The 144,179-nt window shown below is 40.1% G+C and overlaps 1 protein-coding gene across 2 annotated transcripts; it reads left to right on the top strand.

Annotated features, from left to right (window-relative positions):
- Window positions 1–32,913: 32,913 nt before the first annotated feature.
- LOC140476273 (kinesin-like protein KIF28P) lies at window positions 32,914–138,028 on the top strand. Of its 2 annotated transcripts, none has more exons than XM_072568623.1 (24): window positions 32,914–33,081; window positions 42,196–42,387; window positions 42,630–42,836; window positions 42,941–42,976; window positions 44,013–44,234; window positions 61,974–62,128; window positions 62,337–62,448; window positions 66,889–66,956; window positions 72,057–72,199; window positions 81,097–81,218; window positions 81,732–81,822; window positions 82,304–82,364; window positions 85,857–85,980; window positions 87,684–87,831; window positions 90,933–91,051; window positions 97,764–97,847; window positions 99,117–99,262; window positions 100,077–100,205; window positions 103,843–103,977; window positions 105,027–105,193; window positions 106,457–106,563; window positions 107,889–108,042; window positions 108,136–108,302; window positions 137,840–138,028. In XM_072568623.1, the coding sequence occupies exons 1-24, from the start codon at window positions 32,929–32,931 to the stop codon at window positions 138,005–138,007; spliced, it is 3,210 nt and encodes a 1,069-aa protein (XP_072424724.1). In that variant the 5' UTR covers window positions 32,914–32,928; the 3' UTR covers window positions 138,008–138,028. The 2 variants fall into 2 exon arrangements, with proteins under 2 accessions (XP_072424724.1, XP_072424723.1); XM_072568622.1 differs by having other exon boundaries at window positions 97,764–97,871.
- Window positions 138,029–144,179: the final 6,151 nt, after the last annotated feature.

The following is a 144,179-nucleotide window of genomic DNA, read 5'->3' as shown; positions in this document are numbered from 1 at the left end:
CTGATGTATGGGTACTATTGCACTTTTCCTGACATGTTTCTCTGGTTATCTTTGTTTTATCACTCAAAATCATCTTGGGATTCAAGGGGCTCAGAAACCTCTGGTTGAATATCTCTCCTCGAGACCCATCTTTTGTTTCTTTACTTATCCCATTTCTGGTGTGTTAGGTAATGGTTTGGAAAAGGTTAGTGTTGACAAGAAAATTGAGCTCTATCTAATCTGATAATGTCTGGAGAAAATTAGAACACTTTAGGATCTCAAAGGTGACATACCTGTCTCTAATATTCATAATGGTGATGTCACTCTTACCACTGTAACTTGTTCTGATTGCTTTCACACAATAAACTACATTGTTTAACATAGGAACCTCTCCTTATTAAAATGTCTATGGTTTTCCCCTATCTCTTTGGGCCATGTAGACTCTGTAGACCCCATCCTCCTTCTCAGAAGACCTCTCACTTGACCCAGTTTCTCAGCAACCCAGGATTTCACCTCATTGCCTGCTCCAATTGTGCAGGCAACAGCACAGCAGGATGATGCAGCACATTCCGTCCAGTGTGTACTGGAGACAGACTGTTCCACAGATCAGTCCAAGCGGTGGAATTGTATCTTCAGCCACAATATGCTCTGCTCCACCACAGCCCTGCTCACAGCACATGCATCAACTTGCTGAAGGTGCCTGGCAGCTGTGTGCCAACACAGTTCATCAAAAAGGGATTGTGTGCTCTTCTCAAATCCCTATCCCATCTCAGACCAACACTCAGGTATGCTCCAAGAGACTCCATGTCCCCTTTTACAGCTGTTTACAATGTATATTAATGATGTGGATGAGGGAGCAAAGTGTGACATCTCAAAGTTTGCATGGGATACCAAGTTGGGTGGGAGGGTGAACTGTGATGAGGATGCAAAGGTCCTTCAGCATGACCTGGACAGGTTGGGTGAGTGGGCGAATCAATGACAGATACAGTATAATTTAGACAAATGTGATGTCATTCATTTTGGAAGCAGAAACAAGGAGGCAGATTGATACCTGAATGGCTGTAACTTGGGAGGGGGGAGGGATGCAGCGGGACCAGGGTGGTCTTGTGCACCAGTCGCTGAAGATAAGCATGCAGATGCAGCAGGTGGTAAAGAAGGCACATGGTATTTTGGTCTTCATTACGAGAGGGATGTGCTGTTGCAGTTATGCAGGGCCTTGGTGAGGCCACACCTAGAATATCGTGTACAGTTTTGGTCTCCTGTGGAAGGATGCTCTGCTTTCAAGGGGGTGTAGCGAAGCTTTATCAGGCTGATACCGGGGATGGTGGGACTGATGTATGAGGCGAGATTGACTGTTTGAGATCTTGCTGTGTTGTATAGTAAGATGTTCCATCACCCTCCCCAAGCAGGGCAGATCCCTACTGACAAAGATGACCAGGAACCTGTCTGTATGTCATTGTAAAAGTACATGTTAATACAACAGTGCTGCTAGCCTTACAACACCAATACACTTACAGACAAGGCAAGGCGTGGACACTGTGAGCATGCCACTGGCACTGAGTGAGCAAGTGTTAATGGATCAGGTGAGCAGCTCTGAGTTGCAGCCGGATCCAATCCATGAGCTGGAAATCCTGTTGTAGATACAAAGTGTCCTTCCTATAGCCTTTCAATACCCTACAATGCAGATCTGGTTCCCAAATGTCCTGCAAGCGCATTGGGAAGATGCCATGCAGATCATAAAGGTTTGGTAAATCTTGGGTGCCAATGTCCATGAACAATATGGCTACTGCCCATGGATTATGCGCTGAGATGCAACCAGCAATGAGTTAAAGTCACCAGGGATCTGATTGACTTCCAATCACCCCAGACTTCTAACCAACTTTGATGAGTGGTCCATAGATCAACTGCTGAGCACTGACCTTGCAACCCCCTTCCCAACTCCTCTCCCGGCTCAGCATAGTCCACTTTCTGTGCAACATAGCCAACTTCAGTCACAAGTGAGGTGCCAGAAGACTGGAGGTTGGCTAGCGTGGTATCACTATTTAAGAAAGGTGGTAAACAGAAGCCAGGGAACTGTAGACCAGGGGGCCTGACATTGGTTGTGGGCAAGTTGTTGGAGGGAATGTTGAGGGACAGGATTTACATGTATTTGGAAAAGCAAGAACTGATTGGGGATAGTCAACATGGCTTTGTGCATGGGAAATCATGTGTCACAAACTTGATTGAGTTTTTTGAAGAAGTAACAAAGGGGATTAATGAGGGCAGAGCGGTGCTACAGGAAATGGACTTCAGTAAGGTGTTCAACAAGGTTCCTGATGGGAAACTGGTTAGCGAGGTTAGATCTCACCGAATACAGGGAGAACTAGCCATTTGGATACAGACCTGGCTCAAAGGTGGTGGTGGAGGGTTGATTTTTAGATTGGAGGCCTGTGACCAGTGGAGTGCCACAAGGATCGGTGCTGGGTCCACTACTTTCCATCATGTATATAAATGATTTGGATGTGAACATTGGAGGTATAGTTAGTAAGTTTGCAGATGCCATCAAAATTGAGGTCTAGTGGACAGTGAAGAAGGTTACCTCAGATTACGATAGGATCTTGATCAGGTGGGCCAATGGGCTGAGAAGTAGCAGATGGAGTTTAATTTAGATAAATGCGTGGTGTTGCATTTTGGGAAAGCAAATCTTAGCAGGACTTATACACTTTATGGTAAGGTCCTAGGGAGTGTTGTTGAACAAAGAGACCTTAGAGTGCAGGTTTATAGCTCCTTGAAAGTGGAGTTGCAGGTAAATAGGATAGTGAAGAAGGCATTTGGTATGCTTTCCTTTATTGGTCAGAGTGTTGAGTATCGATGTTGGGAGGTCATGTTGCAGCTGTACAGGATATTGGTTAGGCCACTGTTGGAATATTGTGTGCAATTCTGGTCTCCTTCCTATTGGAAAGATGTTGTGAAATTTGAAAGGGTTCAGAAAAGATTTACAAGGATGTTGCTAGAGTTGGAGGATTTGAGCTATAGGGAGAAGTTGAACAGGCTGGGGCTGTTTTCCCTGGAGCATCAGAGGCTGAGGGGTGATGTTATAGAGGTTTATAAAATCATGAGGGGCATGGATAGGATAAATAGACGAGGTCTTTTCCCTGGGGCGAGGGAATCCAGAACTAGAAGGCATAGGTTTAGGGTGAGAGGGGAAAGATACAAGACACCTAAGGGGCAATTTTTTCACTTTGTGGTTGGTGCATGTATGGAATGAGCTGCCAGAGGAAGTGGTGGACGCTAGTACATTTAAAAGGCACCTGGATAGGAATATGAATAGGAAGGGTTTGGAGGAACATTGGCCAGGTGCTGGCAGGTGGGGCTAGATTAGGTTCAGTTATTCGGTTGGCATGGACAAGTTGGACTGAAGGGTCTGTTTCCATGCTGTACATCTCTTTCTCTCTATGACTGTATTCCCTGATCTTGTCTGGCCAAACGACGGTGGCAAACTTGGACTGGATTCATCACTGATGCCACCTGAAAGTGACCCCTTCCACACCCCTCCCTGTCTGGACTGAGGACTAGCTTCTCCCCAATGGTCACTTGTTTGGAATAACGTCAGTCAGTGTAATTGGTAGCTGGCACATGCTGTAGGTGGTACATTGATGCATTGGTGTGTTGCATAGCAAGATGGCCTCTTATCCTCATACTCCTGTCTCGCCACCTACAGGACAGATTCTGAAAGTCGAGCAGGGTGTCTGTGTACTTGCACAGTAGGTCTTCTCAATATGGCAATACAGAGAGCCTTTGGCTCCGGCTGAAGCTACGTTGGCTAATCTTGAATGCCAATGTCTGTGAAAAGAAAAAGTGGCGCTTGTGGCTGGTGCCTATGAACCCTGTGCTATGGTATTGTTCTACACTGAACAACGTGGCAGGTCCTCGCAGCCAGCTGAGAGCTGAATTTACTCGGAGAATTCTCAACATCTAGCTTGTTCAGCACAGTTGAAATAATAGGAAGCTGCTTATTAATAAGGTGAAATGTGCATTTGATAAGAGATTTAACAAGCAAGAATTCTTCTTAAAATAAACAACTCACGGCCACCTGGCAAAGAATTTGCCTCAACGTCCATTAGAAGCATAAAAGAAGCAGTGAATTGCTTCCAAGATAGGCCTCACCAGACTTCTCACATGATTCTACCACAAATCTTGCCATAGACCATGTTCAGGCTTCTGTAAGATTCTACCTCTTGTTTCTGATTGAGTTAAATACAATTTTTGCTGAACATCTACCCTTCTTAAAGAGAAATGTATTGGTGTATTCTATTTGGTTTGTGTTGATCGATGTAAATAATTCATAATTTATTCTTGATATAAATAATGAATATGTTGAAAGAATTATTTAAAAGCATGCTTCAAGTTCCAGTCATTATTAAATTAGGATTCTGTGAATTTGACATCTAAAATATGAAGGCACTTTCAGTTGCCTGAGTGACACAGCTGGATGTGTTTAATGTCAATGAGGTGAAGCCCTGAGATCCCCAGGACCTTGTGAAGAGGCACAGCTGGAGGAGTTGATGACATTTAACAGGAACTTTCACATTTCACAAGAGGCACGAGTCCTTCGTAGTTTATAGGTCAGAAGGGATCTTTTGCCAGACTGGCAAAGTAACTAGTGGAACACCACAATAATCAGTGCTGGGGTTTGAACTATTTATGATAGAAAAATAGGTGGTAGTTGTGAGCAAGATACAAAGGGCAGAATTTTGTCAGTAGCATGCTGCACCCAGTGGTGGAACGTAAAGACTTTGCTGCTTCCAGCTTCTTGCTTCCCTGCCCTTTTCCATGGGACTTTAATTAAAATCCAGTGCTGGCAGCATGCACATGAAACGTGTGATTCCCAAGAGGGGCACCCTTTTCCCACAATGCTGCTGCTATGCGTGAGATAAAAGAGAGCCTTCTGGTCAATCAGTGAAGCTTTACATCCCAGCCAAACCATGCATGGCCAACTCCATTGTCATTAACATGAAACTCGAAAACAAAAAAGTCATGCGGACATTTTTCAAAATTAAATTCTACTTGTGAAGATGCCACATTGCATTGCTGTCACTTTATTCATGCATGCAATGTTGTTTGCTGGGGCTAACATAGTCAGAAAACTAAATATACTGGCACTGGATGGATATGTCAATTGGAAAGGTTTAGAGGGATATGGGCCAGGTGCTGGCAAATGGGACTAGATTAATTTAAGATATCTGGTTAGCATGGACGAGTTAGACTGAAGGGTCTGTTTCTATGCTCTACATCTCTATACCTCTATGTTAACATGCATTGGATGTTAGGGAGATTTCGCTGTTGAGGAGGAAACAATTATGTGTGTTTGTGTTAATTATTCATTGAATGTTTCTTTTATTGAATATCCTGTGTTGTATTCACTAGCCCCAGCTGACTCTTTATCCTATGCATTATAAAGGACGTCACTCTAGATCACTTGTGGCAGGTATAATTGAAATGTCGGTGAACTAAAAGCCTTGGCCCTCTGCAGCCAACACTCTGAGATTGACACACGTGGATAGTACTGACACAACCTTTTCAAATCCTCATTTTCCTGCCTACACTCACTCTTCCCACCATAGGCTGCCAAACCTTTCCCATTTTCTCTACTGCCCTGACCCCACCCTCTATTCTTCCTTGGATCCTTCAATCTACCATGACCACAACCACATTGCATTGCAATGACCTATCCTTCCAGGCCTGAGTGGTCATGCAAGCTGCCTTCTCCTCCTCCCCTCCCTCTATCTGTGAGGCTAAACAAGGAAATTCAAAAACGGAGACAGGCAGATAGCAGAAAACTACAGGCCAGTTAGCTTGATGTCTGTTGTGGAGACGATGTTAGAATTGATCACTGAAGAGTTTAATGCTGTGCACTTTTAGAAATGAAAGGAGACCAGGAAATGTCAACATGGTTTTGAAAATGGAAATCATGTTTATCTATTTATTGGAGTTCTTTGAAGGACTAACATTCACTCTGGATAAAGAGTCCGCAGCCATACAATACTTGGACTCCAGAAGGTATTTGGTAAGGTGCCACTGTTATGAAGTTGAACGCGTGTACTGTACCTTTAAGAGAGAGTGACTGCTGTTTTGCACTGAGACCTGACAAGCACCTGCCATTTGACTAACTAGCAATCCTGGAGTGTATTGGAAAATTGAAAATGTGTAACATTTGGCTGTGAAATAGATACCTGATTTGTTTGCTCTTTTAATAACAATTCAAATTTAACCAATGAGTTTAAATTATGCTTCAGGATATTAAAACCCAATGTTTTGCCAACATTAAACCAATGAGACAATCAGATTAAAAAAGGCACACAGTTTGAAAGTCAGACAGAGCAACTGCTATTTGAAATACTGTCTACCAAAGGTACTTTTCATATGAAACATCTTCACGGTAAAAGGAAAGAAGATGACCCAGAGAGATCTTCAGACGGAAGAAGAAAAGCACTGGAGATGACAGCCAATGTATTGTTTTGAAATTAAGTTTATGGAATTTAATAAGTGTTTTGGAACAGATACTAAGCAATTAAGAGAAAGCGGAGCTTGGAGTTGTGAATAGCTGTTGTTTAATGTTCACTTTTAGTGTTAAAGAATAAATTGATGTTATTTTCTTTAAATATGGAATTTGGGAGTTCTCTGTCACTTATATTTTAACAGATTATGAGGTGAGGTGAGCTTTTCTGGGTGCTTGGTTTAATTAATAGAAGGCTTCACCACCGTGTCATAAGACCACATCAAAGATTATTGTGGAAGTGTAAACTCTCATGGTGTAGAGGGTAACATAATAGTATGGATATGGTTTGTTGGCTGGCAGAAGATAGAGTGTGTATATGTCTGCTCCTATTTTGTATGTTCTATAGTACACCGATCTTACATAAAATTGGTGATACTCAGCATCTTTAAATGATTGCAAACTGGGTACCATGATTAGTTATGACAATATTAAGGGTATTGAGGCACTTCAGATTGAAACATGTTGAATGGAGTCAAATTGAATTTTATTAAAAATTCTGTAAGTTTCAAGAGTATTTTCTTAAAAAATGTACACTTCAAATTTTGTGCAAAATATGTTTCTTTTAGGGAAAAAATATCCTGGGATGAAGGTATTGGCTAATGAGGAAAGATTCTACAAGTCGGACTTCTACTCAATGAATTTAGAAGAATGATTAGATTCCCTACAGTGTGGAAACAGGCCCTTCAGCCCAACCAGTCCACACCGATCCTCTGAAGAGTAACCCACCCAGACCTATTTCCCTCTGACTAATGCACCTAACACTATGGGTAATTTAGCTTGGCCAATTCACCTGACCTGCATATCTTTGGACTGTGGAAGGAAACCCACGCAGACACAGGAAGAATGTGCAAACTCCACACAGACAGTCATCTGAGGCTGGAATTGAACATGGAATCCTGGTGCTGTGAGGCAGCAGTGCTAATCACTGAGCCACTGAGACATGATCTGATTGAAACATACAGGATTCTGAGGAGATTAGGCAAGGTAGCTGCTGAGAGAATATATCCCATCAAAGGGGAATCTAGCACAACTTCAATACATGTGACCTCCAATTTAAGACTAACCAGAGGAGAAACTTTTCTCAGAAGTGTCTTTAATTTTTGGAATCCTCCTCAGAGAGGAGGCTGAATCATTGACTTTATCCAAAGCTGAGCTAAACAGAATATTAATCAAGAAGGCCACAATTAGAACAACAATGATCTCCCTGAATGGTTAAGAAGATTCAAGGGGCCAGAAAACATGCTCCTGTTCGTGTTTCATATACTCTTGATGAACATAATTCTAATAAACAGTATCTGAGTATAGACAGCAACTGTGAAAAATGTTCAAATGCTTCTCACATATGAGATAAAAAAAATTGTTTGCAAAGTAACTAATTGTGCACCACATAGCCACTAGATATGTCCTCACTGTGGATCCCTGGTGTCACATCTGTGGGATGGTTACATCTCACTCGAGACATCAGCCATGCTTGTATTCAAGCCAATTGGCAGCTACTGGCTCCCAAACAAGTACAGAATGTGTGCTCTGTAGCCATTAACATTTTACGCTAACTCAGTTGTGAAGCTAATTGACCCTTAGTATTGGAGCAACTGTTAAATCCAGTTAGGCTTTGAATTTAACATATCTATCAAGATTAGATTAACCTAGAATTAGGATATTGTGCTGTTTTTAATCTTAATTTGTACCTTCAGGCAATAAAGTTGTGTTGCAAACACAGCAGTAATTTTTTTGTTGTTGCAGAAACAATAATAAAAACCCACGTGACTTTCCACAGCAAAAGATGTCTATTCACTTTGCAGCTCTTTCGTAACATTTTCCAATCACATCAGTAAAAATAAGAATGCCCATAGTATTTTTGATATCTTATTTTACTCCGCAGTTATCATTGCTGCTTCATAATTATCTGAAGTTTTCAGTGCCATTTATATTCCATGCTATAGGCAAGAAGACACAACACTCAGCAGGAAGGTCACATCATACTGCACAGATGCATAGAGTCTACTTGCCGACAATGCCTGCTCGCTTGTCAAAATCAAGACACGCCGTGATGAGGATTGATGACAGCAGGGTAACTAAAAGCCTAAAAGCAGTTCCTATCTGTTTCATGCCATGTAGAAAGTCAGCCAGATAATTGACTAATAATTAAGTACAGCTGTAGTCGATTAGCATTTTTATGGTTGATTAACTTAAAATAAATGTTGTCCGTTCCGTAAATGCTACCTTTCAATCCCAATTTTGACACTGGTTTTGCTTTTAGATGCAAAATACACAATTTACATATTGTTTGTATTATATGTATTCTGCAGGAAAATAAATGAGTCCCCAGAGAGATCATAATTTACATCAGAAAACAACAGGAAGACTGGAATTGTTCATTACTTTTCACCCTTACCAACTTTCTCTCTCCTTTTGCAATGGGTCAAGCCACTTTTTTGTGTTATAATAACTATTGCAAAATGTTGTTTTTGTATGTGGCAAAACCAATAAATGCTCATAAACAGCAGTCGAAATAATAAATGAACATTTTAAACATTTGAACATTTTGAACACACAGTGGCAGAAATTAAACTCCATCCAGGTTATTCAAAAATATTTATAATTTATATTCTCCCTGTTGAAGGGCAGGTAGGCCTAGGCACTGGTATGCTTCTGCATGAATTTCTTCTAGTCTATGTCTCACTATGGTAAGCAGTCTACACATGCCATATTCATATTTGATGTTAAAGAACAAGTCTTTGTTTCTATCTGTAATAGTCTTTAACCAGGTTCAAAGATGGGTCAGGTTCATGAAATGCTAGTAAGTGCAATGTTGTCCCTACGAAAGAAGAAAATAAAGATGTAGAATTGTGACTTTCATGACCTTGGATGTTTTGTGTTACAGAAGGTTGTGTACCAGCCTTTGAGTTTAACACTGGGCTTGAGTCCTATTCCATCATGTAATAACCACAGAAAGTGATTTCATTATGAACCTGTAAATCCTACCATACACCTGTGGCAGTTGGTAAAAGGAAGAGGGCATTCTGCTCAGCAAATTTGAAATGGAGAGGCATTCGTCAAGCTATAGCCGCTGGCAAACTATTGTAGAAAATGCTCTCTATGGAAACAGACACAATATAAGGAAGCCTCTAACTCAAAGTTCCTGACAACAGAATATCCCAAAATCCTTTGCAGTCAATTAAGTACTTATGAAGTGTTACAATGCATAATGAATTCTTAGGATCAATGTGTAGAAAATTGAAGGCATGCTTTACTCTCTCTGGAGGCAGAATCATAGAATCCCTGCAGTGTGGAAGCAGGCCATTCATCTCATCAAATCCACACTGTTTCTCTGAAGAGCGTCTCACTCCAGCCCACCCCTTTACCTTATCCCTATACCTCTGCATTTCCTATGACCAATCCACCAGTCCTGCGCATCGCGGTACACTGCAAGCAATTTAACATGGCTGATCCACCTAACCTGCACATCTTTGGACTATACTGAGGTGTTGAGGAATGTAGGAGAAAGTGGGGACTGCAGATGCTGGAGATCAGAGCTGAAAATGTGTTGCTGGAAAAGTGCAGCAGGTCAGGCACCATCCAAGGAGCAGGAGAATCGACATTTCAGGAATGAGGAAAGTGTTGTCAAGCAGGCTAAGATAAAAGGTAGGGAGGAGGGACTTGGGGGAGGGGCATTTAAAATGCGATAGGTGGAAGGAGGTTAAGGTGAGGGTGATAAGGTGAGAGTGATAGGCCAGAGTGGGGGTGGGGACAGAGAGGTCAGGAAGAAGATTGCAGGTTAGGAAGGTGGTGCTGAGTTTGAGGGTTGGGACTGAGACAAGGTGGGGGGGAGGGGAAATGAGGAAACTGGAGAAATTTGAGTTCATCCCTTGTGGTTGGAGGGTTCCTAAGCGGAAGATGAGGCGCTCTTTCTCCAGCCGCCATGTTGCTATGATCTGGCGATGGAGGAGTCCAAGGACCTGCATGTCTGTGGTGGAGTGGGAGAGGGAGTTGAAGTGTTGAGCCACGGGGTGGTTGGGTTGGTTGGTCCGGGTGTCCCAGAGGTGTTCTCTGAAACATTCCGCAAGTAGGCGGCCTGTCTCCCCAATGTAGAGGAGGCCACATCGGGTGCAGCGGATGCAATAAATGATGTGTGTGGAAGTGCAGGTGAATTTGTGGCAGATATGGAAGGATCCCTTGGGGCCTTGGAGGGAAGTAAGGGGGGAGGTGAGGGTGCAAGTTTTGCATTTCTTGCGGTTTTTAGGGGACGGTGCCGGGAGCGGAGGTTGGGTTAGTGGGGGGTGTGGACCTGACGAGGGAGTCATGGAGGGAGTGGTCTTTTCGGCTGATAGGGGAGGGGAGGTTGAACAGTTCATCCATTTTACTAACACCTTCCACCCCGACCTCAAATTTACCTGGACCATCTCAGACTCCTCCCTCCCCTTCCTAGACCTCTCCATTTCTATCTCGGGCGACCGAATCAACACGGGCATTTATTATAAACCGACCAACTCCCACAGCTACCTAGATTACACCTCCTCCCACCCTGCCCCCTGTAAAAGTGCCATCCCATATTCCTAATTCCTTTGTCTCCGCCGCATCTGCTCCCAGGAGGACCAGTTCCAATACCGAACAACCCAGATGGCCTCTTTCTTCAAAGACCGCAATTTCTCCCCAGACATGGTCGACGATGCTCTCCACTGCATCTCCTCCACTTCCTGCTCCTCTGACCTTAAGCCCTACCCCTCCATTCGCCACCAGGACAGAACCCCACTGATCCTCACCTACCATCCCATCAACCTCCATATACATCGTATCATCCATCGTTATTTCCGCCACCTCCAAACGGACCCCACCACCAGGAATATATTTCCCTCTCTTCCCATATCAGTGTTCCAAAAAGACCACTCCCTCCATGACTCCCTCGTCAGTTCCACACCCACCACCAACCCAACCTCCACTCCCAGCACCTTCCCCTGCAACCGCAAGAAATGCAAAACTTGCGCCCACAAATCCCCCCCTTTATTCCCTCCAAGGCCACAAGGGATCCTTCTATATCTGTCACAAATTCACCTGCACCTCCATACACATCATTTACTGCATCCGCTGCACCCGGTGTGGCCTCCTCTATATTGGGGAGACAGGCCGCCTACTTGCGGAATGTTTCAGAGAACACCTCTGGGACAACTGGACCAACCAACCCAACCACCCCGTGGCTCAACACTTCAACTCCCCCTCCCACTCCACCAAGGACATGCAGGTCCTTGAACTCCTCCAACACCAGACCATAGCAACACGACGGCTGGAGGAAGAGCGCCTCATCTTCCGCCTAGGAACCCTCCAACCACAAGGGATGAACTCAGATTTTTCCAGTTTCCTTATTTCCCCACCTTGTCTCAGTCCCAACTCTCGAACTCAGCACCACCTTCCTCACCTGCAATCTTCTTCCTGACCTCTCCGCCCCACCCCCACTCTGGCCTATCAGCCTCACCTTATCACCCTCACCTTAACCTCCTTCCACCTATCGCATTTCCAACACCCCTCCCCCAAGTCCCTCCTCCCTACCTTTTTTCTTAGCCTGCTGGACACACTTTCTTCATTCCTGAAGAAGGGCTCATGCCCGAAACGTCAATTCTCCTGCTCCTTGGATGCTGCCTGACCTGCTGCACTTTTCCAGCAACACATTTTCAGTCTTGAGGAATGTGCCAGGTAAGGCAAATAATTGTTTGGTTTGGCCATGGGGATATACTCATCCCTTTCTCACTACCTAGGCAATTAAGGGATAGGTAATAAGGTTCATGGGCAACCTCTCAACCTGCAACTTTGTAAGGCCCTTGGCACATTAATCAAACCAATAAAATTGATGAAAAGCAGCGGCCAAAGTGAACATTAAAAACAAATTTGAATAGAGTTAAAAATCACACAACACCAGGTTATAGTCCAACAGGTTTAATTGGAAGTACACTAGCCTTCGAAGCGACAATTAAACCTGTTGGACTATAACCTGGTGTTGTGTGTTTTTTAACTTTGTACACCCCAGTCCAACACCTGCATCTCCAAATTTGAATAGAGTTTATCTTAATCAGGAGAAAGTTAGCAACAGACTGTTCACACCAATGAGGCCAATGGGTTTCAGTTCAGCCGTAGTGGCAGTATTAACATTTCAGAGCAAACAGCTTTATGCAGTGTGCTTTGCAGTAAGAATAATGACATCCGCTTTGGGCAAATAAGCCAATAGTTAACATTTCTGTCTCATGTGCCTCATGTTATACTTGGCATGACCCAAACTTTAGCTTCCACCAGAATGCTTGGATTTGTGTCTCACTTTCTTCTGTCATGTACACACATCACCCTCATTACAGCATGAATCTGGTGCCAAATTGCTAGCACACTAATGGCATAAAACACCAGCTGCCCATCAGCTAACACCAGTGCTCAAATGAATGAATCAGTCTTGAACCTAAATTAGGAAGGGACCTATCTCAAAGACCATTTGGAGTGAGTCTGAAAGATTGGACAGTTTTCGGTTGAACCGACAGTTCAGAAAAATAATAATGGAAATTGGATAAAAGTAAAGAAACTTTTGGGGCTGCTGACATTTTGCTATGTTTAATATCTTGAAAGGTGTTCCAAGTAAATTTCTCAGCTTTCTTACACATGGGAATGATTTCTTGAGTTAGTATAATGAAAGATAACAATATGGAAATTCAGATGTGAAATCTTTGGAACATCTCAGTTACCATTTTAAATTAATTACGACTGTTTTAGTCCAGATCTGTACAGCCATGTCAGAGAATGTGTACAAGAGCATGAAGGGGAGAATCCACTTTATGTTGGTGACTAAAATATGTGCTCATGGAATCAGTTTTGTTAACCTTTCTATGTATTTGGAGATTTTTAGACAGATTTTGAGATATTTGAGAATTTAGAGCTTCGTGCTTCTTATTACACTTTGTTGATGATGTTATCCTAAGATTTTAGCTGTGCTACTCTGAATGTATGATGAAGGGCTTTTGCCTGAAACATCGATCTTCCTGCTCCTTGGATGCTGCCTGACCTGCTGTGCTTTTCCAGAACTACACTAATCTTGACTCTGATCTCCAGCATCTGCAGTACTCACTTTCGCCTTCTCTGAATATATGTCTTGTCTGGCAGTTTCTTGGTCACTTTGTATACTATGCAACCGCAGCTGGTTTGATAGTAGCATTCATATAATTTTTATAATGACGTTTGAAGATGGTAAATTGTTTTTCTATTGATTGAAAGGAGTTTACGATTGTACAAAAGATTTATTTGATTTTTTTGTGTTACAAACGAAATTCACAGCCAGTCAAATTTTGGTTAATTCCACTCCATCACCTGCCATCACTTTCCAATGAATCCAAAAGTGTAGCTCATTAAAGTTAAAATAGACAAGAAATGATATTAGAAAAAATAAAGGAACAAACGACTGACAAATTTCAGACTTGATGATTCCCCAGGATTTCAGAGGAAGTAGTAGATACTTTAGCCTTAATCTTTCAAATTTCTCTCAACCTGGGAATTGTCCTTTTAGATTCAAAAGTAATGATGTAATTCCATTATTTTAGTAAAGTGATAGAAACAAATTAGGAAGCTTTAGATGTGTTGGCATAATATATGAAAAAGATATTGGAATTTAACAAAAGATTGACTAAGTACTTGAAGAAAATTGAGCTGTTAGATTTGTAAAGGATTATAGATTTGTAAAGGATTGGTCATATCCAGTAAATCTAGTTGACTTTTTTGAGGAACTAACTTAAGAATTTGACAGGGGAATGTCTATGGATGGAGTTTATATGAAAATGAATGCTCATGGAATTGAAGGCTGTTTAGGTAATAATAGATAGAAAGAAAGAACAATTGGTAATTGGAAGAAAATAACTAGTGATGTCTCATACAAGTTTGTGCTGGGACTTTAACTACTCATTGTACGATTAAAGATTTTAATAACATATTACAGAGCTATATATACAGGTTTGTTTATGACAGAATGATTGGTAACTCGGTAAGTAGCATAGTCAGGAAGGTCAATTCACAAAGATAGATTAGACAAGACACAAAACAATGGTAGATGTATCTCAATGCAGGAAAATGTGTGGCCATCAATATTAGGTAAATAAAAACCAACCTTTTAAACAATGAAAAACTAGTAACAATTGAACTCCAAAGAACTTTTAGATCAGTGTATACATACACTAGAATGTCATAGTCAGGTTAAAAATGGTATTCAAAAGGCTTCTAGTTTTTCTAAATTGGAGAGTTAGAATGTAGAGGGGAGGAAGATTTGCTACAGCTAAACATAGACCTGAGTGGGACATATCTGATTTACAGTTCTAGGCACTGCAACTTAGAAAGGATACATTGACTTTGGAATATGCGCCATACAAGGTTGAAAGAGTTAGATTATATGCAGAGATTGTGTTGACTTGCATGACAGTCAAATAGAAGCTTAAGGAAAATTTGATTAGCATATTTAGGACTTTGAAAGAAATTGATGGGGTGGCTAGAAAGAAAAACATTCTGCTAGTAACGGAAAAGTAGTGTTTCTGCAAAGCTGGAGATGTGAATCTTAAAATAAGAACTAGGCCATTGAAGAATGGCCATTCCTTCAAAGGGTTGTAGCAGTGTGGAACAGTTTTTCACAAAAAGAAAACAATAACTGTCAGCTGAATTAATAATTTTAAATAGGAAATTACTGACATTTTTACTATTTGAGGTATTAGGAACATAGGAGTAGGAAGAGGCCACTTTACCCCAAAATCTGTTCCACAATTTAACATGGATATTGGTGACCTACAACCTAAATCCATATATCCATCTCTGTCCCACATCCCATTAATACCCTTAGTTATTATAACTCTTTCAATCTCAGATTTTAATTTCACAATTGATCAGCAAGATGGATACAAAATTTGCTGAGTGATCAAAAATCTTTCACCCTGGACTAAGGTTCACAATGGAGAGCCGAGTGGTCATAGAGTCATAGAGTCCTACAGTAAGGACACAGGCCCTTTGACCTAAACTGGTCCAAGCCAACCAAAATGTCCATCCAAGCTAACCTCATTTCCTTGCACTTGGCCTATATCCTTCCAGTTCTTTCCTATCCATGTATTTGTCTAAATGCCTTTTAAATGTTATTAATGTACCAGCATCAACCACTTCTGCTGGCAGCTCATTCCATATGCCTACCACCCTCTGTGTAAAAATGTTGCTCCTCAGATTCCCTTTTATTCTTTCCCCTCTAACCTTAAACTCTTGCCCGCTCGTCCTTGATTCCCCATCTCTGGGAAAAAGACTGAGTGCATTCACTCTATGCATGCCTCTCATGCTTTTATACACCTCTATAAGTTTCCCCCTCAGTTTCCTACGCTCTAAAGAAAAAGGTCCTAGCTTGTCCAATCTCTCCCTGTAACTCTGACTGTTGAGTCCAGGCAACATTCTTGTAAATTTTTTCAGCACTCTTTCCAGTTTAATTGCACTCTTCGTAATAACAAGGTGACCAAAACTTAACACAGTTTTCCAAGTGAGACCTCACCAACGTCCTGTATAACTGCAACATAACTTGCCAACTTCTATACTCAGTGCCCTGACTGATGAAGGTCATTGTGCCAAAAGCCTACCTTACTGCCCTGTCTACCTGTGACTCCACTTTCTGAGAACTGTGAACCTGAACTCCAAGATCCTTCTGATCCATTACGCTCCTTAAGGCCCTACCATTCACCATGAAGCTTCGACCTTGATTTGACTTTCCAAAATGCAAGACCTCCCACTTATCTATATTAAACTCTGTTTGCCATTTCTCGTCCCACTTCCCCAGCTGATCAAGGTCCTGTTGCAATTGCTGACAACCTTCCTCACTGTCCACAATAATGCCTATTTTAGTGACATCTACAAACTTACTAATCATGCCCTGTACATTCTCATCCAAATCATTGATATAGATAACAAACAGTAATGAGTCCAGCATTGACCCCTGAGGCACTCCACTAGTCACAGGCCTCCAGTCTGACAAGCCTCCTTCCACTATTACCTTCTGCTTCCTACCATCAAGCCAATCATGTCTTCAATTTGCCAGCTTGCCCTGGATTCCATGCAGTCTAACCTTTCTAAGCAGTTTACCATGTGGTCAATGTTGGGGTGTGTTCCTAATATATATTAATGATCTACATCTTGGAGACCGGGGATAATTTCAAGCTATACAAATGGTGCAAAACTTGAAAACATTGTAGAATAAGAGGACAGTGTGGAATTCCAAAAGCACTTTGACAAGTTGGTGGAGTAGATGAATAAGTGGCAGGTGAGGTTCAATACAGAGTAGTATGAGGTGATACAGTTTGTTAGAACAAGATGGAGAAACAGGATAAAATATCCTTCAGGATATGCAAGAGCAGAAGTCCATAATTCACTCAAGGTGGCAGGGCAGGTAAACAAAACAGTTCATAAAGCATGAACCATCCTCAACTTTACTAATAGGGGCATAAGGAAAAACCAAGGAGGTTATGTTGTACTTATATGAGACACCATTTAATCTCAGCTGCAGGATTGTTTATAGTTCTGGGCAGCACACTCTAAGAATAATGCGAATGCATTGGAGAGAGTGCAGAAAACGTGAATTTATATGAATGTTTCCAGGATGAATATCTTCAACAGACCTGTTGGAGAAGTTGGGACTAAAATTGCTGGAGAACAAATGACTAAGACAAGATACAGTTAAAGTTTCAAATCATGAAGGGTTGGACCAGGTAGATAGTGAAAAACTGCTTCTGTTCATAAAAGGAACTTTTCATGCAATGAGTGGTATCGGTCTGGAATGTGCTACCTCAAAGTGTGGTGGAGACAGGTTCAAATGAGGCACGTAATAGGGCATTATATGATTATTTACAAGAAACAATATTCAGGATTATGGGGAAAAGACAGAAGAATGACATTGAAGACATTATGCCCATTGACAGAGTCAGTGCAGACACAATAGGCTGAATGTCACATTCTGGAGCATAGCAATTCTGTGATGTTGGTAAGTCAGTATTGCACTCCTTTTAAAACCGACATGTCTTTCTTGAGGTGAGGTGCCCAAATGCTCACAGTATTTTAGCCAGGGGCCGAATCATGGTGTGTACAAGTTGGTGGAGTGGATGTATAAGTGGCAGATTGTATTATATTTAGCCTTGTATTCTAAACATTTACATATAGAGGAGATTTGGTCTTTTTAATTATTTCCAGTGGTTGTTCATAATATTTGAGTGATCTATGCATTTTGGGGTCTTCAATATTAAGGGATATAGACTGAGGCAGAGGGATGGAATTTGATTAAAGATCTCATGGAATGGTGGAACAGAATCAAGGGAAAAAGTACTCCATTCCGATGTTCCTATATGGCTGCTATTGTAAAAGCAGTAGCAAATTTGAAGTACAATTGAAACTACCATTGATTTGTAATGGAGCCTATACCAAAGGTTATGGCACAGTCGAACATTTACATCAGGGAGAGGTACTCCCAGGAGGAACAAGTCTCACTCTGCTTTGCTTATTGTACAGTTTAAGCCATCATTTTGGACTTATGCTGCTAAAACTAGGTATTTACCAGAGAAGAGGGCAGTCTTGCTCTGCTTCAGTTTAGTGCTGGGTTAGGCCCTGACTCTTAATTTACACTGCAGAGATTTTGTACAAAGCAGAAATGACTGTGTCTTTGCTGATGGTAGAATATAAATGTCCCCTTAATTTTGATGAAGATAGAGGTTAGTCATGATCGGTGATATTATCATAGTTCAGAGTTCTTATATTTTTGCTTTTCTTTGAAAAATGGTTCCTCATTTACATGATTCTGCCTTATTCTGCATTCATTTCGAAACAATATCTCATGGGTAGAACAAAATTCATATACCAATAAAAGATTCTGAAAATGTAGGTTTAAAGTGAGACTTCACATTTACGAAGAATTAGATGCATGAACAAAATAATGGACTAAGAGAGAGTATGTGTTATATAAAATCAAAGCAAAATGAGGGAGAAATGTATTTGTAAACAATTCCTAGATTCTTCAAATAATAGTAAAGATTTATGTTTCAATAAGCATACTTGTTTACATGCAGATCACAGATGACTTCAATACCACAGAGCACTGAAAAACATTTGTACTGTTGTCAACCTGCTGCACAATACTCAATCTTTACACGCAATTATAATATCCACCACAAGCTGGTGCTATAGACAAAATAAATGATATTAATCTGAACCAAAATATTTAAAGTACTGTTGTGAAATGGTGGAAATAATCTATTACAGTATAGTAATACGTTTTAAACAGGATGTATAGCTACAATTAGGTACATTCTGTTACTTATTATTTATTTACAAATTTGGTGCCATTTAGATTTACTCCTTAATTTAATATTACTCCTTAAAAAAAGAAAACACATTCATTTAACTGTACAATGATTTGATTAATGTATACGACACATAAAGTGCTGGAAACGGGTTGACCCAGCTGGCCTTAATATCTATATGTGTTTTATTTTAATAGAATACAAAAATGAATAAAGCAATATTAATGACAATTTTTCATCTGTCATTTAAATTAATAGTATCTATTATGACCATTAAATCAATGCCAGTGAAGAAAAGCTCAATAACTGAACACAAGGAATGATTAATTGGACAGGATATTTAAGAAGAAAAGCATGTGGACATGTTGTTACCAGGTTTGAAATAAGACATGTGTTTCTGATACAGCTTCATAAAGAAGATTTGACAGTTACAGAAAGTGGTTACCGGAGAACCAAAGAATCCTTACAGTGTGGAAGCAGGCCGTTCGGCCCATCGCGTCTACGTGCTGGGACAAAAAGTGCAGAGGAAATAGGGACATATGGCTGTGCACAACTTCAACTTAATGGTTCATTTTAATTTTAATTTTGAAATTACTGAAGGATAACAAGGACTAGACTGTGCTACTGAATAAATATAAATGATTTTGGAACACATGAAAGAAAATTATAGCAGGCAGGAGATGAAAAAAACAAACTTCTTAACTGATTAGCTTAATTAGGAGAAATGTCAAAGAGTATTTATATTAAATTTTATGCCTGATGTTGTTTACTTGTGAAAGAGGTTCTCCACAGATATTCTTTTACATCATGTTGTTTACACTGGAAAATGGAAATCTGTACAGTACAGTTACTGGCATTTGAACAACGTTGTTTACCATCTTTTCAGTATGATATTGGATACTAAATTGGTAGTCAGAATTACTGTTGATCAGCCTTTCTGTCCTGAAAACTTTGACATTTTGCTGAGTTTTAATTCCATAGAACCAGCTGGATTTCAGGCTTCCCCACAAACAATAAACAATAGAAAAATATTTGACCTTGGATAACCTTTTCCCAATCCTGTAATCTTTGTACATTTGTGCACACACATAGATTCGTGAAAATGTCACACTGCAATGCCAGTTTGAATTCTAAAAAGTAATATAATGTAACAGATTTTGGAACAGTTTCAACAATTGTTTTACTCAGCCATCTTCAAGAAACTCAGTACTGTGTGAATCAAAGAATTTGGCGACATGTTTGATCGGCACTCCTTAGCATTCATGCCTTTTACCTCTGGCGCAGCATGTACCATTGACCAGATGCACACCAACAACTTGCTAAGGCTTCTTCCCCAGCATTCTCCAAACCTGTGATCTCTAACACCCAAAACTAATCACAGCAGTTGCATAGGAACATCACCACCTCCACATTCAAACCCTGAATTATTCTCACTTGGAAATATATTGCTATTATTTCAAACAACAATACATATCAAATAAACAATAACCTAATTACCGTTGCTGGGACAGTGGAGGGTGGCATGGTGGCTAAGTGGTTAGCATTGTTGCCTCACAGCACCAAGGACCCAGCTGTGATTCCAGTGTTGGGCGAATCTCTGGAGTTTACACATTCTCCTGCTTGCATGGGTTTCCTCCAGGTATTTTGATTTCCTCCCACAGTCCAAAGATGTGCCAAGGTTAGGTGCATTGGCCATGCTAAATTGCCCACGGTGTCCAGGGATGTGCTTGCTAGGCGGATTAGCCATGGGGAAGTGGAGGGTTTCAGGGATAGGGTAGATTAGAGTGGGATGTTATTTGGAGGTCAATGTGGACTCAGTGGGCCAAATGGCCTGCTTCCACACTGTAAGAACTCTATGTTTGTACCCAGTTGAAGATGGCAAAATGTGCAGAAAAAATTTGAATTCATTTCTCAGTGTGTAATTAAATAGTTTAAAAGTCTGATTGTTTTAACTTTGAGAAATTTAGGTGAATGGTTTTCTTGCCTAATTGTATAACAATATATGTCTAATTCCTGCATGCTTGTTAATTATTGTAAGATAACTACACTTAATGTTTTAATATTAAAATGGAAACTGATGGAAGTATGAACTAGATTTGCTACTTGTTTTCTGAACACATTACTGAAAACTTGTTTAGACCTAAAGACAAGTGTAAAACATTGAAGATATGAGTCATTGTGCATTATCAATTAGAATGATATGGGAATACAGCTTTATATAATCCAGGACAAGCAGGTTGCTTTGTAGGATAATTATGACCAGGTTTAAGGAAGCAAAGAGATAATTCAAAGGTGATGCAGAGTAAAACAAATACACTTGGTTTTGACTTACAGCAGTTTACCAACATGTATACAGCCACTTCTGTTTTTAAAATGTGAAAGTAACAAAGTAGATAATTACTTCTAATGAAGACACAGTCAAAAAGGCCATTATTTTTATATGTTTATATTTGTTATGTTTCAGTCACACAAATAAAGAGCTAAACTCACACTTGAACATTCATGAAAAGCATTGGCATACATCTGTAAGATGAGTAGCATAAAAACTGATAATGAATGTGTTCAAGGGGCCTGCTTCAGGCAGCATTATAATAGTTCATTGACCTTCAGTGATCTGATGACATGAGTACAGAAAACTATAAACACCGTGCTGAGTGATAATTCTAAGAGCTGGTTATTTACAGGCACAGGTAACCTCTCAAAGGCAATATATTTTGGGTGGAATATCATTCAGATTTTGATCTGCCTTTATATATGTAAAGCTGGAAAATCATTTTTCGCTTGATAATATTTTCAAAACATCAGTACTGTGAGGTTCCATTTGTTTCTGATAGATACTTTTTTATTACAAAATGTATTTTAATAAAAGGAAAATATGTTAGATTCACAAAAAGGGCCTCTTGTAAAAATATTTACAATTAATTACCTGTGGAGTTTGCATAGGCAAGTTCCACAACAGGATTTCATGACTAGAAGTTTACTTGCCCTCCTCCCTCTACCCCCACACCTCCCCACCACCCCAGGAGTCAGCTGCCAAGCTTTGGGGTGGGATGTGTAAAATCAGGTGGCATAAGATTAGATTCCCTACAGTGTAGAAACAGGCCTTTCAGTCCAAGTCCACGTTGACCCTTAGACGAGTAATCCATCCAGACCCATTTCCCTCTGACTAATGCACCTAACACTATGGACAAATTAGCATGGCCAATTCACCTGACCTGCACATCTTTGGACTGTAGGAGGAAACCAGAGCACCTGGAGGAAGTTCATGCAGACACAGGGAGAATGTGCAAACTCTACGCAGTCACCTGAGGCAAGAATTGAACCCAGGTCCCTGGTGCTGTGAGGCAACAGTGCTAAGCACCATGTCGCTCCTATAATTAGGAACGCTATGCCCATTGTCTCACTGCCTCCACTGAAACTTTATCTCAGTCATCTGACAGCAAGCTGGGCTGGTACCTCTTTAGTGAGCTCAATGGAGGTTCCTGCAATGGTCAGCTCCACCTCCACCAACACCCGCCAACCAATCATGGCCCACCCATACCAATTGTTCAATACCCAGTGATGATGCTGCTGAGGAACTGACTGCAGTGGCCATGACTCCTGGTGCTCCTGGGACTAGTTGATTGGCTGGCAACATTTGAAGTTGGGACTTCCTTTCAGATGGGGGCAGAAGCCCTAAACTGAGCCCATTGACACTGAAAAATCAGGTCGGCGTTACCCAGCCAGGCAGAGACAGAGGCATGGGTGATTCCACTGCACTGCTGTCTCGACATAAAATTCAGGTTTACCACATGTTCTTTGTTCCCAAAGATAAAATACCATCTAAAATGAATATATCAAATGCACTTATTCAGAGATGAATGTAAAATAGGTTTTACTACTTAAACTAAATTGCAACATTTCTAAAATGTGCCTACGTTAAAGTAGACAACATCCAATAAACCCATGTAAAGTGCTTTTAAGCTATTAGAAGAGACTATTTGTCAGAAACCAAAGCAATTTGCCATAATGTGAATGATGTGTTTTACACGTTTCATGATTTTGTAGAGATTCATACAACAGACCAATGAAGAATGTGTCAAAATGTTTTTATTACTGCACAATTAAGCAAAAAATTTAAATTATCAGCCACTAACTTGCAGATAATCTGATAGCCCATCTACATTGATAGCTCATCTATGGAGCTGCTACCTTTCAAATTCAACTGCCTTTAAACTTTTTTAAACAGAAAAGCCATATTATCAGTCTTTGCTCAGCCATCATGATTGGAGTATCCCAGTGTACGTTCATATATTTAATACTGTGTAATACATTCTCCTTAGCCTCCTCAAGAATGTCAATTATTGATTTGGTAAATCCCTCATGCATTTTAGATACTTAGTTGACATTTGTGTAGTTACAATTGTCAATGGCCATCTGCGAATATTCCTAATTCCAGAGCAGCCGAGTGCCTTTCCAAATGGAATAGATACAAAGTAGAATTATCTCATTATTTTATTGATAGTTCATAGGATCCCTACAGTGTGGAAACAGGCCATTTGGCCCAACAAGTCCACACCGATCCATTGAAGAGTAACCCTCCCAGACCCATTCCCTAATCTATTACTCTACATTCCCCGCTGACTAAAATAGGTACCGAGATATTCCATTGCTTCATGTTACATTGGACGATTTGGATCATTTCAGTGGTTTTAAGTTATATCAGTATTTTCATTCTAGTGAATGCCTGATATTAAAATATTAGCTGAGATTGACTGACTCCATTGATTTATATTGAGAACCCTAGTTGTCATGGTATCATTTATTGATGATCAGGTAGGGATGGGAAGGTAAGATTTGTGAGACAAGATTTGTGAATTTCCTCACAGTTTTTGACATATTAACAGAGTAGAAAGGGCACAGGAAAAGCATTTGACAGGAAACCTGTTTTGTTTCCACCTCAAATATAACAAAAGAACTACCGATGCTGAAGATCTGAAACCTGATTTTCACCATTAAGATATATTGTGTGTTCTCTTGGTTCTCTTATTAAGAACTAACAACGAGGTGTGGCTGATCAACAGTCGGTCAGCTTTCTCTCTTTACAGCTCTAATATAAATTTATTGGGTAATGGTTCTGAAAAGGTTTCTATTGGAGACTGTATTAAACTTCAACTAATCTGACGATGCCATGCTGCTTTGTTGAGAATAAAGCAGAAACATTAGAATCTTATGGAGTGCAGAACTACGTTCATTGTTCTCTTCATATACTTAGTAAAACTGATGGGCAAACCAATGGTAGATGTAGTATAACTTGGATAAACGTGAGGTTATTCACTTTGGAAGCAAAAAGAAGAAGGCAGATTACTACCTGAATGGCCATAAATTGGGATAGTGTGCAGTGGGACCTGGATGTTCTTGTGCACCAGTCACTGAAGATAAGCATGCAGGTGCAGCAGATGGTAAAGAAGGCAAATGGTATGTTGATGCTCATTGTGAGAGGTTTCAAGCACAGGAGCAGGGATGTGTTGTTGCGGTTATACATGGTCTTGGTAAGGCCACATCTAGCCTGTTCTGAGGAAGGATGCTCTTGCTCGAGAGGGAATGCAGCGAAGGTTTACCAGGCTGATTCCGAGGATGGCAGAACTGAAGAATGAGGAGAGATTGACTAGGTTAGACTTATTTTACTTGGAGTTCAGACAAATGAGGGGGGATCTCATAGTGACTTCTAAAATTCCAACAGGACTAAACAGGGTAGATGCAGGGAGGATGTTTCTGATGGTGGGTGTGTCCAGAACCAGGGATCACACTCTGAGGATTTGGGGAAGATCATTTAGTATGGAGATGAGGAGAAACGTCTTCACCCAAAGAGTGGTCGGCCTGTGGAATCTATTACCACAGGAATAGTTGGTGCCAAAACACTGACTTTATTCAAGAGGCGGCTAGATATTGTACTTGGGGTGAATGGGATCAAAGGTTATAGGGAGACAGCAGGACTAGGCTTGAGTTGGACAATCAACTATGATCGTGATGAATGGCAGAGCAGGCTTAAAGGACCAAATGGCCTCCTCCTGCTCCTATTTTCTATGTTTCTGTGTTTCTATGTTTATCTTACTAAGGTAACTTGTTTGTATTAGGCAATAAACAATGTCTTTTAAACAATGGGAGAGGTGGCAGCATTATGGTAATGCCAATGGATTAGGAAATCTAGAACCCTAGGCTAACGTACTGAGGATGTCGGGTTCAAATCACAATACAGCAAGTTGTGATTTCACTATAAGATAGAAGTCTGGAATAAAAACATAAGTTAGTGACTATGTTGATTGTTGTAAAAGCCCATTTCCTTTATTTCCTTTGGCTCACAAGTGACTCCAGATCCATAGCAATGTGGTTGACTTTTACTAGCCCTTTGGGAAAGGTAAGGTGCTATTTGGGATTATTAAAGTAGGCACGCATGTGTGTTTTTAAAAAGTGCATAAATTCATTTGGATTATCAAGCTCTTTAGAACTAGTAACAGATCTATGAAAGGAAATGTTGAACTAGAGAGGCATTTAAAAATCATGCACTTTGAAAAAAGTCCGTGCAGTGTATAACAAAAGTAGTGTTTGCTACTTCGCTCTGTCTGTTGACATAAACTTGAGGTTTATTATTGCTAGATTAGTACTATAATTACTGATTTCACAATCTTCCATTAGCAGTGTAGGGAGGCTTTCTGTTCGAAGTTTGACTTACAGCTCCAAAGGCTATAGACACTTTGAAGTGTCTATAAATGCTTGTGTTGTAAGGGATTAGATGTAGTAAATAACTTTATTTATAAATAGGTTGTGTGAGAGAGCAAATGTCCGGCAGATGATGCACAATGTGAATGAATGTCAAGTTATCCACTTTGGTGGCAAAAACAGGAAAGCAGATTATTATCTAAATGGTAATAGGTTGAGAAAGGAGAAGGTACAACAAATCGAGATGTCTTTGTACACCAGACATTGAAAGTAAGCAGGCAGGTGCAGTAAATGCTATTGATGGTAAGTATATGTTGGCGTTCATAGTGTGAGGACTTGAGTACAGGAGCAGAGATGTTTTGTTGAAATTGTACAGGGCCTTGGTGATATTACACCTGGAGTGGCCCTTGGATCACTAATTCTGAGAGATTTCTTGCATCTTCCTCATAGGCATAAGATTTAACTTCACTGATGTTTCTTTATTTTCAATATATTCTCTTCACTCTGCCTGTAATGGATCCACATTTATCTTAGCCAAATTTACATTTTCAAAGTTTTACTGGTCCATTTTTATCTTTTTGCTTGTTTGTATTCATATTGTTTTGCTTTTCCTTGAGAGTGTATTGGTTCTCCTTTACTATATTCTAGCATCTTTCCAATTCCCAGTTTTATACTATTTCTGGCAACTTTATAGATCTTTTCTTTTAATTGTATAAATCCTTTGTTAGCCATGGTTGACAATATTTTCTAGGGGTTTAAGCCGTGAAGAAAGGTACAATTTCTGAAACTTATGCAATAATTCTTGAAAGACAATCCCTTGCCTCTGCACCATAATACCTATTAATGTATGCTCCCAGTTGCACATCAGCCAATTTATCCCTCATACCTTCATAATGCCCTTTCTTTAAATTTAACGCCTTCGTTTGAATTACATGATTTTCAAGCATGATGTAATATTTTATCAATTATGATTATTCATCCTGAAACATGCTTTTATAAGATTATTCCTCCATCATTTCTCATAAATCCATTTTTTTTCTATTTATTTATGGGATGAGAGCATTCTTGGCCAGGCCAGCATTTATTGCCAATTCCTAATTGCCCAAAGTCAGCCACATTGCTGTCGGTTTGGAGTTGCATGTCGGCTACATCAAGTATTGATAGAAGTTTCCTTCCCTAAAGGGCATTAATGAATCAGATGGGCCAACAATCACAATGGATTCATGGTCATTAGACTCTTCATTCCAGATTTTTATTGAAGTCAAATTCTACCATATGCCATGGTAGCATTCAAACCTGGATCCTCAGAACATTTTCTGGATCTTGGATTAATAGTTCAGCAATAATACTCCGAGGTTATCATCTTCCCTAGTAACACAATACTAGACAGAAAGTGACCTGTTCACCAGTCAGTTCCTTAACACACAGCTGGAGAGAACCATCCCCAGTTCGATTTAGAAAATCATCACAGCACTTATGCTCATTAGGTTTACTCAGTCTATTTGCAAATTGATGTTACCCAGAGTGCTTCGGTTTCCACCCACAATCCAAAGATGTGATGACCATGCTAAATTACCCACAGTATTCAGGGATGTGTAGGCTGGGTGCATTACTTAGGGGAAATGTAGAGTAATAGGTACAGGGGAATGGGTCTGCGTGGGATACTCTTCAGAGGGTCGGTGTGGACTTGTTGGGCCAAATGGCCTGTTTTCACACTGTCGGGATTCTAATTCTAATTACTGTAATACCTAAGTGGTTGATTAGCACAATTTGATGGTGGTTGATTTATGATGCAGAATGACACCAACAGCATAGGTTTGATTCCTGAGGTTACCATGAAGATCCTACCTTTTTAATTTTTCAAAAGTTTTTACAAGAAAACCGCCTGAAGTGTGGTGACCTTCAAGGAATGCTTTGTGCATTCAGGCAGAGTGCCCTTAACGTTGTCTTTTTGACATTATGCTGCATTCTAAGCTTGGTTGATGCTCGTCGTCAGTTCACCTGCCACTGTATGGGATGCTGACTCTGGGACAGAGAGGGCAACACACCATCCTGGAGTCAGAAATGATTTATTTCAGCATCCCCCAACATTACTGCTCTTCTGTTCTTCTTCCTCCTGCCCTGTGCAGTTAAGTCAGTCATGGTGCTACAAATGGGCTCTCGCTGCTCTCCCCTGCCCTCACCAATATTCAGGATGGAGCAAGCACAATTGGCTTTGCAGACTCTTCCACTGCCTGCTTTGCTCTCTGCAACTGTTTGGTGGTCACCCTATCTCTTTCTGCTTGTATGCTCCTAATGTAAAATGTGACCAACTCCTTAAATGATCCTCTCAGTTTCCTGTTTCACAGATATGCACAACAGACTAACAAGAAGTGGTGCATTACCTACAATGGGGGTTGCGTTATCTCCAGTGAAATCTTATTTTGTAACTGCTAGGTTTGTTTGCTGTGCAGTTTGTATTCTTTAGTACATTTTCTAATGGTAGTTTCATTCACATTTAAAAAACTATATGGAACATGGAGCAGTCTATATAAGTGTTGTACATTCTCTGAAACTCTTTGTAAGAAGGTAATGCAACTGACTGACCCTCTGATATCCTTCAGACCTCAAGAGCAAATTTTGCATTCATAAGTCTTACTGTTGCCTACTCTCACTATCTAATACAGGAGAAATGACAGTTGATCTCAAATCATATAGAATATAAAACGCCAAACAAGCCTTCATTCATATTCCTGATCTCCTGAAGCGTTCACATTTCCTTTGCTAAATTAGCTGTGTATTGAAACTGTAATACTTCTTTAGATGTGAAGTGTTTGTTTACGACTAATTGTGGATTAGCTGCACATCAAGTGCATATTTATTCCTTGACTGAGCACATGGTAATTCTGGTCATGACCTGCTGAGCACTGTGTTGAGGATTACTGCCGATAGTGGCTTATTAAGGTTTGAATACACAGCTGTCATCAACCTTCATTTTGGGGACTGAATGAGTGCAAGCATTCCACAGGGTTTTAATTTCTTAGCACCTTGTGATGGTTACACGCAGAAAGAAATACCTATCTAGAAGTTCAAGAGGTTTTGTTTAAGCAACAATGTAAACAACCACATTCAGGAAATACATCTTATTGTATTGCAACAGAATTGCACATTACTGCACCCATGTTTCTAGGCATATCAATTCTTTTATAGAATATCCATTCTACCACATCTATTTTAGCTGGAGTGATGCAGGAATTTTTAAAATTCATTCATGGCATGTGGGCATTGCTGTCTGGGCTTGTACTTACTGCCCATCCTTATGTGCCCTTGACAAGCTGCCTTCTTGACCCACTGCAATCTATTTAGTGTAGCTACCCCCACCCAGCATTTGGGGAGGGAGTTCCAGGCTTTTGACCCAGTGACACTGAAAGAATGGCAATATGTTTTGAAGTCGGGATGTTGAGTGGCTTGGAGAGGAACTCGCAGATGGTGGTATTCCCATGTATCTGCTACCATCTCTTTCAAGATGGTAGTATTTTTGGGTTTAGAAGGTGCTGTCTTATGAGCTTGGTGAATTTATGCAGTGCATATCAACAATGGAAGCATTACTGCCAGTATGCATTGGTGGTGGAGGGAGTGAATATTTGTGGAAGTGGCACCAATTAAGTTGGCTGTTTTGTCTTGAATGGTGTCAAGCTTCTTGAGTGTTGTTGGAGCTGCACTCATCTAGGCAGGTGGGGAATGTTCTATGACACTCGTCACTGTGGCCTATAGAGACTAAACAGGCTTTGGCAAGTTATGAGATGAGTTATTCACTGCAGGATTCCTAGCTTTGGGGTAGATGAAGACCTACTGTTATTATCGCTAGACTATTAATCCAGAGACCCAGACAATGTTCTGGGGACCCGGGTTTGAATCCCACCATAGCAGATAATAATCTAGAAGTAAGAGTCTAATGATGACCATGATACAACTATTGAATGTCAGGGGGAAAAAAACCCCATCTGATTCACTAATACACTTCAGTGAAGGAAATCTTCCATCATTACCTGGTCTAGCCAACATGTGATGTAAAACCCACAGCAATGTGATTGACTCTTAATTGCTCCTTGGCAATTAGGGCTGGGCAATTAATGCTGGTCCACCCAATGAATGGATGTTTAAAAATCCCTGCTCTTGCAGCCACTGTATTCATATGGCTAGTTTCTAGTCAATGTTAACATCCAGGAGCATTGATAATAGGGTACTCAGCAATGATAATGCCATTGAATGTCAAGGGACAATGGTTAGATTCTGTCTTGTCAATGATGGCCATTCCCTAGCATTTGAATGTTGCAAACGCTACTGCCACATGTCAGCTTAATATTGTCTGGGTCTTGCTGTGTATGGGCATAAACTGTTACAATATCGCTAGTTGCCTAGATGGGCAGCAAATCTTCACAACATGAGACACAATAAATTTGAACTACCAGACCTCAGCTGCATAGGCCCCAATGTTCCACTGGGTGAAGGTGAGAGCTGGGTGGCAGAGTACTCGTGGGAGTGGAACTTGCTACATTTTCAGTCACTGGCATTATCAGTATTGATTGTCCACATCTAGTTGACCTGGACATAACTAAATAGCTATTTAAAGTTACTTTTGAGAGAGATAAGAGTAAATTACACTGATGTGTGGCTGGAGGCATATATTTGCCAAGTCAAGTCAGGAGAACAGCCCTCCTTAAAAGAACAGTTGGGGAACCATATGGCTTTTTGACAGGTTTATTGTCACTTTTACGGGTTGCTATTTTACATTCAGATTTACTTTGTAAATAATTACAAATTCTCAGACTGCCAGATGTTATCCATACTATTCAAAAGCAGGATAAGAAACATTTTTTTCCTCAGAATTGAAGACTTACGATCTGAACACAGATGAAGGTTGGACAATTCAGACTAGATTTTCCAAGTGGTGGCAGTCAGACTCAGGTTGCCACTCTACTTCATTGTCTTCTTTTACATTAAGGACAAGCTCTGTATTTCAGACAGATTTCTGATCAGGGTTTCAATGAGAAGGATGAACCAACTGTTGTTAACAAAGGTGATCAAGGAGTGTATCGTCTTGTGGTTCATTGGTAGTGTCCCTACCTCTGACCAAGGATGGTCCTGTGTTCAAGCCTCACCTATTCCAGAGGTGTGTAACAACATCCCTGAACTGGTTGAATAGGAAATATCTCTAATTATTAAATAAAACACATTAAAAACACGTGGTGAAGCTAATATTAGGCTGGAGGAATGGGAATGGTTTAGGAACCACCAATGAATGACCAGAAAGCTATTTAAAAAGGGAGAAAATTGCTTATGAAAGTAGCAGATAATGAGAGATTCTATGCGTACATAAAAAGGAAGTGAGTAGCTAAAGTGATTGTAGGAAGTGACTGGGGAACTAATACAGGAGAAAAGGAAAATGGCAGGTAACTTAGACAAATGTTTTGGATCAATTTTCACAATAGAGGACACTGTAAACATCCCAAAGACACCTAATAAGTAATGTGCTGAGGGAAGGAAAAGCCTTGATCTTGTTATGGTGCAACCCTGTGGAGATGTCATTTTGGACACCCAATATTCTTGATTTTCAGATGTGTTGTCAGAGTGTCATTCATTGTCTTGGTGTTCCATCACATTGTTATATCTATATGTGTTCTATCGAGTTCACTCTACACAATTGGCATGTTGTTCATTTCCCTAAGCTCACTTTTGTTCTTCTTCAACATGCCTCCATTCAATGTTGTGACTTTATAAAATCTGAGATCACTGCGCAATTTGGATATCTTTGCAGGTAATCACATTCCCATTGTTTGGCGTGTTTCTTTGACCTATTTTATGTGTGGTTAGGCGGCACAGTGGCTCAGTGGTTAGCACTGCTGCCTCACAATGCCAGGGACCTGGGTTCGATTCCAACCTCGGGCGACTGTCTGTGTGGAGTTTGCACATTCTCCCTGGTGTCTGCGTGGGTGTGCTCTGGTTACTTCCCACAGTCCAAAGATGTGTAGGTTAGGTGAATTGGTCATGCTAGATTGCCCATAGAGTTAGGTGCATTAGTTAGGGGGAATGGGTCTGGGTGGGCTACTCTTTGGAGGGTCGGTGTGGACTTGCTGAGCTGCAGGGCCTGTTTCCACACTGCACAGAATGAAATCTAATCTGAAGGATGTAAGTTTTGGCACAACCCTTTGGGTAATGTCCAGTCTTTAAGGATCTACAGCCTGAAATATCTTGACCATCAGAAGCCCTCAGGAAATTGTTTAAAGCTTGTCAGTTCTGATTCTGAATACTCAGAATAAAAAAAATTGGCATGACCAAAAGTGTAGTCATTCCTTCTTGAAAGTTGAAAGAACTCCCTACATTTTTTGTGGGCGTTTAAATAAAAGATTTACCTTCTCTTTGAAGACAGCAAGAATATATATATGCACTGCATCTGTTTCAATTTGACAATACAAATTGAAGACATTTGCTTGTTCATTTCTAAGGGCAGTCAGAGTCAATGTGACTGGTTTAAGATTTAAACAAAACATGACTGTCAACTGTCAATTAGAATTAACGGGTGAATTCCACATGGCAACACCTCTACCAATCAGGGTCCACTTGTCAATCAATCAGCACTCTCCTCACAGGCAGTCTAAATGTTGGTTTTCCTTCTGAATTGACATTTCTGTGAAATGTTCTAATCAGGACATAAAGTTTTTTTTTATCCCCCACAAGATTCAGGTTCTGTACCACCAAATGTTTGTATTTTTAGTGTTTCAATAAAAGCCAGTTAGATCCAGAATGGATTCAGGCAGTCTGTAAAGTGGAGTTTGTAAGCAGAATGTGAAATGTAATGTAAGTTGAGAATCAGAAAAAGAATTCCATGCTCATTTAGCAAAGGATTACAATGAACTTCAATATAATCTTAATCCTGTTGTCTGACATATGAGACTGTTGAATAAATTAATAATGAGTATTGTAGAATTGACTTTTAAATAATTAAGTCACTCAATTAAAATTTCAAACCTTAGGTACTTACGTAAATCCAAAATAAAAAATAAAAACAATTCCAAAATAGATAAAAAGTTTTACTTTATTATTTGTAATTTGTTTCTCCTTCTAATCTAGCAACTATATGTCTTCAGTATTTTGGTTTCCCTAACTTGGTGATAGGAATTAAACATTAATATGTCTTGTCGAATAATTCAGTGCTTACATCACTATTCTTCTGCAGTTGCCAACATGGTCAGTTCTGAGGCTTGACAGAGCACCTTTTGGCTTTCAGACATGCCAGTGACATTACATCAGTCACACGAAGGTCACCTTCCTGATATAGCATCATATAAAACACCAGCAGAAGATATCAGCAAGGCACAAATCCATTAACATTGACAGTGCATGAAGTAGATGAACTATTTCACAGTACAGCTTCCACTGCTTTTTTTTCACCTTTGCTGTGTTTTTAAATCAAACTGCAAAATATCGCTTAACTTGAGAAGCTTCATAATGTTTAATGGAAATAGTTTAAAAGTTGCTGTTCGTGTACGCCCATTCAATCAGGTAAGATTATCCATTTTATTCTTTAAGATGCCAGTAAATTTCCCAGTGAAACCTGTCTGTAAAATATACTATTAACTGTGAAGAATTGAAATTAGTGATTTAAAAATACCTTTGTAGGCCAGGTATAGAATTTTACATGGCTTGATGATAGAATAGAATTCTAAGGAAATGATAACACTCAGCTTACTTACGTTTTATCTCAGGTAGCTCCTCAAACTCTCTATTCTGCAGAATCTGCCACATGGGGGACATTGGGTACTTGAAGGATTAGATAGAATAGTGATTTGGAAGTATGATACCTAGGACACCTTGACTTTGTTTCTGCATATTCCTGACAATGTCTTTTGATGTCTTTAGACCCATCCTGAGCATTCTCCATTTTGGCTGATCACAAGCCAGGATCTTTCATGTATCAGCAGGAATATGCTTGACCTTTTAGAACATAGAACACAGAACAGTACAGGCCTTTCAGCCCGTGATGTTGTGCCGAACTTTTCTCCTACTCTAAGATCAAACTAGCCTACATACTTTTCATTTTATTATCATCCATGTGCCAATCCAAGAATCACTTAAATGTCCCTAATGAATCTGACTCTACTACCACTGCTGGCAGTGCATTCCAAGTGCCCACCACTCTCTGTGTAAAGAATCTACCTATGACATCTTCCCTCAAACTTCCTCCAATTTTCTTAAAATTATACCCCTTTGTGATATCCATTTCTGCCCTATTCACTCTGTGCCTCTCATCATCTTGTGCACTTCTAACAAGTCACTTCTCATCCTTCTTTGCTCCATTGAGAAAAGCCTTACCTCCCTCAACCTGTCTTCATAAGACATACCCTCCAGTCCAGGCAGCAGCCTGGTCAATCTCCTCTGCACCCTCTCTAAAGCTTCCACATCCTTTCGAGGCGATTAGAAATGAACACAATGTTCCAGGTGTGGTCTAACCAGGGCTCTACAGAGCTGCAGCATAGCCTCGTAGCTCTTAAACTCTATCTCCCGCTAATGAAAGCCAACACACTATAAGCCTTCTTAACAACATTATCAACTTCGGTGGCAACTTCTAGCGATCTATGAACATGGACCCTGAGATCCCTCTGTTCCTCCACACTGCCAAGACTCCTGCCCTTAACTCTATAATCTGCATTTAAATTCAACTTCCAAAATGAATCACTTCACACTTTTCCAGGTTGAGCTCCATCTGCCTCTTATCAGCCCTGTTCTGCAATGTCAATGTTCCATTGCAATCTACAACAGTCCTCTACACTATCCACAACTCCACCAACCTTCTTATCATCAACAAACTTACGAATCCACCCTTCCACTTCCTCATCCAAGTCATTTATAAAAATCACAAAGAGCAGAGGTCCCAGAGCCGATCCCTGTGCAATACCACTGGTCACTAAGCTCCAGGGTGATTACTTTCCATCTACCACCACTGTCTTTTATGGGCCAGCCAATTCTATATCCAGACAGCCAAATTTCCCTGTATCCCATGCCTCTTTACTTTCTGAATGAGCCTACAATGGGGAAACGTATCAACCCCCTTTTTAAAATCCTTGTACACCACATCCACTGCTCTATCTTCCACAAATAATTCAATAAGTTTTGTGAGGCACGACCTGCCCCTCACAAAGCCATGATAATTATCTCTAAGCAAACTATGTTTTTTCAAGTAATCACAAATCCTGTCTCAGAATCCTCTCCAATAATTTGTCCATCACAGAAGTAAGACTGACTGGTCTATAATTCCCAGGTTTATCTTTACTCCTTTTCTTGAACAAAGGAATAACATTTTCCACCCTCCAATCATCTGGCACTACTCCAGTGGACAGTGAGGATGCAAAGATCATTGCCAAAGGCACAGCAATCTCTTCCCTCATTTCCTGTAGTAAACCTGCACCTTTTCAAAGATACTTCGAGCACACTGCTGATGAGTTTCCATTGTTGTCCTGGGAATGTCCTGCTGTGACCGAGTTTCAACTAGCGTGGGGCGGCACGGTGGCACAGTGGTTAGCACTGCTTCCTCACAGCGCCAGAGACCCGGGTTCAATTCCCGCCTCAGGCGACTGACTGTGTGGAGTTTGCACGTTCTCCCCGTGTCTGCGTGGGTTTCCTCCGGGTGCTCTGGTTTCCTCTCACAGTCCAAAGATGTGCAGGTCAGGTGAATTGGCCATGCTAAATTGCCCGTAGTGTTAGGTAAGGGGTAAATGGAGAGGTATGGGTGGGTCGGTGTGGACTTGTTGGACCGAAGGGCCTGTTTCCACACTGTAATGTAATCTAATCTAGAGTAGCTACTTTCAGAATTTGGTGCCAATTACGCAATTGACAGGTCTCACCCAATGGAACTGATTTGAATGATTACTGGTCCTGGGAATATTGGGTTGCTACTGGATTCAGAGGATCATATGAAAGCAGTGGTATTGACAATTCTGTAGTCTCTAAGGTGCCTGGATGTCCACATCTCAGGAGCAGCAAGATGTGCAGGGATCACTGGTGTCTAGTAAACCATGACCTTAGCCTCAGTGATGAGATTCTTCTCCTCAAATGCCATTTCCCTCAGTCAGCTGAAGGCTGAGCTGGCACCTTGGAGGTGATGATGAACTTGATTATCTATGTCTACCTGCACCTAGTCTGTACACCACAAGATTGACTTATGAAGAGGGAATAAAATATCAACAGACTAGCACACACCATAGGGACGCTGCTAATGCATCCATTAATTGACACTTTTCAGACAGTGTGAGAGAAACTCTCTCCAGGCAGGTCCTCATTGAGATTCAGAAGAACAAGGCCCAGTGATGTCTCCAGACCCTAACTATATTTATTGTCAGCCATAAGATCAATGCATAGCACCAGCATTACTGGGGAACCAGTGTTTGAGGAGTATCATGCCCAAGAAAGGACTGGGAAGTTCAGTTGATTCTATTGGTAAAAACACCCTTGGTTCAATTACATGAATAAATAATTATCTCATTTTATAAGTTTGAAAAGAAAAGGTTGAGTTAAGTTTCTGAGCAGGATAAAGGGGTGAACTCCTGCCCTAATTTGGAAAGCAGCTCAAATGTCGATAGTGCCTTTAAAGATGAAACTGTGGCTGACAAAAATGTAACTAGTACTGCACAAAAGTCAATGTATACATTATTTGTGAAAATGACATGCAAGTGATATGTTTACTGATCTAATTGGAATATTGCACGCTGACAAATTGCATGGAAGATAAATAACATTTTTACATTGATATAGACTTTGTTCAGAAATTTCTCCAAGAACTGTATGCATTTTGAAGTTCAGTAACTTGTTTTGGAGGCAAAGGTAGCAGTCACTTTATAGAGAACAATGTCCTATAGACTGTAATAAAATGAATGGCCAATCAATCTATTTTTGGTGCCATTCGTTCATCCAAACTGATTAAGACTGCAGGGGTCATTTTCCAATTTGATGCTAACTGCAGGGAGCCTTGCCCACAGGAATTTCTGGTGCATGCAACCATTATTACAAACATTGAAAAATGTGCAAAATGTACCTGACTTTACTACAAGTGAAGCCAATTGTTGAGGCTCCCCACTGACAACATAAAGTTGGAAAGTGATTCCTAATGATCACCAACTCAGCGTGAATCTGAAAAGAAAAAAATTACTGTGATATATAAAAAAATCATGTTCAGTTCATTGTCAAAATTGTGGAAATGCATGGGCAAATTATGGTTGTGTTTACAGAATAAAACATTGTCTCATTATTATCTTCTGCTTGAGTTTATGCTGTATATGACAGACAAACACAGCTTGACTGCAAATCCACATTTCAAACACCAAACAGAAACAGAACAAAGTTTCCTGAGCACTTAAAAAAAAAATATTCTTGACTGTTAGCTGCATGTTAATCTACTGGTTTGTTTCAATGAAGCGATTATGTTTTAAATAGTAGCAACGATCTGCAGTAGGGAGATAATTCCTGCTGCAACTCCAATAGATGTTAAATCTCAGTTCTTTATGAGGTTTTGGAGCCTGCATTGTAAAGGATGGATCTTTTTGTTGACTCATAAAATAAAAATATTTAAATGCTTAAAATGGAAAAGTATTCGAGGGAATGAGAGGAGGATAAAGTTAAGAATTCTGATTACTCTGATCCTTAGTCTAGGAGTTCCTGCTTCTTCAGTTCATCTGGAGCTGGAGGCTGGTGGGTCAAGTGAGATAGTGGCCCACCTCCTAGTACATAGTCATCAAATGGAGTAGACTGCTGCAGAATAGCCAAGTCTTTTTTTTTAAGGGGAAACAATGGTGTAGTGGTATTGTCGCTAGATTAGTCATCCAGTGACCCAGGTATGTTCTTTGGACTCAGTTCTGAATCCTACCATGACACTTGGTGGAATTTGAATGCAACAAGCATCTGGAATTAAAAGTCTGATGCTGACCTTGAAACAATTGCCAGGGAAAACCTATCTATCTGGTTCACTGATGTCCTTTAGGGAAGGAAACTGCCACCCTTACCTAATCTTCTCTATGTGTGACTGCAGACCCTTAGCAATTTGATTGAGTCTTAATCAGCCTCCGAAATGACCTTATCACACTATTCAGTTGTACCAATCATGACAAAGTCTCAAAAAGGATTAAACCAGACAGACTACCTGGCACATTGGCTTAGGCACTAGAAAGGATCACAGCAGAAATTGTTTTGCTGACCTTGCGAAGTCCTCCTTACTAGAATCTGGGGACGAGTGCCAAAATTGGAAGAGGTGTCTCACAGACAGGTTAAACAACAGCGACATAGTCATCCTCATGGAATCATACCTTACAGACAATTTACCAGACACCACCATCCCTATCCCTGGATATGTTCTGTCCCACTGGAAGACAGACCAAACAGAGTTGGTGGCACAGTGGTATAAAAGCCAAAGGGTGTTGTCCTAGGGGTCCTCAATATTGATTCTGGACCCCATGATGTTTCATGGCTTCAGGTTAAACACTGGCAAGGAAATCTCCTGCTGATTACCATATACCATCTTCCCTCAGTTGATGAATTGGTACTCTTCTATGTTGAACAACACTTAGAGGAAGCACTAAGAGTGGCAAGGGCACAAAATGGACTCTGAGTGAGGGATTTCAAAATCCACCATCAAGAGTAGCTCAGCAGCAGTACTACAGATTAAGCTTGTCAGGTCCTAAAGGATAAGCTCCTAGACTCGTGCGGGTGGTAATCAACCCAGCAAAAGTGACCTCATCCTTACCAATCTGACAGCTGCAGACAAAATCTGAGACAGCATCAGCAAAACTACACCGTCCTTGTGGAGATGAAGCCCCACCTTTACAGTGAGAATATCCTCCATCATGTTGTACTCCAGCACAACCAGCAACCTCATGGCCCGGCATATCCCTCACTCAACCATTACCATCAAGCAAGGGATCAACCCTGTTCCGACGAAGTGTGCAGAAGGGCATGCCAGAAGCAGCACTAGGCATATGTAAAAATGTAGTGTCAAAACAGGCTTCTTACATACCAAACAGCAGAAGCAGCCGGTGATTCTCAGAGCTAAGCGATTCCACCAACAATGGATCAGATCTAACTGCCATTCCTCCATATCCAATTCTGAATGGTGGTTGACTATTAAACAATTCACTTCACAAATGATGCTCCAAAAATATCCCATCTTCAATGATGGGGGTGGCCAACACATCAGTACAAAAGATAAGGCTGAAGCGACTGCAGCAATCTTCAGCCAGAAGTGACAAATGGATGATCAATCTCAGCCTCCTCCAAAGGACCCCAGTATCAAAGATGCCAGTCTTCAGCCAATTCACTCCAGGTGATATCAAGAAATGGTTGAAGGCAGTAGATATTGCAAAGGCTGTAGGTCCTGACAATGTTCCAGCAATAGCACTGAAGACGTGTACTCCAGAACTTGACATCCCTAGCCAAGCTATTCCAATGCAGCTATGCACTGGCATTTACCCCATAATATGGAAAAGCTCCAGAGTTTGTAGACAAAATTAGACAAATCCAACCTGGTTAATTATCACCCTTTCAGTCAACTCTCGATCATCAGTAAAGTGATGGAAGGTGTCATCAAAAGTGCTCAGCAATAACCTGCTCAGTGACGCCCAGTTTAGGGTCTGCTAGGGCCACTCAGCTCCTGACCTGATTGCAACCTTGGTTCACACATGGACAAAAGAGCTGAATTCTGGAGGTGAAAGCGAGAGTGACAGCCCTGGACATCAAGGCTGCACTTCACTAAGTGTGATATCAAGGAGACCAAGCAAAACTAGAGTCAATGGGAATCAGGGAGCAAACCCTCCACCAGTTGGATTCATACCTATCACACAGGAAAATGGTCATATTGGAGGTCAGTTATTTACACTCGAGGATATCTCTGTAGGTGATCCTCAGGAGAATGTCTTAGACCCAATCATCTTCAGCTACTTCATCAGTGACCATCCCTCTGTCATAAGGTCAGAATTGGGTTGTTTGCTGATGATTTCACAATGTTCAGCACCATCATATATCGTTGGTAAAGTGTTGGAAAAAGTTATAAGAGATAGGATTTATAACCATTTTGAAAAGAATAATCTAATCAGGAACAGTCAGCACGGTTTTGTGAAGGGTAGGTCGTGCCTAGCGAATCTTATTGAGTTTTTTGACAAAGTGGTTGATGCGGTGTATATGGATTTCAGCAAGGTGTTCAATAAGGTTCCCCACAGTAGGCTATTGTACAAAATGCAGAGGAATGGGATTGTGGGAGACATAGCAATTTGGATCAATAATTGACTTGCTGAAAGAAAACAGAGGGTTGTAGTTGATGGAACATGTTCATCTTGGTGTCCAGTTACTAGCGGCGTACCGCAAGGGTTGGTGTTGGGCCCACTGCTGTTTGTCATTTTTATAAATGACCTGGATGAGGGCTTAGAAGGGTGTGTTAGTAAATTTGCGGACGACACTAAGGTCGGTGGAGTTGTGGATAGTGACGAAGGATGTAGTAAGTTGCAGAGAGACATAGCTAGGAAGCAGAGCTGAGCTGAGAGGTGGCAAATGGAGTTTAACATGGACAAGTGTGAGGTGATACACTTTGGATGAGTAATCGGAATGCAAAGGATTGGGCTAATGGTTAGATTCTTGGGAGTGCAGATGAGCAGAAAGATGTGTCCATTTACACATATCCCTGAAAGTTGCCACCCAGGTTGACAGGGTTGTTAAGAAGGCATACAGTGTCTTGGCCTTTATTAATAGAGGGATTGAGTTCCGGAACCAGGAGGTTATGTTGCAGCTGTACGAAGCTCTGGTAAAGCCACACTTGGAGTATTGTGTACAGTTCTGGTCACCGCATTATAAGAAGGATGTGGAAGCTTTGGAAAGGGTGCAGAGGAGATTTACTAGGATGTTGCCTGGTATGGAAGGAATGTCTTGCGAAGAAAGGCGGAGGGCCTTGAGGCTGTTCTCGTTAGAGAGAAGAAGGTTGAGAGGTGATTAATAGAGACATACAAGATAATCAGAGTGTTAGATAGGGTGGACAGGGAGAGCCTTTTTCCAAGTATGGGGATGGCAAACACAAGAGGACACAACTTTAAAGTGAGGGGAGATAGGTATAAGACAGATGTCAGAGGTAGTTTCTTTACTCAGAGAGTAGTAAGGGTATGGAATGCTTTGCCTGCAATAATAATAGATTCACCAAGCTTAAGTGCATTTAAGTCGTCATTGGACAGGCATATGGATGTACATGGAACAGTGTAGGTGGGATGGGCTTCAGATTAGTATGACAGAGCGGTGCAACATCGAGGACCGAAGGGCCTGTACTGCGCTGTAATGTTCTATGTTCTATATTCTATCAGCATTCCTTGTGATACTGAAGCAATCCAGGTCCAAATGTAATAAGACCTGAACAATATCCAGGTTTAGGCTGAAAAATGACCACACAAATGGCCATCTCCAAGAGAGAATTTAAACATTGTTGTTTGACATTTAATCATGTTACCATCATTGCAATCCCCCGCTCTCAAAATGCTGGGGGTGGGGGGGGGGGTGCCATTTTTTTTAGAACTGTACCATTCATATAAATAAAATGGCTACAATAGCAGGTTAGAGATTAAGAATCCTGAAGTGAGTAACTTACCTGTTTAAAGCCTGTTTACTCTCTACAAGCCACAGTAAGGAGTGTAATAAAATATTCTCCACTTGCCTGGACAGGTAAAGTTCAAACAATAGTCTAGGCAAAAGTGAGGAATGCAGATGCTGGAGATTAGAGTCGAGAGTGTGGTGCTGGAAAGGCACAGCAAGTCAGGCATCATCCGAGGAAGAGGAAAATTAACATTTTGGGCAAAAGCCCTTCTTCAGCACGATTCCTGATGAAGGGCTTTTACCCGAAACATCGATTCTCCTGATGCTCGGATGTTGTCTGACCTGCTGTGTTTTTCCAGCACCACACTCTTGACCATCCAGGACAAATCAGCCTTTTTTGATTGACACCACATCCACAAATATCCACTCACTTCACAACACTCAGTAGCAGTAGAGTGCATCATCTGATTGATGGATTACAGAAAAAGCTCCTAAGGCAGCACCTTCCAAACCCACAACTTCTACCTTGAAGGACAAGTGCAGCAGATACATGGGGAACACCACCTGCCAGTTCCCCACCAAGGCATTCACCATCCTGAATTGGAAATATACTACCATTTCTTCTGTGCATCAAAATCCTTAAACTACCCTCCCTAAGTGGCACTGTAGGTCGACCTACAGCACATGGACTGCAGCAGTTCATAAAGACAGCTTACCACAACCACGTCAAGGCAACTAGTAATGGGTAATAAATGCTGGCCAAGCCATCGACACCCACATTCTGTGAGTGAATAAAAAAAAATTAAGATTGGTTTCAGAGGTTAATTGAGGGTTGCATACAGTTTGTGGGAGGGATAGAAAACCTTCCGCTAAAAGGAGGTAGTTCATGGATGATATAGGGATACATGTTCACTGTCCTACCCTATGGATTTTAGCTGCCGTCCCACTTTCTTCAAATGATCTGCACTGGATGTGTATAATCGAGATTACATTGTGTGGATTTTCAGTGCTGATACCTTAAAATTAATCGGTATGTGTTGGTTTTTTTCCTGCGCATGATTTTCTAAGAGAGAAAAAGCAATGAGAAGTAAATGTATCATCTCAATGGCTGGCAACAATTGTACCATTCTGGATCCAAAAGACCTCCAAAACAAAAGAACCTTTACCTTTGATTATTGCTACTGGTCAACTGATGAGTATATTGAGAATGACCAGGGAGTTTTCCTGCCTAATGGACCTCACAGCCGATACATCAGTCAGGTCAGTCAGACAATCTTTTCTGAGAAGTAAGGTATAGCAATGCAACTGTTAATTGGTTTTTAGCATTAAGATTATAACTGCTGATATGCAGTTAAGTACAAAGTATTATCAGAAATGTAATGGTCTTTTATAGTATTTTAAGGAAAAGCATTACAACCATAGATTGGGCTAAGTAATAATAATTTATAGTATGTACTACAATTTGAACTATGGAGGGATTAATTTATTGTTAACATTTAAAGGAGCATGTCTTTAATGAACTTGGAAGAGCTGTCTTGGAAAATGCCTGGAATGGGTACAATGCAACCATTTTTTCCTATGGTCAGACTGGATCAGGGAAGAGCTATTTGATGACTGGATATGGAGGAAACAAAGGTCTTGTTCCCATGATTTGTGAAGCACTTTTCCAGGAAATTAAACAGCGTCAAAGCAAGGATGGACAGTTTTATGTAAGGAGTCAGTGTTATCACATACGCACTCAATCAGAGTTTATTTCACATTTATTGTGGCATCCTGAAGTGCTCCTCTATTGATTCCATATTGTCTTTTATAGGTTTATTTTAGCATGTTTGAGATCTACAATGAACAGGTACTTTTAAATCTTTCACTATATAGAAATCAAATAGAAAATTAAAACCTAGATATTTCGTGTTTCCTAACTTGATTCAGCAAACCTCAATCTGTCACATGGGCAAATGTGAACACGATTTAAATTTTGCCTTTTTTTTTGTGCTGGCAGCCTCACTACTACATCACATGCCATAATTGATTTAATTGATTTTTAAAACTTCCTCATGAAAATTCAATAATGAAGCTAAGTTCACTAGAAATATGTAGAAGTTACAATTTGAACAGATAGTTTGTCCAAACCATTTTTAACTGACTCCACCTGAGCTAAAGCACTCAACACCATGAGAATTCTGCTCCCATATGTATTCAACCCTTTTTCTTTTCAGCATCAATCCCATTTAATCTTAAATGACAATATAATTTGTACCTCATTTTTTATTTGCAAAATATACTTTATTCATCTGTAAGTACATACAAATGTACTAAATCAGTTCAGTACAATCTTTATGGAGAAAATCAAACAAAAGCATTGGAGTGTTAACATTCCTCAGGGTTTTTCTACAGTTGGAAAAAAATGGCATTTTCAACTAATGCAGGAACTATTAATGCTCGTTTGGAGGCACCAAGAGAGTCTGACAACTGAAGGGACCTTGGTTATACTTTGGCAGAAAGATGGTGGTCTTTCCCCACTGTGCCTTGGCAGCAGCTAGCTCAGGTTTTAATGTGTCCCTCAGCACATACTCCGAGAGCTTGGAATGTGCCAGTCTGCAACATTGGTTGAGGTCAACTCTTTACAAGTTTCAGGCAGACCAAAGAGTGTTTCACCGAGTTGATGGTCCTCCAGGCAGAGTCAATATTTGTCTCGGTGTGCCTCCTGGAAAGTAAACCTAGTATAAAACATTTCCCCAAACCAAGTAACATTCTAATTGACCTACATTGGATTAATTCACGTGATCGGGTGTTGTTGCTGTTTACTCCCTGCATATCTGTTCTATCTACGTCAACTCCATTGATACTATGCCTGTCCATGTTAATGTTTATACTTGGTTTCTAAGGTTCAAGACCTCCTGTCAAAGGTTCGTAAGCCTAATGGCCTGCGTGTGCGGGAAGGCAGACATGGATTTTATGTTGAGTGTCTGAAATCAGTGCCATGTAGCAATTTTAAGCAACTTGAGGCTTTACTGGATCAAGGAATTCGGAACAGAAGTGTCGCAACAACGAACTGGAACACCACCAGCAGCAGATCCCACATGGTGATCAATATCCATTTTCAACAGGTAGTAAGTGTAAGCCCAATAAGAGAGATAAGACCATAAGACATAAGACATAGGAGTGGAAGTAAGGCCATTCGGCCCATCGAGTCCACTCCGCCATTCAATCATGGCTGATGCGCATTTCAGCTCCACTTGCCAGCGTTCTCCCCGTAGCCCTTAATTCCTCTAGACAACAAGAACCTATCAATCTCGGCCTTGAAGACATTTAGCGTCCCGGCTTCCACTGCACTCCGTGGCAATGAATTCCACAGGCCCATCACTCTCTGGCTGAAGAAATGTCTCCGCATTTCCGTTCTGAAATGACCCCCTCTAATTCTAAGGCTGTGTCCACGGGTCCTAGTCTCCTCGCCTAACAGAAACAATTTTCTAGCATCCACCTTTTCAAAGCCATGTATTATTTTGTACGTCTCTATTAGATCTCCCCTTAATCTTCTAAACTCCAACGAATACAACCCCAGTATCCTCAGCCGTTCCTCATATGCTAGGTAAGACATAGATGCAGAAAGAGGCCAGTCAACCCATCTAATCTTCTTTGCCATTCAATGAGATCATGCCTGCTCTGATAATGCTCAACACTATTTTCAACTAATGCAGGAAACTATTAATGTTCATTTGGAGGCACCAAGAGAGTCTGACAACTGAATGGGCCTTGGTTATACTTTGGCAGAAAGATGGTCCAATATTTCAACTCCCCTTCCCACTCAGCCGAGGACATGGATGTCCTGGGCCTCCTTCACCGCCGCTCCCTCACCACTCACCTGGAGGAAGAATGCCTCATCTTTCGCCTCAGAACACTTCAACCCCAGGGCATCAATGTGGACTTCACCAGTTTCCTCATTTCCCCTTCCTCCACCTCACCCCAGTTCCAAACTTCCAGCTCAGCACTGCCCCCATGACTTGTCCTACATGCTTATTTTCCTTTTGACCTTCCACTCCACCCTCCTTTCTGATCTATCACCTTCATCACCACCCCCATTCACCCATTGTACTCTTTGCTACCTTCCCCCACCCTCCTCCCTGACCTATCACTTCCATCCCCACCCCCACTCACCTATTGTACTCTATGCGACTTTCTCCCCACCCCCACCCTCCTCTCATTTATCTCTCCACCCTGCAGGCACTCTGCCTCTATTCCTGATGAAGGGCTTTTGCCTGAAACATCGATTTTCCTGCTCCTTGGATGCTGCCTGAACTGCTGTGCTTTTCCAGCACCACTCTAATCTAGCATCTGGTTTCCAGCATCTGCAGTCCTTGTTTTTACCCTGTTTTTGCCTTTGTAACATGCCCTGGTTATGTCCCACTATATAGCTGTTGTTAACGGGATGATTATAGACTATTCCTACCCGTGTCTTTTCTCCCTTTTTATTTCTTACCTCTAGCCATTCAGATTCTGGTGCAAGATCATTTCTTGCTCTTGTACTTATTCGATCTAGTTCTAACACACCACTCTTTTCTCCCTGCCCTTCCTTTGGAAAACTCACATACTCCAGAATTTTTAGATCCCAAATTTGATCTTCTTGCAACCAATTTCAGTCTCTGTAAAGTTTATAACTTGTTATCCTATTTGTGCCGTTAATTCATTTATTTTGTTCAGACTACAATGCATATGAAAGTAAAAAGCCATAAATGTCCTATTATCAGTTTTTCCACCTTTTGATCCTATTTACTGTTGAGTAACATGATAACTTTCTGATGGGTAGGGTGTTAGGCTCATTCCAAATAAAAGTCAATCCAATAATCTAATGAACAGAACATGATATTTGCTAAACCTGAATGGGAATAATAGGAACAATTCAAAAAGGGGTCTAATAGAATAACATATTACAAGTAAAAATTGCAGTTGAATTGAGAGTTTATTTACATGTAATTTTTTGATTTGGTGAATTGTATGTCTCGTATGATGGACTACTTAACAAACTGATCATTTAATTCTATCTCCTAAATGAATAATGTTTTAAAGAGTTTCATCTGGAAAAATAATACTTTGAATTAAAATGCACAAGCAAAATTAAGAAATAATTTATATGATATTAAGTAGAGGAGAGTTATGCTAATCTTGTATCAAATCTTCATTTGATCACACTTATTGTACCGTGTGATGCTATAGTCATCATATGAAAATATAGAGGTACTGGATAGAGTGCAAAGAAGATTTGCAAGGATAATATGAGGAATGTGTGGTCATTCATGTGTAGATTGGACTGACAGGTTATACCACTTTTGCCTTGAAAACTGAAGGCTGAAAGGTCATCTAAGGAGGTTTTTAAAATGATTAAATGTTTTGACAGAGTAGGTATAGAATGAATGTCTCCTTTTGAAGGAATAGCAAAACACAATACCATCAATACAAGTTAGTCACCAAGCAATGCGATAAGAAATTCAGAGGAAACGTTTTCACACAGTAGTGAAAATATGAAACACTCTACCAAAGCAAGTAATATAGACACTTTGAGCAGGATGTTGGACAAGCATACTAGGGAGAAGGGAAGAAGGAGTATGATGATAAATTTAGATGAGAAGAGGCTTGAGTTGAGCATAATCACCACCATGGACTGCTTTGTTCCAATGCCCTGCTTTTCTGCTTCATATCCTACATAATTCTAAGCAAAACTACAATCAAACTGAAAACAAATTACAAATGAAGAACAAATTGGAATTAAATGCTGAGAAACAATAAGCAGAATGTTATGTCCTCCTCTAAGATGAAATTGGTAGCAGGGGGCTCTGCTAAACCTGAGAGTTTTCCTGTCTCTATGCCAATTCTATGATGGGAAGGCATATGGATGGCCTTCAAACTACCTTGTCACTTGAGGCCTTTAACTGGAATAAGTGTCCAGCTGACAGCCTGGCTACATTGGTGTTAACCGGTGGTAGGGTCTCCCATGTGGGAAGCACAAGAAAACCATGCTGTATTTGCTGGTGGACATCCAAAAGGGAACCTTTGTTTACAGCATTAAAAATCACACAACACCAAGTTATAGTCCAACAGGTTTAATTGGAAGCACACTACCTTTCGGAGCATCGCTCCTTCATCAGCTGGTAGTGGAGGACTCAATCCTAACACACAGAATTTATAGCAAAAATTTACAGTGTGATGGAACTGAAATTATACATTGAAAGATTGATTGTCTGTTAAGCCTATCATCTGTTTGAATACCATGATAGTTTCACTTCTTTCATGTGTAAATCACAAAACCCTTTTTAAAAAAGTTGCATTCTCAGGTTAGCTGTTAACAATGGTGATAGCTAGACAATATGTTGAAGGTGTTGGCCCCCTGTGTTCTCTGTCTATGCCATGATATTTAGATTGATTCTAATCTAAAAAGTGAGATAATGGAGTTTTACATGAATTCATGCAGTTTTTGAGCTCAGAGTTCTACATGAATGCATGCAGTTTTTGAGCAAAGTACAATGTAACCCTGAAAGTACAAATTCACCCCACAAAATATATGTGTGCATGTGGGTCTTTGTCTGTGTGTGTCTGTCTGTCTGTCTGTCTGGGTTGGGGGTTGTGAGTGTGAGAAAGTGTATGTGTGTGTGTGTAGTGAGTGCAGAGTGTCTTAAGTCTGTGAGGGGGTGCATGTGTGAGTGTGGGAGTGTGTGTCTGTAAGGGTGTGTGTGGGTGTCTGTGTGTGTGTCTGTGTATATGTGTGTCCATGTGTATGTGTGCATAGGAGTGTCTGTGTGTGTGTGAGTGTGTGTATGTGTAGGAGTATCTGTGTGTGTATAGTGCAATGGTGGTCACCTATAATGTAACATGAACCCAAGGTCCCGATTGAGGTCCTCCCTATGGGTACCAAACTTAGCTATCAGCCTCTGCTTGGCCACTTTTCGCTGCTGCCTGTCCCGAAGTCTGCCTTGGAGGATGGTCCCCCGAAGGTCCGAGGTCGAAAGTCCTGGACTGCTGAAGTGTTACCCAACTGGGAGGGAACACTCCTGTTGATTGTTGTGCGATGCCCATTCATCCGTTGTCGTAGCCTTTGCTCGGTTTCCCCAATGTATCATACGTCCGGGCATCCTTGCCTGCAATGTATACGATAGACAACATTGGCTGAGTCACATGAGTATCTGCCATGTACAAGGTGGGAGGTGTCCCCACGCGTAATAGTGGTATCTGTGTCCACACTCTGACACGTCTTGCAGCGCCTACTGTGACGGGGTTGTATGGAGTTTATAGCTATTGAGTGCTTGGACCCATGAAGAAAAGGGTGACACGCTGAAAGCAACCTTCATGCCTTGCTGCCAGTGACCCTCTATATCCCTTCTCTGAAGCCCCAAAACCCTGATAGCCCAGCCCTCATTCTGTCATTCACTTGTGGCCTGGGTCCTTCCTCGGTCTGAAGCCTCAGGTAGGTGCAGTACTTGCAGCAGCCATTGGCTGCCTAATGATGCTGCTGAGAGTTGCCAGTTTCTGATTGGTTAACAGCTGTTAGGTAGAATGTCCACTCCCAGGATACACAAAGTGGAGTAGAGCTTCTGGAAAGGTGATGGCAAAAGAGTCTTATTGGCCCTCTAGCTAGCTGACCAAGACACTCAACACCTTCTCAAGATTCTGCCCAATGACTTGGAAGAAGACAAATGAATATTTTGTAAGAAGACCACAAGAAGGAACAGATTAAAGAAATGTTGAAAACAAAGAAGTGAACCTATTACTTCAATATTCCATATTGTCGCAGCCCCTCAGTGAGCAGTGGAAGAGAGGACCTTTCAGAGCAGAAGGAAGTGGGTGGGGCTGGTCATTGTTGCCTCATAGCTTGTGACCCCAAAAGTTCAGCTCGTGACCCCCACATTGTAAAGCCCTGTTTTACATTGCACAGACCAAGAAATTGTTTTCCATGTCACAATTTAGAAAAAATAAATGATTTTGACTAGAGAAATTTTGAAAAGGAGAAATTATTTTGTTGAGGTTTCAGTTTATTATGTATAGATTAAATAAATGTTCATCTTTTATTATAACTTAAATGATATATTTGCATGATATTTTAATAATATTCGATTAACTTCTTTTTATTCTAACTGATAAATAATAATATTTGTTACAAAGTCCTGATATGTTTCTTGTCTACTATTCAATTGTGTTCGTTCATTAAATACCAACCAGGAATTTTAAATCTCTTAAAAGTAAAGAGAAAAGTGGGAGGTGCATAAATTAAAAGAAAAAGCCTCTGAGGTCCCATGAATACCACCCTGTATCTGTAACATGAAATATGAGGATTTTACAATTAGCAACGAAACCCTATGAGAGATTTTTTAATTAGCACATGATGTAAGTGGCATAAAAGTCTAATACTTTGACATCCTCTATATATAGGTAGACAAGGATTACACTAGAAACATTGACTTCGCTACCTCCTGACGCTGCCTGGCTTGCTGTATTCTTCCAGCCTCCTGCTTGTCTACCTTGGATTCCAGCATCTGCAGATTTTTTTTGTCTTATCCCCTACATATATGGCATGATATTTTTATTCATGGAATGTGAGCATTGCTGACTAGGCCCCATCCCTAACTGCCTTCAGAAGGTGATGGTGAATCTCATTTTTGAACCACTCTAATCCAGGTATTACATACACACAACATTGTTAGGGAACTTTAAAACTCCTTAACTAAAGGATTACAAGTTGTTAGTGAATACTGAACCTCTTGTGAACAATCTACAGTCTTATCAACCAGAAGTTACCCCTCAATCACCACGTGCAGTAGAGATTTGATTTCAGCTCAACTAATCAAAACTATATTCTTCACCAAAAAGATGAGTGAACTGGCATAAATTATTTGGATGTTGATTTGACAATCCACATCTCAGCTCCAGAAATGATTCCAAAATAGTGGACATTGCACAAAAGTCTCCTCATCAGGTTTTATTCCTCTGAAAGTAAAAGCTGTTCTGTGATATTGGGCTAGATTTAGCACAGCTCACCAGATGGGGAAAAGTTTCTGCATTGGACTCCTGATGTCAGGAAAACTGTGCCAAATAGCTTGGCTGCAGGCAGGCCTTGATGCAGGAGTCCTGCCTGCCAGCAACTAGACGGGGCACTTAACACCTATAGGCCAAGGGTCTCTGTAATTTCTTTATGGCTCAGTGATTGAATGAGTTTTGGATGAGGAGGGGATGTGCTGGGGAAGCTGACTGACATGCACTTATTTCCCGATCAAAAAACTCAGTATAAGATAATGTAAATTATGCAATGAATAGTTGTGGTTCTGTTCGCCGAGCTGGGAATTTGTGTTGCAAACGTTTTGTCCCCTGTTGAGGTGACATCTTCAGTGCTTGGGAGCCTCCTGTGAAGCACTTCTGTGATGTTTCCTCCGGCATTTTATAGTGTCTTGTCTCTGCCGCTTCCGGTTGTCAGTTCCAGCTGTCCGCTGCTGTGGCCGGTATATTGGGTCCAGGTCGATGTGTTTGTTGATAGAATCTGTGGATGAGTGCCATGTCATCCACAGATTCTATCAACAAACACATCGACCTGGACCCAATATACCGGCCACTGCAGCGGACAGCTGGAACTGACAACCGGAAGCGGCAGAGACAAGCCACTATAAAATGCCGGAGGAAATATCACAGAAGCGCTTCACAGGAGGCTCCCAAGCACTGAGGATGTCCCCTAGACAGGGAATGAAACGTTTGCAACACAAATTCCCAGCTCGGCGAACAGAACCACAACAACGAGCCACCCGAGCTACAAAACTTCTCCCAAACTTTGAATGCAATGAATAGAGTCACGAGGGGGTAGGGGAATTGTTATGGATTAATGTTAAATTAAGGAACATAGGAGCATTGGAATTAGAAGCAGGAGTAGGTAATTCAGCCAGTAAGCCCACTCTGCCATTTAACATTATCATGGTTAATCTTATCCTGATCTCAACACCATTTTCCTGCCTGCTCCATTGTTCTTCATTTTGCTTTTCATCAGAAACGTATTTATTTCTTTCTTGAATTTGTTGATTGATTCTGCCTCGAATGCACGCTGGGGCAGTGAGTTCCACAGACTCATAACCATCTGAGAGAAGCAGTTTCTCATCATTTCAGTTTAGAACATACCCTTCTATATATCCATGATCTCTTGTTTGAGTCTATACCACAAGGGGGAGCATCTGTTTAACTTCCAACTTACCTATCCTTTTAGCATTTTATATACCTCAATCAGATCTCCCCTCATTCTTCTCAACTCTATCGAATACAAGTCCAAGCTATTCAACCACTCCTCATACAATAGCCCTTTCATCCCTGAAATCAATCTGGTGAACCTCCTCTGAACTGCTTCCAGTGCCACCTTATCCTTCCTCAAGTAAGAAGACTAAAACAGAACATAATAATCCAGGAATCACCAACGCCTTATATAATTGTTACAGCACTTTTATAATCCAGTTAATTAAAAGCAAAGAGCTGACTATCTGAAACAAAAACAGGAATTGCTGCACAAACTCAGTAGGTGTGGCAGTTTCTATTGAGCGAAAGTAGAGTCAAAATTTCTGACTCAGTGACCTATCTTCAGAAATCAATAGGGTTCGGGAGTTTGAGAGTTCGGAAGAAGAGTCACTAGAACCAAAAATTTGACTCTGCTGTTGGACCTGCTGAGTATCTCCAGCAGTTTCTTTTCTTGTTGCACTAGTTAATGATGTTTTAAGGAAATATGTTATTTCTCTGGAGGCAGTTCAGAGAAGGTTCACTTGAATGATTGCTGTTATGGAGGGATTGTCTTATGACCAAAGGTTAAACAGGTTGGGACTCTACTGACTGAAGTTTCGAAGACTGAGAGGTGATCTCATTGAAATGTATAGGATTCTTAAGAAGCTTGACAGAGTGAGTACTGAGAGGATGTTTCCCTACATGGGAGAGTCTAGAACCAGAAGGTTTAGTCTCTGAATAAAGGGGCACCAATTTAAGACTCAGATGAGGAAGAATTACTTCCCTAGGAGGAGTGTGCATCTTTGGAACTCTTTGCCACAGAGCATTGTGAGGACAGAGTCCTTGTGTGTATTTAAGGCTGAGATAGGTAGATCAGTAGGGAAATCAGGATTATGGGGAAAGGGCGGGAAAATGGAGAATCTCAGATTAGCTATGAACTTGTTGAATGGTGGAGAGGGCTTGTGGGGCTGAATGGCCTATTCTGTTCCTATTTCTTACAGTCTTTGTTCAAACAGTAAACCGAGTCGTTTGATTTTGGTTAGCAAAGGCATTGCCCTGAGAAATGAACCATCAAATTGTTATCACCTATTTTGTTAAGCTGTAACAGGCAATGTATGTATAAGTTCTTCCTGTCTGCAAAGTGTAGGCCCCTGTGTATTAATATATGTAGCTTCCAGTACATGCAAATGCACCTTACTGTCAGCCTAACTGGCAATCTTAGATTGTTGTCAGTATAATTCTTTGCTACTTAGTCTATTTAGGATTATCCAGCAAACATCCAATTGTTAGACACTATATTGTGAGTTTTTCAACTATATGCTGGTTTGGTACAAACACTACTTCACTCATTATGAATGCTAAAGGGACAAGTTATTTCATATGATCTTTCAGTGTTTAGGATGTACTTACATGGCAACACACTGGCACTGCAATTCATATATCATATTATACAGTTTTTTGACAGACAAAACAGCTTCTTGGCTTGACAGTAGCAACCTGTTGTGGGGGACACCACTCAGGCTACTCTTGCATAATTGCATCATCTTACCCTTCATTTGAGGTAGAACAAGATTTTCAGAGCCAAAAGTGATAACCTTAGCTTATGGGTTTGCATGATATACAGCGAGAAATGATCTGACCAGTGTCGTCATTTTCACCTAGGATGGCTTGATGTGCCTGACTTGTACATCAAGCTTGCAGGATGAACAAGTGGCTCCGGCCCTGTTTAGGAAATTGCTGATGAAGTTAATTTCCAAGTGTGTGAAACTGTACAAAAACAGAACATTCTGCTATATTGTGCATTTCATTAATGCAAATTCACCGTAACACAATTGACAAATTAGAGGCATTGTTTCTAAAGTGTTAACCTTTAAAACATGTGTTGGCTGTAATGCGATTTCATCGCCAACACGTTTAATGGTGTTTCTAAAGTGCAATTTTTCTATAATGTGGGGTTGCGCGAGAACACAACCATTGCATTAGAGAAAGAACTACTTATACTAACCCATGAAAATAGGTTTGTGACGGACAGTTGTGGAGAACCCCAGTCAATTTCTCAACTAGGTCATTGAGGCAAGGGAAATCATTGAATATTTCAAACTTCAATTTGAGTTCATGATGTAGCACATTAAAACATGCAAGGATATTTTTACAGACAGTTGTAGATTCAATTGTCATTTACATATCAGAAGTACTTAAGAGTTAGGAGGTTTCTTCAGAAACCGAACAAAGGTGATTTCATAATCTGGGCCAAGCAGGGCTCCTGTCTCATCATCATTATATGGTCATTTGTGGCATTGTTAAAACTAAACTCAACTGTGCAATTGGTGTGTTTGTAAGTTCAGTAAATACTAATTCACACAATGATAGCAGGTCTAGATCACCACACTAATGCCTTAGTGCAGATATAAACCAGTGAGTGTAACATCAGTGAGAAAGAAATGAGTGGATATGAAGACAGGCTGAGTAGATTGCGCCTGTACTCATTAGAATGTAGAAGAATGAGAAACGAGCTTATTGAAACATGCAAGATTCTTGGGGGAATTGACAGGGTTGATGTTGAAAAGTTGCTTCCCCTTGTGGGAGAATCAAGGAGCAGAAGTCATAATCCCATGACATTATCATTCACCATAACATATGATTCGAGGTATAAAAGCTTCATTTTCCAAAATGTGGTAGATGTCTGGAAAACTAATGGAATATCAACTGAATAGCAGCCTCATGGTAACAGGGAATTCAGACATTCAGCAGCAGTACAGATCTCTATATAAGGCATTAACCACCAAAAAGACATAGTTAAATTATTTTTGGCTTGAACAGAGTTAAATTCTTTTTGGCTTGAATATAAATTCATTCAAGACACAGGAAACTTTTATGAGTGCTTTACTTAAAAATGAAATTACAATCAAAACTAAAGTTACAGATTTGAAGCACCATACATACTCACTCTCTCTTTAAAAAGAAACAAGCTCGACAGTCCCTTGATCTGATTTCATTAAAAAGGCAGTTAAACAGTCCTGAAAGCACAGTTTCAAAGGATCTTAACAAAAAAAACTGCTTAGAAACACTAAAATAATGATTTCCCATGTGTCAAAGGTTTACCTGCAATATGATGTCTGTGAGTTTCGCCATTTACTTCCTGCAAATCAGTGTGAAACTGAAAAGAAAGCTGGCATAGTATCATAATTGAAAACCACAAATGCTGAAGATCACAGCAGGTCAGACAGCATCCATGGACAGAGAGTAAGCTAACATTTCGAGTGTAGATGACTCTTCATCAGAGCACATCCACTCAGCTCTAATGAAGAGTCATCTAGAGTTGAAATGTTAGCTTGCTCTCTCTCCATGGATGCTGTCTGACTTCCTGTGATCTCCAGCATTTGTTTTTCAGTACAGATTCCAGCATCTGCAGTTATTTGCTCCTATCATCAGTATCAGTATTCCCTTTTTTGGCATGATTGCTACCTAGAGTTAAAACCTGCTATTACAAGCCTTAGGTTCTTAAACTTCAAGGCCACATTTCTTAAGAGAGCAATAGCAGAGAAAAATTAAAAAGACGAGAAGCAAGAAGAAAAATAGGAGAAAAATGCAAAACCTGTAAAATAATTTTTTATGAGACACAGGCTCTGAAAATCACTCTTGCTATTGGCAAGATTAGAACAACTGGTCTTTCCGTGGATGATCAGAAAAGATCCAGAAGAGATCTGGAAAGATCATCAAAGACCAGCTCAAGGTAGACTTAACTTCAGGATTTACAAACTCCAACTTATGTCACACAGACAGCTGCTTGAAGAGTCTGTTGATAAGTATGACAGAAGATGCCACAGCAAAAAACACAGAAATGAGTGTAATATTTCTGAAGAGGTATTATCAGCAAGGTGCATCTGCTTCTACAACAGTGAAGACCTTTAGAAAAGATCTTTTGGGAAAAAAAAACGTGTGATACCATTTACGCATTACCTGAGGATGGACGCTCATATGAAGCTACATTGCAAAGTCAACAGCAGTTCCATGATTTTGATGTCACCAACAGTATTGTTACAGTCAGTAAGTTGCATCAAACCATCTAAATCTGTAACCAATGTGATTTGTCACATCTACCCAAAACTAGTTCAACTTTTCTTGATATCCATGAATCTTGTGGCACCAAGAAGTATGGGTACATGTGCAAAATTTGGTTCCAACAGTCAAGCCAGATCCTAGATCACAGCACATATGACCAATAAGGTAGTATAACACCAAACACTGGCATTAAAGAAAGTATTAAGAAATTGCATAAAAGTAAACAGATCAGTGAAGTTCTGAATCAAGCAAATGAGAGATAAATGTCAGAAGATTACTGATACTTTCCATATTGTTAGGCTTACAAACCGTGTCGGTAGTATAAAGTGATCAAAACATTAGTATTATATGTCCTGAAAAGACAGGAAAGCACATACTATAAGTAAAAATCAACTCAGGAGCTAGTAAAATCAAGTCATCACTAAGCATTCTGAAAGATATGCACCTCAACAAGTGGAAATCTGTGCTACACTCTAGAATAACTCAGGATATGATGGAAAACAACTTCATTCTTTGACAGAATCACACTGCAGTGCCAATACTCAAGCTCATCTTGGTTTCTCAAATCCTTTTCCTGATAGATACCATCGGTCCAGTCATAGACCTACCAGTGTGCACAGATCTCAATGTGTTCACAATTCAGGAGATTCAAATCACACCAACTGAGGCAGAGCAGTTCACATTTGAACCAATCTAAGTAATCTAAAAGGATATGACTTTGAAGTGAGGTTTTAACCAAGTACCAAGATGTTTCCATTTGGCACACTGAACAGATTGCCAGCCCACATAAAGACCAAAATATTCTTCTTAATCTACAAATTGACGTTATTGACTAAGAAGTTCTCAAGGTTAATCTGTTACACTTTGACCAGTCTGAACAGATGCAACTAACAGCTGCTGAACATGAACAACAACAAGAAATGTAAATAATCATTATTGAGGAATGGTCTGATAGTGTTAAAGAAGAACTTGCAAAGATTTATTCAGTTTTGCTATGCAGAGATGAAATCATTACATCAGGGCAAATCATTTCGAGGTTAAATAAGTCTTAATATCAAAAGCATTAAGGCAAGGTAGCATGTCCTTCTTACTGGAATCATGTACTGACCAGGAATAAATCAGGGTATTCAATGACTCATGAATGCATGTGAGAAACATAGCAACCCAGCAGTGAAGGGAACCTCTGTAACCACACAAGTCACTACTTGGACAAAAATAGGAGCAGAATGATACACAGTGCACAGAGTTGATTGCATCCTCGTAGTGCCTGTTGTTCAATTGTTTAGCAACATAAACGGCACAAACATCATCGGCACAATGAGTGTTATTTTTCGTTTATTTGGTATCCTGGATCAGATAATCTCTGACGTCGGACCGCAGAACACTTTCAAACTATTTCAACATTTGCTATATGGGGATTGACCTGTATCACATTGTTATCATAATATCTCTGCTCAAATATTGTAGCAGATCAAATGGTACATACTATCATATTAATAATCATTAAGTGTCAAACAACAAAGAAGATACATGCATAGCATTGCTATATTTTCATGCAACATCAATGGAGAAGGGATAACCATCCAGGACAATTTCCTTCAAATATAGAGGAGAATGAAAGAAATACACAATGAGAGCAAGTAGAGAACTATCCAGGCTGCATACTGAGCTGAGAATGTCAGTTATAAATACAAATACAAATTTGTAGATACCAGCAAAAGCTTCATAAAATGCAACCAGCCTAAATAATACAAAATCATAACTGATCATGGCATTCGTAGGATCAGATTACATTACAGTGTGGAAACAGGCCCTTTGGCCCAACACGTCCACACAGACCCACCCATACCCCTAACCTAACACTACAGGAAATTTAGCATGGTCAATTCACCTGACCTGCACATCATTGGACAGTGGGAGGAAACCAGACCACCTGGAGGAAACCCTCGCAGACACAGGGAGAACGTGTAAACTCCACACAGTCAGTCGCCTGAGGCGGGAATTGAACCCAGGTCTCAGGCACTGTGAGGCAGCAGTGCTAACCACTGTACCACGTGCTGCCCACAAAGATCAGAAGCCAGCTCAAACCAAACAACCATAAACAGCAGGAAGACAAACTAATTGTACAATAAGTGAGCAACAGTGAATATTGTGTATCCCTCCAGACAAATCAGGGTGTTTTATTAGATCTCCAAAGCATTACATTGAAATTTAAAACATTGGTCATATAAACTCTGATTTACCCGTTAGTGTAATTATCAAATTATAAGGGAGTGCCAATATACAGTCATGCACATCTGTTTTGGATAAATTTTCATCGTTGGGAAAAGTGGGATGATGTGTTCTAGAACAGAGAACAGCACAGCACAGGAAAGGCCCTTTGGCCCTCGATGTTGTGCTGACCTATTATCCTACTCCAAAATCAGACTAACGGACATATTCTTCGTTGTACTATCTTCCATGTGTCTATCCAAGAGTTGCTTCAATGTCCCTAATGTATCTGACTCTACAACCACTGCTGGCAGTGCATTCCACACACCCACCACTCTCTTTGTAAAGAACCTACCTCTGACATCTCCCCTAAACCTTCCTCAATCACCTTAAAATTATACCCTCTCATGATAGTTATTTTTGCTCTGGGAAAAAGTCACTGACCATCCACTCTATCTCTGCCTCGCATCATCTTGTAAACCTCTATGAAGTCACCTCGCATCCTTCTTCATTCCAATGAGAGGAACCCTAGCTCCCTCAACCTTTCTTCCTAAGACATACCCTCCAGTCCAGGCAGCATCCTGGTAAATCTCCTCTACACCTTCTCTAAAGCTTCCACATCCTTCCTATAATGAGGTGACCAAAACTGAACACAATATTCCAAGTGTGGTCCAACCAGGGCTCTATAAAGGTACAGCATAACCTCGCATCTCTTATCTCTCATGGTCAACGTGTCAAGTGTTCCTTTAATAGACACTTGTATTACGATTGTATCATAGCATGTGACCTGAGGTGGAGATGTCTCAGATTTCATTTTGTACCAAGGTCACTTGAAACATGTCACACCACTAAATGTGTGCTACTCTTTTGGAATGTAATATTTCTATACAATATAATCTAATGTTTGTGAATAATTGTATTATGTGTAATAGAATATTTATAAGGTTTTATTAAGTATTGTTGCATCAGCTAACATATCCTCTCTGGATACAAATTCATATCAATTATAAGTCAGATTTGAGGAAATAAAAACTTTGGAACTCAGAAAAACTTCGAAAGCTTACATCTGATAAACTTTAGTAACACTTTTATGCGTGTCCAATAGCTAAAAAATGAATGTGCAAATGTAAAGATCATGATGGCAAGGGCATTTCAAGTCTTAGCAATGTACTGTGCAAAATCTGTCAAAATCTAAAAACCAGCAGCTATATTCTAGGCATATACTATGTTTTGAGATGTCTGTAGAGAACCAGAATCCTTTGCAAGATGTGATTTCTTAACCTGATTGGTGATATGTATAAATCAGTATTGAATTTTATATATTATTGAATTTCCAGGGTGAGTGTATGTGGAACTGGAATTTCAGAACAGTCGATTTCTATCAATTCAGTAATGCATATCACACAATGATTTATCAGCGCTAGTAAGGATTGTACAATTAAATACGAACACAGAACATAGAACATTACAGTACAGTACAGGCCTTTCGGCCCTCAATGTTGTGCCGACCTGTCATACCAATCTGATGCCCATCTAACCTATGCTATTCCATGCACGTCCATATGCTTGTCCAGTGACGACTTAAATGTACTTAACGTTGGTGAATCTACTACCTTTGCAGGCAAAGCATTCCATACCCTTACTACTCTCTGAGTAAAGAGGTAGGCACTTTTTATTGCATAATGGATTGTCTCCTTCAAATTACAAGAAAAATATATTTAAAACTGTGAATGGTTTCAAACTGAATATGATCCTTAAATTCCTGACTGTTCCACATTTTTAACATCCCAAGATTGATTTCTCATTATAAATTGTCAATATGTACCGCTGAGGCTATTTATGAGGAATAATTTTACTACTGTGAAGTTAGCTCTATATTGCCTTAGGTCAGCCTTCTGTTGAGATGCCTACTCAATTGTTTGACTGTTATCACCTCAGGAACCCCATATAATCACTTACTTAACTTTGAAAGCCATTCCCTCAGTTCTCAGTTCACAGAGCAGGAAGCCAATGATCAAAGGTCAGGGGCTTGGCCCAGAGTGAGGACATTCTGATCATGAGAAGTTAAATGAGCTTTTTGAATGGGTTGAGGGGGTGAAAGGAAATTCCCAAACCTTATGTCCTTTCTGGATGAGGAATCATCACAAAGTAATCTAGCTTTAGAACTGGAATCCTGTCCTGGATTAAATGAAGAAATCATGCATGGTAGCCATTTTTTTTCTAAATAAGCCATCAAACAAAGCTATCCCACATCCAACACAAACTACACATTTTCCCTGAGAAACCTGATTTCAAAGTTTATGTCAATGAAATCCATGATATGTGTTATGTGGGCTGAGAATGGTTCATTTTCATTAAATTAACACTACTCAATATCTATGTATTGCATGTAACTAGATGCCTTCCGTTTCAAAACTGAGAACACATTAATTATTTTGGCTTCTTTGCATAATTAATTTATAATGCCCCATATTATGGGTGAGTAGGTTGACTGATGAATTCTTCTTGTACTGAGAATTGTCTCAAGATTGTCAATCGCATTGGAGCACAGTCACTGAATACTGAACTCAAGCTTGACATTGCAATGCCAGGCAACTAGAAACAGGAAATTAGATTAAAGGAGACCTGTAAAAAAGAGTAGTTCAGGTGACAAACATTAAGGAAGTAGCAGGATATTTCGTTAATCATAATGCAATCAAGTTGAGTCAATATGATTTTATGAAAGGAAAATTCCATTTTACAATTTAGCCTTCCTTGAGGATGTGATAAACAGGGTGGATAAAGAGGCACAGTAGAGGTAGGGTTGGGTTTTTGAGGAGGGAGTGGGAAGTTTGAGTATAGGAAGTCAGCAGACCTGCCTTTTACAAACGCTTGCCATATTTTTGTTCCTGGGATGCAGGAGTGGGATAGAACCAGGCCCTAAACCACCAGCAGGAAACACAAGGTGGCAAATGATCAAGGCAGTTGTCCATCTATGTTTCTCTCTCTTTGGCACATCTCTTAATTTTGACAACAACCCAATTGTACCATGAATATTAGGCTGTAAAACCCTTCAGGACTCCCTTTGCCTCATGCCCTCCCAGGCATCCTCCACACTCATTCTTCCAATATCTCCTATATACAGATATGTCACTGAATTATGAATGATAACATTATGAAGATTAATATTTTCTAAATGAGTTTGGCTTAATAGCAAATATCCTCTTTATGATGTTTTCCTATTGTGTACACAAATGATAAATTCGAAAATTAACGCTTTGGATATAATTGGAAGTTGATTGAAGACTTTATATTGACCTGAACTCTCACTTTCATTTAACCAATAGAAGTATAAAAAGTCTCAACCATGAACATTGATTCTGCTTCTTCCCAGTGATGTTGGGCACCGAACCATTAGAAGAAAGTGAGATGCTGGAGATCAGAGCCAACAGTGTGGGGCTGGAAAAGCACAACAGGTCAGGCAGCATCCAAGGAGCAGGAAAATTGATGTTTCAGGCATCAGGATGTTCCTGATGAAGGGCTAATGTCTGAAACGTCGATTCTCCTGATCCTCGGATGCTGCCTGACCTGCTGTGCTTTTCCAGCACCACACGCTCGACACCTAACCATTAGAGCTGCTTCAAACTTGAATTGCTTCAAAACTGAGAATCAGTCCCTACTGTGGTATGAATAACAAAACTACCTGGTTCTTCAACAGTTAATGGCAATGATTTATATGTCGGTGTAGGTTGTCCATTAGGTTAGTGGTATTAGGCGTCTGTAGATGAGATGCTGATGTACTTTGCCACAAAAGAAAGTGAATTATCACTATTGACTCCATTATTTATATCCAGCAGTATTGATTGTCAACTGCAAGGATTTTTCCTGTTCATAATTTATTCCACATCCATGTTAAATTAGAATCATGTCATTCAATACTGGGGTATTATTGAAAAGCAATATATTTTTCTGGAGCAGTCAATAATGCTGCCACCAGGGTATTTAAAACAGCTCTGATTTGCTGCTCTACCTAATTCTTTCAAATCCTTTAAATTTCTACAATATCATACACATGAAAAGGATTAACTAGGAATTCAATTTTTACTTTCTTACTTGTTGAATAGTTGCTTAAATATTTGTATAAACATTTTTCAATATTCCTTATTTCTAATCTGACAATGATTGTTGCAACAAGGTTCCCACTATCACACACCACGTATGTACTTACATGCTATTCAAAACATTTTTTATCTTTATTTTTATGTCCACAATTCATAGTGCATCTGTCGTATTCCACTCAACTTGACAGTTACCTTGACATAAGCTTGATGAAGAAATAAATAACTGTTTAGTATTCATAACAGGTGTTTGCAAACCAATTCATGACAAAGCATTCAGAGATTAACTTGGTGGATTTGGCTGGCAGTGAAAGGCAACGAAGTGCAGGAGCTGCTCCTGACAGATTCAATGAAGCACGGGCAATCAATCTCAGTCTAACAACTCTTGGAAATGTTATTAGGTGAGCTTAACCCAATCTGACCTTTCTTCAAAAAATAAATGAAACCAATATTGCTTTTGGAGTTCAGCTTACAGTTTTAATATTTATGCCTAACATCTGAACTGGCAATTTTTTGTACGAAACAAAATCAGTGTGACCAAGCCTTGATGGCTTTATGTACCTGTTGTTAAAGTGAGAAACTGCTTACTGTTCATTAAATATTGTGCAGTTCCCTATCGGACAAGGCTGTGGGCAAGAGAGTTCAGTACATTCCTTACCGTAACTCAATACTTACCAGGCTGCTTAGCACTGCACTAGGCGGGAACAGCAAGACAATTATGGTGAGTTTTGATGAATTCCTTGAAGTGTTTAATAATTTTTTTCTCAGTTCAGAAATGTTAAAATGAATTTAACTGCAATTTTCCAAATTACATCTAACTGCATTGACTTGCAATTAAGAAGTTAGTACATTTATATTTGCAACTCCAATGTAGCTCATTTTGGAATTCCTGACTTCTGCTGTTTATATATTAAAGAGAAAATAATTCATTCAACTGTTATACAATAAATGTCATAAGTGAAGGTATCTGTCCATTCATTAGTATATCACTTTCACACTGTATTATCCTGCTTTATGCCCAAACTTGCTGTACATTCAGAGTCTGAAGTGAATTCAGCTCATGAACAAGATTTCATAACTGATCCCATCTGCTTAGAGAATTAAAACCTATTAGTAACTATGTAATGATTAGAAGAGAGAGACCCAGGGGTTCTGAAACATAATTCTTTGACATTTGCAACATGGGTAGACAAGGTGGTTAAGAAGGCATTCAGCACACTTTCCTTCATTGCTCAGACCATTGAGTATAGGAGTTGGGACATCATGTGGTTGTACAGAACATTGTGAGGCCTCTTCTGGAATACTGTGTGCTGTTCTAGTTGCCCTGTTATAGGAAGAATACTTTTAAACTGGAGAGGGTTCCACAAAGATTACCAGCAAGTTCCTGGGAATGCAGGGTTTAAGATATAAAAATAGATTGGAAAAGCTGGGACATTTTTTCAGTGAAGTATAGGAGATTGAGGTTTATAAACTCATGAGGGCCATAGATCGGGTGGATGATAAGGATCTTTTTTCTCGGCTGGGGGAGTTCAAAACTAGCGAGCATTTTTAAAGGTGAAAGAAGAAAGATTTAAAAAGGACATGAGGGGCAGCTTTTTTACACACAGAATAGTTCTGAAGAAGTGGTGAATGCGGGTACAGTTACAGCATTTAAAAGATGTTTGAATAAGTTAATGAATAGGAAAGGTTTGGTGGGATATGAGCCAAGCGCAGGCAGGTGGGACTAGTTTACTTTGGGAACATGGTCAATGTGGACGAGTTAGACGAAAGGATCTGTTTCAAAGCTGTATGACTCTGACTGTATGACTCTGTGACACATAATTTGTGGGCGGCACGGTGGCACAGTGGCTAGCATTGCTGCCTCACACCACCAGAGATGCGGGTTCAATTCCCACCTCAGGCGACTGACTGTGTGTAGTTTGCACATTCTCCCTGTGTCTGCGTGGGTTTCCTTCGTTATTCTGGTTTCCTCCCACATTCCAAAAATGTGCAGGTTAAGTGAATTGGCCATGCTAAATTACCTGTAATGTTAGGTGAAGGGATAAATGTAGGGGGGTGGGTTGTGCTTCGGCGGGTCGGTGTGGACTTGTTGGGCCGAAGGGCCTGTTTCCGCACTGAAAAAAAGAAAATTCAACAGGATTAACATACTTGCAAACCACACAACACAGTCCACTTAACTATGAAGGAAAGAAATTTGCAGACAAGCCTTTGAGAGCTCTTCAGTGACTGAATATAACATTTGAACCATACAGGTTAGCAATGTGCTTACTCAGTCCTTTATTGGTTTTTCTCAGTTGCAGTGGGGATTAGGAGTTATTACTAGTCATTGTGTAGCCATTCTCGAGGGATTGAAGAATGAACCTATACTTCTAATTCTGGTAGTTATCTAATGTTGGTTGACAGAAAGCTAACATATTTGGACATTGGAAAACAAATGGAAATTACATGGTTATTGTTCTCAGTTTACATTACTGATGCTCCCCCAGGGATTTCAGTCTCAAGTTGTAATGCTGGTGGGAAGTCAACTGATCCTCAATTGATTATCGACTTTTTCTCCAAAAGTTCTGCTGGTCTTCTGTCTACCAAAGTTACTATGCGAGACCAGTCAAGGGATTTCCACATCTCCCTGTTTACATGATTATATTAAAATGCATCCTTGTAAAAGGACCAAAGGTCTGGTGTCTATGGATACGGGAGCGAAAGAAAATCAAAATAGCAAAAGATAATTGTTGCACATTCTATAAGAGACACATAGAACATTTCAAAAAGTAAATGCTACGTTTCCAACATGTTTCTGCAAATATTTAAGAAACCAGTAGGGTTTGGCAATCTATTAAACAGTGGAAGGAAAGCAACCAACCTCCAAATAAATAACAAAGAATTTTTTAAATGACCTTGAAATTATGATACGGGTTGATACATATGAACATTTAATATGTTCATTTCAAATTGCTTTTTTTGAGTTTTTAACTTTAGAATTAACCTTTCAAAATAAATTGATTAATACAACTCACAATAGCAGGAAAGAAAAATTTCAAATGCATTACGCTTTTAAACCTATTTCCATACTGTATAATTTCAAGGACTATGATTTTAAATAGAATGTTATTTACATAGCTGATTTTATAGGTTAATATTCCTGCACGCAGCAGTGAAATTGCTTTATGCTTTGGTAAATATTTAAAGGATATCATCTTCATGAAAACTGGCTGACAACATTCCCCATTTGTGTCAGAGTACATAATGCAGGATTATAACTCACTTTGAGATAAATCATTGTGGAACATCTGTATAACATGGTGACAAACATGAGCATGACTCTTCTCCCGATCAAAACAATAAAATACCTTCTACCAATTGAAGCCTCTCCAGTGACCTTAATAATTTTGATCTTTCCATCTAAGATTTTCTGTTGCATGTTCTCTCGTCTCAGACTTCCTTGAAAATTAAAATCAGGGCAGCTGAGAGCAATAGCCTAAGTGTTCTCCTGTTGGTCAGAAATTGACCAACATACCAAAGAGCTCTTTATTTGCAGAGGATTTCCCACAACTTCAGAGTGCATCCTGCCTGACATGCTGGAATGGAAATACTTCAGGAATCTGGACTGAAAAAAAAACGGATGTAACCGGAGTTGAACAGTATTGAAATCCAGAAGTATCTGAATGGATTTGTCATGTCTTGCAATGTCTTTGGCATGAAGTTAATTTATTAATTTGGCAAGAATGTACTGAGACTGGCAAAACTCCCTGAATAAGACCTCAGTGAATGGAACACTGGAGACCCCCATTTTCCTTTTCCTTTTGAGTCATAGAGTCATAAAGCCTAGAAACAGGCCCTTCCATCCAATTCCTTGACCAGCTCTTCTAAACTGAGATAGCCCCATTTACCTGTGTTTCACCCATATCCCTCGAAACCTTTGCTATCCATGTACTGTCCAAATGTCCTTTAATTGTTGTAATTGTACTCATCTCTACCACTTCCTCTGGCACTGTATTCCATACACACATCACCCTCTGTGTGAATAAAATTGTCCCTCAGGTCCCTTTTAAATCTTTCCCCTCTCACCTTAAACATATGCCCTCTAGTTCTGGACTCCCCAGCCTGAGGAAAAGACCTTGGCTCTTCACCTTATCATGCCTCTCATTATTTCATAAGGTCACTCCTCAGCCTCCTACACTCCAGGGAAAAAAGTCCCAGCCTATCCTTATAATGCAAACCCACCAGTCTCATTAACATCCACATGAATCTTTTTTGCACCCTTTCCAGTTTACTAACATCCTTCCTATAGCAGGGCAACCAGAATTGTATGAGTACTCCAAATGTTGCCTTACCAATATCTTGTACAGACATGACATCCCAACTCAACATTCTGACCAATGAAGGCAAACATGCCGAATTCCTTCTTCACCACCCAGTCTACCTGCATCACCACTTTCATGGAGCTATGTGCCTGAACCCCTAGATGTTCAACAAGGCCTTACTGTGATAATAGTGTAGCTCCTGTCCTGGTTTGTATTATCAAAATACAACAGCTTTTCCCCAGGGTTAGGGAATCAAGGACTGGAGGGCATCAATTTCAGGTTAGAGGGGAAAGAATAAAAGGGAACCCGAGGGGTGGCTTTTTCACACAGAGGGTGGTATGCATGTGGAATAAGCTGCTAGCAGCAGTGGTTGAAGTGGGTACATTAACAATAGTTAAAAGGCATTTGGACAAGTACATGGATAGGAAAGGACGAGAAGAATATGGGTCAAATGCAGGGAAATGGGGTTAGCATTGACGGACATTTTGGTCAGCATGGATCAGTTTGGACCAAAGGGCCTGTATCCATGCTGTAGGATTGTATGACTCTATAGCTCTAACACCTAACATTTATCTAAATGAAATTCCATTATGCCATTCCTTGGCCTATGTACAGTACATATATTTAGAATAGTACTTTAAATTACATTAGCTTCCACATGAGGCCCTTCTAATTTTTAAAGTAAGAGATTCTGTTTTTAATCCATGTGAAAAGCAGGCATGGTTGAACAAATCTTTATGGGCATCCCTTCTTCAAATTTTGAAATGACTAAATGGCAGTAAAAGGTATGGCGTCTAATTCATAATGATTACTGCATTTACTGTAGCACACTGATCATTAACTGTAAGAACTATTTCCAGGTTACAATGATTAGTCCAGCAGACATCTATTATGATGAGACCATGTCAACATTACGATTTGCAGAAAGGTAAAGTACAGCATAATTTATTTATACGTTTTCTCTCAAAATCAGTAACAAAACCATATTGAATGAAATGTGTAGCATTTTGATCCTTACAATCTGTTCTTCAGTGTAGACAGATGGTGAAGTCTCTGTGGCCTAGTCACTATTACAAGTATCACACAAATTGCTTTTTATTATTTTTATCAGTGATTTGGATGAAGGCATAGAGGAAAACTTGTACAAATATGCAAGTGAAGTGATTACATTAGTGGAAAAAAACCCGAAAGGATAGATTGTAACTGATAAAGTGAGAGAACAGGCCTCTGTCAGATGAATAGCCATTTAGATTCATAGATTGGCATAATGCATTTGGGTGGAGAGGCTCTAAACAGAAAAGATAAGTGGAGAAGGGACTGGGGGGTTCCATAACTTGATTAGTTAGAAATCTGTAACAAGTTGGGGAGGCAGGTCTGAAAAGAAATAGGGTCTCAAGATGCATTGCCAGGACAACAGAATATGAAATGAAATATGCAATCCACATTCTAAGCAGAGTGAATGTTAAGCCTCATCTATAACCATGGCCCTTCATATGGTGGGAAATCTGACAGGTGTGGAAAATATTTGCATGGTAGAATGAGAATAGATATGATAATGAAATGATGATTTAAAAAATCACAATGTACTAGAGACATTAGCCGTCAAAACGTATGGTGCTGGAAAAGCACAGGCAGCATCTGAGGAGCAGGAGAGACATTAGCTGTCTTGTGCAAGTGACTGGGATGAAATCAACTACATTAGTGGTGTTATACTTAGACAGAGCAGCATTATAGACAGCAGAGTGAATAAAAGAGCTTGCAGAGCTCACCAGAGTGAGACAGCAGCCATTCATAGGCTACCATTACAAATCACAAACTGTTCACAGAGATAATGATGGTCATCTCTTCCATCTGGAAAATTGAACTCCCAATCACAAATCAATCAGGATGACAGTATCTTGACCTCATACCTAATCAAGGGTCTTTAGTTATCAGGTAAGAGTATTGAATACAGAAGTTGGGGGGTCATGTTGTGGCTGTACAGGCCATTGGTTAGGTCACTGTGGGAATATTGCATGGAATTCTGGTCTCCTTCCTATTGGAAAGATGTTGTGAAACTTGAAAAGGTTCAGAAAAGAGTTACAAAGATGTTGCCAAGGTTGGAGGATTTGAGCTATAGGGAGAGGCTGAACAGGCTGGGGCTGTGTTCTCTGGAGCGTTGGAGGCTGAGGGGTGAACTTATAGAGGTTTACAAGATTATGAGGGGCATGGATAGGGTAAATAGACAAAGTCTTATCCCTGGGGTTGGGTAGTCCAGAACTAGAGGGCATAGGTTTAGGGTGAGAGGGGAAAGATATAAAAGACACCTAAGGGGCATCTTTTTCACATAGAGGGTGGTACGTGTATGGAATGAGCTGCCAGAGGAAGTGGTGGAGGCTGGTACAATTGCAACATTGAAGAGGCATTTGGATGGGTATATGAATAGGAAGGGTTTGGAGGGATATGGGCTGGGTGCTGGCAGGTGGGACTAGATTGGGTTGGGTTATCTGGTCGACATGGACGGGTTGGAGCAAAGGGTCTGTTTCCATGCTGTACATCTCTGTGACTCTATGACTCTAAGTTTTGTGGACAAGGGCTATTTAACATTAGTAAAACATAAATTACTGGGAGAAATTGTAGAGGTAATGAACTAATAAAAAGATCAAACCACCCACATTTAAACAGGATAAATCAGGGAGGAAGATAGGGTAAAGGAAATAGTTTAGCTGTTAGGAATCTTACATTTTAAAGACAGTCATCAACCTCAGGAATAGATTGCTACATTTAGAGAGGGTAGATTTACTGCAAACATTTTGGTAAAGGAGAATTATCTTCGATAATGGATCTGAAATACTTAACCTAGGAGCCCAGCTGAAAACTTCATAGATCCTGATATGTAACACAGCCACTTGTCAGTGTTGAGCAATCTTGAGGAGTCTTGAAAAGTCATGAGGTGTTCAGAAAAGTTGTAGTGGAAGAGAGTCATGTCTTCTGCTCCTCATGTTTTCATCAGTATAATATAGTCTGTACAGGGTATATGGTACTATGGAACATTCCTTATCTTCTTCTTGAAGACAAGCACTGCAATTGCTCATCCTTCTCCACAAAATGCTAGAAATCTTAGATGCGCCCTGGAAGAAGGATTGGCAGCAGCATTCTAACTTAGGTGCACAGATGTTACCATTACAGGAGCTGGTGAGTTCTTAGAAGTGCCAAGTTAGTATGCCATTAATAAAAGAAAGTACTGAAAAAACTTAGCAGTCTAGCAGTATCTTTGAATGGAAAATAGAATTAAGGTTTTTAGTGACACTTTTTTCAGAAAACAAAGTAATATTGCTATTTTGTTACTCAGGGCTTGTTTGATCAGAACTGGATCTGAAAGAAACTTGACACATTTCTTTCCTAAAGCGACTTTAGGGTTTTCTATGATTTTGTTCCTCCCATGAGATTGTGTGAGTATAGAGTAGAAAAGAATGAATGAACATTTAAGTTACACCATGTTGGGACACACTTGTTTTCTCTGTCTTTATAGTTTGGTATATTCTTGTGTACAATTGTATTCATAAAAATCTTGTGTTGGCAGATTGCCAGCCATACTGTATACATTATTGCACTATTTTTATGACAACACTCTGGATGTAAAGGTTTGTATTTATCTCATTATTAGACAAAACATGCTTAGCTGCTTTACGGGTGTGAATTGCTATTCCTGATTCATGATTCCCCATTTCACCTTTTCCCATTGCCTTTATTTGGTCTTGTCAGACAGTTTACTTATTCAAATTTCCAGTTTTAATTTATGATCTACATTGAAATCATTTCTCTTCTCACACACTAGTAGGCCAGATTCAATATTTTTTTCTTAGATATTAGTTTCCAGTATAGAGAATGAGGAAGTCAGAAGGAATCGATGTAGTGCAGTCTAGTCAGGCTGGATCTAGGAGTCAAGGGGTCAGGGTAAAGTTGTCAAAGGGTCTTGGAGGAGTTAAAGGAGTCAGTTGTTTTGCTACACAGCTGTTAGTCATGGTTTTAATCTGTACTACATTTCCGGGGTAGCTATACAGGTAAGAAATAGGATCATAGATTCAGAGTCATACAGCCCAGAAACAGACGGTTAGGTCCAACCATGTTCCCAAACTAAATTAATCGCACCTACCTGTGTTTAGTCCATATTTTTCCAAATGTCTCTTAAACACATTGTAGCTGCATTTACCACTTTCTCTGGCAGTTCATTCCACTCGTGAACCATTCTCCCTGTGAAAAAGTTGCATGTCATGTCCTTTTTAACTCTTTTATCTTAAAAATAGGCCCCCTGGTTTTGAACTCCCCCACATTAGGGAAAAGACCCTTGTCATTCACCTTATCACCTCATGATTTTATAAATCTCAATAAACCTCCTAAACTCCAGTGAAAAAGTCCCAGCCTTTCCAGTTTTTATAAGTTAAGCCTTCTATTCCCAGCAATATCCTGGTAAATCTTTTCTGAACCCTCTCCAGTTTAATAATATCCTTCCTTTAACAGGGCGACCAGAACTGCACACTGAATTTGTTAATAATCTGGAATTAAGAATCTACTGATTGCCATGAAAACATTGCCGATTGTTGAAAAAAGCTATCTGGTTCACAAATGTCCTGCAGGGAAGGAAACTGCTATCCTCTCCTGGTCTGGCCTACATGTGATTCCAGACCCACAGCAATGTGGATGACTACCAACTGCCCTTTGAAATGGCCCAGCAGGCCATTGAGTTCAAAGGCAACTAGGGATGGGAAATAAATGCTGGCCAGCCAGCAATACTCATGAGTGAATAAAATAAAGTCCTATAGAAAAGCCTCACCAACATCCAATACAACCTCAACATGACATCCCAATTCCTATATTCAAAGGTCTGAGCAATGAAGGCCAGCGTGCTAAATGCCTCCTTAACCACCTTGTTTACCTGTGACACAAATTTCAATGAATTATGTACATGAACCCCTAGTTGTCTCTGTTCTACAACACTATCCACAGTCCTACCATTAATTGTATAAAGTTCAAACCTTGTTTGTATTACCAAAATGCAATTCCTCCCATTTATCCAAATTAAACTCCATCTGCCACTCTTCAGCCCATGTGTGAAATCTCCAAATTTAACCCAAAGTTGGAGTCATTTTTGGATGGTCCCAGGGATCAGGGAAAGTTCCAAGTTGGAAATTCAAAGTTCCTGGACAATTCATGTTGGATAATGCATCGGAACTCTCATGGATTTCAACTTGTATCTCTCAGATTCCTTGTCTCTGATTGTCCGAACCGGAATATCTGGACCAACATTGTGTAGGTTAGGTGAATTAGTCAAGATAAATGCAGGGTTGCAGGGATAGAGTATGGGTTTGGGTTTGGATGCCATTTGGAGGGTCCATGCAGACTCAATGGACCAAATGGCCTCTTTCTGTCCCAGCAGGGATTCTATAATGCTATGATATGTGCACTGATTGCTTTATTAGCCTAATGATTTTATGATAGAATTTCCCCAGTACTTGTGCTGACAGCCACTCTAAAATGGTAAGCAGAGATAGGATAACGTCCAATTGTGCTATGATAAGAATTATTTTTCCCATATGGAAATTTTGTCTCACTAATACATACATTATGCATTGGACATAACAAGGTCTAGATTTCTACACAAACATCCAAGCTGCAGCCTGCACTTTTGTGCCTTGTTCAGGAGAATAGGGCTATCAAGCACTGGATGAAAGGATGTATGTAATGAAGCACTGAAATATATTTGACTTTTTTATTAAATACCATAACATATTAAAAAAGCAAAGATCTATGCTTTTTATCTATAAAGACACATCTTTAGCTGTATCGAGATCCTATAGAAATGAGACAAAACCACTTCATCTGCTTCCGATGTCCATCTCTCATGCAATAATACTACCTGCTGAATAAAGATACCTCAGAGATTTTAAAATAATGTGATGTGACAAAGTGCCGTACAGTTATGTATTATAATAATATAAACCTATAGCCAACTGCACACACATCATCTGCACATTTCTTGTCTTTAAAGAGCTAAGAATATACAGAACAGAGCAGTCATTAATGAAAGCCTAACTGAGCAGCTTCTCATGGATCTGAAAGAGGATAATACTGGGCTACGAGCAAGAATCGCTGACCTGGAGAAAGCTGGAGATGTTCATATTGATGAGCAAGGTAGGTTTATTATTTTACTGTACACTGGTTGAACACTACCATGGAGGTGCTTGAGAAATTATTAAAAGTCCAGTATTATGGGATCAGTGGGTTATCCTAGATATCCCAGCAACATGGTAACAGTAAATAAGCAAATATATTTATGCTGCTGTGCTGTTAAGATTTTTTAAAAAGGATTGTAGCCATTGAGCTGATTTAATACAGCCTTTGTTTTGCTGTACTTGATTGCTGTCTTTTTTTGTCAGCTCAGTATGATACTCAATTTTTGACAATACATAGTGAACATTCAGAATTCAGATTAAAAATAAGTAACTATGATTGTTCGGGCATATTATCGCTATTGAATGATGCTCACATATTATCATATTATACTTGCTTAATTGTTGTACCCTTGAGAGAGACTTCATTATCTAGTTGATTAAATTTAGAAACATTTTGCTTTATCATTCCTTTTCAATGAAGGTAGATGAGACATTATTAAAGAAAGAAGTTTCATTTAAATAGCACCATTGACAACCACAGAATATCCTAAAAATGAAGAATTTTCGAGTATAACCACAGACTTAAGATTGGGAAATGAGGCTGTGAATTTGAGTATGCCAAGACCACAAGAAATGAAGTCATTTATTGTTTTAGTGCTGGTATGTAACATTGAACAGGCCAACTCTGCTGTCAAAGCTCACAATCTACCAATGAGCCAAGACTAGTATCGATGACCCATCTTCCTTTTTACCTAGCACTAGACCAAAACAAATAAGATCTTTTAACATATTTCAAGTCATATTAAATAGTCAACTTGAAGGCTGCACTACTATTGGCAGATTCAATATTGAGACAGGTTAGGTAACATTATATTAAGAACTATTCTCCTTGCAGTTCTACATTGCAGATAATATGATACATTTTGTTGGTTCTTTTGCATCTAGGCATTTCCATGAGAATGCAAACAGGTATTGTATATATCAATATACTTGACTGCATGTGACATATGCTGAATGCAAGGCAGATGGCGTAGAAATGAGACTAAAATGTTCAAGGCACAACAAGGTGGTACAGTGAAGGATGGGAAATAGCCACCAAGCCTTCAGCATAAAACTCAGAGCCAAATGGCAAATAAGAGTAATGGCAAAGCAGATGGACTGAGTCTGTAAAGTGCTGCTCCTCCATTTTATATGCAAAAGCTAAGGCCCATGAAAATGAGACAGGGTGCTAAAATATAGGCAGCTTGGCACTCTACACGAGGCCTGTGCTAATCTAATAGGCATGATTTTAATAACTTGTGGGATTTAAAAGTCAAGGTCTGATAATGTGATTTAACCCCAGTGACGCTTTTAATCTGCAGCAATGAGATTGACACTGGGTCTTCAGCAGGGCCAGGACATGTTGACGACATTTAATATTCAAAAGGGATAATCTTGCCAGAGGTTTTCTTTGAATGTCAGAAGATTTAGATCAATCCACCCCCAATATTTATGCAACTGTACCACCCAGCATGCTCAAACTTGGATTTTCTGGAGGAAGTGCATTCCAAGATTATGTCTATTCTGACAGATTCACAGTGACAGCACACTAGAAGGGACTCAGATAGTCCACATTACTGTTTGTTTGAAAGGTAATCATTCCAGCTAACACACTTTCTTTACCCTGCACAGCTGAAAGTGAGTTTAGGAGTGGGCGGCACGGTGGCACAGTGGTTAGCACTGCTGTCTCACAGCACCAGAGACCCAGGTTCAATTCCTGCCTCAGGTGACTGACTGTGTGGAGTTTGCACATTCTCCCCGTGTCTGCGTGGGGGTGCTCTGGTTTCCTCCCATAGCCCAAAAACGTGCAGGTTAGGTGAATTGGCCATGCTAAATTGCCCGTAGTGTTAGGTGTAGGGGAGTGGATCTGGGTGGGTTGCACTTTGGCGGGTCGGTGTGGACTTGTTGGGCTGAAGGGCCTGTTTCCACGCTGTAAGTAATCTAATCTAATCTCTGCCAGATAGGTAACCAGATTTTCAAACGCTAAAGCAGGACATCTTGTAAAGACTCGGGAAGGCAGATCTCTGTGACAATGAACATTGTGGGCAACTGATGACAAGAGTCTGGGGAAGGGAGAGTTAATGACAGGAAATCATGTGATGACACCTCCTGAAATATGTCCTGCTGAAGTTGGAAACCCTAAAGACACCATATTATTGAAGACAGCAGTTATGAGCCTCAGACTTTTATTTCAATGACATTTTCTGCCACCTTTTCAAATCCTATCCAAATTATCTTGTGTATATCAAAATAGAGCTCCAGTACAACCAGTATATTCATTTGCAAGTATTACTATTTACTAGGATTTTTCCTTTGGAAGTGCATCAACTATCTCACAAGCCATTTCTTTTAAGATTCCACGATGAAATCCATCTGGATCCAGATACTTGACAGCTCACAGCTCCAAAGGCTTAACTCACTTCTCTAGAGATAATACTATCATTAATGAACAGAGCTACCCCTCCACCTTTTCCCCACATCCTATCATTCTTAAATGTCTTCTATAGTTCAAGATTCAGGTCCTAGTCCATGTTATCCTACAGCCATTTGTCTGTAACAGCTACCAGATAATTCCTTTCCATTTCTTTTTGTTCTCTAAGTTCATCCAGTTTTGTAATGCTATGTAAATGCTTTGTAAATTCCAGTTTTATATGTTGGTTGACTCTTAAACTTGTACTCTTTCTTTCTCTATCTTCCTTTCATGGGCTGTTTATAATTTCCTGTATTAGCAAAGTTCTCTTTAGCCTTGATTTACTAATTTAGATTCTACAGTGTGGAAACAGGCCCTTCAGGCCAACAAGTCCACACCGATCCTCCAATGAATAACTGACCCAGACTCATTTCCCTACATTTAACCCCCTGACTAATGCAGCTAACACTATGTGCAATTTAGCATGGCCAATTTACCTGACTTGCACATCTTTTGGACTGTGGGAGGAAACTGGAGCATCCAGAGGAAACCCACACAGACATGATGTCAATGTGCAAACTCCACACAGACAGTTGCCCGAGGCTGGAATCAAACCCGGGACCCTGGTGCTGTGAAGCAGCAGTACTAACCACTGAGCCACCATGCCGCCAATTTGATCCCTTACCACCACTATTTAATTTAAAGTCCTTTCTACTTCCCTATTTATGGGATCAGCAAGAACACTAGCCCACCAGTTCAGGTGGATTGTCTCATCGGTACAGATCCCACATTGCCCAGTTCTAGTGCCACCGTGCTACAAACCAGAATTCACTTCTGTCTCAGCAATCTTTGAGCCATGAGTTCATCGCTCTAATCTGATTTGCGCTATGCCAATTTGCACATGACTCAGACAATAATTCAGAGATGATGACCTTTGAATTCTGCTGCTTAACATGGTGTCCTTTTTTCTATGTTCAGGACCTCTTCAGCTATGGGAAGTTAAACAGGCATTTTTGATTGCCTTCTGTTTTTTTTTCCAGATTGTTTTTTGGACTGTTTTGAATTCTTGAGGCACAGTGCTAGAAACGTTCCCAAACCATTTCCCTTGAAGCAGCCAGTTCTCTCTATCTTGTTTAATCTTTTCTTGGGTTTCTAATTTCATCTCAAGCCGTTTTTTTTTCTGAAAAGCACGTTCTCATTCATTCTCTCTCTGAGCTTCTCTTTCTTTCTGCTGAAACTCTCTGTCTTCCCTGAAACTCTCTCTCTTCCCTGAAACTCTTGCCACAGTTTTCTCCTTTCCAGCATTATGAGCCATTTTCTAAATTAGGGTGGAGTTCTGGGTAAAGCAATCCAATTAGCTTTTAGTTCTGATCCCTCTGTCTGTTCTAGATTTAGACTAGGGTCCAATTGCTCAAGAACTTCCAAAGTAATTCAGGACTTTTTGCCTCACCAGGTACTTTTACAAGTACTTACCTAGTTACACCTTCCACTGAGAGATACCAATGATGTGCGATCTTCAGCCATCTTTTTGCATAAATTACCACACCACATTAAAGTCACATTAAGAGAATTTGTTGTAGTTACATTTACTTGCAGTAAAATAATTTCACCCATGGAAATCTCCCTTACCAGACTTCCAATTGGTTCTTTCAGTATTGGATTCAGAATCATTGTCTTAATTTGAATGTTGATCAGATGTTTGTGCATTTTGGCCATATCTGGCTCATTTTAATGGATTTATCTCTTAAGTTAGGCCTCGATTTCTTTCATATGCAAGAGAGAAAAGGGATTTCTTTTACTTTTCTCCTCTCCTGTCCATAACATAACTGGTTCTTAATTTTTTTTTAACTTCTTTTCCCTTTTAAAATAAGCATGTGTATATTTTCCCAAATCCTGTTGCGAAGTCCAATTTAAAATGACCCAAAGCAAATTCCTTAGTGTTAAATCAAACCAGATTGCATTAATACATTAAAACCCCATGGGCATTGTTCATAGCACTCATGCACGAATGCAGATAGGGAAGAAAAATAAAGAATTGAAAGACATTACAATTATGCACCAGTTAAAAAATAAGCAGCATTAATTCATGTGAGTTATAGCCTAGTAAGTCAATGTCCAGTGAGTTCTTGCAGTTGGCTATTCTGGTAGAATTCCTTTTCATAGGAACTTGCAGTGGATGCAAAAAAAAATTCTTGTAAGTTGGTAAATTAGATCACTGTAAAATAAAATGCAGGATTCTTCTGGGAGAAGAAGTCAAGATGAACAATAGACAACAGCTAAGCTTGAAGCTCTTTCTTTGTGATTGTACTGATTTAAAATGCAGATTAAGGGAACAAATAAAATATGTACATTTAAAGCTGTTTAAAGTAGTCCAAACATTTCAGTGAAATGACTCAAACTCCCAGTTAAGTCCATGACACCATGAGACATAGAAGCAGGAGTCAGCCATTCAACACGAGTCAGCTCCACCATTTAATGAGATCCTCATTATCATCCTCAACTCCACTTTCCTGCTATTTCCCAATAATAATTGATTCCCTTATTGACTAAAAAAATCTATGTACCACAGCCTTGAATATACTTAATGACCCAGCCCTCAACAGCCCTCTGTGGTTAAGAATCCCAGAAATTCCTTTTCACTTCTGTCTTAAATGTACAACTGCTTATTCTGAGAAGCCTTCTACTTCCAGTCCGATGAGAGGAAACAATCTCTCCACATCTACCCTGCCAAGTCCTCTAAGAATCTTGTATGCTTAATAAAGTTGCCTCATATTCTTTTATATTTGTCTACATTCCAATGAGTGGAGGTCCGATTTACTCAATCTCCCCTCATGAGACAGTTTCTCTATTCTTGATATCAGCCCTAATAAACCTCCTCTGAACTGCCTCCAATGGGAGTAAAGCTTTCCTTGGATAAGAGGCCAAAAACAGTCTTAGAACATAGATATAGAACATGGAACAATACAGCACAGAACAGGCCCTTCGGCCCACGATGTTGTGCCGAACTTCTATCCTAGATTAAGCACCCATCCATGTACCTATCCAAATGCCGCTTAAAGGTCGCCAATGATTCTGACTCTACCACTCCCACGGGCAGCGCATTCCATGCCCCGACCACTCTCTGGGTAAAGAACCCATCCCTGACATCTCCCCTATACCTTCCACCCTTCACCTTAAATTTATGTCCCCTTGTAACACTCTGTTGTACCCGGGGAAAAAGTTTCTGACTGTCCACTCTATCTATTCCTCTGATCATCTTATAAACCTCTATCAAGTCACCCCTCATCCTTCGCCGTTCCAACGAGAAAAGGCCGAGAACTCTCAACCTATCCTCGTACGACCTACTCTCCATTCCAGGCAACATCCTGGTAAATCTTCTCTGCACCCTCTCCAAAGCTTCCACATCTTTCCTAAAGTGAGGCGACCAGAACTGCACACAGTACTCCAAATGTGGCCTAACCAAAGTCCTGTACAGCTGCAACATCACCTCACGACTCTTGAATTCAATCCCTCTGCTAATGAACGATAATACTCCATAGGCCTTCTTACAAACTCTATCCACCTGAGTGGCAACCTTCAAAGATCTATGTACATAGACCCCAAGATCCCTCTGTTCCTCCACCTGACCAAGAACCCTACCGTTAACCCTGTATTCCGCATTCTTATTTGTCCTTCCAAAATGGACAACCTCACACTTGGCAGGGTTGAACTCCATCTGCCACTCCTCAGCCCAGCTCTGCATCATATCTAAGTCCCTCTGCAGCCGATAACAGCCCTCCTCACTGTCCACAACTCCACCTATCTTTGTATCATCTGCAAATTTACTGACCCACCCTTCGACTCCCTCATCTAAGTCATTAATAAAAAATTACAAACAGCAGAGGACCCAGAACTGATCCCTGCGGAACTCCACTTGTAACTGGACTCCATGCTGAATATTTACCATCTACCACCACTCTCTGACTTCGACCGGTTAGCCAGTTTTCTATCCAATTGGCCAAATTTCCCTCTATCCCATGCCTCCTGACTTTCTGCATAAGCCTACCACGGGGAACTTTATCAAATGCCTTACTAAAATCCATGTACACTACATCCACTGCTCTACCCTCATCCACATGCTTGGTCACCTCCTCGAAGAATTCAATAAGACTTGTAAGGCAAGACCTACCCTTCACAAATCCGTGCTGGCTGTCCCTAATCAAGCAGTGTCTTTCCAGATACTCGTAAATCCTATCCCTCAGTACCCTTTCCATTACTTTGCCTACCACAGAAGTAAGACTAACTGGCCTGTAATTCCCGGGGTTATCCCTATTCCCTTTTTTGAACAGGGGCACAACATTCGCTACTCTCCAGTCCCCTGGTACCACCCCAGTTGCCAGTGAAGACGAGAAGATCATTGCCAACGGTACTGCAATTTCCTCTCTTGCTTCCCACATAATCCTAGGATATATCCCGTCAGGCCCGGGGGACTTGTCTATCCTCAAGTTGTTCAAAATGTCCAACACATCTTCCTTCCTAACAGGTATCTCTTCTAGCTTATCAGTCCGTTTCACACTCTCCTCTTCAACAATACGGTCCCTCTCGTTCGTAAATACTGAAGAGAAGTACTTGTTCAAGACCTCTCCTATCTCTTCCGACTCAATACACAGTCTCCCACCACTGTCCTTGATCGGACCTACCCTCGTTCTCGTCATTCTCAGGTTTCTCACATACGCATAGAATGCCTTGGGGTTATCCTTGATCCTATCCGCCAGGGATTTTTCATGCCCTCTCTTAGCTCTCCTAATCCCTTTCTTCAGGTCCCTTCTGGCTATCCTGTATCCCTCCACTGCTCTGTCTGAACCTTGTTTCCTCAACCTTATGTAAGTCTCCTTCTTCCTCTTTACTAGACATTCAACCTCCCTCGTCAACCAAGGCTCCCTCACATGACCATTTCTTTCCTGCCTGATCGGTACATACATATCAAGGACACGTCGTATCTGCTCCTTGAAAAAGTTCCACATTTCCACCACATCCTTCCCTGACAGCCTATGCTCCCAACGTATGCTCCTCAAATCCTGTCTTACAGCATCGTAATTTCCCTTCCCCCAATTGTAAAAACTTCCTTGTTGTGCACACCTATCTCTCTCCATAACCAAGGTGAAAGTCACAGAATTGTGGTCGCCATCACCAAAATGTTCACCCACTAACAAGCCCACCACTTGTCCCGGTTCATTACCGAGTACCAAATCCAATATGGCCTCCCCTCTGGTTGGACAATCTACATACTGCGTTAGAAAAGCTTCCTGGACACACTGCACAAACACCGCCCCATCCAATCTACTTGATCTAAAGAGCTTCCAATCAATATTTGGGAAGTTGAAGTCGCTGGGGTCTGACTTGTGCCTTGTCAGTCACTATAGTTAATGAATAGCTTTGATGCATCTTGTCAAAACCCATTGTCTATTGTCTCAAATTACAGTGGGTATGTTAACATTATCTTAGATATAAGGAGTTTCAATTACTCCATCTTGGTTCAGAATAGCTAGTGCAGCAAGTCATGTGCAATTCCTAAGTGTTGCTTTGATTGGAATGGTTATGCAATGCAAGGTGTGTGATGTTCCAGGAATTTAGTTTAGATCACCTACAGTGTGGAAACAGGCCCTTCTGCCCAACCAGTCTGCACATAGTAACCCACCCAGACCCATTTCCCCTTTGACTAATGCACCTAACACTATGGGCAATTCACCTAACCTGCGCATCTTTGGGCTGTGGGAGGAAACCAGAGCACCCAGAGGAAATCCACACAGACACAGTAAGAATGTGCAAACTGCACACAGACAGTTGCCCAAGACACCCCTGGGACCCTGGTGCTGTGAGGCAGCAGTGCTTAACCAATGAGCCACAGTGCCGCCATGTAAGCACTTGTCCCTTTGTTACTGTAGACCAGAATTTCCTCGAAATTGTGATCAACTGACAACAAGCGATCAACAGCGGTCATATTATCAACACAGCAAAGTCCAAAAAATAATAAGCAAGAAAATATAATATTAAAGAAAAAGAATTTAGCCTCCAGGGCACAAGAGGTGATTTTCAAATTTGGCTCCATCATTGAGTACTGTGATCAATTTGAAGTTAACTGTTGGTCAGGAGTGTTTTCAATTGTATTACAATTGGGGGGAAAATACTTTCTACTGCAGTAATGCAGTTTTCCACTTCATAAACTAGTCACATAAGCATCACAATTCTTCTGTATTACTAGGATTAATGCCATCTGGATTTTTACTTTCTTAAATTCACTAAATGATCATTTTTGGATATCAAATCGAATTCTGAAAATCAAATTGTTTGATTTACTGCCTTGATTTATCTTCTAAATGTTAATTTGATAACATAAATTCTTTACAGATTTGATGCCATGTTTATGAAATATGATGTCCTGGTTATAGCACTTAGGTTATGATGATCTCAATTATCATTCAATATAGAGGTGCTCAAAAAATTAATTGTTGATAATGAACGACAATTGAAAGATATGCAGAAATCATGGCAGCAGAAACTTGAAGAAGCAAGGAGGGAATGGGAGCAGCAATATAGCTGTATTTTAAAGGTAATTATTTGTGTCCATAATGTTTTACTACAGACTGTATAAATAGTTTAAGAAAATATATTGGGCAATTTGCTGTAGCCAGATTACATTTAAAGTTCCAAAGTCAATAGTTTTAGTGTTGTGTTTTTTTTGAGGAGTTTCAAAGCTCATTTCACATTTCAATGTTTTACTTAGATATTATTTTCAAAAAAGCACATGCAGAAGAGTTTCAAACTGGTAAAGTGAAACAGAATAGTTCTGTTTAAATGTATTTAAGTTTGATATAGAAGAAAAATCAAATAAATGTCAAATCTGTTGTCAAAAGAGCCCATACTGCAGGATCATACATTAATGTAGTTGTGAAAATCCAAACTCAAGAACTGCAATTAAAACCATTAAGTGTGAATAATTTAAATTGCTTTACACAGTGAATATTGATTTCGAATGAATCTTCTATTTAAATGGCATTGCAATTTGATTTTTAATTCAAAAAACACAGAGAATAGAACTGTAACCAATTATTTTTAATTTCAGGAAGAGCAAATGATGGCAGAACTTCCCTATTTCCTAAATGTTAATGAAGATCCCCAATTGTCTGGGGCAGTTAAACACTTTATTCATCATGGTCGGTGAACACTTTAAGAACATCTCCAATTTGCATGACTAATGGTGCAAGTGGTGATCAGTTTTCAAGCTGTTTAATCATCTTATGCATTTGTAGTGCATTGCTGCTGTGGCAGAAAATCAAGCTTGTTACAATGCACAAGGACCCATTCTGTTTTATTTGACTGCTGTAGTATTTAATGCTGTTTTGAAACATTCAGAATTGAGTCATGTATGGAAGAGACAAAATAAAGATAACAGTTATATTTGCTTCAACGTTATACAGTACTGTACTTAGTATTCAGGGAGTCTTTTTATATATCTCAGGGAGATTATTGCATGCATTCCCTGTGGCTGAGAGCACTTACTAAAATCTTGACTCTCATTTACAATTGAATAAGCTGACTTCTTGTTGTGTGCCAAGTAGGTATCTAGAATGAGCCAGTGTTCTATAATTGCAAACTGCTGAGTTGTGAAGCCAAGGACTGATTTTAATATTGCAGGCATTACTACAATTGGGCGAACAGCTGGTTTACAGCAGGACATTGTTTTGAAAGGACTGGGGTAAGTGAAACCTAGGGATTAAGTTACCTTTCTTTGTTATCAAATGTAACAAGAAAAGCTAAAGTTTAACCAGTTTAATAGTCTATTGAAAGACAGGCATTTAAATTTTAACTTGTTGAGCACATTGGTCAGCTATTCATTTTGCTGGTGAAGGGGCAGCTACCATTTTGAATCTGACTGACAAGCTGTGGATGCGGATGCTGCCTGACCTGCTGTGCTTTTCCAGTACCACTCTAATCTAGACTCTGATCTTCAGCATCTGCAGTCCTCACTTTTGCCTAACAGGTTCCCAATGTTTCTCCCCTATATCAGGGGCACAGTGATGGTGGCACAGTGGTTAGCACTGCTGCCTCACAGCACCAGAGACCTGGGTTCAATTCCTGCCTCAGGCAACATTCTCCCTGCACATTCTCCCTGTGTCTGTTTGGGTTTCCTCCCACAGTCCAAAAATGTGCAGGTTAGGTGAATTGGCCATGCTAAATTGCCCCTAGTGTTTGGTAAAGGGGTAAATGTAGGGGAATGGTTCTGAGTGGGCTACTCTTCAGACGGTTGGTGTGGACTTGTTGGGCCGAAGGGCCTGTTTCCACACTGTAAGTAAGCAATCTAATCAGACTCGAGGAATGCCAGTGAGTTGAAATGTCAGTGGATCATGTGTGTCTTGGGGAGGAAAGGGGTGAAGCCAATCAGGCAAAGCAGGCCTTTCTTAAAACTTCAGCAGCAGTGAAGGGTGGCACAGTGGCTCAGTGGTTAGCACTGCTGTCTCTCAGCGCCAGGGACCCGGTTTGATTCCAGCCTCGGTGACTGTCTGTGTGGAGTTTGCACGTTCTCCCCGTGTCTGCATGGGTTTCCTCCGGGTGCTCGGGTTTCCTCCCACAGTCCAAAGATGTGCAGGTTTGGTGAATTGGCCATGCTAAATTGTCCACAGTATTCAGGCCAGATGTAGGTTAACTGCATTAGACAAATATAAGGTAGGGGAATTTGTCTGGTTGGGTTACCCTTTGGAGGGTTGGTGTGGACTTGTTGGGCCAAAGGGCCTGTTTCCACACTGTAGGAATTCTAATTTTTAAACTGCTCAATCCCAGTACACATACACCTTAAACACACAGACCAGCAGTGCATACTGAGACTGCAATCTGTGTTCTAAATACAATATAAAGACACAGATTTGTTTGAGCAGGGGATCTTCTTCTTGATTGTCCAGAAGTGAGGCCTTTCAAAGCAACCTCATCATACAAGGTAACAAGTGACTGCAGCAGAACTGTTATAGTGCAGCCGTTTCACCTGATGAGCATCTTGATTAGAGCCATTGTCCTGCCTTCTCCCTGCTATCTTACACATTCTTCCTTTTAAATGACTACCTAATTGCCTTTGACTGCTGAGATTGAATTCACGTTCATCACAATCTGTGGCAGAGTATTCCAAACACTAATAACTCACTGTGTGAAATGTTTCTCGTTATATCATTGTTGCCTCTCTTCTCATTATTGTAGATCTGTGCCCTCTCATTCTCTATCTGTCCATAAGTGTGAACGTTATTGTCCAATCTACTCTATCCAGACCTCTGTTCCTTTGAACACTTTTATTAGATCTCCTGTTAGCCTTTTGTTCTCTCAGGAAAGCAGCTCTAACTTGTCTAATATATCTTCTTAAGTGAAATTTCTCATTTCTGGAATCATTCCTGCAAACACTATCTGCACTCTCTCCAATGCCTTCACATCCTCCCTAAGGTGTGGCACCGAGAACTGGACACAATACTTAGCTAAAGCTAAATAAAGTCTTAAACAAATTGCTCTTGTACTCTGTGCCCCTATTAACAAAACCTAAGATATTGTAGGTATTTTTTAATCAAACTGATCATAGATGTTATTACACACCTCTGGAGCAGGTTGGACTGAAAACTGGGGCCTTCTGGCTCAAAGGTATGGGCACTACCACTGCATAATGAGAACTCTCCTATGATATTGTATACTTTGTTGATTGCTATACTGTCAACTTCAATGACTTAACGGCTTTTCCCCGAAATGTCGATTTCGAAGCTACTTGGATGCTGCCTGAACTGCTGTGCTCTTCCAGCACCACTAATCCAGATCCTACACCTGTGTACCCAGGTCTCTGCTCTTTCACTTTTTAAGAATTGTACCACTTCTTAAATATTATTTGTCCACACTTATTTGCTTCCAAAATGCATCACCTCGTATTTTCTGCATTGAACATCATCTGACGCCACCTATCCATCCATTCCACTAACCTCTCTGTCTCCTTTTGATTCTCTACATTATGCTCCTCACAGTTTCCAATGATTCCAAGTTTCATCTATTGGAATTGAGCCTGTGCATTAAAGTCCAGGTCATTTCTATTATATTTGGGACAACAAGGGTCCAAACTGACCCTACCACAAAGCATTTCACCCGGCTCAAAAAAACATCCGTTAACCATTACTCTTTGTTTCCTGTCACTCAGCCAATATTGGATCAATGTTGCCGCTGTGCTTTTTGTTCCATGAGCTGAATCTTTGCTCAGAAGTCAGTTGTGTGACATTGAAGCAAAAGTCTTCTGGAAATCCATGTATACTACATCAAGCCGACTGCCCTCATAAACCTATTCTGTTGCCTCCTCAAAAAATTTGGCCAGTTAGTTAAACATGATTTTCTTTAGGAATAATTCTCAATTAACCCACATTGTCTATTAATTCTGCTCCAAATTATTGAAGCCAGAGTTTTCCTGCTGTGATATTTAAACTAACTAGCCTATATTTGCTTGGCTTATCTTACACTATTTTTTGAACTAGAGTATAATGTTTGCAATTCTCCTGTCCTTTGGGACCAGTCCATTCTTATTGCTCTCAAAATTCTTGGATGCATCCCATGTGGTCTCAGTGATTTGTCAATTTTACGCACTGACAGCCTATTCAATACTTCCATCTTATCAATTGTAAATCTTTCTGATGACTACATTTCCTTTTCTTCACCATGGCTGGGTGGCATTTTCCTAACTGATAAAGACAGATGCTAAGTATGTATTTAAGATTTTAGCCATATCCTCTGCCTCTATGTGTAAATCTTCTTTTTGGCCCCTAATTGTCCCTGCTCTTTTTACCATTCTTTTTATCATTTGTACTCCTGGGCAGCACTTTGGGGTTCCTCCTTTGTCTTAGCATTTGATTTGCGATTTTTTTTTTCAATATTTGGTTATTAATTTTGTTGCTCTCCAAGTTGTACCTCTGTCACCATAATATTTCATGTCCATGATTCATAGACTTAGAAATTTCTTTTACACCTCAGTTAAGACTATGTTGTCATAAAATGCATGTGGACGTGTAAGTGCAGCAAAGAATGACTTACCTTCTGGTATTTTACTCCTTCCCCATTCACCAAAGGTCATGGTAATTTTGAAAGGTAATGTACATACTTTCAAAAGAAATTTTTTATATAAGATGTCAGATTGAACTTTTGAATGAAGTGATCTCTAATTGGGTTTGCTTTACATTTTTAGGATTCTGGACCAGCATGCAGTGCTTACTAGTCATGACCATAAAGTGGTTCTTGAGCCCATAAACAAGGCTCGGATTTTGATCAATGGAGTACCTGTTCTAACAAAGCATCAGCTACAGCATTTGGTGAGATCTCCATCTCCACTGGTTGTCGTTGTATGACTTTACTGACATAACATTACCTCCTAATGGTCATCATAGAAATCGTAGAAGCCCTTCAGTGTGGAAACAGGCTATTAGGCCCAACAAGTCCACACAGACCCTCCAAAGGGTATCCCCCCCAGACCTGCTCTATTACTCTACATTTCCCATGACTAATGCACGTAACCTACATATCCCTGAACACTGGGCAATTTAGTGCAACCAGTTCATCTAACCTGCACATCTTTGGACTGTGGAAGGAAACCGGAGCACCCAAAGAAACAACGCAGACATGGGGAGAATGTGCAAACTCCATACATACAGTTGCCAAAGCTGGAATTGAATGTGGGTCCCTGGCGCTGCGAGGCAGCATTACTAACCACTGAGCACTGAGTCACCCCATGTGGTCTATCTAAAAGCAAAGTAGCCTCACACCACCTCACAACCCATCTCTCTCTCTCTCTCTCTCTCTCACTCTCTCCCTATGTCTCTCATGAACTCTTGCCCCCTCTCAATCTTCCTTTTCCTTTTCCACGTTCCCCTGCATCCTCTCTGATCATGGACTCATTCACTATTTATAGAATCAATGAGCAATATAGTAACAGTGGCAATTTAAGCGAAAAACCCATTCAAAAAATCTCCTTCAAAAAAGTGTTTTTTCCACAACCTCACAAGTGTCAATCAGGCAGTCTTTTGCAGCATCAATTACAAAAAACTTTCCCTCACTTGCCACCATTTAATCTTTTCCTTCTTAAGCATCAAGACTTTGAAAGAAAATCCAAGAAAGTATAATTTGCTATCTCTGAATCAAAGCAAACGTTTCCCTTGTGATTTTGTAAACAGCTCTTGCTAATGATTTCCTTTGTGAGTCTTGAAGCATAGTCAATCATTCATGATAAGGCCAACTGGTAATCATATCAACAGGAACAGATACAACTCCAAGACTCATTGATGGAATCAGCAACAGGGTTTTAAGTGTGAACACCTTATGAACTCACAAGCCAGGAATGAGAGATGGGAATTCCAGAATTGGATATGTCCCACCCTTTATAAAGCCTCTGCCTCCATTCTGACATTGAAGGAGACCTGAAAATCAGGGCCAGGGATAAATCAGCTGTTCATCTTTAAATATTTCCATAGGAACTTTTATATTTGCCCAAGAAAGTAGACATTGCCTTTCATTTAAGAAATCATCTAAAAGATGGTTTCTGTGACAGTATTGCATGCCCTCATGACTGCACTGGGGTTTCAGCCTAGATTTTTGTGTGTGAGTGGGATGTGAACCAACAATCTCTGGCTGCAACTTGTGTGCGTAATCTTGGTAACTTCAAGGCTACATGACACAATAATGATGATGATTGGCATTAACAGTACCTATAAGAATTCCAAATGATGATTGGTTAATTCAAAGGTCAGAGGAAATGCGGAATAATTCATCAGAAAGGTAATCTAAAAATTTATCTTCAATCTTTAATGAATTGTTTTATAGTACCTTTTAACTAATCCCACACGTAAGGAATGCTGAATATAGCATTCTAAAACTTCAATTATTAAGAGTATTTGATTTGTATTTTTAATGTATAGTTGCATAACAAATCAGAAGTTATTTCATAAAGATCATAAAGACCTGCCCTATCCTTTAACATAGAGCAAATGATGGCAGTAACAATTGTTTTCTGCCTTGGCAGGACAGAGTTATAATTGGATCCTGTTCATTCTACTTGTATGTGGGTTTCCCACATGAACGAAATGACAGAGATAAAATTCATAAATACAACTATGAATTTTTTGCTTCTGAATTGGCATCTATTGAAGGATTTGGAAAGGTGAATGTAGGTATGTTTCATTTTGAGTCTAACAATATTTAGCCGTCTATATAAACATATTGATGGTGCTTAGGAAGACAGGCCTGTGTCGGAGCTATATTTGTACAGTCCTGTTCTTCATCATGACAAGCAAAACAAAAATTAATGACCAGCTAGTTACAAGCTACAGATGTGTTCATTTTATTGTAATCAAATAAAACCAAATCCCTGTTTCCTGCTCATTTTCCTCAAAGTAATCAAAAGTATCTTCAAGAAGTCTTTAGTTACTTATCTAACGAGGGTATCTGACTATGCCCGTGTGTGATGATGATACATGTCCTTACTGCAGTAGAAAGTAGGTTCTGACCTCTGATATGATGAAGTCTAAAAAGATTACAAGCCACTGTGTTGATTTTACCTTTGTTATCAGTGTTCCGTGCCAAAATTGGTGTTTCTGTTCACATGTATCAATAGGTCTGAACTATAAAGTGCACACATGCTTGTGTTTGACCATTGATTTCACGTGAAAGTGGGACCAAACAATCAAAAAAATGTGAAAATAAAATACACAATGAAAGAGAAACTGTTTTACATAAGGAGCTTGTGGGGAATGGCCCATCAAATGCTTGGTTAATGGCTCTGGATAGAGATTTTTCTTCTGTTTATCTGGAGATTTGAAAGCTGACTGGTAGAGGACTTGAGGAGGAGGTTTTAAATTTTTTTTGCATCCTTAAGGTTAAAATCTTTGGGTACGGAAGGGTACTTCTTTATGTATAAGATGCTTTTAATAACTTCTTCCTTTAGACTTAATATCACTGAGGGCTTTCAAAAGATGTAGAGTGTGATGTTTAGTAGATGTGGAGAAGTGATTACACCGCAGGATCAGATGGGTGACTACCAGGAAAGTTAAAAAGATAGATCAGAAGTCTCCTGTGGCTATTCGTATCTCAAACAGTTATTTCGTTTTAGGTGCTGTTGAATGCCATGGTCGCTCAGAGGGAAAAAAGAAGTGGCAGTCAGATCTTGGGCACTAAGAATGAATCTTAGGTTAAGCACGGTTTGTCAAGACTTAACAGGATAATTGTTATAGGGGACAGGCAGGAAATTCTGCAGCTGGGATCATGAATCTAGGTTAATATGTTGCCTTCCTGGTGCCAGGGCTAAGGACATCTCAAAACATTTGAAACATATTGCCAAAGGGGAGAGTGAGAAGCCAGAAGTTGTGGTGCACATTGGGAGGAAGGACATAGTTAGGAAATGGGTTAAGGCTTTGCAGAGTGAATATAAGAGGTTAGTAGAAGGTTAAAAAGCAGAAATTCAAAGGTAGTAATCTTTGGTTTACTCCCTGTGCTACGTTCTAATGACAGTAGGAATAAAAAGATAGGGAGATAATTCAATAGCTGAAAAGACAGGCAATGCGTGAAAATTCAGATTTTTGGATCATTGGGATTTCTTCTGGGACAGAAAAGACCTATTAAAAATATCACCTGAACTTGGAAGGGACCAATATCATGGCAGGGAAATTTGCCAGTTCTATTTTGGGAACCTTTAAACTATTAAAGAAGTGGTGCGGGGGAGTTCCTAAGTAGCTGTAAAAATAGACAGATGAGGATGGTTCTGAAGCAGAAAGGAGCACGTTAATTAGAAAAGGCAGTCAAGATCTAGTTCGAGAATGAGGTAACTCTGAAGAATTAATCACATTTATTTCAATGCAAAGGGTCTTACAAGTAAGGGTGATGAACCAGGGCTTATATGGGATCATGGGACTAGGACATCATAGCTATTATAGAAACTTGGCTGAGGGAAGGACAGGACTGGCAGCTTAATGTTCTGGGTTTTAAATGCCATAGGAAAGATTGAGGGGCAGCAGTGTTTTTGATTAACAAAAGTATTATTGTAATTAGAAAGGATATTTCTAACATTTGGATAATTTCATGAATAGAAAAATGTTTGGAGAATATAGGCCACCTGCAGGTAAATGGGACTAATTTAGTATTGGGAACATTGTCAACATGGACGAGTTGGACCGAAGGGTCTGTTTCCATGTTGAATGATTCTATGACAACCAGTTCACATCTCGGTGTTTCCAGGTGCCAATGGAAATAGAGACTGCCTCTTGATAGCCCAGAACCCCTGCCTCTCCTGGTGTCATAAAAACCTTATTGTTGTACCATTTGCTGTAACACTTGTGAAACTCATTGAAGAGTGAATGATGCAAGCTCCATTCAAGTTGCAGAGTGTTAGTGCCCCTACTTCTGAGCCAGGAGGCCCACACTCAAGCCTTACCTGTTCCAGAGGTGTACAATAGTGTTGCTGAATAAGCTGATTACAAAATATCTGCAAGCTCTATCCTAAAATTGTAACCAGAATCCCATGTAGAGTATAGGAGTCTGACCAATGCATCACCAATAAATAGTAATGGCCTTGCTCTGTGCCAATTTCAAGCAAATGCTCTGTTAATTTTAGTTTACAATTGTTTTAAGTCGATAAGTGATTTTATACAATATTTTAATAACTTGTTTTACTGCACAGTAATGTTTTGGGATACTCCCAATTTGAAACAATTATAGAAAATGTGCCACCCATTAGAAAATAATTTCTGAATGAAAAGTTGGAAAATGCTCCCTCTAAATCTGAACAGCAATGACATTTATTGCAGAGCTACCAGCTAAATATTCTAGATGTCCATAGGCAACATGACATTGCACAGTGCCACTTAATATTTACACTTGTACTTATACTCACTTAAGGAGTGAAATTTCTTAAAAGATGTTGTCTATGAAAAAGTTATCTGACAAATGAAAGATCCAACTACACTCATTTATGAAGTAGGGAAATGTCCATTTGTAAAAACTAATCTGTGCTGATTCGGTATAAATTTTCTCCAATCTTGGTATGAAGTTGGAATGAGATGGAACCATGGAATGAGATACAACAACCAAGAAAATTATTAAGTTCATACTTCCTCAGCTACAATGTTGCAGTGATTTCTTTTCCTGAGCTACAGACATGTATTTAATTTCTTATATGTTCTCTATTTTCCATCTGCACTTTTTCATAGCTAGCTTATGTAATTATTGAACAACTACTTTTACCCTTTGACACCAATTTTTGCTTCTTGTACCTTTTTAGGAATGGGTGAAGAACTGAAGGAAAATCTGGATCCTGATTTGGCCAGAATTTTTCATGACTTTATAGCAATCATGCCAATGGTGGCTCAAGCAAACCAAATAAGTGAAGAACTTAACAAGGTCCATTTCATGTGATGATTCTAGTGCACTTCATTTTGACTGCAGTTAAGATCTTGGTTTTTTTAACCCTACCTCAGCAATGCAATATACTGCAGAGCTCCATGGAGCTGAAACTCATAATAAAACCACAGGTTGTGAAGTCACAATGAGTTACATTTGCAGAGGAGTACAATTCTTGTCCACGTGCCATTGTTATTGTGGATTGTCATTAATTACAAATTACTTACAAATTCTCTTCCTTTGTTAAAGATATTTTCCAGAATTATAAAGTAGTGAGCCTTGATATTTACAGAGGTGGTGTTTTCTCTGACAAGGTGCTATGGAATTGTGTCCATATGCATGTTGCAAATTCTCCTGTCAAGAACACAGCTTGATTAACAGGCCTCTCTCACAGGCTGCAGCACCAGGTAAAGTTCCTGAGCTGCTGTTCGATGCATAAGGTCATGTGATAAACCTTTCAAAAAATTTGATGCAACCCAGAATTAGCAAAAAAAAAGTAAGATTCACCAAATGTTTTGCTCAAGGTTTTATTCTGAGCAAATGTCTTTATGTCAGCTCCTTGAGGCGCCAGTAATTTTGCCAGCCTGAATGTAGTCGTACATATTGCAATCAAGAAATAAACCTCATTATCATCTGAGAAAAGTGCATCTTCTGTAGATACTCTATAGTGGCATTTTCTTTCCCACTAATAACTAGTTAGGCCCAGACAATTAACAATTGGCAGCTACGAACTATTCAAAAACTTTAACTCTGTTCTACACACTTAAACATGTGACAAATACTGCCCGCAGTGGTCATTTGGGACAATACAAAATGTCTGCAGTGGTGCAGATCTGACCATCATGATGAGAATTTGAAATCCAGAAGGCTCATAAGAAAAGATCAAATTTCATGCAAGATAACTTATCACTTTAAGAGCATTGCTGCTTTAAGAAGACAAATACAGTTAGCCAGCAGCTGAAATACGATCACAGATAAGAAGCATGATACAATGCATTGAACATAGAACATAGAACATTACAGTGCAATACAGGCCCTTCGGCCCTTGATGTTATGCCAACCTGTGGAACTATTCTGAAGCCCATCTATCCTACACTATTTTATTTTCATCCATATGTTTATCCAATGACCATCTAAATGTCCATAAAGTTGGCTAGTCTACTATGCCCCTACTACTCTCTGAGTAAAGAAACTACCTCTGACATCTGTCCTGCATCTATCATTCCTCAATTTGAAGCTATGTCCCCTCATGCTAGCCATCACCCTCTGAAGAAAAAGGCTCTCACTGTCCATCCTATCTAACCCTTTGATTATCTTATAAGTCTCAATTAAGTCACCTCTCAACTTTCTTCACTCTAACGAAGACATCCTCAAGTCCCTCAGCCTTTCCTCATAAGACTTTCCCTCTGTACAGGCAACATCCTAGTAAATCTCCTCTGAACCCTTTCCAAAGCTTCCACATCTTTTCTATAATGCAATGACCAGAACTATATGCAATACTCCAAGTGTGGCTGCACCAGAGTTTTGTACATCTGCAGCATGTCCTTGTGGCTCCAAAACTCAATCCCTCTATCAATAAAAGCGAACACACCATATACCTTCTTAACAACCCTAACAACCTGGGTGGTAAATTTCAGGGATCTATGTACATGGACCCCGAGATCTCTCTGCTTATCTCCACTACCAAGAATTTTACCATTAACCCAGTATTCTTTACTCCGGTTGCACTTTCCAAAGTGAATCACCTCACACTTTTCCACTTTAAACTCCATTTGCCACCTCTCAGCCCAGCTCTATAGCTTATCTATGTCTCTCTGTAACCTGCAACATCCTTCAGCACTATCCACAACTCCACAAATTTACTAACCCATCTTTCTATGCCCACATCCAGATCATTTATAAAAATGACAACAGCAGTGGCCCCAAAAAAGATCCTTGTGGTACACAATGAGTAACTGAACTCCAGGATGAACATTTCCCATCAACTCCCACCATCTGTCTTCTTTCAGCTAGACAATTTCTGATCCAAACCGCTAATTCACCCTCAATCCCATGCCTCCATATTTTGTGCAATAGCCTACCATGGAGAACCTTATCAAATGCCTTACTGAAATCCATATAAACCACATCAACCACTTTACCCTCATTCATCTGTTTGGTCACCATCTCAAAGAACTCAATAAGGTTTGCGAGGCACGACCTAACCTTCACAAAACCGCGTTGACAATCCCTAAGCAACTTATTCCTCACTACATGATTATAAATCCTATCTCTCATAACCTTTTCCAACACTTTACCCACAACTGAAGTAAGGCTATTGGTCTATAATTACCAGGGTTGTCTGTACTCCTCTTCTAGAACAAGGGGACAACATTTGCTATCCTCCAGTCTTCTGGCACTATTCCTGTAGACAATGATAACATAAAGATGAAAGCCAAAGGCTCTGCAATCCCCTCATTGGCTTCCTAGAAAATCCTAGGATAAATCCCATCTGGCCCAGGGGTCTTAACTATTTTCACACTTTCCAGAATTGCTAACACCTCCTCCTTGTGAACCTCAATCCCAACATTGTCTTTTTCTGGTGTGAATACTGATGAAAAATATTCATTTAGTGCTTCCCTTATCTCATTGGACTCCACGCACAACTTCCCACTATTATCTGTGACTGGCTCTAATCGTTCTCTAGTCATTATTCTAATCTTGATGTACCTATAGAAGGATTTTCCTTGATCCTATCTGCTAAGGACTTCTCATGTCTCCTCCTGGCTTCTCTTAACTATGAGGTAGAGGCTGAATAGGCTGGAACTATTTTCTGTGGAGTATGGGAGGTTGAGGGGTGACCTTATAGAGGTTTATAAAATCATGAGGGGCACAGATATGGTGAATAGCCAAGGTCTTTCTCCCAGGGATGGCAGAGTCCAAAACTAGAGGGCATAGGTTTAAGGTGTGAAGAGAAAAAATTAAAAAGGACCTGAGGGGCATGTTTTTCACACAGAGTGTGTATGGAATAATTACAATATTTAAAAGGCATCTGGATGGGTATATGAACAGGAAATGTTTAGTAGTTGGAAAATAGGACTAGATTAATCTAGAATTAGGGTCTGTTTCCAAGTTGTATAACTCTATGACTCCATAAGAGACAGAGTAGTGCCCTTAGAAGAAGCAAAAATGCAAGCTCCACACTCAAAGGCAAAACTACATTCAGAAGCCAGTGAGAAACATTGAGGCAAGAGTGAGTTGGAAAAACAGAGAAAGGTTGGCCAAACTTAGAAACTACTGAAATCTTGCTAAAGAATGTTTGTTTTATTATTCACTCATGGGACATGAGCATCACTGGTTGGCTTTTATTGCCCATCCCTACGTGTCTTCAAGAAGGTGGTGGTGGGCTGTCTTCTTGAACCAGTACAGTCCGTGTGGTGTAGGTTGACCCCAATGCTGAAGGAATTCCAGGATTTTGGCCCAGTGACAGTGAAGGAACAGTGATGTATTTCCTAGTCAGGATAGTGAGTGGCTTGGAGAGGAACTTGCAGGTCATGGTGTTCCCATATATCTGATGCCCTTATCCTTCTGGGTGATAGTGGTCAGGGGTTTGGAAGGTGCTGGAGGGATTGGATGTTATGGATGTGATGCCAATCAAGTGGGCTGCTTTTTCCTGGGTGGTGTCAAACTTCTTGAGTGTTGTTTGAGTACCCATCCAGGCAAGTAGGGACTACTCCATCACACTCCTGACTTGTGCCTTGAAGATAATGGACAGGCTTTGGGGAGTCAGAGGTGAGTTACCTGATGCAGTATTCCTATCTTCTGACCTACTCTTGATGCCACTGTGTTTATGCAGTGGATTCAGTTGAGTTTCTAGTCAATGGTAACCATCAAGATGTTGATGGGGATTTAGTGATGACAATACAACTGAATATCAAGGGATGGTGATAAGATTGTCTCTTATTGGAGATGGTCATTGTCTAGTATTTGAGTGGAATTAATGTTACTTGTCACTTGTCAGCCCTAATCTATATATTATCCAGATCATTTTGCATTTCAATATGGACTCCTTCAGTATCTGAGGAGTTGTGAATGGTGCTGAACATTGTGCAATCATTGGTGGACATTTCCACTTCTGACCTTATGACGGATGGAGGTCATTGATGTGGCAGTTGAAGATACTTAGACCTAAGACACTACCCTGAGGAAATCCTGCAGATTTGTTCTGGAGCTGAGATGACCTCCAACAATCATCTTCCTTTGTGTCAGGTATGACTCCAACCAGCCAAGGTTTTGCCTCGTGATACCCATTGGTTCATGTTTTGCTAGAGGTCCTTGATAGCACACTTGGTTGAATGCAGCCTTAATGTAAAATGCTGTCACTCTCACCTCACTTCTGGAATTCAGCTCTCTAGCTTATATCTGAACCAAGGCTATAATGAGGTCGGGAATTGAGTGACCCTGGCGGACCCGATAAGGAACAACTACTGGGTCCAGGATATAAAGGTAGAGATGCCTGAAGGAGCCAGGAGTAACTTTATGATAAATATTGTGAAGACCAAGGGAGTACAAAAACAGGGTCATCACCATCATCATTAATTTATAGCAGGTGCAGCTGCAAGAAACAGTAAAAAGTTCAGAAAAGAAGTTTAGACCAGGGATAAGTTTAGACCAGGATCAGGAAGGCCTCAGAATGTATTTAGGTTGAAACCGTATTTCTGAAGAAGAGTCATACTGGACTCAAAACATTAACTATTTTACTTACTGATACTTGTAGACCGGCTGAGTTTCTCCAGCATTCACTGTGTTTGGGTTAGATTTCCAACATTCACAGTATTTTGCTTTTATTGAAATATTAGGATAAATGGTAGCCACTATTTTGATTATTTAAAAGGTGGAAAACACTGATAAAAATGGGAAACTCTAACGAGCAAACCAGAGATAGATTATTACAAGCAAACAGATTTTCAAAGCATGAAATTGATGGATTGTCACATAACAGTCAATAATACGAATATAATATACAATCTAAAAATTGATTGAAGAATTCAATACAGTGTTACATAAACTATCCAACTCCAGAGAAAGTTGAACCATGGTGAGAAATAGGAAGAAACAAATTTGTGGAGATTACTTACAATGGCATAAAAGAAATACTTCATGTGGCCAAGAAGAAATTACCACCACCAAGCCAAAAAAAGGCTCAGTAAAAATTGACAAGAGCAAAAGAATGATGAACAGTGTGCTACCGTTTGCCAGTACTATGTGGAACAATGGCTAGACCTGAAATCCCGTGAGACGATCAAAAATGCATACTGTGACCTCTGACAGCATTCCACAATCACAAACAATTTCCAAGTGTATGACAAAAAAACCTAGTTATTCCAGTTTCCCTTTGGAAAAACTGTAAAGGAAAGGATACTCTGAGGATACTCAGCATTACCAAGTATACAGCCAGGGCTCAGTCAGCAGGCTTGTACTTGTTTCAACACAGCTGCCATCTTCCATGATGGACATTTATAAGAATGAAGGTCCCTATATGATGTTATGTGGTAACTATCTGAAGTAGGAGAGAGATGTTCCTCTCTGAAGAAAATTCATGGGATTAAAGGTCCTCCAGATACTGACTCTATAATGGGATAACAATAGGGAAAGAATGCTTCGCAAAAATGTTTGAAAAGACAATGGCTCTGAAGGGATTAATACTCAGGCTACATTGGCTCCACCTAGTCCTATAGGTCCACAAGCAGCTCAATAAGGGCACATATCTCTTCCTGAAGCAGTGCCTGCTTTTCTTGAGCTGCCAAGGAATACAGGCCAGTCAATGTTAAACTTGTAAAAGAGACTAAATGGGAAGCTCACAGCCTTGTTACAGTATACAAGTGGCCAATCCATGTCATTAAAGTAGATTGACAGCCATCCCCTCTCCCTGCCTTTGTTAAACCTGAGAATGGATGGATTGGCTTCGGTTTTGCACGTCTTGAATGTTTACATCAATCGCACCAACAAGGCCCTGGTTAAAATTACCTCCAAAGAATAAAATGTAGTGAGTGTTGTGGCCTATACTGTGTGGAAATGTGCAACTCTAGTTGCAGTAAACATTGGTCTGCAGAGTCTGGTAGCACTCTGACCTGGTTAGAAATTTTGTGAGTTTCAATTCCACTGCTGAGCCCTGAGTACATTTATCTAGTAGTGAGCAAACCTTCTGCTATCAAAGGAGCCTTTTGCAGTTGAGATGTTGAACTGAAGTTGTGCTCTCTTTTTGAAGAACAGGAATGTTTTCCTAGGATCTTTATTAATGATTATCCTCAATCAAGATGATACAGAGTATCAACTTGTTTTTGGATCTTTCTGTGTGCAAATTGGCTGCTATCTTTTCTCATTTACAGTGGAATCTGTATTTCAGAAGTAGTTTGTTAGATGTAAAATTCTTTGGGGTGTCCAAAGTTGCAAAAGACACTTAATACATGAAGAAATATCCTATATTGCAAATAAATACTTGCCACAAAGAGGTAAAACCATCAGTATTCAATGCATACCATGACTCTCTGAGGTTAATTTGAGAAGTGGATGTATGGTGGCCTGGGAAAAGTTTACTTTCCTAATTTGCATCCTTGAAATGATGGGCGGTGTCAAGAACATAAAATGACAGAGAAAAAATAGGCTCAAATGATTCAAAGAAAGGTAATTTAATGCAGTACCAATATAATCATGCATTTTCATCTTTCTCAAGGGGGTTATCTTTGAACCTGAGGTGAAAAACCTGACGTCAACAGATGCCAAGGGAGAGGGATTAGAAAAAGAAATTATTGTGAAGGTAATAAACAAGGTAACGAAACAGGTAAGTGACATCAGGAGTTCTATTCTGTTCAGGTAGAATTTCAAATCAAATCAGGTTAATACAAATATTTTGGAAAATTCTAATTAGTGAAACATTCTTTCCCAACAATATATTGACATTCAATAAGTGTTATAATACTTCAACTAAAGAGCTTAGTCTGTACTTTAGCTTAGTCAAGTTTTATACTATCCATTTAACTCCAAAGCCTCCTAATCATTCATACACTTACAAAAGACAACTGTCACCTTCTTAGGTAAATTAGAATAGGCAACAAATGCAGTCTTGCCAGCATTGCTAACTGTCCAGAGAGAAACTTATGAAAAATTGTGAAGAGATGTAGAATAAAATTCCTGTTCTTATTTTTCCTTTAATTAAAAAAAATGTTCCTTGAATTTGTGTGAGTCTCATCCCATATTTGACCTGTGATCCTGTAAATAAAATCTCTGCATAGTCAATATTGTGGCAGGGGCTAAAGGTATGATAGGATCTTTCAAGCAATCATATAGAAGTCTGAGTTATGAAGAAATGGAGTCATGCCAAGTTAATTCAAATATTTCCTTCTATCTGGTTGCTCCCACAGTAAGAATAATGACACTGAATAATTTACTAGATTATACAGCAAGGGTGAGCATGCATGTGTTTTCTTTCGACTTTCTCTGGAAACTTACTGGACCTCTGCCAATTCCATAATGAGCTGAATACAACAACGGAACTTCAGAGAAATTCAAAAATTGAATTTTTCTATCTTCTTGTAGCAAAGTGCCTTACCTCGGCCAAGAACCTCCAAGGCTAATGACAAGAGGTTGCTAACAGGAGGAGCTCTGAACATGATGTCACATTCGATTATTCCCACTGCACAGCACTTATATTTGGGTGCATTACTATACAGACAAAATATGGATTAGATACCCAGAGGTCATAAGGTCACATTCCACCATGATAAATTGTGAAATGAATTCCAATAAATTCAGTCATTTGAAGGCTGTTGCAGGAAAAAGGAAATCATGACGTGCTGTCAGATTGTTGGAAAGACCCGACTGATTCATTAATGTCCTTCAGGGAAGGTAGCCCACTAATCAAGCTGGAAACTGGCTTTTATTTGTTTTGTGTTTTTTTTCTAGACTGGTACAAGCATGTTCATCTTTCACATGCCATACTTGATCAAACCAATAGGTCCTCTAGGCATTTATTTCTGTGTTCAGAGTCTGTGACTGGAAATCAAAATGGCTAATGGTCTATTTCAAGGTCGAGATCTGGCCACTGGACAAGTTCACTGATCGAAAGCTTTTAATTGAAGGCATCTACCAACACTTTCTAGAAAATGGAACAATACCTAATATGGTGGAACAAGATCCATTCTGGGATTCTGTTGAAATCTTGCATCTTGGGAGGTAAAAATCAGAAAGCACGTACTGTTAAAGCATTCTGTTTTCATTAAGCTTTTTATTGATTATTGCCCATGTAACCTTTTGTCTCAAAGGGATTTTGTTTTAATCTGTATCACAATGACATTGGATTTTATTCACAAAAGGTTAGCTTTCAGAGATCTGTTTTCTGCAATGCTCCTTAGGACAAATTAGTTGGAATACCAGAAAGAAATTTGTATTTCACTTTAAACATAATTAAACATTACCATGATGACTCACAAGAGCATTCCAAAACTAAATTTGATATGGTCACATCAGGAATTATCAGGAGGGTTGTCCAAAACCTTGGTCAAATAGCCACGTTTGAAGACAGGTATTTAATGACAGTAGGGTTGTAGACAGGATGAGTGGTTTATGGAGGGAACTCCAAAACTTAGACTGAAGGTAGTCAAACGCAATGATGAAGCAATTAAAATGGAGAAGAATTCTAAACACAAATTCAGATTACAGGTGTGATAACTATCTCAGGAGGGTATAATGAGGGTATAACCCTCAGGAGGGTTCATTATTTTTGAGACAATGGAGCTTATTAACAATATTCCAGAGCTATTTGCATTTTAATCTCTAAGTGGTCTTCAAATGCTCAGTGGGAGAAGGCAAATCATTTACCGGAATGCTCACAAGGAGGAGGTTTCTGTTTTAAAAGTGGTAGCATCAAAAAAAACACCAGTAATATTTGATACATTTTGAAATTGAATCATCAAAAATTATAAATTCATCAATAAAATGATTAATGCCCATTTTTCTATCAACATGAACCATTGTAAATGTGTTGCAGTGCCCATGTGTGGTTGGAAACCTTGGCGTATTGCATAGCTTATGAAGACCAGGTGGAGGCTATTAATTATCGAGGGAAAGAAGAGGCCATTATACAGATCAGATTGCTGCCCTGCTCACCAAGTGGAAAGTAAGCTCAAAACATGACCATAAAATGTTAACTCTCTTGGGAGGAGCACAATGTAGGTTTACAAGAATGATACCTGAACCTCAGGGGTTATGAGGAGAAATTACATAAATTAGACCTGTTTTCTCTAGAACTTAGATGGGTAAGTGGTGATCTGATCAAAGTTTTAAAGATTTCAGTAGGAACAAACAAGGTAGATAAAATTAAACTATTTCCACTGGTTGGAAAATCTAGAATGCGGAGCAAAGTCTAAAAATAAGGGCCAGAATGTTCAGCAGAGATGTTAGGATGCAGTTCTACACACAAAGGGTGGTTAGAGTTTACAACTGTTTTCCACAAATGGCAGTGGATGCTGGATCAGTTGTTAGTTTTAAATTTGAGAGAGATCATTTTTTGTTAAGCATTAAGGGATTATGGGCCAAAGGCAGGAATATGGAGTTAGACCACAGATCAGCTTTGGTATAGTACAGGTTCGAGTGGCTGAATAGCCTACTCCTGTTCCTATATTTCCTGCATTTCACCAACTTTTTAAGCAGTGCTAGGATGATTAACATGAATTATAGTTTAATGTTAACTAGTGTTTTATGACATTCCGTTCCGGCTTTTTCGATGGGAGATTTTCTCAATTGATACAGTACAGTATGGAAACAATATTGAGAGATCAGGAATTAAGGTAACTATTGCTTCTTCTCCCCATGACACTGGTCCTGGGATAGAGAGACATGATGAAGGTTTAATCAGATTGGATAAATTTGGATCCTCCAAATACCAATCAATTTTGGGGTGTAGGGAGAGAGACTCCATTGGGTATAGGGTGCCCAAACAGTAGGCTTGTTTCCTGATCTGAAGTGAGGTTCCGAGAGTTTATTCAGCTGCCTTGGTCATGTGGCATAGGCAGCCTTGCCATTGGTAAAATACCAGTCTCCATGACAATAACGTCTTAAGTAGAGATTAATTAGGTACTTTCAGCTTACGGTTTACTAAAGGGTGATCAGGCTGTTAAAATTCCAGTAGCATTGGATAGTTGATTGGCACAGCACCTCCACCATGCCGTCTAATTTTACTGGAGCCAGTGGATTACCAGAGATCATACATACAGTTGCTAAAGGGAAGTGATTAAATTAAAAGCAGCCTTAGCTCAGTTGGCTGGATTGTTGGTTTACAAAGCAGTGTGATGCCAACAGTGTGGGTTCAATTCCCATCACCAGTTTGAGGTTACCATGAAGGACTCTCCTTCTCAACCTCTTCCCTCACCTGAAGTCTGGTGGCCCTCAGGTTAAATCACAACCAGTTGCTTCTCTCTCTGCTGAGACAACAGCCCCTATGGTCTGGTAAGACTATGGTGATGTAACAACATTCCTCCTTATCTGAAATGTGGAACCAAGTCTTTGAAAGATAAAATGACATTATGCAGGTGGCAAAAAAAACCTTTTGACTACTAGAAAGTCTACAGCCATCAGATTTATTAAAAGGAATCTAATTGGAGCCACAACAGATTGATCTGAATTTTTTACAAGTTCTGATTTATTCAGCCAATAAATATCATATTAATTCTGCCTGCTTCAAACAGCATTCCAAGTCTAAATTTTCATTTCAAAGTAAACTCAAGAGCAGGATTACATAACGGCGGTGTTAAACATAAATATTTATTACTGTAGCTGTAGAAAACGTGATGGATAATGTAACTGTGCAGTAAGACATTTGCTTTCAGTAAAATAACTAACAACTTGATAGAACTCTGTAGCTGTTGAAATTTTCATAAATAGTCACAAGTGCCGTAACAGTAATTGGAAAATTAATTTTACTTTGAATTTTACCACTTGGCCTTGTGTTCTCACTTCAACTTTCAATCTTTGTTCTTTGATGTCAAACTACAACAAAATTTGAGGTCACTTGAGAATATTTTAATACGGCTAATTTTTTTCACCAACATTAATTCTTGCCCCAAATTAATTCGGGTAGATTGAGGGTAATGATTCCACCTCAATAACCTATCAAGGGAGGCTTCACCATTATAGAATCAGAGAATCGCTCCAGTGTAGAAGCAGGCCATTTGGGCCTTCAGGTCCACACCGACCCTCCGAATAGCATCCCACCCAGACCCATACCCCCTACCTTATCCCTGTAACTCTGTATTTCCCATGGCTAATCCACCTAACATACCCCTGGATACTATGGGCAATTTTAGCCTAGTCAAACCACCTAACCTGCATATCTTTAGACTGTGGGAGGAAACCGGAGAACAGGAGGAAACCCATGCAGACATGGGGAGAATGTGCAAATACGAATTATGTATTTGTTACTTTGTGCATCCATTTTTAACCCTCTGTAAATGAATTGGCTTTGAATGAGGAAAATTGTGTACATTTCTCTGAAATGAGCCTAACATTTAGTTGAGCTGAAAATGATTTGTTATTGGAGAAAGAATGAATCCAGGCTCTGTAATATGATCAGGACTTCACATATAAACAATACAAGTGAGACACTAAAGGTTTTTAACTGTGCATAAACTGCATGGGAGGCACTGCTTGCTATGCAAGGATTGCAAAGTATTAGCAAGTTTGGAGAAGGTTTGTAGCTCAGGTTGAGATAATGGATGTATGTTTGCTCATGAGCTGGAAGGTTCATTTTCAGACATTTCAACATCATACTTGGTAACATTATCAGTGAGCCTTCGGTGAAGCAATGGCGTTATGGCCCACTTTCTATTTATGTGTTTAGGTTTCCTCAGGTTGGTGATGCCATTTCCGGTGGTGATGTCATTTCCTGTGTCTGTGATGTCATTTCCTCTTCTTTACCTCTGAGAGTGATAGATGGGGTCCAAATGGATCCATACAACAAACACATCAATTTGGATCCTATCTATCACCCTTTGAGAAAAAGAACAGGAAATGACATCGCCAACACATGAAATGACATCACCAACCCAAGGAAACCTAAGCATATAAATAGAAATTGGACCATCACAACAGTGCTTCACCAGAGGCTCATTGATGATGTTACCTAGTATGGTGATGAAACATCGGTAAGCGATCCTTCCAGCTCAGCAAGCAAACATACGCCCATCCCAAAGTATACCCAAGCATATATATCCCTGCCGAGCCACATAAACTTAAAGGCTGTTGAATATGCTGAGCAATAACATTGACAGAGCCAATAAGTAAGAATTCCAGGAGAAAAGAGATTAATGTAAGACATCAAGTAATTTACAAAGGTCGGATTAGTAAATGATGTATATGGAGTTAGGTGTAGAGAGGTGGAGGAGGGTCCCGCATGTGAAGTACAGTACAAATGTATCTAAGGCCTGTTAAGCTGACTGATCTATCTCATTACTGTGCAATGTATACAGGTCTGTGTATTCACCATGCTTGAGTTGCTTATATTTCATGCATTTTGGAACCCTACACATCCAGAATATTTATATTTTGATATAAGAGTTACCATTGCTACCTGGAGATATTCATCACTATATTAGAGACTTTGTAAAAGTTCTCCTATAGCCGGGATTTCAGGGCATAATTTTTCCAAAAACCAACCAAGTCACCTCATTCCTTTTTACTAGTTTCAATTGAAAAGTGTGCACTTGAGAGAAGATGCATTTGTGGAAAACTGATATGATTTATGTGCATTCCCCGTTTAGCCCACTGAGAGAAGAATCTGTCATTGTTGACCCTGATGATCTGCTGGGAAAACGCATGGACTTTCAAATGCAGATTACTCTATGTTTAGGAGTGAAATGGATCCAAGGAAACAGCAGCAGAGGAGTTCAAATTGGGTGAGATTCCCCAGCTTTCATCTACATACATCAGTGACACGCAAAGCATTCAAACACCTGAGGTTTTATTTTAATGAGCAGCTCACAATTAGACACAACCTTTTTCCAAATTTTCTTCCACTTCCTCCTAAGTGGGCCTCAGAAACTGAGTAGTGATGCTGTTACATATAAAAGACTCTGATTTGCAGCAATTTTCTGCCTGCTCCTATTATAAAACAAGAGAGTACGTAAAGTGCTGGCTGCTCTTGTGCCAGGTAGAATTTTGTTAAAGACTAAGAGCTCAACAGCTTTGTAGAGAGTCATTTCTGGTATGGAATAGATCAATTCTTCAAGTTTCCTGGTGGGAATATGGTCTCTCCTTCCTTCTGGAGAAACATGCTGCTTGCAGTGACTATCTTCCTACTGGGAACAATTCAGTTGAGATTTCAAACTTATCACATAACACAGTCAAGTGGAGCACCAATTACATGAAAGCATTACTCACACTAGCATTACAAAATATTTAAAGTTGGTACTTTTAGATGCCTCCATACCTTCTTATACCATATACTACTTCAGTCATGTTTACATGCTGCTTAATAAACGACACAGACTGTGACGAATATTTAACACTCATTTGTTCCAGACTTAAATGCAACAAAAAATGCCAAGTGGAAAATTCAGGTGTAAGTCACGTGAACACTACATGGTGTCAAAAGAATTCAAGTCCTCTGTTACTAGAAATGTGTGAATTATAATTTTATCAGATGATGAAGAATATTTAAAATAACTGTTAACATTTGTAATTGAAGTTTCTCCACATCTATTTCGGTTTAACTCTTATTCTATAACCAGTAAAATCTCTATAACAATCACTTAAAGCACATCTGAAGATATTAATATCAATTCTCAGCAATGTTATAGTACATTATCAATATGTAAAGCAATAGATTTGTCAATATTTAGTATAAATTTCTGATTTTAACATCACAGAGTTTCAGAGTTTCATTGTATGTTTGTGTTTCAAACATACAATGATTTTGTTCACAAATATCTTCTTGTGTGTACAGGTTTATGATGTATGGGCTTCCTGCAATGTTCTATGCCCCTGCTGTGTGGAATAATGCCAACTTTGAAATGGATTACACAATGTGCTTCATGATTCAACATGTTACTGCAGATTTCCTCAGCTATTTGAAAACACATGCAGTAGTACTGGAGCTGTGGGGTTTGCAAGGTGTGTGAAATGAGATTCAAACATTTTACAGGCAATGGAGAAAATCTGAAATGAGAAAATGCAATTTAATCCCTGTATTGTTATTAAAACCTCAAAGCTATTGCATTATAGTGAACCAAGTGATGGATTATGCTTAGGCTCCTGTTGTTGCAGTTTTGCTCATTTTGAATTCTCATTTTTGACATCATCAGGTGGAAGAGATGTAAACACAGTGTTAGTGCTTAACTTGAAGGAGATGAGGAGGCAAAATTGGTCAATGGCTTACTCTAAGTGATGAATAAAGGCTAGTTCAAAAGCTAGTTCTAGCTCTAGAAATGTGGAGCAAGCTACATGTCTGTGCTCCGGATGAGAGGGTAATGCTTGAGGCAGAGCCAAACGCATATGTATTAGAATGTCGAATGTGATGGAGTATTCCACTATTAGAAATTCCCAATGCTTGGCTTTGTCTCTGATAACTTCCATTCTAAAATTTTAAAAAGACGTGCAGTGCCAGCTACTCATGGACTTGATACAGCAAATGATTGATTTCCATTCTAAGCATTTCTGAGCAGCTGTAACAGTTATATTCAACATTGGTCAATTGATGTTTTCTTCTATGGATGTCTGTTTGAAATGTTCATTTTCTGTCTAAAATTACTTGGGAATCTATTACTGGCAATATTGGCTGTCAATGTATCATGTAGGATACAACACACAAGGAAACCAATTGCCCATCACCCCAGTATCTGCTCTTTGATTGAGTGATCCAATTAAGTACATGATCCTGATCTTTTGCCACAGCCCTGTAAAATCATTTCTCTTCAGGTATTTATCCAATTTCCTTTCTGATTCTGTACATTATAATTCTGCAAAATTAGTCACCTCCAACACCCTCCTTCTTCAACAAAGAATACCTCTTAAATTTTCTCAACAGATTAACTATTTCAGTATTCACTCATTTTACACCTTTTCCCTCACCCATCTCACTTCCTACCCCTCATTTCCCAATCTTCCTCTCCTCTCTCCAATTCTCTCTCCCTCCACTTTCCCAATGTCCTTTGCTCTCCTCTATTCTCCCCAACCTTTCCTTTACTCTTCCTCTATTCTCCTAGTCCTCATCCATCATATTCCAATATTCCATTGCCTTCTCAATCTGATTGACCTTAAAAATGCAGAGGTTTTCAATGTTGGTCTTACTTGGTCAAAGCAGATCCATAAAATACTCAAGTGCAGAAGAAACAAATTTATAAAGAAACGGAAAAGTAACCAAACTCTATTTTCCAGAAGGTTGTCAAGAAATGGAGACTGAGTTTGCTCATGTTGCACTAGCTGGTAATGGTAGTGTGCTGTTGGATTTGTGCTATAAAAATCAATGGACATCTGTGCCACAGGTATGCTGAATCTATTCATTACAAGATATTTCAGCACTAGAAATATTAGCTTTCAGTTGATTCATACTTATTTGCATCAGTTTTCAAACATGTGGGCCACTCCTAACTGTATTCCATTTCACAGCAAGAACTAATATTTAGTGTTAGATATAATCTGCAATCATTAAGGTCTTGGTGTTAAAGGTAAGGTATTAGCATTGATAGAATATTGGCTGTCTGGCAGAAGGCAGAGAGTGGGGATAAAAGTGTCCTTCTCAGGATGGAAGCCAGTGACTAGTGGTGTTCAACCAGGGTCAGTGTTGGGACCACAACTTTTCACTTTGTACATTAATGATCTGGATAAAGGATCTGAGGGTGTTCTGGCTAAGTTTGCCGATGATACAAAGATCGGTAGGGGGCAGGTAGTATTGAGGAGGCAGGGAAGCTGGTTAGGAGAGTGGGCTAAGAAGTGGCAGATGGAGTACAATGTGGAAAAGTGTGAGGTCATTCACTTTGGTAGGAAGAATAGAGGCATGGACTATTTTCTAAATGGGGAGAAAATTCAGAAATCTGGAGTGCAAAGGGACTTGGGAGATCTAGTCCAGGGTTCTCTTAATACAAACTTGCAGGTTGAGTCAGTAATTAGGAAGGAAAATACAATGTTGTCATTCATCTCGAGAGGACTAGAATATCAAAGCAGGGTTGTGCGTCTGAGACTTTATAAGGCTCTGGTCAGGCCACATTTAGGGTCCCATGTCTCAGGAAGGTGCATTGGCTCTGGAGTTGATCCACAGGAGGTTCATGAAAATGATCCCAGGGGTGAAAGGCTTAATATATGAGGAACATTTGAGGACTCTGGGACTATACTCGATGGAGTTTAGAAGGATGAGGGCGGATCTAATTGAAATGTACAGAATATTAAATAGTCTGGATAGAGTGGACATTGAGAAGATATTTCCATTGGCAGGAGAAATGAGGACCAAGGGCATAGCCTTAGAGTAAAAGGCTCCTTTAGAGCAGAGGGTGGTGAATCTGTGGCATTCATTGCCACAGAGGGCTGTGGAGACCAGGTCATTAAGTATATTTAAGGCAGAGATAGATAGGTTTTTGTTTGCCAAGGGGATCAAAGGTTATGGGGAGAAAGCGGAAAAATGAGTTCGAAAAACCTGTCAGCCATGATCGAATGGTGGAGCAGATTCAGTGGACAAAATAGCCTAATTTCTGTTCCTTTGGTCTTATGATCTTATGGTCTTTCTTTCTGATGAAAGAAGCAGCCTCTTTTCACCGAAAGGAAATAATTTCAAACAAATTCTCTCTTTAATATGATTCATTGTTGTCAAATGTAGGATTCCGAGAAATGTAGATCCAAATTATCTGAGCAACTCAAAATGTTGGAAGAAGAGATTGAAAACCTCAAAGATGCAAACCGAAGCTTAAAAAGTGAAAACATCAAAATGCAAAGGGAACTCGAAAGACTGAGAAACCTCCCCTCAAGCCCCGGTAATACTAACTGTTATTATTGTGCTTTGTTGAATGTTATATGTTTTACCTATCATTCATTGCCAGCAAACTAACTCCCAAACTTCTCACCAGGATTAGTTACAAATGGGGGTCCAATGAAATCCGCTAATGATCGATCTAATCAAAAGTCCCCATTTCTCAGCTGGGATGCTGAGTTTGCCAAGGCCCTCAAGACATTTTATTTCAGCATGATTGGAGTGAGAGCGAGACTAATCCACCTGAAGGAGGTCAGGCCACTGGTAAGAGTCGCCTAAGCCCCTTTCCACCTATCTTCTCCACCCTTTCCACTGACCAATCTCATTTACCTCTTACCTGCATCCATGTATTGCCATTCCATCTACCATTCCCCACCCCCACCCCCCCATTTATTTCTCAGCCCCCTTCCCCCTGCCCAGCCCTGATGAAGGGTCCTGCCCGAAATGTCAACCCTCCTGCTCTTCTGATGCTGCTTGACCTACTGTGCTTTTTCCAGCTCCGCACTTTATCAATTCTGACTTTCCAACATCTGCAGTCCTCACGATCTCCAAGCCACTAGTAAGTATACCTTAGTATCTGCCTTTCACTGGCACTTGCATTTGACAATGAAGCAATAGAATCTACAAACTTTCTAAGTGAATGAGTAAATGGAATCCTTTTAACCTTACATACTTATGAAGAACTCTTTCATACTTATTGTAAATGTGGAGAGACACAAATAAGGGGACCTAGTAGGCAAAATATTACTTCGAAATGCATGGTATGATGATAAAGATCTAATCATGAACTATTTTTAGGTATGAATTATAATAGTATTGCAAATAAGTAAAATATGGGATTCTGAACATCCTTGGCTATAGCAGGCCTTGTGGTAGAATAGTGCAAGATAAGTCTGACATGGCCTATCTTGACTTCAGAAGCAACTTGATGCATCTTTTCTGATGCAAGGCTAGATTCTCATTAGAGCTGAAAATGTGTTGCTGGAAAAGCGCAGCAGGTCAAACAGCATCCAAGGAGCTGCCTAGATTCTCATTAGGCAGTGGTGAGTTGTCAGTTGAAGGGGATGAAAGATTGTTACTCGCTTTATTCAGGCCACAGCTTGCTTCATTAATATTCAGATTCCCATCTTATCAAACATGCCAAATAAGCTTGATGTTGAGAAAAATTGATATGGACATTGGAGCAAGTGTCTGATGACTTCAGCTCACCACTGGCTGCAGAGACCCTCATGTTATTCAATACCAAACAAGTTCTCAAGGCATGATCCATGGGCACCAGCCATGGGCATCCCTTGACCTTGGACACTAACATCTGACATTCACCACCACTCACAATCCTCCTGGCACTTCTCCAATCCACTTTCAGGACCATTAGACAGCACAGACCTGCATTACCAGGTGCACAGCAAAAGAGAATTGAAAGGCAGCTTTAAGGACATTGCACACACAGTGAGGTATCCAGCTCACTGATTAGACCATGCTGCATCTCAGGACTGCTCATTTGCTCTCTTAGCACTTGTTTACCTGGTGCCTTACTGTATGCCGTCAGAATCCACACCTTTCCTTACCTTGTCTTGTTATGATGTACCATCATTGTTAAAAATTAGCATTTCAGCCAGAGACAAAGGCTACCAGTCCTGCAATATTGATCTGTTCTTTTGTGCAGAGAAATAGACAGTCTGCTTATCATACTTGTCAGTGAGAACTTTCCTGTGTGGGGATGGGGTGAGACTCTTGCAATACATCTCTCCCAGGCATCAATCCAATATCTAAAGTATGGGATAGCTGCCTGCGTGACAAGCACAATGAGAATTTATTCAATTGAATGGCCATGCTGGAAAGTACATAACGGCTGGTCCATAGTCCAGTCAAGGCAGGCTGTTGTCAGTCAGGGGATCCTGTACTGTCAGTCATGGACACAATCTGCATACAACCTAGTGGCTTGGCCTCTGTCATCCATCCACTTGTGCCCAGCATGGTCAGTGGATACCACTGAATACAGCCTGGGGAGTTGGTAATGGTCAGCCCTGTAGAATCAGCACTCGCTTTCAAGAGAATTCTGTCGTGTCAGTTAAGGATCTGCAAATACAGTGGTTAGGGGTCTGGTCAGTTGTCTCTACAGGCTATCTGTTGAAGTCAGTCAAAAATTTAGGATGAATACAGAGCTGAGGGTCATGTGTCAAATGTTGAGGAAGGTATAAGGGGGACCTGTATGTGCAATCAGGAGATCAAAACTAAAAGGGATGGAGCAGTCAAGGCTGGACAAAGAAAATCAAGGCATGTATAGAGATGGAAACAAGCCTGGTGCTGGGGAAGAAGCTCAATGTGTATGGGAAGGTATGGTAAGCTATGAGAGGTGGATTATCAACAGTGACAAATATGGAGGCCTACACAAGGTGTGCATAGAGGACCAAAGTAGGCATCATTAAGGTGTAATGTCAAGGTTCAAGGATAAGCAGGACGGTTAGATGCAAAGTTCAATGTAATGGATCCCCATGTGAGGGATAGGTAGAAACAGATTATCAGGATACTGTGAGGTAAAGGAAAGCACATAACACATGTGTTTTTTCTGAGGAAGAGCCCGGTGACCAAGCAGAGCTGCCTTCACTGTCACCACTTGTGCTTCCCTTGATGCTAAATACAAGTGGAAAATGGCTGGTACCTTCTCGAGGGTGAGTGGAGTCAGTGTCAGTTTGATGGTGAAAGCATCCACAAGAATCCACAAATCTTGCACACTAGGACTGTTGCTATATTTAATTGCAAGCATTCCTTTGCCTATTTGCAATGCATGTTGTTTGAATGTGCTCAGACGTCAAATACTGATTAAAGAGTATTTGCACCATGTCATTTGTGCTGGCAAATCTAACATTGCCATTTCAGTGCTGCAGAAGGTAACTCATAGAGGTGTAAAAATGTCAAACTACTTGTGAAACTTGCAAGGGTGCTGGGGGAGGAGCGAAGCATTGCTTTATGACTGACATGGGTCTGGAATGGCAAGGGGTTCAGAACAAAGCAGGTACCCTCCTTTTAGAGGTTATAGAACATAGAAAAGTACAGCACAGAACAGGCCCTTTGGCCCACGATGTTGTGCCAAGGTTTAATCCTAATGTAAAATATAGTAACTTAACCTACACACTCCTCAACTCACTGCTATCCATGTGCATGTTCAGCAGTCACTTAAATGTCCCCAATTACTCTGCTTCCACCACCACAGCTGGCAATGCATTCCATGTATTCACAACCTCTGACATCTCCGTTATGCCTTCCTCCTAATATCTTCAAACTATGACTCCTCGTACCAGTCAATCCTGCCCTGGGGAAAAGTCTCTGGCTATTAACTCTATCTATGCCACTCATTATTTGTTATATGTTGGTCACTCTGCCAGTGTGGCATCTTCACCAAGTTGGTGACCAGTGCCCTGGTGGGGCAGATGACAGAGCCACTGAAAATGTGATTCTGTCACTTGGACCAGTCTTGGGGGCTCCTCCAGTATAGTAAGACTGTGCCATATCATCTTGACATGCTGTGATCTGTGCAATTGAAGCACGGAAGGAGGAGACATATGCTGAGGAATTGAGGGAATGGGAGCACCCTTCTGAGGAGGAGGATGTTGGGGAGTAAGAAGCTCTTCTTGAGCATGGCCGAGCTCAGCTGCACTGGGCCCTACAAATCAGCAAGGACCTGATTGATACCCAGCTCCTGTAGATGAGAACTGGGTGCAGCATTCTATCATGGGGGTGTCAGCCATGCCTCTGTGCCATGAGCTGCATGGCTTTGTAGCTGCTTTACCAGGTCCTTGCTGGTGAGGGGCAACACTGGACTGCCAATACTTGTCTGGCTGCATAGTGGACTTTTAAAGATGACATTGGTGGAAGGGATTCCAGTCAATCAGCAGACATGTCCTGAGAGGTGAATCGCTCTGGGAATGGTGAGAAAGGATTCGAATCAGGTGGGAGGGACACCTTAGGGCAAGGTAGTTAGGTTAGATATGGTAAGGCATCTCACCAGGCTTCCCTTCTAAAAAAAACAATGCAACGATCACAGAACCAAATGAAATAGATTCAGCTTATGCTGTTGTTGCAACTAATCTCAGAACAAATTCTCTTCTTTCCATTCCTGAGGTTGGCAGAACAGAGTTTTGGATTTCAAACAAATAAGTACATGCATTAAAGTTGTTAAGAACAAGCTAGACTGGTCCATGTGAGTTCATTCAAATTAAGGAGTTATTTTATTATAAACTTACTCAAGTGAAATGTAAAAGTTAATAAAATGAAAAAACCTATCTCAAGGTCATGACATACACATGCACACTTGCATGTAATCAAACAGAACAAGATTCAGGGTGAGGGAAGGTGGAATTCAAATAAAATTATATTCTTGGGTGAAGGAATTATATTTTCCGATGTTCCAGTCGGAGATATATCTAGTTGGTCTTCTGGAGACAATCTTTGCAATCTGTAATCAGTCCTCTTCCCAGAGTTGGAAGTTTGGCACTTAAAGTTCCCTTGTTCTCCAATTCGCTACCTCTGGGCTGTATTCCAACTTGACAGTGTCACTGGGAAGTTTTTAGCTCTTCTTGCTTTTAAAAATATTATTGGTGTCTATGGGCATCATAACCAGTGATTAGACTCTTTTGAGAAGTGGGTGGGCTCTCTGCATCCTGATGATACCAGTGAGGCCCATTATTTCAGTTTTTCACAACATCTCATTAATTTTTATATTTAATGTCGACATCCAAAGCACAACTGAATATTTTCATGCACCACCCTTTCAGGCAGTGTATTCCAAATCTGACCCACTCCTTGGGAAAATGTTTTTTCTTCTTCTTACTTCTGCTTCTTTTCCCTAGCACTCTAAATATGTGCGCTCTGGTAATCAACCCAGCAGCCAATGGAAACAGTTTATGTTTATTCACTGGTCCCAAGCCCTTCATGATTTTAAAACAACTGTTATCTAATCAACTCTTAGCTTTTTCTGCCTGAAGGGGAAAAATACCAGCTCCTTGAATCTATTCACTAAATGTACATCCTCATTCTTAAAACCATTCTGGAAAATCAATTTGATACCATTGCTGAAGTCTTTATATTCTTCCTAAAGGCTAATGTACAGAATTGGACAAAATACTCCAGATGGGGCTGGTCCAGTCTTTTATAAATGTTTGGCTTCCTGGCTTTGTACTCAAAGCTTCATGAACTTTATAATGCTTAATCACCATCAAAGATTTGGGCACTCTCATGTCTCCTTGCATTTAGACCTTTTTGAAATTAGAATAGTGAAATATACTATTTAGTGGCATTTATATTGTTTCTGCATTAAGGTGGATCAAATTGTGAACTACTGCTGTAACCCAAATATAATCACCTACTCTATATGACAAATTCCTCTGTCACAGTTTGCATCCATACATTTTCTAGAATCAAATAAAGAACTAATAAGAAGGGTCTTTCATCCAAATAAGCAATAAATGACCAATGTTATGTGATTGTTTTCAATTGCTGGAACTGAGTTTCTAAAAATAAATCAAAGGTTTTCTTTCCTGCAGCAATGTGAATAATAGGGAAAATTAAATAAACCGGGAATAAAGACATGGCTTGTAGTGTGTCAGATTGTGTTCTTGAATGTTCTTTGTATATTTCACAATAAGAAGGTTTTCGCCTGGTGTGCTGGTCGAAAAGATTTTTTTTACAGTCAGAGGTGTGAGTTAGATGAGGTAAATTTTGTGCTTACCATCATAGGAATGGACTTATTCCAGTGTTGGCATAAAGAAATACTTTTTAACATTTGGATGATGTCATTCTTTTATCTTGGGCTGACAGTGGAATCCAAGTCTAAAAATATTGTATTTGTTAAAGAATGGTCTTTCATAATGGTTTTCATGAAGAGTGACAGAAAGGTGATGACAGAATTGAGACAGTCTCCTACTCAGCCGTGAACTCTCCCAGTTTTGTTCCCTGCAATTTGTATTCCTATTGGTGTTCATATATCTTCATCTCTTTCCATTTTATGTTAATGCCTAAAAGTCATCAACCTGAAATATAGGTCCTGATATACAGGAGGAGCATTTGGGTAGGAGGGCATGTGAGGAAGGAGGACATGGGGGAATTCAGTGGGAAAATAAAAATTCAGATTGAAAACTCCTAACACTTCCATTCCCTATAGGTCTCATTGTTCACAGGCGTTTTAGGTTTCCTGCTGAATGAATGGCCTGAATATCAACCTCTCCAGTTGAGGAAACCGGCATGCAAGGGAGCAGGCATGGAGATGACTGGCAGGATGAGATCACAGCCAAGGGCACCCTGTGGTCTGGGAATATTGAATGTTTTTGGGGCTGGGTGGGGGGGCAGGGTGTGGCATTGAGTGTGATTGACAATGATTGTGATTATTGGGTGTGCTGGGATCAGGGAGAGAAATATCTGTTGTAGAAAAGGTCATGTTTGAAGAGAAATTGTGCCTGAGGGGAGGTTATGATATGGGGAGAAGGCAGGAGAATGAGGTTGAGAAACATAGCAACCACGATTGAATGGCAGAGCAGACTTAATGGGCTAAATGGCCTAATTCTGCTCCTGCATCTTATGGTCTTATGGAAGTAAGTTGACTATAACTTTAAACCTGAGTTACGTAAAGTGTAACGAGTTGCTGCACTGTTTAACACTGCTTTAAGAATCATTTTGAACAAAGCTAGCCCCACAAACAAAACTAGCCATATCCTCGAATTGAAATAATGAAGACCGACTCCTACTGTGGGAATATATAGCATGCATATCTTTGTCAATGAACAAAGAACAACACTGCACAGGAACAGGGCTTTTGGCCCACCAAGACTATGCTAACACACATTGCCCTTCTAACCTAAAAGCCTTTTGCCTCTGTGCCTTCTGCATTCTCCCTATTCTGTGCCTATTCATATATCTGTCAGAATGCCTCTTAAACATTGTGATTGCATTTACCTCCACCGCCTCCCATGGAAGTACATTCAGGCACTTACCATCCTGTGTGTAAAAAAATCTTCCTCTCACATCTCCTTTCAACTTACCTCATTTTACCTTAAAACTATGTTCCCTAGTAATGGACACTTCTTCCCTCAGGGAAAAGATTCTGACTGTCCATTCTATCCATGTCTGTTGTAATTTTGTAAACTTCTATCAGGTTCCCCCCTCATCCTTCAATGTTCCAGTGAAAAGAAACCAAATTTGTCCAATCTCTGCTCATAGGTAATACTTTCCAAACCAAGAAACATCCTCATAAACTGTTTCTGTAACCATTCAGTAAGATCATCTTTATCAATAATCTAACTTCTGCCTTAAAATATTCAAAACCTCTGCTTGCATTCTGCTTTGGAGAGAGTTTAAAATACTAACAACCATCTGTGAGAAAAAATTTCTCCTCATTTTTGTCTTAAATGGGGGCCACATCATTTTAAACAGTGACCCTTAGTTCGGGATTCTCCCAGAAAAGGAAATGTTTCAATTAAGTCGTATGTTGAACGTCTTAGCTCCAGCAATCGCAGGCCTAGCCCGTCTGATCTTTCCTTATAAGGTCCTTATACATTTATTCAGGTAGAAGTTTGGTAACCTTTCTCTGAATTGTTCTAACTCATTTACTTCCTTCCTTAGAAAGTGAAGTTAATATTGTACATATTACTCCTGATATGATTTCACCAGTGCCATGCATAATTGAAGTATAACCACGCTTCTTTTGTATTCAATTCCCATCATAGTCAATAATAACATTCTATTAGCTTTATTTATTACTTTCTGTACCAAAAACTTGCGTTTTATGATTCTTGCACTAGATCATACATGTTGCTTTACAGCTCAGAGCCCCACAATCTCTTACCATTTCGATAGTATGCAATTTTCTATGTAACCTGCCAAAATGGACTATTTCACATTTTCCACATTATAGAGTTCTGAAGAACCTGGACTCAAAACATTAATTTTAGCTTACTTACCACAGATAGTGCCTGACCTGCTGAGTGTCTCCAGCAATTTCTGTACTTCTGTTAAGATTCTAGGATGAAATTCATCATGACCCAGGAATTTGTCATCCTACAACTTCAACAATTTGCCCAGTACCACTTCCCTGATGACTTTAACTTTCTATAGTCCCTCACTTCCACTTCCTGATTTACAACAATTTCAAGAATATTATCTCAAAAAGCAAGATAATTGTTCAATTCATCTGCCACCTCCTTATTTTCCATTGTTATTTCCTCAGGCTCATTTTCAAAATGACCAATACTCACTTTGTTAAATAAAAACAAAAGTGCTATGGAAGCTCATCAGAACTGGCAGTGTCTATGGAAAGATATTTGGGTGAACATTAAGTTTTGAGTTCAATATGGCTCTACTTCTGAATTGATTTCATTAATCCTTTTCTTTATAAAATATCTGGAGAAATTCTTACTATCTGTTTCTATATTTCTAACTAGCTTTCTCTCATACTCCAGTTGTTCTCTCCTTATAAATATTTTAATCATTCTTTGCTGTTTTTATATTCTGTATAATCTTCTAAGCTGCCAGCCACCTTGGTGTAACTATATACATTCTCTTTAAGTTTGACACTGCCTTTAATTTTTATCCGTTGACATGTATGACGGGTTCTCTGCTTTGAATCTTTCTTTATTATTAGAATGTATCTATCCTGAATGCTCTGGAATATCCCCTTAAATCCTGTCTCTGCATCTCTATTTACTTATCCCTTAACCTCATTTGACGGTTCACTTTAGCTAGCTCTGCTTTCATGCCTTCATAATGTCCATTTTTAAAATTGAAAATACTAGCCTTGGATCCACTCTTCCACCCTCAAACTGAATGTAAAATCAATCATATTATGCTTAGTGCAACCTAGGTTGCCCACACTATTGGGTCATTAATTAATCCTACTTCATTACATAATACCATGTACTCTGCTCCCTAGTAGACACCAGAATACGCTGTTTCTAAGAAACTTTCTCGATAACCTTCTATGAACCTTATTGTAAGATCCTTTTCAGCTCTGAGCAAATGTCACAAAGTCTAGCGCGAAGTGTGCAACACAGCCATCTGGACTCTAGTACTTTGCTGAAAAGAACATGTAAGGAAATTAGAATGATTAATTCTAATCAGACTTTGCAAAACTACGGCTAACTTTGATAGTAACAGAAGCTCTACATTAAATAGAATTAGGATAAATAAACCAAGATGTAAATATTGTTTCTGTTTATTCTGACTTGACTTCAGTGTAGATAATTAGAAAGGAAATTCTAATTATTGCTGGGCCCACTTGTGCCCACACTAGGGTCACTCAAACCCACAGTGGGCCCACTTGTGTCCACACTGGGCTCTTTCAAATCCACGCTGGGCCCACTCAAGTCCACATTGGGCACACTCAAGTCGACGTTGGGCCAACTCAAGTCCACACTGGGCCCACTCATGTCCACAGTAGGCCCATTGAATCCACGCTGGGCCCACTCGAGTCTGTGCTAAATCCACTCGAGTCCACGCTGGACCCACTCGTGTCCACATTGAGTGCTCAGGAACCCACACAGGGTCCATTCAAGTCCACGCTGGGCCCACTCAAGTACTCATTGGGCCCACCCAGGTCCACACTGGGCCCATTCACATCCACACTGGGCCCACTCAAATCCACGCTGGGCCCACTCAAGTCCATGCTGGGCACATTTGAGTTGGTGCTGGGTTCACTGAAGTCCACGCGGGCCCACTCGAGTCTGTGCTGGGCCCACTTGAGTCCACATTGGGCCCACCCCATGTCCACACTGGGCCCACTCAAACCCATGCTGGGCCCATTCATGGCCACAATGGGCTCACTTGAATCCACGCTGGGCCAACTCAAGTCCATGCTGGGCCCACTCGAGTCCGCACTAGGCCCACTTGAATCCACGTTAGGCTGACTCGTGTCCACGTTGGGCCCACTCAAACCCACACTGGGCCCAATCATGACCACAATGGGCTCACTTGAATCCACACTGGCCCCACTCATGTCCACGCTGGGCCCACTCGTGTCCAAGCTGGGCCCACTCATACATGGCCTAGGCCATTTGAATCCACGCTGGGCCCACTCAAGTTTGCACTGGGCCCATTCGGGTCTGAGCTGGGCCCACTCAAATCCGGGCTGGGCTCACTCGGGTCTGAGCTGGGTCACTCGTGTCTGCACTGGGCCCACTCGAGTCTGTGCTGAGTCCACTCAAGTCTGTGCTGGGCCTACTTAAATCCATGCTGGGCACACTCTGTCCATACTGGGCTCGCTCAAGTCCACTCTGGGCCTACTCGAGGCTGACTGTGGGCCCACTCAAGTCCAACTCTGTGCACACTCATGTCCTTGCTGAGCCCAGTCACCGCTGCCAATGCTGTCACTGCAACCAAGCTCTTATGGTCAGTAACATAAAAGAGGCAAAAAATAGAAAAAAATGAGAAGAGAGGAAAGAGAAAAGAAACAAAAACAAAAGTGGATGGAGCGACAAGCCCTGGATTCAGAAGCCCTACTCCACCCCCACATAATGGAAATTTTTCAAGTTAATTTACCTCCCAACTGCAAAGGAAATTTAACTAGCTTAAAAAAACATGTCCAAATGGTATGTTTTTTCATTAACATTACATTCTGCATGGTTTCTCCAATAGCATACTTCAGTTATGGTGATCCCAGATAGAGGAGGTTACAATTTAATATCAGTAATGCCTTTTATTTATTCATAATAAATTCATTAAACTCATTAAATTAAATTTATATTGAGATAAACGTCCACAGGGATATTATCTACCTCCATCTGTGTGCCATTTGGTGGACAAAACTCATTGGAATTAGAAGACTACCACAGAGAAAAAATATAAAGATGACTTTGTTGGTAAATTTCCTTTTGAGTAGTGGATATGGAAGGAGGATTTTTAAATATGTTTTGAATATTAACAGAGCTTACTTATTCACAAAACTGATCTGATTGATGTTGACAAGCAGGAATTATACAAAAAATATGCTCCCACCTATGCAGTGTGACCTTACATGCTCAGGATTTACCCAGATATGTAAAATACAAAGGACAATGTCAGGCAATGTCAGTATGACACAGTTGTACAGTGTAAGCCAATTATTTTGTGAATATGTAATTTACCCCTTAGCCAACCAACCTGTGACTGGAATTGAATTTACAATGAAATATGGTATTTTAAGATTATGAAGCACAAAGAAAGGAAATGTTTCAATTTGAAAAGGTTATATATAACAAACACTAGACAACAGTGTTCTAATTTAAATATTGGAAGAAAGATATAAACTATAAAGAAACATAGTTGAGAACTTAAGAAAGTATTAGACAAAGAAATTCAACTCACATAAGAAAGCATGAGGCCCCCAAAATTGAGTTGGACTATTACAGATGAACAGAATATAGCAGATTAAAGCAATGGATTCTTCAGATCACTTTTCACAGAGTTACAGGCAAATACTAGTTGTAATAATAAATTGCATTTATGCAGCATAATTAACATGCTTAGATATCCCAAAGTTCTTCACAGTAACATGTTAAAATAAACTGGATTTTGAGCCAACAAAAGAGATATTAAAATAATTGACAAAAAGTTTGTAAAAGAAGATAGTTAAGGAGCCGTTTGAAGAGGAGAGAGACTGGTGGAGAAGAGCAATCATTGAGGAAGGGGATTTTAGATCTTAGGGTAGGCTGGATACTGAATGTACTATCACCAAAAGTCTGACAAACTCGGAGAGTTAGAGCAGGAGGAGATTACAGATATAGGCAAAGGGAGGTTATGGGAGGAATTTAAACCTGAGAATGAAAGTTTTAGAGTTGATATTAGATAAACCTAAATGTTCTAAAATACATGTAAAGAAATATATCATTGCAGAAACTTGAAGGATGAAATGCCATATTACTTGCATTGTATAATTCTCAGCGAGGTGAAGGAAAATATTTTCACTTTTTTTTAATATCCTAGATGTAGAGGAAAGCAAATATTCAGAATTGAAGTAAGATTAATTAGAGTTGGTTAACGTAACAGTGTATGGTGGATTTTAAGTATCTGGAATGTACCACATAAAACCAGCAGATTTTTCAGAGCTCATATCATAAGTTAACTGTGAAAGTTAAATCACTTTTCTTCCAAACTGGTTGTAATTTTGTTTTCTATGCTGTGATGGATACTGGCATTGCTGGCTGGGCCAGCATCTATTACCTGTCCCTATTGCCCTTGAGAAGGTGATGGTGAACTTGAACCTGCAGGTAGACTGACACCACCATTAGGGAGAGAATTGCAGGATTTTGACCCAGTGACAGTGAAGGAACAGTGATATATTTCCAGATCAGGATGCTGAGTGCCTTGCAGGTGATGGTTTTACTCTGTAGCTGCTGCCCTTGTCCTTCTCGATGAAAGTGGTCATGGGTTTGGAAGGTTCTACATTGGGTTCTTGGGCTAATTTGTGCAGTACATCTTGAGAATCATATATGCTCCTATTACTGAGTATAAGTGGTGGAGGGAGTGGATGCGGTGCCTGCTTTGTCTTGGGTGGTATCAAACATTTTGAGTGTTGTTGGAGCAGCACCCATCCAGGAAAGTGGGAAGTATTCCATCATATTTTTGATTTGTGCCTTGTTGATGATGGACAGGTTCTGGGGAGTCAGGAGGTGAGTTACTCACTGCAGTATCCCTAGCCTCTAGCCTGGTCTTGTAGCTATTGTAATTGTACAGTGAATCCAGCTGAGTTTCTGTTCAATGGTAAACCACCGCATCCTCCAACTCCACTCCCTGCCCTAGGATGTTGATATTGGGGGATCAGTGATCGAATAGAATAGAATGTCTACAATGTAGAAACAGGCCATTTGACCCAACAAGTCCATGCCAACTCTCCGAAGAATAAACCACCAGACCCATTCTCTTTCCCTATTATTTTACATTTTTACCCCTGACTAATGCACATCTCTGAACACTATGGGCAATTTAGCATGGCCAATTCACCTAACCTGCACACCTTTGTGATTGTGGGTGGAAACCAGAGCACCCAGAGGAAACCCACGCAGACACGGGGAGAATGTGCAAACTCCACATAGACAGTCATCTGAGGCTGGAATCGAACCCGGGTCCTTGGCACTGTGAGGCAGCAGTGCTACCCACTGAGCCATTGTGCCACCCTTTGATGTTAACTCCATTGATTGACAGAGCTGTGGTTAGATTGTTTATTGGAGATGGTCATAGCCTAGTAGTTGTGTGGCATGAATGTTACATGCCATTTGTCAGCCCAAGCCTAGATATTGTCCAGATCTTGTTGCATTTGAACATGGATGGCTTCAGTAATTGAGGAGTTGTGAATGGTTCTTCTGGTGGAGGTGTTAGGATTCAAAAAGATGGTTCAAAAATTTGCATTAGAGCACTTTTCCTGAATGCCTACAGCATTTGAAACAAGGTAAATGAGTTGACGGCACAAATCATCACAAATGGGTATGATTGAATGGCCATTACAGAGACATGATTGTCGGGTGGTCACAACTGGGAGTTAAATATCCAGGGAAAGGCAGACGAGAACAAATGGGAAATGATACTTAAGGATGACATCAGGGCATAGTAAGAGATGAGAGATTTTCTCTGGAGAAAATGGTTGAATCAATTTGGGTGTAAATTAGAAATAGTAAGGGGAAAAGGTCACTGATGGGCATAGTCTATAGGCCATCAAATAATAACATCATGTTAGGATGGACAATAAACAAAGAAATAACTGATGCATGTAAAAATGGAATGACAATTATCATGGGGCATTTTAACCTATATATTGATTGGTCAAACCAAGTCAGTCAAGGCAGCCTTGAGGAGGAGTTCATAGAATGCATCAATGATATTTTCCTTGAACAGTACGTAATGGAATCCATGGAACAGTACGTCGGCTACCTCTGTGTAATGAGATGGGAATAATTAATAATCTCATAGTTATGGATCTTCGCAGAAGGAACGATCAGTGTGGTTGAATTTAAAATATAGATGGAAGGTGAGTAGGTAAAATCCAATACCAGTGTCTTGTGCTTAAACAAGTGAGACTACAATGGGATAGGATGAGGAGTTGGCTAGGGTAGACTGAGGAACAATTGGGACAATTGTTGGGACAATTGAGGAACAGATAAGGACTTTCAAAGCAATTCTTCACAGTGCCGAGCAAAAGTATAAACCAGTGAAAAGGAAGGACTGTAGGAAAAGGGATAATCAGCCATTAATAATTAAGGAAATAAAGGAGGGTATCACATTGAAAACTAATGTATACAAAGTGGCAAAGATGAATGAAAACCTAGGGGATTAAGAAATCTTTAAAGATCAACAGAAATCCATGAAAAATAATCATAAAGCAAGTTAAGATGGGTTATGAGAGTAAACTAGCTCAGAATATAAAAACGGATAGCAAACGTTTCTACAAATACATAAAAGAGTGGCTAAGGTAAACATTGATCCTTTAGAGGATGAGAAGGGGGATTTAGTAATGGGAAATGAAGAAATGGCTGAGGTGTTGAGCAGATATTTTATGTCGGTCTTCACAGTGGAAGACATAAATAAGATGCCGGTACTTGATGACATAGAGGCTATGGCAGGTGAGGACTCAGAAATAAACACTATCACTAAAGAGATAGTATTGGGCAAGCTAAAGGGGCTAAAGGGAGACAAGTCTCCTGGTCCTGATGGAATGCATCCTGGGGTACTAAAAGAGATGGTGGGTGGAATAGCAAATGTGCTTGAGGTAATTCACCAAAATTTGCTGCATTCGGGGCGGTTCCAGCAGATTGGAAAACAGCCATTGGTATGCCACTATTTTAAAAAGGAGGGAAACAAAAGGCCCATTAGCTTAACTTCTGTAGTGGGTAAAATGCTTGAATCTATAATTAAGGAAAAAATAGTGAGAAATCTGGATAGAAATTGACCCATTGGGCAGATGCAGCATGGGTTCATAAAAGGCAGGTCATGTTTAACAATTTACTAGAATTCTTTGAGAACATTACAAGTGCAATGGACAAAGGGGTACCATTGGACGTGGTGTATCTGGATTTCCAAAAAGTGTTCGACAAGTTGCCGCACAAAAGGCAGCTGCATAGGATAAAGGTGCATGGCATTATGGGTAATGTATTAGCATGAATAAAAGATTGGCTCACTAACAGAAAGCAAATAGTAGAGATAAATGAGTGTTTTCTGGTTTGCTAGTAGTGTGCCTCAGGAATCAGTTGCTTACAATTTACATAGATGATTTAGAGTTGGGGACTAAGTGTAGTGTGTCAATGTTCGCAAATGGCACGAAGGCGAGTGGTAGTGCAAAGTATGCAGAGGACACTGAAAGTCTGCAGAGGAATACAGATATGTTAAGTGAGTGGGCAAGGATCTGGCAGATGGGGTACAATGTCAGCAAATGAGAAGTCATCCATTTTGTTAAGAATAATAGCAAAATGGACTGTTATTTAAATGGTTAAACATTGCAGCGTGCTACTGTGCAGAGGGGCCTGGGTGTCCTTGTGCATGAATCACAAAAAGTTGGTTGCAGGTGCAGCAGATAAGTAATAAATGAAGTGGATTATCATGTTGGAGGGATGGAGTTTTAAAATAAGGAGATTAAGCTGCAGCTGTATAGGGTGCTGGTGACGCCAACTTGGAGTACTATGAACAGTTTTGGTAGCCTTGGTTGAGAGAGGATGTACTGGCACTGAAGTGGGTGCAGAGAAGGTACACTAGGTTGATCCTGGAGTTGAGAGGGTTGGTTTATGTGGAGAGATTGAGTATACTGGCACTATACTCGGTGGAGTTTAGAAGAATAAATGACATCTTATAGAAAGAAATAAAATTATGAAGGAAATAGATAAGATAGAAGCAGGGAGGTTATTCCCACTGGTAGGTAAAACTAGAACTAGTGAGCATAGCCTCAAAAGGAGGGGGGAGCAGATTTTGAACTGAGTTGAGAAGGAACTTCTTCACCCAGACGGTTGTGAATCTGTGGATTTCCCTGCCCAGTGAAGCAGCTGAGGCTACCTCATTGAATGTTTTTAAGGCAAAGATAAATAGATTTTTGAACGGTAAAGGAATTAAAGGTTATGATGAGCGGGTGGAAGAGTGTTTTTTTGTGCAAAGTGGCTTAGCAACAGCATTGCAGTGAAAGGTGTGAGTGGAGCTGAGTCCACAAAAACATCAGCCATGATCTTGTTAAATGGCAGAGCAGGCTTATTGGGCCAGATGGCCCACTCCTGCTCCTATTTCTTGTGTTCTCATGGAGCACACTGACACCTTTCATTACAATGCTGTTACTAAGTCACTTTGCACACAGGACACACATCCATCTCATTTATTGGAACAGGGTGCATCTTGGGCTCCGAGCTTGCTTTCTGAGCACCCATTCATTTTGTGCCTACTTGAGTGATTTTCCTTGTGTTGCTGGTTCTTATATTGCTGACTCATCCAGAATTCACAACTCAACATCAAGAATCTAATTTTGCTGTTCTCATGATATTTCTCCAATTGATTCGCTGTTGCTCATCATTCAGTGACTGAGAAAGCTCTGCCCATCTGCTGAGGTCTAACAAGTGACAAAGGGTTAACATATCTTACTAACTTTTTTATATCCTTCTGCAGTATTTATAAAGCCAAGGATCCCATATGTTTTAACAATTTTATCAACTTTTCTGCCACCTTCAAAGATTTATGTCTGTGAATCGTGAGCTGCTTCTGAACTCCCACTGAAATTTTGTCATTTAGTTCATATTGCCTCATAATCTTTCCTTCCAAAATATATCTGTTCACACATGCATTAAATTCACATGCCTGCCCATATCACTGCTCTGTCTATGGCCATCTGAAGGCTGATAATATTTTCCTCACTACATGCTACCTTTCCAAGCATTCTGTCATTTCAAACGAAATGAACTGATATATAAGCAGAAAATGTAATGGAATTCTGGAAGAATTTATTGCACTCAAGTGAAAGATTTTGAAAGTGTCATTGTAAGTTCATCATGCATGAGATATTAGAGCTGTCTCATGATAGGAATTAATTTGGAATTCACATTTTCTTTTATATCAAATCTTGGATGTGAAATCAGCTGGCAATCAATTTTGGACTATTGCTTGTTAAATCTGCAGTAAGTATGGCATAGCCATTAATCTTTTGCATGAATATTCAAGTATAAAGAATATGAAGCATTCTTAATGTCTTCACTACCACCTCAAAACCTGATGCACAACAGAGAAAGTATGAGCCACGATATACAATGACAGATACCTTAGAATAGTTAAGATAATGACGAGAGTCAGAGAGTCATAGAGATGTACAGCATGGAAACAGACCCTTCAGTCCAACCTGTCCAAGCCAAACCAGATATCCCAACCCAATCTAGTCCCACCTGCCAGCACTCAGCCCATATCTCTCCAAACCTTTCCTATTCATATACCCATCCAAATGCCTCTTAAATGTTGCAATTGTACCAGCCTCCACCACATCCTCTGGCAGCTCATTCCATACACCTATTACCCTCTGCTTGAAAAAGTTGCCCCTTAGGTCTCTTTTATATCTTTCTCCTCTCACCCTAAACCTATGCCCTCTAGTTCTGGACTCCCCGGCCCCAGCGAAAAGACTTTGTCTATTTATCCAATCCATGCCCCTCATAATTTTGTAAACCTCTATAAGGTCACACCTCAGCCTCCGACGCTCCAGGGAAAACAGCCCCAGCCTGTTCAGCCTTTCCCTGAAGCTCAAATCCTCCAACCATGGCAACATCCTTGTAAATCTTTTCTAAACTCTTTCAAGTTTCACAACATCTTTCCGATAGGAAGGAGACCAGAATTGCATGCAATATTTCAACAGTGGCCTAACTAATGTCCTGTGCAGCCACAGCATGACCTCCCAACTCCTGTACTCAATACTCTGACCAATAAAGGAAAGCATACCAAACGCCTTCTTCACTATCCTATCTACCTTAGTCTTCAGATGTATAGTTTGATATGGTCTTACTCATCACTGCTTGTAATCACTTCATTTTTTCCATTGTTCTAAATTTTGTTCAGTCCAGGAGACTGAATGCTTGGTCTTGCCCTCTGGCTGGCCTCCCAGTTATCAAATGGGTCATCAACTGTACACATCAGGCAATTGAGGTCTGTACACATGTACAGTCAATTTCACATAAAAGTTGACCCCCTACTTTTGACTAAAAAAATCCTTAAGTTTTTATAATGTCTCATGCTAGTATTAGGAGCACTGAATGAAGGTAACAGTTCAGGGATTACTTTTCACAAAGAATAACCTTTATTGTCAGGTGCATTCGAATGCGTGCACTGAAAAGTTTGTCATGTCACTGCTTTGGTGCCATCTTAGGTACAAGGTACCTTTGAGTTTGTTACATTGGGATTATATTATAGACCCCCTAATAGTCAGAGGGAAATTGAGAAACAGATTTGTAAGGAGATCTTGACAATCTGTAAGAATAATAGGGTGGTCATGGTAGGGGATTTTAACTTTCCAAACATCGACTGGGACTGCCATAGTGTTAAGGATTTAGATGGTCAGCAGTTTGTTAAGCGTGTACAAGAAAATTTTCTGATTCAGTATGTGGATGTACCTACTAGAGAAGGTGCAAAACTTGACCTACTCTTGGGAAATAAGACAGGGCAGGTGACTGAGGTGTCAGTGGGGGAGCACTTTAGGGCCAGTGACCATAATTCCATTAGTTTTAAAATAGTGATGGAAAAGGATAGCCCAGGTCTAAAAGTTAAAGTTCTAAATTGGAGGAAGGCCAATTTTGACAGTATTAGGCAAGAGCTTTCAAAACCTGATTGTACGCGGGTAAAGGTATGGCTGGAAAATGGGAAGCCTTCAGAAATGAGATAACGCGAGTCAAGAGAAAGTATATTCCTGTTAGGGTGAAAGGGAAGGCTGGTAGGTATAGGGAATGCTGGATGACTAAAGAAATTGAGAGTTTGGTTAAGAAAAAGAAGGAAGCATATGTAAGGTATAGACAGGATAGATCGAGTGAATCCTTAGAAGAGTATAAAGGAAGTAGGAGAATACTTAAGAGGGAAATCAGGAGGGCAAAAAGGGGACATGAGATAGCTTTGGCAAATAGAGTTAAGGAGAATCCAAAGGGTTTTTACAAATACATTAAGGACAAAAGGGTAACTAGGGAGAGAATAGGGCCCCTCAAAGATCAACAAGGCAGCCTTTGTGTGGAGCCACAGGAGATGGGACAGATACTAAACAAGTATTTTGCATCAGTGATTACTGTGGAAAAAGACATGGAACACATAGAATGTAGGGAAATAGATGGTGACATCATGAAAAATGTCCATATTACAGAGGAGGACGTGCTGGATGTCTTGAAATGCATAAAAGTGGATAAATCCCCAGGACCTAATCAGGTGTACCCTAGAACTCTGTGGGAAGCTAGGGAAGTGATTGCTGGCCTTTACTGAGATATTTGTATCATCGATAGTCACAGGTGAGTGCCAGAAGACCGAAGGTTGGTTAATGTGGTGTCACTGTTTAAGAAAAGTGGTAAGGACAAGTCAATGAACTATGGACCAGTGAGCCTGATGTCAGTGGAGGGCAAGTTGTCGGAGGGAATCCTGAAGGACAGGATGTTCATGTATTTGGAAAGGCAAGGACTGATTAGGGATAGTCAACATGGCTTTGTGCGTGGGAAATTATGTCTCACAAACTTGATTGAGTTTTCTGAAGAAGTAACAAAGAGGATTGATGAGGGCAGAGCTGTAGATGTGATCTGTATGGACTTCAGTAAGGCGTTCGACAAGGTTCCCCATGGGACACTGGTGAGCAAGATTAGATTTTATGGAATACAGGGAGAACTAGCCATTTGGATACAGAACTGGCTCAAAGGTAGAAGACAGAGGGTGATGGTGGAGGGTTGTTTTTCAGACTGGAGGCCTGTGACCAGTGGAGTGCCACAAGGATCGGTGCTGCATCCACTACTTTTTGTCATTTATATAAATGATTTGGACGCGAGCATAAGAGGTACAGTTAGTAAGTTTGCAGATGACAGCAAAATTGGACATGTCGTGGACAGCGAAGAAGGTTACCTCAGATTACAACACCTTCAACATATTGTCTAGCTATCACCATTGTTAACAGCTAACCCGAGAATGCAACTTTAAAAAAAAAGGGTTTTGTGATTTACACATGAAAGAAGTGAAACTATCACTGTATTCTAACAGATGAAAGGCTTAACAGACAATCAATTTTTCAATGTATAATTTCAGTAACATCACACTGCAAATTTTTGCTATAAATTCTGTGTTATGATCAAGCCCTCCACAATCACCTGATGAAGGAGCGCCGCTCCGAAAGCTAGTGTGCTTCCAATTAAACCTGTTGGACTATAACCTGGTGTTGTGTGATTTTTAACTCAGATTACAATGGGATCTTGATCAGATGGGCCAATGGGCAGAAGAGTAGCAGATGGAGTTTAATTTAGATAAATGTGAGGTGCTGCATTTTGGGAAAGCAAACCTTAGCAGGATTTATACACTTAATGGTAAGGTCCGAGAGAGTATTGCTGAACAAAGAGACCTTGGAGTGCAGGTTCATAGCTCCTTGAACGTGGAGTCGCAGGTAAATAGGATAGTGAAGAAGGTGTTTGGTATGTTTTCCTTTATTGGTCAGAGACTTGAGTACAGGAGTTGGGAGGTCATGTTGCGGCTGTACAGGATATTGGTTAGGCAACTGTTGAAGTATTACATGCAATTCTGGTCTCCTTCCTATTGGAAAGATGTTGTGGAACTTGAAAGGGCTCAGACAAGCTTTACAAGGATGTTGCCGTGGTTGGAGGATATGGGGCTATAGGAAGAGGTTGAATAGGCTAGGGCTGTTTTCCCTGGAGCATCGGAGGCTGAAGGGTGACCCTATAGAGGTTTATAAAATCATGAGGGGCATAGATAGGATAAATAGACAATTTTTTTTAGGGTGAGAGTGGTAAGATATAAAAGAGACCTAAGAGGCAACATTTTCACGCAGAGAGTGGTACGTGTATGGAATGAGCTGCCAGAGGAAGTGATGAGGCTAGTACAATTGTAAGGATAAATAGACAAAGTCTTTTCCCTGGGATGGGGGAGTCCAGAACTCAAGGTTTAGGGTGAGAGTGGAAAGGTATAAAAGAGACCTAAGGGGCAACTTCTTCATGTAGAGGGTGGTATGTCTATGGAAGTGGTGGAGGTTATTACAATTGCAACATTGAAAAGGCATCTGGATGAGTATGTGAATAGGAAGGGTTTGGATGGATATGGGCCAGGTGCTGGTAGGTGGGACTAGATTGGGTTGGGATATCTGGTTGGCATGGATGGGTTGGACTGAAGGGTCCGTTTCCATGCTGTATAGCTCTATGTCTCTATGACTCTATAAACAAAAAACATTAGCATAGCAATATAAAGTTTTTAAAATTACTCAAATTACTTTAAGTCCAGAAAAGGAATAACAGTATTATAAGTAAAGGAAGTATCTTTAAAAAGTACTCAAGTTGTAGACTTTTTGCTGAGTCCATGCCCGCTGGGCTTCAGAATTCCAGGCCTTGCTGCCTCCATGTGCTGGCCTCTGGCCCGGGACATGCCTCCATGACCATGATCCAGGACCCGCCTCTGGGACTCATCTCCTAGGCCAGCCTGGACTCAGACTTTCTCCCTCCCGCTGCGTGCTCCGGCCCACAACTCACCTCCAGGTCACACCTCTGGGACTCACCTCTAGGACTCCTCTCCTAGGCCAGCCTGGACTCAGGCTTCCTCCCGCTGCGTGCTCTGGCCCATGACTCACCTCTGGGACCCGCCTCCGGGACTCGTCTCTCAGGCAGACCTGGATTCAGGCTGCCTCCTGCTCCAGGCTCTGGTCTATGACTCACCTCCAGGACTTGCCTCCAGCACAGCATGGTCTCCGGGCTGGATTTAGACCCGTCTCCTTTTGCTCTGAGTAAGTTTATAAAGTTCAAATTATGAATGGGATGGAGAAGCAAAACTGCAGAAAGGTGAAGAAAAGAAGAAAGAGAAAGGAAAGGGAACTAGCAAAGCACAGGAGCACTGACTGGAGCATCCTATTCTGCCGCCATCTTGAGACCATCTTTTCATTCATAATTGCTCTTTTCTTATTTAAGCCACCTGAAATATCCAGCCTGGAATAGCAATTCCCTGCTGGCTTCTGAACCACTGAGATTTTCCTGAATCTTACTTTTTCTTGGCTAAATGCCAGTGACATCTAGTTTTTTGGAGGATTTTCACTTCAAGGCCAGGTGAGATTTCTCACTGTATCTTACCACACTCACCCTATTCACTATTTGTCCCTCCCTTACAGAATTCCTTTCATCTGATTCTAACCAAATCTCACCAAAACCTGTTCCTGGAACAACTTGCCACTGAGCAGATATTTGTGAAAAGACCAGCATCCCTTGCAACCACGCCATCTTTAAAGAGCTGCCATGCACCCGGACAAGTGTTGATGTTGTGGTTACTTCTAACAATTATCTGCAGCATACTCTCGTGCAAGTTAACAATCATTTACCGAGGCAAATTTAAGGACAGTCTGTCCTAGATTAGCCAGGCCAAAACTCTACTGAATACAAAAACACCATTTAAAAAAAAATTCCCCTATCTGGTTTACTACTCAAATTCTAATCTTGTCTTTGCATATTCATATGAAAAGCAGATTCTCCAGTTCCAGGTACAATCTTTACTAACCCGCTCAGGACTTTTTTATCCTATCCCAACCTGGCTCCATCACTGCAACTGTTTGCTTGACCCTTACCTGTTTATCATCATCCCCACCTTAGGTTTCCTAACCAGTTCATCTTTTGTCATTTCCAATGTCTTTCTGGAGAATTCTGTTGATCTCCTTCTTTATGGTGTACAAGGTTTGGCTGGAGAATTCTGCTCCTTTGCTTTTACTGTGAACATATAAATCCTGATTTAACTCTCACAACTGTCAACCCAAGTAATTATCCCTCACCAGCAATGTAGTAACACAGAAGCCACAAAGCCTTGCTGCTCACAGAACAAAGCTGGCTGACTGTCACTCACTCACATATGCAACCCTATTCTCTCAGCCTATTCACTGTTTAACACCAGGCCAGCCCGTTTACCTGTCCTTATCCACATCCATGTCTAAACTCTATCTCAAATGTCCACTGAAGGGGTACAGCTTGTTATTATCCAATAGGGAAGCAAGGTAGACAAGCAGGAGGCTGGAAGAGCAGAGCAAGCTGGGCAACATCAGTTGAAGAAGTCAACATTTCTGGTGTAACCCTTCTTCATACAAAATGTTGATTTTTCCACCTCCTGATGCTGCCTGACTTGCTGTGTTCTTCCAGCCTCCTGCTTGTCTACCTTGGATTCCAGCATCTGGAGATTTTCTTGTCTCAAACCAATAGGGGAGCAGGCAAGCAATTGGATAAATCCTAACAGCCAGCAAAAGCGAACACAAACAAAATGAATAGAGACTTGATCCATTGTCCCTATCCATTATCTTTCAAGCTCCCTGAAGATTCGCCTCATATCACTCCTAGCTTTCTTGCTGACAATCTTGAAATTGTGAACTCTAGTTACTGACATACCAACTAGCAGAAGCAGAATATCATTCTTCAGCTTGTCAAAATTGGTCATACTTTTGAGCACCTTATTAAGGTCACATCTTAATCTTCTCTGCTCCAAGGAGAAAAGTAAATTTTCTCTATTTTTTCCTTGTATTTAAATCTCTCATTCCTGGTATAATCCTAGTAAATCTCCTCTGCACTTTCTTCAGGGCTCTAGCACCCTTCCTTAAGTAAGGTGCCCGGAACAGAACACAATGTGTCAAATACTTGTTTTACAGTCTCTGCTTCTTTAGCACTCTGCAAGTGGATTGGAGAGGTGCCATGAGGATCTTGAAGAGTTGGCAAATGTGGATGCCAATGTCCCTGGTGAGGGCTGGTGTTTATGGATCATATTTGGTGCTGAGCAAGATGGAGGCTGACCGCAGCCAGTGTTAAGCTGAATTTGCTAGGTCCCCATTCTGTTTTCCGTGCGACGATTTATCAAATTGCATTCAGTAAGATAAGAAGTTGTGCAAATCAAAGGTATTTAACAAGCAATAATCCCCTTTGAGTAGCAACTTACTGCTGCCTTCTGGGATACTCACCTCAATGCCTTGCAGATGTATAAAGAATGTATCTAGTTGCTTCGAATATCAAGATAAGCCTCATTGGATTTCTCATGCGATTCTGCTACAAATCTCAGCATTGCCCATGTCATTCAGGCTTCTGTAAGATTCTATGAAGTAATTCCCAAGAACTGCCATGTAATTCACCCCTTCAGTAATATTACTAGTGTCCAGCTCAACTCCTTATTGTTTGTCTAAAGGTTTGGTCACATAGACTTGAATCTTTCATAAGAATATATGGCATTCAGTTTACCTGCAATCAACAAAAAAAAACATGCCTTTTGTGCAAATTTCACAGAGAGCGCGATGTTCCCACTCCCATGTTTTCATCCCCACCCAGTTAAGCCGGTCTGAGAAATTCACAACTTGAAGCAGAGACAAAACATTGTGCCTCAAAGATGAGTTTATCTTTTCATACAAGATCGAGGATATTTTGAAGAGCCCAGACAGTGATGTCCCACTAAACAAGCAACAAAAGCTAATGACAGCTGTGACAGAGGAAGCAGTTCTGATTTATTCCTTTCTGGAATTTGGGCATCGATGGCAGAGTCAGCCATTGCTGACCATCCCTAATTGGCAGACTGAAGATGCACTGAATGGATAAATCTGGACACTTGCTTCACTCAGGATATACAGGATGGTAATGGTTCCTGCACCATGCACAACACAGTGCAAATGTGAAGGTTGTAGATCTGGGCTGAAGAAAGTGCTAAGTGCTTTGCCTCTTCAGAAGGTTAGGAAGAGCATGAGGATGAAGCGATGGAGTGTTATGTTGAAGTAACTATGTGTGGTGAGGTAATCTGAGGCAATTACAAGTAACAATGCATATTGCTGCCTAAGATGACCTGATTAAGGCATGTGTTGTATATGAGTCTGAAAGATCGTAAGTAGATTGAAATACTGAGGAGTGCCTGAAATATAACCTTGATTACATTTATGGGCTCGTGGGTAGAACAGCTTCAGATTTGCAAGGAGTAAGAGTTAACATATGATCTTCCTCAAAGTTCCCATTACAACGTGTATCATATCAATGTAATGTGCAACTAGTTGCTTACAGGCAATAAGTTATATTTTGTTAACTATAAGGGTTTCTCCTAGATAGACCAGAAGGTAGTTTGCCTCTATCATATTAGACAAAGCAGGCTCTGTAATTTTCAACACTTAGAGGGGCTGCAATCTTTACGATGAGCAGAGGTCCATTCAACATGGTGTGTTGGCATGTCCATTCAACATGGTAAGTATTTGCATGAATATAATTTGACTGCTTGTTCAAGGTGGTGAGCAACAGTGTGGATTTCATTTGCTCACACTACATGGTGATATGAAACCTTCACACTCAGCTTTAAGTCACCTGCTTATACAGAGCTGCTGATGGCAGAGAAGACCAGAAGGTTTTGGAATCCTTCAAAAGAAACCCTTGGAGCCTTGTGAAGAATGTTCCAACAAATGGTAAAAGCATTTCAGAGCTAATAGGAAACGTGCTGCAACAAGAAAGTTGGCAACCTTTGGAAAATGAGTATTAGGAAGATTGAAACGGATTCATTCTAGAAGTCTAGAAGCAGCATAGATCAATCCTAAGGGAAAATCAACCATGGCACAGGAGATTATCAGAATCCCTTTATTTGCTAAGGTACAAAACTATAAACAACATACATGATAAACCAATACAATGGGTAGGATAGGTACCAGGCATTAGAAGTCCTCATCAGTGTGGTGAAATAAAGAAACCTCACAGGCACAGACTGTACCCAGTAATTAAAAGCAAATCTTTATCTGTCATAAAATGTGCAAATTTGTGACACAATTGTTGAAAAGCAAGAAATCACCCAGTTGTCCATACAAAGAAATTAATGAGGGAGAGCAACAGAAGAATAAGCTGAAGTTTTCCTTGGGGAGCCAGATTTTACATTTCTGTAAGCTTGATATTTATGTCAATGGCCATATCATATATTGCACATTAGACATCTAGATGAAACACATGAATTAGAACTAACAAGGTAATCGGTTACTCAGCTGTCACGACACACTTATCAGCTTTAGCGTCTGATATCAAGTCTACATGAGTGAGTGTGATAAACCATGTGATATGGTATACTACCAGTTGACTGTTTCTTACTCCCATAGCTAGGCAAAATGAGATTGGCCATCTCCTGCACTTTCTCTTCTGTGGTCATCAAAGTGGAGGTGGCTGAAGGGCTACCTTTGGTTTTCTGTTCCTCCTGCTGGTCTCTGCACTTGTCACCTGCAAAAAGAGAAGGAAGAGATGTCTAAGCAGGAGAAGTTGATGATTTGGGAGGATAGAAGGACAGCATTTGTGGAGGATCACTGTGAGGGGTGGATGTGACATTGTATTGAGATGAGGCCGAGTGTCACTGATAGTTTGTTAAAGGGGATGTGAGGAAGTACCTTCACATAGAAAGGGCAATTACTCCTGAAGGTCTGTTAGCATGAGGAGTGATGTGCAGCTGAAGATCTAAGAAGGAAGAATGAGAGGTAGTGTGTGGATGGTTGGGCTTACGCAAACATTACGACTGTTGAAGTGCTATGCCTTAAACCTCTTTCACCACTATCTGCCAAAGCACTGGACTACAGTCTTTCTCCCAACCTCTTCCATCATTTTCAGCTACACATGTTTATTTTTGGAAACAGGCTTTTTTTCCCCTTTGTTTGTGCAGAAGAAAATCTCCCTATCTGTCCTGTCCAGAGGTACATTGGGGAAGAATGGCACTGCCAAATCTGTTTCTGTCTTCATTTATGTAGCTTCCGGCTCTATCTCCTGTGCCTCAATCCTGCTCCTCACGTGCTCCCTGTTTGGCTGAAATATATTGCAGTGGGTTCAGTTAAATAAAATGAATTTGAGATGTGTGTCTCTGTAATAATTATGAACCAGTTTTTGCCTTGACATTGTTCACTATTCTGGACATGTGAGAAACTAGACAACATTTTTAAGTCTTCTACCTACTGTAAGATGCTTAGGTCAATTTATAAAAAAATTGTGATGTTTGTGTTGATTTTACTTTCTATATTTATCTTCTCTAATGTAAGGATTAATGGCCTTAACTTTAGTGAATGCAGCATGTGTTACTGCACAGAGCCATTGGACAATTTTCTAGGTTGTTGTCTGCTTGAGTCGCAGGTAGTCAGGGTAGTGAAGAATGCGTCAGGTATGCTTGCCTTTATTGGTCTGTGCACTGCACATAGGAGGTCATGACATTGGTTAGGCCACTTTTGGAATACTGCATTTAGTTCTGGTCTCCCTCTTATGGGAAGGATGTCATTAAACCTGAAAGGGTTCGGAAAAGATTTATAAGGATGTTGCCGGGATTGGGGGTTTCAGCTGTAGGGACAAGTTGAATAGGCTGGGGCTATTTTCCCTGGACCATCAAAGGCTGAGGGATGACATTACAGAACTTTATAAAATCATGAGGGGCATGACAAAGTGACAAGTGCCAAAGTCTTTTCTCCAAGGTAGGGGTGTCCAAACCAAGAGGGCATATGTTTAAGTTGAGAGAGGAAAGATTTAACAGGGACCTAAGGGGCAACTTTTTCATGCAGAGAGTGGTGCATGTATAAAATGAACTGCCAGAGGAAGTGGTGAAGGCTGGTACAATTATGACATTTAAAAGGCAGCTGGATGGGTACATGAATAGGAAGGGTTTAGAGGGAGATAGGCCAAACTCTGGCAAATATGACTAGATTATTTTAGCATATCTGGTTGGCATGGATGAGTTGGACCAAAGGGTCTGTTTCCATGCTGTAAATCTCTATAACTCTATCTCAGCTTTGACAGTAATCAAGATGCTAAAATGGTCTCCAGGTTTATAACAGCACAAAAGGAAAGACTTTAATTTGCTTTCTGTCCTACTCCTGGTAGAATCCACAATTATTTGATGTTTGCCAAAACTAACCAGACCATCGTACGCACATCAGAAAAATGTCTCAAAATATTTCAAATCAATTCATTCCTGTTACTGAAGTTCAGTTACTGCTGGTACATTGTCAAATGCAGTACCATTTATGTGCATAGCAAGGTCATACAAATAGCATTGGATTTCTACTTTTTACTGTCAGAAATTAATACAAATCCCAATAATCAGGCAGGATAATGGTTTTAAATTTTACAATGATGATATTTAATGCCCTAGAGGAAGGACAGACATTAATTCAATTCATTTTGCTGCCAATCACAGCTATGATGAGCCCAGGGATGCTGCACAGAAACTTTTAACTTCTCCAATGTAAATTGAAGGGATCAGTCACACTCAGTAGGTCCTTTGTGCCTCCTGGCAGCATGGCACCTTACTGACAGTCTTGGATTAAATGCTGTGACTATCACCTAACAGTAAAATTATACACACTAGTCACAGGAGATGTTGAAAAAAAATTGTAAAAACAACATTAAAATACTCAAATATAAACAGTCAAAAAGAGATTTTTTTTAAAAAATTGTGACTTTTTGATTAAAAGTTCATATTCCTCTGCTAAGTATTATTCTGAATGTATAATCAAACTATAACAAGAAATTCTGTAAGGCTACAATGGTCTATTTAAGTCTCAACCATTTCTTCATGGCATCCAGTTTCAAAAAGACCTATTCATATAAATTATTTGAATGTGCACATAGGAGGTATAGTTAGTAAATTTGTAGATTGGAGGTGTAGTGGACAGCAAAGAAGGTTACCTCAGAATACAACGGGATATTGATTGAATGGGCCAATGGGCTGAGGAGTGGCAGATGGAGTTTAATTTAGATAAATGTGAGGTGCTGCATTTTGGAATTGCTAATCAGAGCAGGACTTATACACTTAATGGTAAGGGTCCTGGGAGTGTTGCTGAACAAAGAGACCTTGGAGTGCAGGTTCATGGTTCCTTGAAAGTGGAGTCACAGGTACACAGGATAATGAAGATGGTGTTTGGTATGCTTTCCTTTATTGGTCAGAGTATTGAGTACAGGAGTTGGGAAGTCATGTGGCTGTACTGGACATTGGTTAGGCCACTTTTGGAATATTGCAGGCAATTCTGGTCCCCTTCCTATTGGAAGGATGTTGTGAAATTTTGGAAAAGATTTACAAGGATGTTGCCAGGGTTGGAGGATTTGGGCTAAAGGGAGAGGTTGAAAGGCTAGGGCTGTTTTCCCTGGAGCATTGGAGGCTGAGCGGTGATTTATAGAGGTTCACAAAATCATGAGGGGCCTGGAGAGGGTAAATAGACAAGGTCTTTTTCCTGGGATAGGGGAAGTCCAGAACTCAAGAGTGTAGGTTTAGGGTGAGAGGGAAAAGATGTAAAAGAGACCTAAGGGCAACCTTTTCACCTAGAAGATGGTGCATATGGAATGCGCTGCCAGAGAAAGTGGTGGAGGTTATAAAATTACAACCTTTAAAAGGCATCTGGATGAGTATATGAATATGAAATGTTTGGAGGGCTATGGGCCATGTGCTGGAAAATGGGACTAGAATAGATTAGGATATCTTGTCAGCATGGATGATTTGGACCTAATGGTCTATTTCCATGCTGTACATATCGATGACTCTAATTCCTTTCCATATTTTACTTGGACTTTGCATCTTCCTTTGGATAATGGTATTTAAATCCCACTTTATATTTAGGTAAGGAACTTTTCATGGTGCCTCCAAATTAATGTTTCTTTTGTAATGCATTTTAGGATGAAGGACGTATTCTTTGCCTCAGGTATTTTGCAAATGAAAGAAATCAACTGATCGAAGAGCTGGGAGAGGAATTGGAAAGTTGTGTGGGAAAACTGAAGAACGACATTGCAAAAATTATCAAAAGAAAGAAAGAACTTCAGATTGATGCAGTGTCACCACCTTAAAAGAAAATCTTCGAATGGAAGTTGGACTCATATTATTCATGTGGTGTTAACTGTTATCCAATCAAAATAAAGCTGAAAGGTTTTTTTTTTAATTCTTGCTTGGCTTTGTTAATGATATTGATGTTATTTTATGCCTTCTTGCAATGTTGGTGATGTTGCCATGATAGCAATAATTGCACTGAGACAATAGGAGTGAATCATTGCATTATATTTCTAGTTTACGTATTGCAGGATTTGAATCAGGAATGAAAAAAGAATACTCACATTGGGATGATTTATCACTTACTGCTTATGACATTCCTGCTTTCCTATTTGTGTCTTTTCAATGGCCTCAAGAAGTTAAGTATTACTAAAGAAGTAATTATGGTGATTGACTACAATAAACTCTGTTGGTTGTGCTCAAGTGGTGGACATTGGGATAGCATCCAGTGTTAGGACTGCCAAAACAGTGGAGTGTGTTCAGTTACTTACTAGGTTAGTCATATTTCTTACTTCCTGTTGCTGCACTCTCAATCTGATTGAGAATATTGCACCATGTTCCCAAATTGAGAAAGAGGACAAGCTTTGAGTGTCAGTGAATGAGCCATCTATCACAACACTCTGCCTTCCTTTACAAACATGGTGTTGATATGTTTGATCCAATTAAGTAGCTGGCCAGTAACATTACAGATTATGGCCCATCAATGAAGATGCTATTTAGAAGTATGAGAATATAGGCAGGTGAGAAAAGGCTAGACGATGGTGGAGTGTTGGCTTTTTTTCTTCAAGATATCATTGCCTGTTATTTACAATGATATGGTTTTTGTTTTCCTTGCTGCCTGTCAGAATGTTACCTAGATCTTGTTCTTAGCTGTATCGGCTGATTCATTTTTGGAAACATTGAACTGAAAATTTTACCAGCCATTTGAGAGGTTGAACAGGAAACATAAAATCTGGCAAAATAGCATGGGAAAGCAGCAGGTGAGCTGCCCAATTTCTTGAAGAGAACATGACAGTGTGATGCTTTGAGTGGCTGGTTTGAATGCTGCTGAGAGTTGTAGTCCATCAGCTTGCATGAAAGGCATTCAGAGACTGTGTTAGACTTAGCATTGGCCTTGTGAGTGTGAGGTAGCATGATGGTGCTATTTATCCTTGCAAAGTGCAGAAGATCATTGACCTCCTTTATACTCTTCTCAGCCTTCTATTTCACCGTGGGGATTTTTACTGACCCATACTGTTATTTCTATTCAGGTGACCTGACTGGTGAGTTGGCCACGTTTTGTGGCAATCCAGAAGAGGACTGAACTTCTCTCTGACATCCCATTCACCAGCACTTCCATACCATTCACTGTGAAGCAGTGAGAGTGCTTAGTTTTCTTCCGTTATTGTGTTTGGACTTTAAAGGCAGTTTGAATGGTAATTCTGGCTTGCAGCATTTGTAGTGGTGTCCAGCTAAGGTTTAAATATGAGGCTTTACTGAGTATTGCTCCAGCATCTTGCTTCCATAAATGAAAAGCTGAGAAGCACATGCACACTCGAAATAACTGCTTACAGCTTATAGTCATATAGTCATGGAAGTTATAATGGAGAACAAATGACAGCAGACCAAGTAAATACATACTTTGATTTTGTTTTCGAAAAGAAGGACACAAATAACCTCCCAAAAATATTGGGACACACAAGGTGTAGTGAGAGGAAGGAACTGAAGGAAATCAATGTTAGTAGGAAAATGGTGTGAGGGAAATTGATGGGATTAAAGGCCGATAAATCCCCAGGGCCCAATAATTTTCTCCAAGAGTACATAAGGAAGCAATCCAAGCAATACTGGATGCATTAGTGATCATCTATCAAGATTCTATAGATGTTCAAACACTTCTCATGGACTGGAGGATTGCTAATGTAACCCCAGTATTAAAAAAAACTAGGAAGAGAGAAAACAGGGAATTGTGTACTTGCTTGACATTGGTAGTGGGAAAAGTGGTAGAGTCCATTATAAAAGATTTAATAGAGAGCTCTTGGAAAACAAACTCAGACAAAGTCAGCATGGATTTATGAAAGAGAAATCATGTTTGACAAATCTACTGAACTTTTCGAATGTGAAACTTGCAGAATGAATAAGGTGGAGCCATGGGATTTGGTTTACTTGGACTTTCAAAAGGTTTTTAATAAGCGATTAGCATGTCCAATTAAAACGCATGGGACTGGGGTAGCGTTTGTTCTCTTTATTCTGGCTACGTGGACCAATGGGGTCCATGTACAGCAGCGACTTCCAGAAGTCAGTGCCCATGATTGGTGTGTCGATGTAATCCCCATGAGCGGAACCTTGGAGAGACTGTACACATAGCTAGGATTTAGATCAGAGTGGTGCTAGAAAAGCACAGCAGGTCAGGCAGCACCACAGCTACACAGTTTAGAGGGAATGTTGATTGTAGAGTAGTGTATTGTTGTGTATTGGCATGGATATAAAATTGATTGACAGACAGTAAACAAAGGGTAGGAATAAATTGTTTTTTTTCTAAGCGGCAGGTAGTGAATAGTGGGACAATTTCAGTGAGTGGACAAATGCCTGACAGATTAAGTATAATATGAATAACTGTCAAGTTATTCACTTTGGTAGATTTTTGTGTAAATGGTGATAGATTCGGAAAGGGGGAGGTGCAACAAGACCTGGATGTGCTTGTATATCCATTCCTGCAAGTAAGCAAGCAGGTGCAGTAGCAGTGAAGAAGGCAAATGTTATTTTCTGTCTGTGTGGAGTTTGCATGGTCTCCCTGTATCTGTGTGGGTATCCATCCAAAGTCCAAAGACGTACAAGTTATCTGTATTGGCAATGCTAAATTGCCTAGTAGTGTCAAGGAATGTGCAGATTAGGTGGATTAACCATGGTAAATGCAGAGTTACGTGCCTGGGTCTGGTGGGATGCTCTTCAGCGAGATGGTGCTGTCGCAATGGGTCAAATGGCCTCTTTCTGCACTGTAAGGATTCCATGATTCATGGTGAAAGAATTCAAATATAGGAGCAGTGCTGAAACTGTACAGGGCATTGGTGAGAATACATCTACTGTGTAGGTTTTAGTCTCCTTATCTGAGGAAGAATGTTCTGGCTTTGGAGGGAGTGTAACGAAGATTTACCATTCCTGGGAATACATGTGAAGAGAGGCTAGATTAGTTAGGGCTATATTCACAGGACTTTTGGATATTGAGGGGGGTCTCATGCAATCCGATAAAATTTCAACAGTAGTTTAATAGTACTAGATGTAGGAAGATTTTTCCTGGTGACCAGGGAGTCCAGAACCAGGAGTCAAAGTTTAAGGACATGGAGTAGGCCATTTTACACTGAGAAGATGAGAAATTTCTTCACCCAGAGAGAGGTGAGTCTATAGAATTCCCTGCTACAGGAAGTGTTTGAGGCCAAAAATATGATTGCTCTCAAGAAGAGTTTGGACATAGTTCTTAGTTCTAAAGGGATCAAAGGTGACAGGGAGAACGCAGGAACAAGTTACTGATTTGGATGATCAGTCATGATCATATAGAATGGTGGCGCAGGCTTGAAGGGCTAATTTACTTCCTGCTTTTCCTATTTTCTAACTCACCTTTGACCATAGCGCAAATGTTGCCATGAAGCTCACTCGCTACCATGCCTTAATTTTAACTGGGAAAGTCTAACTCAATCGGGGTAAAAGGAAGAACTGCAGTCAGCAAGAAGGCAATATGACTGGTCACAAAAGGAGGGCTGCAGTCAACAAGAAAGGAACCCCAGGGATCAACAAAATCCAACCATAAGGTGAGAACTACAATCAACAGGAGCTGTCAGTCTTGGAGTAGTTGTGTAACCGTTTACCTAGAACATAATGTATGTTTGGGTATTGTATTGCTCTAGCAATTTTATTGCTAGGAATGGCTTTGATTTCCACATCCTCTCTGAATGGAATTGCAAGCAGTCTAAAATGGACATTGTCGTGTCATTGAACTCTTCTGTAATTTCATTTTTATCTCTCTCTTATTGTTTCCTTTAATATGTATTCTATTCTTGAAATTGAGATTCTGGTTGATTGATTAATTATTTCCCTTATTATTTGCATTTTTAAAACAGAATTATAAGCCTGAGAATAGGGTTAAGGTTTTCTAAAATGCATATTTTTCAAATGGCAGGTAGACTATTAAGTTTGTTAAGGGTCATATCTCACAAATTTTTAATGTAATGGTTTGGTTGTGGAAAATAGAATGCAGCATAATCTTGACAATAAATCCAGACCAACTTTCATTTTTGTGTCCCACAGTTGTCCAATGGTCAAATGTATGATTCATAGAAAGATAGAAAAAAAGGAGCAGGAGTTGGCCATTCAGTCCTTCAAGCATGCTCTGCCATTTATTATGATCATGGCTGGTCACCCAGCTCAATAGTTCTGCTTTTCTCGCATATTCCTTTAGTCCCATGTACTTTATTCAAATTCTGCTTGAAATTATATAATGTTTTGACTTCAACTTCTTTCTTGTGCTTTCCATGCGTCCACCATGCTCTGGATGAAGAAATTTCTCCTCATCTCAGTCCTAAATGTTTTACTCTGAATCTTTGGACTGTGAGCCCTGGTTCTGGACTCCTACGTTATTGGGAATATTCCTGCATCTACCCTGTAATTCTGTCAGTCCAATAAGCATTATATGTTTGCAAGCAAGTTGCTACACTTTATAAAATAAAATAATAATTTCTTGTGGAGCACAGAGAATGAAAGGGAAACCTCACCACAGTCACTTTATCTACCTCCAATCAAAATTCCAGTACTTTTTCTAATGACTTGATTAACTATTTCCATATCTTGTTCTTGTTTGTTATCGTATGTTCATAAACAGTCTTCAATAACCTAAAGTGCTTTGCATGAGTTATAAAGCAAAATTTCACACTAAACCTCATAAGGTGATACGATTTGAGTACATAGCCTACAGCTTAGTCAAAGAGATGAGTTTCAAGGAGTGTTTCAAATGAGGAAAAGAGAAGCAGGGAGCCAGAAAGGTATTGGGCATGAACTCAAGTACTTTGAATCTTGGCTGCTGAAGGCATGGGCACCAATGATTGAATGATTAATATCAGGGATGCCCAAGAAAAAAGAATTAGAGGACTACAGGCTTTTTTTGGCTATATAGGGGCAAGGGAGATTTGAAAACAAGGATGAAAGTTTTAAAATTGAGGCATTGCTAAACTGGATTCAATGTTGGTTAGCAAGCACAGGATGAATATGAATTGCCATAAGTTAGTACTCTACATGTTAAACCAAAATTTATTGAGTTAGTTGAAATGAACCTAAATTGAATGAAATGAAGAGAAAACATATGAAGACTGGTGATGCCCTCTTGATTAGAAATATCACTGGTTTTACAGTGCTTGTGTGTTTTTATGAAGGAATATGCATCAAGCCCTGTAACACAATAGCAATGGACTGACTGTCACAGTAACTCTGGAAAAGCAAAAATTTGTTCAAAACAACATGATAAATCGGATGTAATAATGTTGACTATGTATCAGCTGAGTTTGTGATGGTCATAGAATTGTGCTGGGTAAATATCACATAGTTAATCAGTGGTGAATCTGTGGAACTCACTGCCTCAGAATGCTATGCATTCACCAAATCAGAGAGAGTTAGATTCTTGATTAATAAAGGTATTAAGGGAGAATGCAGAAGAAACATATCAGCCATGATCAAATGGTAGAGGAGGTTCGATGGGCTGAATGGCCTAGTTCTGTGCCAATATCTTATGATCTTATGGATAACATAGAATGGTGAACACAAGCTAAGCTGAGGAGAGAATTCATTAAGCAGTAAATCCTCTTTTCAAGGAAACACAAGCAAGTCTTAAAGGGTTCGTTGATCAAACCAATATGGAAAATGACACATTTGTGATGTTTGCCAGTTGTCAAACCGATTATTTGCTGGAGACTGGATACTGTCAAGATTATAAATGCATAGCGTCTTTTTCAGGAAAATGCGTGTGTATATGTATAAAACTCTTACTTAACAGCAAAATTAGCTAGCTCAGGGAACACAAAGTCATCTGATCAACCACTAGACGTTGAGGTGGAACAGGCTGATCACCTATTCGAGTCTGATTTTTGGCAACTCCAAGTAAAATGGTTCACGTGTGACTAAGATTTTTTGAAGTATTTTTGTAGTTTAGTGTACTTTGCTTTTGTAAACAAC

Source organism: Chiloscyllium punctatum, chromosome 4, assembly GCF_047496795.1.
Source record: "Chiloscyllium punctatum isolate Juve2018m chromosome 4, sChiPun1.3, whole genome shotgun sequence".
Lineage (NCBI taxonomy): Eukaryota > Metazoa > Chordata > Chondrichthyes > Orectolobiformes > Hemiscylliidae > Chiloscyllium > Chiloscyllium punctatum.
The sequence above is the reverse complement of the archived record's forward strand: the minus strand, read 5'-3'. Positions and strand labels throughout refer to the sequence as shown.

Coding starts and splice junctions, on each gene's coding strand:
- LOC140476273 (XM_072568622.1), top strand. CDS start 32,929: ATGAACTATTTCACAGTACAGCTTCCACTGCTTTTTTTTCACCTTTGC. Junction 42,977..44,012: donor TTGAGATCTACAATGAACAG/GTACTTTTAAAT, acceptor TTGGTTTCTAAG/GTTCAAGACCTCCTGTCAAA. Junction 108,303..137,839: donor TGAAGGAGGTCAGGCCACTG/GTAAGAGTCGCC, acceptor AATGCATTTTAG/GATGAAGGACGTATTCTTTG.